At 38.1% G+C, this 144179-nt stretch overlaps 3 protein-coding genes and 1 long non-coding RNA gene across 9 annotated transcripts in view; 1 reads left to right on the top strand and 3 right to left on the bottom strand.

Annotated features, from left to right (window-relative positions):
* Positions 1 to 28776, bottom strand: part of LOC147843243 (uncharacterized) — a 36219-nt gene extending 7443 nt beyond the window's left edge. Inside the window, exon 1 of the long non-coding RNA XR_015496422.1 lies at positions 28414 to 28776. This is a non-coding gene — a long non-coding RNA (uncharacterized LOC147843243). The remainder of the gene's footprint in view (positions 1 to 28413) is intronic.
* Positions 28777 to 35619: 6843 nt separating this feature from the next.
* On the bottom strand, positions 35620 to 41393 carry smim20 (small integral membrane protein 20). The gene is given in 3 exon segments (NM_001302624.1): positions 35620 to 35958; positions 38180 to 38236; positions 41228 to 41393. Coding segments are annotated over 3 exon segments (207 nt in total). The 5' UTR covers positions 41337 to 41393; the 3' UTR covers positions 35620 to 35917.
* A 213-nt stretch (positions 41394 to 41606) lies between these two features.
* plaa (phospholipase A2-activating protein) lies at positions 41607 to 67316 on the top strand. The gene is given in 14 exon segments (NM_212690.1): positions 41607 to 41820; positions 44531 to 44724; positions 44806 to 44906; positions 48182 to 48302; positions 48466 to 48633; positions 50985 to 51120; positions 51192 to 51361; positions 53770 to 53921; positions 55331 to 55550; positions 61032 to 61097; positions 61185 to 61256; positions 61343 to 61450; positions 61687 to 61854; positions 66590 to 67316. Coding segments are annotated over 14 exon segments (2397 nt in total). The 5' UTR covers positions 41607 to 41671; the 3' UTR covers positions 67162 to 67316.
* Positions 67317 to 74857: 7541 nt separating this feature from the next.
* tdrd7b (tudor domain containing 7 b) lies at positions 74858 to 134586 on the bottom strand. Of its 6 annotated transcripts, none has more exons than XR_015494477.1 (17): positions 134444 to 134560; positions 128867 to 129073; positions 128634 to 128778; positions 114065 to 114248; positions 107402 to 107484; positions 103658 to 103881; positions 101013 to 101560; positions 96867 to 97056; positions 92591 to 92702; positions 92300 to 92502; positions 89158 to 89292; positions 87365 to 87448; positions 86390 to 86524; positions 83846 to 83956; positions 82223 to 83012; positions 78140 to 79475; positions 74858 to 76267 (listed from the first exon to the last, which is right to left on the bottom strand). XR_015494477.1 is itself a non-coding variant. In NM_001353929.1 (17 exon segments), coding segments are annotated over 16 exon segments (3258 nt in total). In that variant the 5' UTR covers positions 134444 to 134586; the 3' UTR covers positions 74858 to 76046.
* Between the last annotated feature and the right edge of the window lie 9593 nt (positions 134587 to 144179).

The following is a 144179-nucleotide window of genomic DNA, read 5'->3' as shown; positions in this document are numbered from 1 at the left end:
TCTAATCTGATTCGCGAACTTGTTTGAAGAACCAAATTAGTGAGAGATCAGTTATCAAGATTAAAAGATCCAGGATCTGCCAAATAATCTTAGATCATTTAAGCGAGGTATGAAGAACGGACCCCAGGGAGCGCCTATTTTCTGCTCTCCTCCCAATCACAAGATACCTGTTTACAAGGCTACATTTCCAAGTGTACTTTGTAAGTTTATTTTGAAATAATTTCTAACATGTAGCTGAGTAACCTATCTGGAGATTTGTTTATGCGGTTGCACCTATTATTTATAGCCTAAAACCTCACGTTAATTCTTGTTGTTGTTGATTTATTATTAGGGAACATAAAGGGCACAGGTTGTTACAAAGAAAAATGAACGATTTTGCTTTTTCACAACAACCAATAAATAAGCTATTACTATAATTATAATTATTATTATTATTAATACAGTGAAATAATTTATTAAATATGACAGGGCAAGGCGAGCTTGTGTCGGGGACTCTCTGCAACAGAGAACTGTGACACCGCGGCTCCACTCACTCTGATCATACAGGTTTGGCTTTTAGCTGAGGTGTGAAGGAGCCGCCCTTCACTCTTTCTGTAACAATCTACAAGTCTTAAGTAATCATGTCAAACAACCAACATTTTTCAAAATGGATATATCTCGTTTTGGAACGAAACTCTTCAAGTTTTCTATGACATTCTCTATAATAGTCACTAACTACAAGTATACCAGTGCTGTCACATAATCAACAGTACAGTACTGTCTGTGAGCAACTTGATGTTTAATGCCTCTTTTAATGTAGCATTGAAATCTTCATAAACTGTATACTTACAGCATTCAATAAACTGTTGTAAATTACTCTGCAGCGGAGTTTCCAAACACATTCCTGAAGCACCACCACCCATATTCCACAGTATCCTTTATCAAACACACATAGTCATCTCATTAGTGTGGAGACCTGAAATAGATGTGTCAAAAGATATGCAAAATGTGCAGATCTTGGGCTCCTTCATTAACATGTTTGAGAAAGAGTGCGCTACACGCATACACCTGTGACCTCATTAGATCAGTGTTACTGCGCCACTGCATCTGTGTGTGTCTTGCTCCTGTTGCTTTAGCAAAATTATTCATTTTTATTTAATGAAGTAGTATGAGTGATCCTGCTGGTATTATGTCTGTATCATTTAATTTTAAACGTATCATTAAAATCAACTCTTCTCACATGAAAGAAATGTTGATGTTTTTTTGTTTGTGTTGTGCATGTGTGGTCCTGGTATTTATCATGAGTATCAAATAACCCAACAAGCATAGAAATAGCATTAGTTTTATTTGTAATACTTTACAATGCCAGTACATGAATTATGTTGTATTAATATGTCAAGTAAACATTTATTTATTATGAATTAATGATGAGTTAAGGTCTGTGCTAATCATGAACTAACTTTAATTAAATGATTCACAAGAGTTCATTTGAGAAAAAAGCTGCGGTCACCCTGGACTTTTTTCCTCATAGACTTCCAATAATACACACATGAATGCATCAGACCGGAAACGCAAGGTCATGCGTCAAGTTTCGCAGGTTGCTGCAAAGTTCAAGCTCGGTGAACTCTGACCTGCGAAATCGCATCACATGACTGCGTGACACCAATCGAGGATCAAAACATGACCTCTCTAGACAGAAATTTAAAACATGGAGCAATCTCTTGCTTTTTTAAATGACTAAACATCATTTAATCGTTTAATCCTGCCCATTTTCTCAGCGCCATACGACAGAATTTCGCATTATCAAACTCTAGTGTGACCACAACTTAACGGCTACCTTAATTACTTGAGAGTGCTTGTTGTTAATTAATGTATTATTAATTAACATTTCAGTTTGAGTTAATGTAACCAATATGAACTCATGAGTTGTTAATTTATCTTTACTTGGAGGGGCACAGCGTTGCCAGATTTACGATAATTATCATATTTGTACGATTATTTCGTCCTCTGTACGATCAATAATGAAAAAAATCTATAATGTACTATTTCAAAATTTTGTTTCATTGTAATCTTAGGGCTTCTATACTTATTGATCTAATTGCATCATTTTTCTACTGCCTGTGAGGAGAACGTTATTTAAAACATTACATTTTCTTAGCCAATCAACATGGAGAACGGCTCTCTCTCACGAGTTAACATTAATGTTGCCTGCAGCGATGCTCAAATCAGTAGTTTTCAGGTTAAGATCGATAGTTTAAGCACTAAAGTAAAAAAAAAATAGTGTTTAAAAGGAAGGTGAGAAGGACAGGGTAGTTTGCCTTTGATGTTCTAATTTTTCCCCATTAAGACATGTCATGTGAATGTGTTTTTCCAAAGTTAATCTCGTCAAAATAAAGCCACGAAATTGGCTCATTACTGATACTCTGAATGGGCTGGTGCACACCTCAGAGTGTGTGAACAATATGGGAGGGTGCACTGCTTTCAAGCCAACCAGCACTATGTTGCAATCCATTATGGCATCCAATTTGTACCGCAAAGTGAATCCCACAACATCTGGCAACACGGAGGTATCCGATGACAGCAACTCAGAGGTTGAGTTTGAACCTTCCTACTTAGGTACGTTTAGTTGTTGTTTTTCCATGTATTTTCAAAATGCTATTTGTCTGGATAATAGCTGTATACTCTCCGTTTGACTCGTATACGCTAATTTTCCTCCAAATAAGATAATTTTGAGGTTCTGGTACGATACTTTGACATTTCCAATCTGGCAACAGAGCCCCCTGTTGTGCCTCATTTAATGATCTCTGACTGGAGATGATGAGACTATTTGACTGGTCCGCCAGATTACAGGAGGCTCGCTCGCCTCCATCAGAGTGGGCGATCGGTCACTGAGTATGCCATCTTGTTCAAAACCCTAGCAGCATCCTGTGACTGGAATGAGGGGGCTTGTTGATCCGTTTTCCGTGCAGGCCTAGAAGAGGACATCCAGGATGAGCTCGCCACTCATGAACTGCCACATAACTTTGATCTTATTAATTTGGCTCTATGCATTGAGGTTTGCCTTAATCGCCGACACCAGCGTAAGCTCCTCTGGCAGGACGGAGGGCACCCTTTTATCTTCCACCTTTTTTGCTCTGCCTGACCCTAAACCCATGAAAGTTTGTCATTTGCGGTTAACAACCCAAGAGAAACAACAGCGTCTGGCCTGGGGTTTGTGTCTTTATTGTGGCAAACTTGGACACTCTGTCACAGTCAGCCCAGGAAAAGCCAAAGCCCACCAGTGAAACGGGGTATCCTGGTGGGCGCTATTCTCCTTCAGTCCCCCTCCTCCCGTACTCTGCTACCCGCATTGGTTCAGTATAAAGGTTCTACCAATGCCTGTTCTGCTCTCCACGACTCGGGAGCAGAAGGAAACTTCATGGACAGCGCTGTGACCATCCAGTGGGGTATTTCAGCCATTCTTCTCCCTGAGCCCATCCCTGCCCGTTCCCTTGATGGTACCCTGATTGCTACGGTCTCCAATGCTACTCCCTCCATAAGTCTAGTTATATCTGGCTATCACCGTGAGGTTAACACACTGTACCTTTTTGATTCTCCCAGCGCTCCCATAATTTTGGGACATCCCTGGTTGGTGCAGCATGGCCCTCATGTGGATTAGTCTGGTAATTCTGTTTTGTCCTGGAGTCAGTATTGTCTTGAGTCTTGTCTTGGTCCTGCCCCGTTTCCTGTTTCTGTGTGTCCTGTTTTGCAGGTGAATGCAGCAGATCTGACAGGGGTTCCGGCGGAATACCGCTATCTGAGTCTTGTGTTTAGCAAGTCCTGGGCCACCTCCTTGCCTCCTCACCGACCCCATGACTGTGCCATAGAACTCCTCCCAGGCACTTCTCTGCCTAAGGGTCACTTGTATTCTCTTTCTAGTGCTGAAAGAGAGGCCATGGATAAATTTATAGATGAATCCCTTAAAGCTGGCCTCAGCCGCCCTTCCTTGTCTCCTTCGTCCATGTATTTACTATCGAGGGCTGAATGACATTACTATAAAAAATAGGTATCCCTTGCCTCTCATGTCTTCAGCCTTTGAACTCTTGCAGGAAGCCCAGGTCTTCACTACCACCTTATCTGTATTCGGGAGGGGAATGAGTGGAAGACAGACTTTAACTCCTACGGGACACTTTGAACACCAGGTTCTTCTGTTCGGTCTGACAAATGCCCCGACTGTCTTCCAGGCCCTGGTTAATGACGTGCTGAGAGACATGGTAAATCAATGTGTCTTTGTGTACCTTGATGGCCAAGATGGCGGCGCGTGTACAACGCGAGGCTCAGGGTCTCTCCAGTTTCTGCATTTTTGCAGTACTATTCCTGCTCATTTCGGGTCTGTTCGTGCAGAACAGTGGTGCGTTTAATTCGTATACCCGACAGGAGCTTTTGGATATTGGTTTGTGCATTCCGGACAGTTTTATTAGCAATCTTCGACTCATCCATGAGATCGCCAGAACACCCCGGGCTGGGCGCCCTGCCCGGCCGGGCGGAAGTGCTCGCAGACCGCGCAGAGAACGTAAACAAAGACGGGGGAAGCGCGGCGGGCTAAGAGCTAAGCTAAAGCTAACACCACACCGGCTCTCTTTACCCAGCATCTTTCTCGCCAATGTACGGTCACTGGTGAACAAAATGGATGAGATTCGACTGTGCATCAACCACAGCAAAAAATTATGGAACTGTAACGTCATGATTTTCACAGAAACATGGCTAAACAGCGGGATACCAGACAACGCTGTATCGCTAACAGAGCACCACACATTCCGAGCGGACAGAACGGCGGATGACTCCGGTAAGACCAGAGGCGGAGGATTGTGCATTTATATTAACAAAGCTTGGTGCACAAACTCTGTCGTCATTGGGAGACATTGCTCTGCTAACCTGGAATTCCTAATGGTTAAATGTAGACCTTTTTACCTACCACGGGAGTTCACATCCACCATAATACCTGCTCCTTATATTCCTCCCGACGCTGATGCAAAGCTGGCTTTGAACGAACTTCATGCAGCCATCAGCAAACAACAGACTGCTCACCCGGAGGCTGCTTTTATTGTTGCGGGGGATTTTAATCACTCAAACTTAAAGACAGTGCTCCCTAAATTCCATCAAAACATTCTCTGCCACACAAGGGGAAACAAAACATTGGACCATGTTTACACAAACATAGCTGAAGCCTATGCTGTGACCCCCCTCCCCCACCTGGGTCAGTCAGATCACCTTTCTTTGTTCCTTACCCCCAAATACTCAAACCTCATTGACCGTGTGAAGCCATCAGTGAGGACCATCAAAGTGTGGCCAGCGGGGGCAGACTCCACACTCCAGGACAGGTTTCAACACACAGACTGGGGTATGTTTGCTTCCCAGGCCACACATGGCTCTCACACAGACATTGAAAGTTACACTTCCTCTGTTCTGGAATATATCAACACCACCATAGACAGTGTTACAACCCAGAAACAAATCACCACATACCCGAATCAGAAGCCATGGATGAACAAGGAGGTGCGCCTCCTGCTGAAGGCACGCAACACTGCCTTCAGATCAGGGGATGCACAGGCCTAGAGCACTTCCAGGGCTAATCTGAAGAGGGGCATCAAAAAGACCAAGCACTGCTACAAGCTTAAGCTAGAGGAGCACTTTTCCAACTCTGATCCTCGGCGCATGTGGCAGGGCATCCAGGCCATCACCAACTACAAACCCAGCCAGTCAACACCCACAGCCACAGACGTCTCCTTCCTGAACGAGCTAAATGACTTTTATGCCCGCTTTGATAGAGACAATAAAGAACCCTACACCAGGATCACTTCCTCCACCGACCACTCACCTATCACACTCATCTCCTCAGAAGTACACACGGCACTGAGTTGTGTCAATGTGCGTAAAGCTGCTGGACCAGATGGTATTCCTGGGCGTGTCCTCAAAGCATGTGCAGAACAGCTCGCTGGGGTATTCACAGACATTTTCAACCTGTCGCTCAACCTAGCAGCTGTGCCAACATGCTTTAAAACCACCTCTATTGTGCCAATGCCCAAACACTCCAGCCCAACATGCCTGAATGACTACCACCCTGTAGCACTCATCATGAAGTGTTTTGAGCGGTTGGTCCTGGCACATCTAAAAGACTCTCTGCCATCCACACTGGACCCACATCAGTTTGCCTACCGTGGCAACAGGGGCACAGATGATGCAGTCTCTATAGCACTGCACTCTGTACTCACACACCTGGACAATAAAACACTTACGCACGAATGCTGTTTGTGGACTTCAGCTCTGTGGACCCACATCTCAAAGGACCTTTCTTGGACCACCAACACCTCCAGCCTGATCAAGAAGGCTCACCAGCGCCTATTCTTCTTAAGGCAACTGAAGAAGAACCAGCTTTCATCAGCCGTCTTGGTGAACTTCTACCGCTGCACAATAGAGAGCATCCTGACAAACTGTGTCACAGTCTGGTATGGAAGCTGCTCTGTTGCTGAGCGTAAGGTACTGCAGCGGGTGGTGAAAACTGCCCAACGCATCACAGGGACCACACTGCCAGCCATAGAGGACATCCAGAAGAAACACTGTTTGCGCCAAGCACGCAGTATTCTGAAGGACACCTTTCACCCCGCTCACAGACTGTTTTCTCTCCTGTCCTCCGGCAGGCGCTTCAGGCTCCCCCTGACAAAAACCAGCAGACTGAGGAACAGCTTTTTCCCCAGAGCTTTCTTCCTCCTGAACTCTGCCCCCCACTGACTCTTTTGCCCCCCACTGACTCTTTTGCCCCCCCAATACACCCCCCACTCTCCTCTAACTTAAACTCCTCGCAATAACTGCACTGTTTAACATTTACACATTTAAAAATTTACACATTCACTGCACCACATTGAACTGTTTACTTATTGAACTGTACATAACCACTGCATATGGACATTTTTAATTATGTACACACCCACTATACATATACACTTGTAATCATGCTTATTTATCTGCATACTACTGATTATTAATAGCAACCTGTACATATATTCATATATTGTTACATATACACTTGTAATCATGTTTATCTATCCCTGTACATATATTCATATATTGTAACATATACACTTGTAATCATGTTTATTTATCTGCACACTACTGATTATTAATAGCAAACTGCACATATATTCATATATTGTAAATCTGCTCATAGCTTATCCAACCTGTATATAATGTTCATAGTACATCCATCCCATCTGTAAATATCACCATAGTTTTCTATAACTGCACTTTATAACTTATTCCTGTATCCTGCACTTGCTGCTATTGCACTGCTGGTTAGACCTAAACTGCATTTCGTTGCATTGTACTTGTACATGTGTAATGACAATAAAGTTGAATTTAGTCTAATCTAATCTAATGATATACTGATATTTTCTCCCTCCTTGCAGGTATACACTCAGCATGTTCGTCAGGTGCTGCAATGATTACTGGAGAATCAACTGTTTGTTGAGGTGGAGAAGTGCGTCTTCCATGCTTAGTCAGTTTTGTTCTTGGGGTTTGTGATTTCGGCGGGTGAGATCAAAGCTGACTCCATTAAGGTAAGGGCTGTTGCCGAGTGGCCAACTCCAGACTCTCGTAAGGCACCTCAGCGGTTCCTGTGATTTGCCTTTTATCGGTGATTCATCCGGAACCTTAGCCAGATTGCTGCACCCTTAACAGTGCTCACCTCTCCTAAGATAGCGTTCATTTGGGGTAACAGGGCACAGGAGGCCTTTGATAATTTAAAGTCCCATTTTATCTTTGCCCCTGTCTTGTATATTCCAGATCCGAAACGACAGTTTATTGTTGAGGTGGATGCTTCTGAGGTTGGAGTAGGTGCAGTTCTGTCACAACGGTCGCAATGGGATGAGAAGGTGCATCCTTGTGCCTTCTTTTCCCACCGCCTGAGCCCCACAGAACGGAATTATGACATTGGTAATCAGGAGTTGTTGGCAGTCAGACTCACTCTGGGTGAGTGGCGTCACTGGTTAGAGGGTGCAGTTCAACCTTTTGTGGTTTGGACAGACCACAATAATTTAGAATATTTTAGCAAGGCCAAAAGGCTGAGTTCTAGACAGGCCCACTGGTCCCTCTATTTTAGGCCCCGTTTACACTAATGCGTTTTAGTTTGAAAACGCATAAGTTTTGCTACGGTTACGCCATCCGTCCACACTACGACGGAGTTCTCGAGCGCCGAAAACGGAGCGTTTCAAAAACGCTGGAGAGGCCGTTTTCATTCTAAAACGCTGCTGCTCCGTCTCAGTGTGGATGGGGAAAGACAGAGACATCTGAAAATGGAGGTGGGGCTGCAAACGTTTGCCTATCTGATTGGGGCTTTTCCTTAATATTAAGTAGCCCACACACAGTTCAGTCTCGCATCCTCTTCTTGTAAGTTAAGACTTCGCAAGTTTGATCAAGGTTGCAGTCTTCCCCTTCTCAGTTTGATATGGAAAACATACCGAGGACACGGGTAAATCTTCAAAAAGAACAGAGTACTTTATAACTTCATTCACATCACCTTGGCTACGTTGTTTCACTTTCTCAACAATAAAATGTAAACATGATTTAAGGAACTGCCTATTTTCTTTTTAATATTAGCAACTTAACAGACAGCTGAAATGTTGAGGCGTCGTGCTGCATGAGCGTCATCTTCACTGTGTGGATATTTATAACAAAACGGAGCCGATAACAACTGCCTCCTTTCAATTTCAGTGAAAATACGAAACGCACCCTCTCTTTTGCTGAATATCAGTTTTAATAATCGATAATTATAAAAGTATAACATACAATAAGTTTATACATTGTAGGAAATAAAGGCAAGCGATCAGTCAATGTACCTGGATTAATCATTAACTTATCTTTGCGCTTAACCAAAACATGTTACCCGTGAACAAGTAACTTAATAGATTCCAATGACCAAAGTCAGGGAATTGGCCTATGTCGTTAGATAAAGACAACAACATGATTGAAATATCACGTTCAGCAAATATAGTGAGATTAGATTTAGCGGGAGATGCTTGATGAGCAGTCCGACAAGCAGAGCTCTCATCTGGGTACAAATGCTGGAGCGCTTGCCCCGAGAGTGTCTGTGTGGTCACATGATGTGCGTTTTCAGCGTTTTGGTGTGGACGGAGAGCTGTTCAGAAACGATGGGTAAAACGCGAGTGTGGACGCGGATCGTTTTCATTCTACAACGCCGTTTTAAAACTAAAACGCACTAGTGTAAACGGGGCCTTAGTCTATTCAACTTTACACTCTTGTACGGGCCAGGGTCAAAAAACAACAAGCCCGATTCTCTCTCTCGCATGTTCGGTACCCCGGAGAGGGAGGTTTTAACTGACTCCATCCTGCCCTGGGGCTTGGTGGTGGCTTCCCTCTCTTGGGACATCAAAAGAGAGGTTCTGGGGGCCGTACAAGAGTGTTGGGTACTTAGAGGGACCCCAGCGGGCAAGCTATTTGTTTCCCAGTCTCTGCGCTCCAAAGTTATCCAGTGGGGCCACTCATCCAGGCTGGCCTTTCACCCAGGAGTAAGGAAATCTCTGGCTACTATCCGACAGTGATTTTGGTGGCCCTCCAGGGCCAAGGATCTCAGGCGGTTTGTGTTTGCCTGCTCTATTTGTGCTCAAAACAAGAGTGCCAATTCACCTCCCGTTGGTCTGCTTCGCCTCTTACCCATCCCTTCCCGTCCTTGATCACACTTAGTCCTTGACTTTGTCACCGGCCTACCTGATTCGAAGGGTAACACTGTCGTTCTCACGGTGGTGGACCGCTTCTCCAAAGCGGCCCATTTCATTTCTCTCCCCAAGCTCCCCTTTGCCAAGAAGACTGCTCTGGTGGTGGTTGATCACGTGTTACGAATTCATGGTCTTCCGTTAGATGTGGTCTCAGATAGGGGCCCCCAATTCGTCTTCAGGTTTTGGAAGGAACTCTACAAATCTTTCTTTAGGATTCCATCCCCAGACCAACCGGCAGTCTGAGGGGGCAAACTAGGATTTGGAACATGCTCTCTGCTGTCTGACATCCAATAATCCTAGTTCCTGGTGCCAACAACTATCCTGGGTTGAGTATGCCCATAATACTCTACCAGTTTCTGCTACAGGTATGTCACCATTTCAATGCTGTCTTGGCTATCAACCTCCTCTGTTCCTCTCGAAGGAACCCGAAGCTGTGGTCCTGTCTGCCTTGGCTTTTGTTCAACGTTGTTGTTGCACCTGGAGGAAAGCTAAGGAAGCCTTTGCCCGGGCTAGTAGACAGACCAAAGCATTGGCTGATCGTCATCGGACTCCCCACTATGTATGTGGTCAACGGGTATGGCTCTCCACCAAGGACCTGCCTCTCAGGGTAGCCTCACGCCAGAAGGTTACTGGAGGTCAGACGTAGGGATGGGGCTTGCAATACCTGGTGGACTGGGAGGGCTATGGACCAGTCCATAACCCATTCTTGACTGCTCATAAACCCTTATGCACATCTAAACTAGTGCGTTTACACTGAATAACAATAGAAAGCAATCTGTCAAAATCAACATGAACAGTTTGAACAAGGGGGTTCATAAGTAGTTAACACCATACCAGCCACACTGTTTTTCCCGGAGACTCCCGTATTTTAGATCTATCGTTTTGGTCTGTCTCCTGGAAAACTCACGGAAATTTCACTTGCCCAATGAAAATCATTAAAAAAATTAATTTCAAAGTAAAACACAAATCAAAAGTTTGCTGGAACTGAAACAAAAATAAAACTCACCAGGCTACATATATGCATACTGTCAAAACCTGTCTTACATGTATGTTTCCACACCAATGTGTCATGCCCAGCAGATTTATAGTCCCTGTGTTTAGTCTTTCATGGTGTAATATTCTCTCTCAAATGATGTCTGCTTTCATCCCATGCTCTTTCTGTGTTCATCCATGTAAGTGATTGTTAATAAATCTGCATGTTTTGATAATCCTGCCTTCCCGTGCCTTCCTGAACCCAGGTGTGGCACATTAATCTTTAATTAATTTTTTTAATAATAAAAAAAATTTAATGAATTTTTTTAACAAATGTTTTACAACAACAAAAGTAACTATCCTTTGCAATTCATGAATAAAAATGTAATGCTAAAGATCCTGAGTTTATCAACTGAAAAAAAAGATTATGCACATGTTATATAGGTTGTAGTCACGCCTGTGTATGTTGCTTTAAGCATAGAGTAAATGTATTACCAGAATTCATGTTTTTCCATTAAATAAAATATCCACAATACCATGTATTGTATTAAGTATTTATTTTAGCAATAAAAAAAAATCAAATATAAAATTAAAAAAAATATATATTTTGTGCAGAAATCTGAGTAAAATGTAAGACATAATTTATGAAGGTATAAAGGCCTACAGAAATCTGTGTATGATGATGGTCAGGATGATACATGGGCCGACTTTTTGAACAATGCTGATGCCATGTTGCAAAAACTTCCATAAAATTGCATCAAACATTCTACATAAAAATATGAAATGTAATAGTTTATATTAATGTATCAATAGGATGTAAGGTCTAGTTACCTACCTATCCTCACTCACTATCCTTCAGCTTAGTCCAGGGGTGGGCAAACTCGGTCCTGGAGGGCCTGTGTCCTGCACAGTTCAGCTCCAACCCTAATCAAACACACCTGCTTATAGATTTCTTGTGATCTTAAAGACACTGATTAGCATGTTCAGGTGTGTTTGACTAGTGTTGGAACAAAACTCTGCAGGGACAGCGGCCCTCGAGAATCAAGTTTACCCATCCCTAACTTAGTCCATAATTTATCATAGGTTGCCACAGCAGATTGAACCACCAATTATTCCTGCATATATTCACCTTGGAATTTTAAGATTCTATCTGCTTTCTAAATGATTTTGAGATATTGAGCTTCAAAGTTTTTCCATTTCATATAGCAAACAGTATGTGTGTAACTTATTTTTTAAAATAAGAAGTCTTAAAATGTGAACAACGTATTAAAAAACAAAACAACCCATAATGTAAATAAGTTGTCAAATAATAAGAATGTCAGATAGAACCTTATAATTCTAAAGTGATGAAGTTTTATGCAGCGGATGCCCTTCCAGCCACAACCTAGTTCTAGGAAACACCCATACACTCTCGCATTCACACATGCACTTATACACTAGGGCCAATTTAGAACCTAGTTTATTTTAAAACATGTAGTAGTAATGGGTACTTTTTACATTTTTGAGGCTGAACTTCTTTACTTTTACTTGAAGTGTAGCCAGTACTTTAACTTTTACCAGGGTCATCTTAAACATGAGTATCTGTACTTCTAAAGTCTAAGTCAGAAAAACATACTATTAAAACATTTTTTCGATATTTTAATGAAAATACCTATATATTTTAACCTTTAACAGCACTTTTTTGGGTTGAACTATAATGTTTACAATGACAAAAGGAATTCAGAGTTCGAAGCTGTCATCGTATTGTTTTGGCACAGATTCTTCTTTTGTTTGGCGTTTGTCTTATCTCCTCACCTAGCCAGACTTCTTCTCCATTCCTTGTTGAATCATGCCATGAATTATAGCAGATAAAAAGTTTGGAAAAGCAGGCTATGAAGGCTCCCTGTGTTATTCCCCAACCAGATCTCACATTACAACACTGGACTTTTCAGCCAACCGTCCTCCGCAAGTTTACATGGGCAAAGCCCACTCTCCCCTCAACATCTAAAAAGATTACCCAAGTACACTTATTCTGTGTTATTTTAACAGGCCGCTCATTCAGACTCAATTCCTCCAAACATTGCTGAAAGAAAAGGATAACAAATAAAGTGGTACCGCTGTGTAAATTCTCTGCGTGCCCACATTTTTTAACAATGTCTCATAAAACACTGCCTGAAAGTGGTTGTAAAAAATGTTGTCTTCACTCAATTCCTCCAGCTTTGGTTTGGCCTATTTGTAGTGAGCATGGAAATCTGCTGCGATCTGTGTGACTTTGTTTAACCCATTTGACATCTGTTTATTATCTCTGAGAGAAAAAAAGACATATAGAGGCTAAACTAAACCGTTAAAGATCCTGTGAAGAGCTTTGAAATGTGCAATATTGTTCAATGTGTGACAATTTTAACTGAAACATAAAGACAGGGAGGGATATAGAGTGGCTCCTTCCATTTAAAAAAAAAATATCCAATAGCAATTTGTTTTGTTTCAACTCTGCCAGTGAGTTGAGCCCAAATGAAAAACAAATAAGTAGGATGAGTGAGGGGAAGGGATATGTCAGTTACTAGCAACATAAGCTCATTCTGAAAACGTACCCCATATACATTTCTATATACATATGTAGCCAGAGCCAAGTATGGGTGCGTTACGTCTTTAAAACGAACGCTACGGGTAGGTATGACACAGTTCCTTTTCTCGCTTACCAGCTTGCCGCTTACCTCTGTGTGTTACCACATTGTTCGGAAGCTCCACACATACATCAGCAGACTTGAGATGCAGAGCTGACCACAACAGCCCTTGAGTCTGATAAATAACGGTTCCAGAAAGCAGATAAGACAAAAACAGAAGCCAAAATAAAATAAACAAGTAAATAACAGGGTGAGAATGTGGTAAAATCTGAAAACATGGTAAAAATCAGGTGAGGGCTTTACTTTTTCTGGATTGCTTTTTAAAACACTGTTAGTTAGGTTTAAGGAAGGGGAGGGTGGGGGAATCAGTGGACTGGACAGTCAGTCAGCGGCCCCTGGTGAATTTACACGAGAAGAGCAGGTGCGAATGGCACTTGTGCAAGAGAATTGAGATCTGAAAAAGCGTACACAGCAGCCTCTGGTGGATTTGCGAAAACAAAAACTGCAAAAACGTAGCTTCTGGAATGTATTTGGCGCTTTCCAGAATTGTATGTAGGGGTAGGGGAGCACAGAGCACAAAGTCACGTGGAGTAAAATGTAACAGAGTTTTAGGGTATTTGCTCAGGGTTAACCATGGCATGCTTCCAAGGTTTTCACCACAGTGTAGGCAAACGTCTTTCTGTCAATTATTGAAGAAGTTTGGCAAAGTTTGGATGAGAAATACAGAGGAAACCATTTTTACAGCAAAAAAAAAAAGTATTTCTATTAGTTTATATTTTTTCTATTTTAAACAAAATCTGTGAAAGAATGTACGTAAAATGTTTTAGTGTTGTGATTATCATATTCTAGGCTAAAAGAAGAAACTATTTTGAAAGATGTATAACACACACAGTGAATGCTAGGCAGTTTTGAGGAAAACACGACACAGCGGAGTTAGTTGTAACAAGGTGTTACAATTAAGCCACACACTATTGGACACCAATTAAACTAACACAATAATTTTTTGAATTTTTAATGTGTAATGTTAAGAACTTTTTAAATAAAAATGTTTTTAATAGATAATAATACATTTTTTATTGCTAATATCGCAAATAAATGCATTGTATAATAATGGATAAATGGATATCAATGCAAATAGATTCAAATGTGTTTATCCAATAAACAATTATACAGTGTTATATAGAATAAAAAAAGACATGAGCCAATTACTGAGGAAATATAGCTAGTATTTGAAAAAAAAAAACAGAATTTAAATTAATTGTGTGAAATCTGACTTTTTAACCACGTGTTACAACAAACCCCCTGCCTGTTACAACTTGCCCCGCAGGTTGGGAAAATGGTAAAATTTTTACTCTTGGCACTTTTGGCAACACTGCACAGAAACCATAGGTCTGATCACAGGACCATAGGATGATCATAATTTCAGTGCTTATTTGTAGGAGAGGCTTGTGTGTTGTTGGTAAAAATATGGTTTATCTAACCCTATTACTTTTATTTGACAAATACAAAAATTGTTACTTTGTGCGCCGCTCTTCCCTACATAATCATAATGAGCCTGGGTTGGATACTAGACAGCCTTTGATTAGTCAGAAGAGTTGATGAGAAATAGAAGTATGAGGTAAGGTCATTTGTTTTGTTTGCCAGTTAGCGCGGTTCGTTTGGCATATGTGAAACCACCAAACGTGCTTGGATCCGCGCCAAAACAATCGCTCCGAGATTGCCTGAATGAGGTAGTCTCGGCTCGATTTAAACGAATTCTGGAGTACAGATCTGCACGAGACTAAATTTTTAATCCCGTTCCCGCCCGCACCCGCCAGGTTTTAGCCCTAACCCGACCGCTCCCGCTTATATTCAGCATTTGTTGTCCCGCTGACCGACCCCCCCCCCCCCCCCCCACCCCCCCGTTTTCTACCCGCCATGTGAAAGCAAACCGCATCAAGAACAAAGAGCAACAATGGAACAATTTTAATCCCTCTTTCTGAACACCTGAATCGATTCACAGGTGTAAAAGCACCCTAAGTGTCACCCCCAGGTGTATTGGGTAGGTTAAATTGTTCGTAGTGTATGAGTGTGAATGAGTGTGTGTGGATGTTTCCCAGAGATGGGTTGCGGCTAGAGGGCATTCCGCTGTGGTGACCTCGGATTAATAAAGGGACTAAGCCGAAATTTTATAATTTATTGAAGGGCATAGGGCTGTGATTTTGGATATAGCAATTGATTTGCTTGTTTCAGGAGTGTTTGATTAGGGTTTAAGCCCTGCAGTAGCTTTTTTATCACACATTTAAGAAGATATCTTTATAAATGCCAGCTTTAATGTTTTATACAGTCTTGATTAACCATCTCTTTCTTCTTCTACAAACTGCTGTTGTCTGATAGAAAAGTGCCTGGATAAAAAAAAAAAAAAAAAAAAAACAGTCCACACTGGAGGATCTCAGGTAGCAAAGAATTCTGGCCCAGGTTTGGCATAAAGCTGACACAGCAGGCATTTATTCGGCACTGGCATACAGCATGAGGGCCAATTATGGCCCGGGTTTGGCAGGGGTGGCAACATCTTTAAGGCGGCACACTAGACTTGGCCCAGATGCAAAAAATGTATATGTGGCCCTAGTAAGTTCAGCCCGTCTTGACCCACATTTAAATTATTTTTGAGTAAAGAAAAAGATTCTACCAATCAGAACCCTTTGAGAAAAAAACATGCCCATAGTGTGCCTAAAGACCAATGCTTCATGGGTTTATCAATTTAATTGCAGCTGTGACACCAGCATTTCTGGCCCAGATCTGGGTTATTAACTTGGCTGAGGCTTGGCCCAAATATGGTCCATTTTTGGCTTTTGTATTGAAGCCAGACCTGGTCCAATCATGTACCGTAATTCACTGCAGCATGTGGGCCAGATCTGGGCCAGAGAAATTTTGCTATGTGGAATGTCTTACAGCACCAGTGGATGAAGAAGCAAAGGATGAAGGTAAAAACAAGTGATCCAGTAGGAAACAACATTTATAATACTAGGACACACAAAGCTGATGATTGACCAATGTCACATTAGATTTTTAATCATTTTCAGTTTTGCTAATGTGCAACATTTAAGTGCACTTAAAACTCATAAAAATGAACAGGTATTAAACATTTTTAGCAATACAGTTAATGCAAAAGAAACACAATATTCAAAGATAGTAAAAACAAAACAAAAAAAGCTAGTATCTGCCACTATGAAACGTTAAAAATTATTAATTTTCTTAAAATCTGTACATACACACATTTTTACTGTTTTTTTTTCTACTGTGAGCTGAATAGTTGTAAAGTAGGCATTTCATTCAGAAAGATGAGTGAAAGGGATTTTATGATTGTTATTACAGCCTAACAGACATTTACTCCTCACCCTTTCTGTTTGCTGTCAACACTGACAGTTGCAGGGGCGTGGTTAAGTGTGTTAGCCCTGCCCATTACCTCAAAATCATGTTATCTGAGAATTTAACTGAAAACAAACAGGAAGTACTTTTTCAGATTTTAACTTTAGATTACAAGCACAAAGTTTTTTTTCCCCTTAATGACATGCTCGGATGAATCGTTCACCACAAAACTAGCAATGTGAGCTAACAAAATCAATATGGTTAGTTTTGATGTCATGTGGACTTTAAGGGTTTATGTTAGAGCTATAGGTTTGTTGTAATGAGTGATGTTTCATACAAACACATAAATCACCCTGATAATAAACTCTATTAGTTCAGTTTAGATCTATTTAAAGTGTCCCTCTCTCCCTCTCTCCCTCTCTCATCGTCCACACAGAGCACAGTAAACCAACACCAGTGCTGTGATCCCAGGCTGTGCGGCTCTAAACCAGAGATGACATCACCCACCCCACCAGCCTCCCTCCATTTTCTCAAACAAAGCCCAGTCCAAACCCAGATCTATAATTACAGTCTTAATCTGTACGCTGCCAGAGGCTGTATAGACTTGGGGTTTGGTTTTCGGCCAGCCTCGCAAAACACGCGCTCCCAGTTTAGGCCGCAAAGGCTGAAGAGGATGGAGGACGGTCAGTCTCTAAAACCCACATGAGGGCCCAAAAGCCAATTTCACCAACCTGCCATATAGTGACATGTTCAGAGAAAAAGTGCACATGTGATTTATTCATTAATTCATCCGGCCAAGAATTTTTATAACTGCACTGTATATTTGCACTTTGGCATCACACAATCTATTTACCATTGAGTGCTCATGTAATCAGCCTGTATGGACTGACATTTATAGCTGTATATTGGGGGAAGGCTGCGTCTCAAGACAGGAATTAAAGCCTCTACCAAACATGACTGTAATTATAGGCTTTCACTTGCGAGCGGCATTTCAAATGAAATTCCATATAACGAGCTCAGGAATTTGCAGCGCTAGTGTTAGTGCTTGTCAATCTGAAATTCCAAGCAAAACAACCAAAGTTGTCAGACAAATATATTACAAAGTTAGTGGTATGGTCCCTCCAGTAAAAATAAAACACCATTCTAGCTACTGATCCCATCTTCCATAGAGACTTAAACAACATTCCCACTCTTAACAGTTTTTTTTTTCTTTACATCAAAAACTCTAATACTAAGTTCAGACTGATTTTAGCCCCGATTTTGACTCCCAGACTGGTTTTGAGAAATCCCAGTCAAATGTCTAAAATCACAGGCAAATCAGTGCTTATTCACATGAGTGACAATCACACAATGTGAACTATCAAAGACAAAATCTGAGAGAATCACAGATGAGTCGCTAACACATGTGAAATATTTGGCATGATAAATCGTCACCTTAGAACAGGGATCACCAACCCTGTTTCTGGAGAGCTAGCTACCTTCCTGCAGAATTCAGTCCCAACCCTGATCAAACACACCTGAACCAATTAATAGTACCTAAACAGCACTTGATAATTACAAACAGGTGTGTTTGGTCAGGGTTGCAACTGAAAAGTGCAGGAAGGTAGCTCTCCAGGAACAGGGTTGGTGACCCCTGCCTTAGAATTATAAGTATAAATAAATAAATCTGACATTTTTGTCAAAATTGAGTTTTTATACACATACTGTTTGCATTGGAATGCAAAAACTTTGAAGCTCAATATCTCAAAATCATTCAGAATGCAAATAGAACCTTGTAATTCTGCTCACTTATTACAAGCTGTTGGCGATTCAAAATCATGCTGTGTAAAATGGCTTCTGATTGAAAATAACATCAGCAATCACCTACAGCCAATAAGAGAGCAGCATCCACTAGTGTGGATATCTGCAGGTCAGCGGAAGTTTATGGGAAGTGCTTCTTTTCTCTCTATTTGAACCTAAGAAATAGGAGCACCCGAGAAATACCACATCCAGTTCGAAAAAGAAAGTAAAGTTAAGGAAATTGCTAATTCCCTTCAAACCCAGGTGAGCAAAATAAGTATATTTTAACCCCACTAAAGCCCAAGTTGTTGCCGATTCTTCCTATTGTAAAGTCATGCAATGTGAAACCCCATGTCATCTTTCCATCTTGCAGCGTAAACAAAGCAGCGATGAAACGCTAGCTCAGATAGTCATGCAGTGTGAAAGCATCTGTGACATGACTACTTTAAAAATGCTGTAGTCTGAAATCGGCAATAGACTAATAGTTGACATCTTAATCTTTTGTGATCAATCACAATCAGCATTTTAAAAAAATGTTTTACAGACTAAAGTTTAAAGTTCTCAGGTGAGACAGAAATGCCAAATCAATGTTCTGATTGCGGCTGATGCTAATCTGTTGACAATTATTGTCACTTTATCACCAATTTTCAGGTTTAGTTGTTTTGTTTTTATCTACTTTTAGTCGGTACACTGTACAAAGAGCAAGGCTCTGCACAATTTCTTCATGTTGTCCCAACACAAATCGATTAAGTTTACAGATTTAACAAATTTAAGTCAATTAAAGATGAAAAAAACATTAAGTTTTCCCAACAAAATCTCAACAAATGTGTTGCTTCTAGTAGTTTAAACAGGCAACAATGTTTTCGAGTGTAGAACTTTGTTGTCTTTGTTTTTCTGCACTTTTGAATTATTGTCATTTTAAATGGTATAAATAATAGTATTCATTACAACATAGTGCACAAAATGAAAATGTTATGATTTAGAGATGTTTTAAACGGCATATGCCCTTCCAGCCACAACCCAGCACTGGAAAACACCTACATACACTCTCATTCTGACACATACACTACAGCCATTTTAGTTAATCAATTGAACTATAGCGCATGTGTTTGGACTGTGAGGGAAACCGGAGAACCTGGAGGAAACCCACACAAACACGAGGAGAACATGCAAACTCCACACAAAAACTCCAACTGACCCAGCTGAGGCTCGAACCAGTAACCTCGTGCTACCCACTGCTCCACCGTGTCGCCCACTGCTTCATTATAATATTCTTAATAACAACAACATTTTAATCTAATCTGATTTAATAATATTTTAGGTTAAGACATAATATTTATCAAATAAATGTTACCTTTATGAGTAAAAGGCAATTGAGCATTATAAGAGATATTTGCATCAATACTTTTATGTTGAAGAATACAGAAATACAAGTAAAATGTCCTTTTTGTATGTGCTGCAGTTTGTTTTTGTTTATTTACCAGTTGGAAAAAAAACCTTTCTAAATCACAGATCCTCAAGTTAAATTTGACCATGAGACAGGAAAAGCTTTAGGACTAATCAACATTTTCATTTTTCAGAATTTCCTTGTTATTCCAATGGCTATAATCTTAAAAGTCAACCTCCATCATTAATAAAAGGCAAGAGGAAAATACCGGCATACACAATTCAGCCTTTATTCTGACCACTACACAGGTTTCTGCAGTGCTTTTAAAGGTTCGTTTCTCCACAGCAAACCTCATGATGGAGCGCGTATGAACGGGTCTGGAAAGCCAGCAGTGGACAGCACTGTGTTCCATTACTTCTTCCAAACTTCCACGTCTTTTCCCAGAATCCACAGTCCCTGCCAGGCCGTATATTGTGCTGTCAACCGGTGCTCTCTAATGAAAAGTCATAGGAGACCGTGGTTGCATTTGTAGTCTATGGTACTTACTTTTAAATATATATATACGTTGGTCATTTAAATATATATATATATATATATATATATATATATATATATATATATATATATATATATATATATATATATATATATATATATACGTTGGTCATTTACAGTAAATACACTCAAAAAAGGTAACACTTAATTTTGATGGTCCATTTGAGTTTTAGTAGATTGTTTACTTGATATCAGTTGATACTGCTCCTTCAACAGACAATTAACTGACTATAAGAAACTTTGCAAGCACATGTCAACTTACACTAACCCCAACCCCAACCTTACAGTCTACTTATATAATAATGAAAATAAGTTGGCATGTAGATGCAATGTAACTTAAATTCAACAAACGGACCAACAAAATAAATTTAATACTAACCCATATCTTATTTGCATCGTATTGCAGTTTCACAATATTCTCAGTAAACTTTACGGAAGTGATTCAACTGTGTCCTGGAGTGTCTTGGGAGTGTTTAAGCTGAATGGAGTGCGGTCCATGACAGGACATGTTGACTATAAACCAGGCTTGAGTCTAATCAATGAGTATCTGGAACAGGTGTTAAGTGTGTGGTGTATGACTGGATCTGGTAGTCCATATATCGGTGGATTTGTAGTTCTATACGATCTGTAAAGTTACAAACAATCTGTAAGGATTAAATTGCTGGCGATCATGACAACAACTAAATATACCGCCAAATATTTTGACTTCTGATTTTGATTATGATTTTTGATGTACATTAAAGGGTCACGAAACACCAAAACACATTTTTTGAGCTGTTGACAGTCGTATATGTGTCCCACACTGCTAAAAACACTATTAGGACACCTATATTTCACTAAAAAGTGTAAATTTGTTGTTTTTGCATTATTTCAAGCAAATTCGTACTTCCGGTTTGAAACAAATTTTTGAAGCTGCGTCACGGCTATGAGATAATAGCTTTGTATTCCAGCGTGCAGACTGGACGTCTGTGCAAGAGTCTTACAGTGTGATGCATTAATGCATGAGTAAGGCTCGGTTCAAACCAATCAGCGCGCTCTATTGTGCAACTTCATTATTATTCGTTACTGTCACAGTGTTTAGACGACCGACACACCACGTTGTATTGGCAAAACAAGCTTGAAGTGTTGCTTTTATAGTTTGCTGCAGTTAAGTTTCGTTTCTCTCTTTGTGAGAGCTCAGAGAAACATTGTTTACCTGAGAGCTGTTCTCATCTGCAAACGCTGAGATCTGGATTCGCTTGTAGTCTTCTCTTCATAAAGACGCGGCTCTAGTTGCTGGTGATTGTCCTGTCTCTACAGATTTGGTAAGTGAGCGACCAGCGCTCTTTGTTTATTCAGTTTGTTCGTATCGAACTAAGTTAACTATTGCACCGAGTGTAAACATGTTAGCACCACAACCAAACTTTAACCTCGTATAGGGGTTTCACCGCATTTTGTGACCGGAATAACACACACGGCTTTCTGACGCTACCTGCCGTGTGCATCTAAGTTTGCGGGACATGCGTAGGTTTTTTTTTCTCTCATTCGCCGTGCGGTATCAAACATTGCATGAAAAATACACGCTTAGAGCAGTTCCTCGAATCAAATATCTCGTTTGTCGCGAGGGGCATGAATGAATTCCCTGAATGAAAGAGCCAAACTGCAGTTAATGTCCACCATTTAATAATTTGGCAAATAATTCGACTACAGATGTCCATGTAGGTTAAACACCATCACTTTCTCCTGTGTGTGTGTGTGTATTTTGACTCTGAAACTCGCGCGTGCCCAAATAGACACTCCCACACCATCCAACTTTGCTTCCTCCGACACTCCCCCCTAAACAGAGCTGGACACGCCCACTTTTCTGACTTTTTCCAAAGTAGAGGTGTGAAAACACCCTGCTGAAACGAGGGGGTTTCATGGCCCTTTAAATAAAATGTTAAAGTTTGAACAAAAGTTAAATTATGCTTTTAGAAAAAAAAATATTTAAAAATGAGCTGTAACAAATTTGTAAAGCTTCAAAAACACTGCAGTATTTACTACAGTATTTTTCCTGATGGTATAATTTGTAGGCTGTATTAGTGGATAATGCAGTCCAGGAATAAACTGTATTGTAATAAAATTAATAATCAAATGGCTAAGGGTTCGATTACTTAGCTCCTAAACTGACAGGATTGTGTGGTTTAAATATTTACTTTCCACACATGCAATGTGGGAGATCATATGTGCAATAAAATCCAGTTTATTCTTGTTCAATAACTCAACAAGCGACCAATGAAAACACACTGTTGTCCAATACTGAAATTTTTAACAATTTCCTGTGTACAGATGTTGGGCATATTTGAGCATCTCTGAGTATTTATTTAAATGTGCAAAATTCATATTGAGGTCAATTCATTTTTCCTCCACGTCAAACATCCACATTTTCACCTAGACATCTGATATATTCTGTGTTTATTGTTATTTAGCTCTTGAGGCCAATTCTGAAAATCCACTCCAGGAATTCTGAGAGATTAAAGTCTTTAAGGACAGATTTATTGCGTAGCAGCTCTTTGATATGGATTTGTGGGGTTTTCAAGGTTGAAATTGTTAGCTGTTAATAGGAGTTTGCTTACAAGAGCACCTTGAGCCAGGCTGGAAGGAAATGTATCCTGAGGCAACAGACCCTCACAGTTTATTACCCCACTGATACAAATCTGAAGGCCCATATTAAATTCACATTGTCCTATTTAGCTGACAGCCAAGAGTGGTGGCCAAGAAAACACTTCTTTATAAAACCACAGATCGTTTGAATGGCTATCTTCCATTCCAAGGCCGTTCATTTAATCAATATGATACATGCAGTATAAGAGTTTCAAGAGTCCAAGACTTCAAGACTGACCAAAGTTTTGTTAAATCAATCAAACTACATACAGTTGAAGTCAAAATTATTTACCCTCCTGTGATTTGTTTTCTTTTTTTAAAGATTTCCCAAATAATGTTTAACAGAGCAAGGAAGTTTCCACAGTATTTCCTATAATATATTTTCTTCTGGAGAGATTCTTATTTGTTTTATTTTGGCTAGAATTAAAGCAAGCTTTTTTTTTTAAACCAATACTAACATAAGCAATATTTTTTGATTGTCTACAAAACAAACCACTGTTATAGAATGACTTGCCTAATTACCCTAACCTGCCTAGTTAATCTAATTAACCTAGTTAAGCCTTTAAATGTTACTTGTATCTTGAAAAATATTTTGTTAAATATTATTTACTGTCATAATGGCAAAGATAAAATAAATCAGCTATTAGAAATGAGTTATTAAAACTATTATGTTTATAAATGTGTTGAAAACATCTCTCCGTTAAACAGAAAATGGGAAAAAATATTACAGTGGGGCTTATAATTCTGACTTCAACTGTATATGAACAAAACACATTGAAGTTAACAACCAAGAGAAATAACAGATAAACATTTCGAAACAATACACTACCTTACCCAAGTCTTGTCGCTTTTCCAATTTATATGAACAACAAATAATAACTTGACTTCTAAGTTGATCATTTGGTATCAGAAGTGGCTTATATAAAAAGGCAAAGGCCTCTAGATTACGCTTATTTGACCACAATAAAATATGATCATGCCTTGATTTATTAATTATTTCATTAGGACAGTAAAGTCTGACTTTGCTTAGACTAAAGTCTCATCACTGAACAGAAATAATGTGCAGTAGAATATAGTCATAGTGCAGTGGAGTAAGAATGAATATTATGTACAGTATGACTCCTGGAGGACTGCATCCATACATCTCTGCAATGACTTAAATCACTTATTAATAAAATCATCTGGAATGGCAAAGAAAGTGTAAACATACTATAGTCAGTGGCTGCTGCTTTTCTCCAAACATTCTTTAGTTTATCTTTGTTTGTGTTCAACAGAAGAAAGAAAGTCAAACAGGTTTGGAACAAGTGGAGGATGAGTAAATAATCACAGAATTATCACTATTGAGTGAAGGGTTACTTTAGGTTTTGGAACTGTAACATTGTAAAAAAAAATCAACAACATTTGGAGTAAAACAATAGACACAGACACTTTCAAACAACAAAATATAGTCCATTCTTAAATCCCATGACCTCTGTAAATGCACCACTTGCTTAAAGGACTGGTCCACTGCGATATCATATCTTAGGCCCCGTTTACACTAGTGCGTTTTAGTTTGAAAACGCATAAGTTTTGCTACGGTTACGCCATCCGTCCACACTACGCCGGAGTTTTCGAGCGCCGAAAACGGAGCGTTTCGAAAACGCTGGAGAGGCCGTTTTCATTCTAAAACGCTGCTGCTCCGTCTCAGTGTGGATGGGGAAAGACGGAGACATCTGAAAACGGAGGCGGGGCTGCAAACGTTCGCCTATCTGATTGGGGCTTTTCCTCAATATTAAGTAGCCCACACAAAGTTCAGTCTCGCATCCTCTTCTTGTAAGTTAAGACTTCGCAAGTTTGATCAAGGCTGCAGTCTCCCCCTTCTCAGTTTGATATGGAAAACATACCGAGGACACAGGTAAATCTTCAAAGGGAACAGTGTACTTTATAACTTCCTTCACATCACCCTGGCTACGTTGTTTCACTTTCTCAACAATAAAATGTAAACATGATTTAAGGAACTGCCTATTTTCTTTTTAATATTAGCAACTTAACAGACAGCAGAAATGTTGAGGCGCCGTGCTGCATATATGAGCGTCATCTTCACTTTGTGGATATTTATTACAAAACGGAGCCGATAACAACTGCCTCCTTTCAATTTCAGTGAAAATACAAAACGCACCCTCTCTTTTGCTGAATATCAGTTTTAATAATCGATAATTATAAAAGTATAACATACAATAAGTTTATACATTGTAGGAAATAAAGGCAAGCGATCAGTCAATGTACCTGGATTAATCATTAACTTATCTTTGCGCTTAACCAAAACATGTTACCCGTGAACAAGTAACTTAATAGATTCCAATGACCAAAGTCAGGGATTTGGCCTATGTCGTTAGATAAAGACAACAACATGAATGAAATATCACGTTCAGCAAATATAGTGAGATTAGATCCAGCAGGAGATGCTTGATGAGCAGTCCGACAAGCAGAGCTCTCATCTGGGTAGAAATGTTGGAGCGCTTGCCCGAGAGTGTGTGTGTGTGTGGTCACGTGATGTGCGTTTTCAGCGTTTTGGTGTGGACGGAGAGCAGTTCAGAAACGCTGGGTAAAACGCGAGTGTGGACGCGGATCGTTTTCATTCTACAACGCCGTTTTAAAACTAAAACGCACTAGTGTAAACGGGGCCTTAAACTTTAGTTAATGTGAAATGTAGCTGTGTGAACATAAACAAAATCTCTAAATGTAAGATGCTCAAACTTCAATGCAAAGGGGGACATTTGCTTTTACAGAGTTAGCTTAGCAAAGCCTACAGCAAACAAAGTTTGGGGACTACAAAAAATACATCCGGGCTAGTGAGATTACAAAAGCTCCAGGTTATGTGCATTCACCACACACACACACCAGTAGCATAGCGCAAAATGTGCCCCCCCACCCCCCCCCCAACCCCCCCCCCCCCCTTGCAGGGATTATTGACAGGGCCCACGACTACAAATTAGCCACTAAACTGACAGAAAGTAAAATACGTACATTTCCTCATGAGATCAGGCTGGTAAAAACACTTGAACTTTGCAACGCAGCAAACTGCAAAACTTGTTGCACGAGCTTGCGCTTCCAGTCTGCTGTATTCGTGTGCTTATGAATGGAAGTCTAAGGGGCGAAAAGTGCTGTGTGACTGCTGCTTAATACAGTCTCTCTTCCTCTCCAAATAATACAATAATTTCTGGTATTACTGACGCTATTAACAAAATTAGGGCCAATCCCAATTCTATTTTTGTATCCCTACCCCATCCCCTTAGCCCTTACAATTGAGGGTTAAGGGGAAATGCTTTAAAATCTACCCCTAAGAATTGGGACAGCACTACAGCACCTGCACACATCATTATATGTCATCGCAATCTCTTGCTTTATATGAGATCAGATGATTGTGGCTGCTGTAGTGATTCCAGTTGCGTTATTTTTTGGTATTTATCTTAAGAAAATCACTGAAGGCATATATTATGTTATCATAATGATCTAATGTGGCAATAAGTTCGCAACTGTACTGTGTATTTACACAGTGGCCATATTCATCTATGTAAACACACAAAAACAATATTAACATACAGTAATAGCAGACACTGTTAAAAAGCCCATTCCCAGCCACTAGACTTTACTGATAGGGTATTCCAGTGTCATTGAGTGTCAGAATGTTGTTGGACTGCTATACATGAGCATGACGGTAAAATATGAACGCGGTTATGAACATATTAAAATGTGTTTGTTTGTCATAAAAATTTGTAATAGTGACAAAAAATTTTAAATTGTGGATCTCCTTACCTCCAGGTGCAGGGATCCTGCTGTTGTGGCTGGTGTGTTCTGTTAAATTTTCTTATCCCTTGTTTTCGAGTGTGGTCCTAAAAATTCTTTGTTTGAAGGGCTATTCACCCCTTCCCCTTAGCCCTACGCCTTCAAGCTAAAGAGAATTAGGATACCCCTACCCCTTGGCAGGAACGTGCAAAACGAGGGGTAAGGGGAAGGGGATTGGGCCTAACTGTTTATTATTTACTAAAAAAATGAGTAACCCCTGCTGGTGTTATCTTGCCATTTACCTTCCCTATAAAAGAACCCGTCCTCATGAGATTTACTACTTTACTTTCACAATCTAAAAAAAACTTCTTAATTGCAAGAGTAACTAAAGTATACTTCTATGATAGATCCTCTTTGATCTGGATTTTTGTTTTGTTTATAAAATAAACAAAAATCCTTCATTTTACGGTGACGGTGTGGCTCAGTAGTTAGCACTGTTACCTCACAGCAAGAAGGTCGTTGATTCAAGTCCCGATTGGGCTAGTTGGCATTTCTGCTTTTTGGCATTTCTAGTCTTGGGCGAGTTTGCATGTTCTCCCTGTGTTGGCATGGTTTTCCTCAGGGTGCTCTGGTTTCCCAGACAAGTCTAAAATAAAAAAATAAAAAACAAACATGTGGTATAGGTGAATTGAGTAAACTAAATTGTCTGTTTATGTGTATGAATGTGTATGGGTGTTTTCCAGTGATGGGTTGAAGCTGGAAGGGCATCCGCTGCGTAAAACATATGCTGAATAAGTTGGTGGTTATTTCCACTGTGGCGACCCCAGATAAATAAAGGGACTACACGAGAAGAAAATTAATGAATGAAATGTTCCGTAGTGTATGTGTGTGAATGAGTGTGTATGGATGGTTCCCACTACTGTTTTGCAGCTGGAAGGGGAATCGGCTGTGTAAAACCAACCCTGGCTCATTCTGAAAACGTAGTCCAGCGGACGTTTCTGGAGACCGCGAAATACGTCCCGGGAGGTACGTATTTGTGCACTTTTTGTTTTCCGCGAGAGGCCGCTGTGCTCGCTTTTTTGTATCTCGAACGTCTCACGTGAGTGTCTTCGCGCCCGCGCTGTTCTCGCATCAACCCATCAGAGGCCGCTGTCTGACTGACAGAATGATTGACTGCGCAATCAGCTTACCCACCCTTCTCCTTCCCTGAACCCAACTAGTTTTACCAATTGACCCGCCCGCCCACTCACTTCCCTAAACCGGAGCAACAATTTAGAAAAGCCGTCTAGAAAAAGAAAAGCCCTCGTCTGTTTTTTTTTTTTTTACCACATTTTCGAATTTCACCTCGTTCTCACCCTGTTATGAACTCGTTCGCTTTATTTATTTGGATTCTGTTTTTGTCTTACCTGATTTCTGGAACCGCTGTTCTCCGAACTCGAACCTGGACGCCTTTGTTAACTCCTCCTCTCTGCATGTGAAGTCCGCCGATGCACACGATGAGCTGACTGGACAAACTGAATGCGGCAGGAAAGCCCTCCACAAGGAGGTAAGCGGTCAGCCGGCAAGCGCAAAAGGGAACGGCGTCACACCGCCCCGTAGCGTTCGCTTAAAAAAAATGAAATGCAGCCATACGTACCTCCCAAGATGTGTTTCGCAGTCTCCAGAAATGTCCACAGGACTACGTTTTCAGAATGAGCTTGAGTTGTGTAAAACATACTGGAATTTTGGTGGTTCATTTCGTTGTGGCGACCCCTGATAAATAAAGCTACTAAGCTCTATATACTCTATTCATGTCCGATTTTGCTTCTGTCTGTAGTCCGTGCACTTATTTGGAAGCCATTTCTGCCATTTCCCAATAGCTCTGGCTGGAGCATCACTTCCTGTCCCATTGCTGCTGAAAAACCCCAACAACTAGAAAAGTGCAAAAGAGGCTTCAAGTTTGTTTCCCTCTCTCTATCGAGTTCATATCAGCGGTACAATCTGTGGACAGCTGTACAATAGAGCCTTAACAGAGACAGTGACTTATGAAACAGCCATCTGACTCCCTGCTGCAAGTCTTTAACCCTTTCACAACTAAACCAGATTAAAAGTGTGTGCTCAACATGCTGCACATCTCAATGCTTCAGGTTTAGAGGCCTGTCGGGGAACTTCAGGAATGCTACTCCGACACACTTTTTTTTGACATTTCCCCATTGTGGCGGCCTCTGCTCGCATTCAAGGCCTTGTCGTCGTTTCAGGAATCTGGAAAACACGGTGGGAGGAATGAGAGGAATTTTAGTGATTTTCTCCGTCTCTGCTCCTTCTCTCTTCACTTCTGGTCGGCCGCATGGACGTGGCCCTCAAGTTCTCCTTTTGTTTTTTTGAATGGTGACCAACAATAACAACGTCTCATAAACAATAGAGCTGGTTGAGTTAATGGGGGGTGTGTGTAGGGGGGTGAAGTGTTATTGCGTTTGGCAGCTGCTGCGCTGGCAGGCTCTCGGCTGAGGGTTAGCAATGTGCTCTTTGTGGTAGTGAGGAGATATTATGTCAGTTCTTGGATATGCGGCCGGTCTCGCGGGACGGAGGACTCTGCATCCTCTAGTAAACCCCCTCTGTTGTTTCTCTGTTCTTTTCTTGAATGCATTCATTTTTACAGGCACAATGTCTTTGACAGCACAAAAAAGTAGTTTTTAGTAGAAAATCTATAAAGCATGCAGTATACACTATACGAAAGAAGCATATATTCTAGCAATTGGAGTAATTCAGACTTTTGTGCATGCTCACCAAAGCTGCATTTATCGGGTCTAAAATAGAGCAAAAACGATACTGTTCTGAAACTATTTTGTTTGGAAAAGAAAATTGGGTTAATGTCAGAACCCAACATCAGGCTGATGTCAATGTTAAACCATAATCAACTAAATATCAACATCTAAAAATGTTACATTTTGATGTTGTGTGGACGTTAGCACTATGACATCTATCAGACATTAGATTTTGGTTGCCATATCTTATGAATAAATGTCAGTATTTGACATCAATATGATGTTGGTGTAAGATTTTGACTCGACATTGGATTCTGGTCACTTTCCAATAAAACCTAAAATAAACTTAATATCAAAGTTTAATGATGTTAAAACGGGGCGTTGTGTAGATGTTACAATTATGACGTATATCAGACATTAGATTTTGGTTGCCATACTTGATGAATAAATGTCAGTATTTGACATCAATATGTTTGCTTGACGTTGGATTTACTTTCCAACACAACCTAAAATCAACTAAATATCAATGTTTAATTATGTATTAATTAAATATTTTAATTAATTAACAGCTTGATGGTGTGTGGCGTTACCACTATGTCATCTATCAGATGTTGGATTTAGGTTGCCATATCTTATGAATTAATGTCAGTATTTGACATCAAAATGACATTTAAGATATTACCTTGACGTTGGATTTTGATCACTTTCCAGCACAACCTAAAATCAACCAAATATCAACATCTAATGATGTTACAGCTTGATGCTTTGTGGGCGTTACCAAAGATGTCTTTTAGATGTTGAATTAAGGTTGCCATACCTGAAGAATTAATGTCAGTATTTGACGTCAACATGACATTGGTTTAAGATATTGGCTCGACGTTGGATTTTGGTTACTTTCCAACACAACCTAAAAATCAACAAAATATCAATGTCTAATAAGGTAACAGCTTGATGTTGTGTGGACATTATCAATATGATGTCTACCAGACATTGGATTTTTGTTGCCATAGCTGATAAATAAATGTCAGTATTTGACATCAATATGACGTTGGCGTAAGATGTTGGCTCGACGTTTGATACTAGTCACTTTCCAACACAACCTAAAATCAACTAAATATCAACGTTTAATTATGTAACAGCTTGATGGTGTGTGGCGTTACCACTGTCATCTATCAGATGTTGGATTTAGGTTGCCATACCTGATGAATTAATGTCAGTAATTGACATGAATATGACATTAGTTTAGGATGTTGCCTCGACGTTGGATTTTGGTTACTTTCCAACACAACCTAAAATCAACCAAATATCAACATCTAATGATGTTACAGCTTGACGTTTTGTGGATGTTATCAATGATGTCTATCAGATGTTGGATTTAGGTTGCCATACCTGAAGAAATAATGTCAGTATTTGACGTCAACGTGGCATTGGTTTAAGATGTTAGCTCGACGTTGGATTTTGGTCACTTTCCAACACAACATAAAAATCAACCAAATATTAACGTCTAATGATGTTTTAGCTTGACATTGTGTGGACATTACCTATGACGTTTATCAGAACTTAAAATTTTGGTTACCATACCTGAAGAACAAATGTCATTATTTCATATCAGTATTTGATTTTTTAACACAACCTCAAATCAACCAAATATCAACATTGTTCAGCGTTGTTATTGGATGTGACAATAACGTTGCCCTTAGACGCTGTTTAGACATTGAATTTTGGTCATCTAACATCACAACCTAAATCTAACCTAATATCAACTTGTGATATTGTGTTCCTGCTGGGATTACAGTTTAGAATAGCTAAACTAGCTGTTCATGTTTGATTATGTTAATGTTAAAATGGTAATGTTAAACGTTAACGTAAAACAAGTGTTTAAATCATTCCAAAATGCAGATTTGGTGTTCAGATATTATATAGTATTATTGATGCTTAATTATTATATACTTTTTTGAGACTAAACACTAATTAACCCATCATTGGACACCCTTATTTTGTGGGGTAGTGTTCTTTGATTTAAAGACATTACATTTTAATTCAATAACATATAAAAATAAAAAAATGTAAAAATATATATAGTTGAAGTCAGAATTATTAGCCCACCTGATGTTTAACGATGTTTAACAGAGCAAGGAATTTTTCACAGTATGTCTGATAATATTTTTTAAATAAATATATTATAAATATATTTCTAATAATCTTATTTGTTTTATTTCGACAGGAATGCAAGCAGTTTTAAATTGTTTAAACACCATTTTACACCATTTTTACACCATTATATTTAAAAATGTATTTAAAAAAATCTTCTCTCCGTTAAACAGAAATTGGGGAAAAAATAAACAGGGGAGCTAATAATTTAGGGGGCTAATAATTCTGACTTCAACTGTACATACATTTGTTTGAATAGTAGTATATTAATTTACACAAAAAAGCATTAAAAATAATAATAATATCATGGTATAATAAGCTTTTTTTTTTTGGTACATTTTGGGAGGAGTAACCTGTCCTGTCACTTTAGTATGTGAATAAAGTTAATATTTTTATAATATAAGTAAATGGTAGGTATCTAAAAAAAAAAAAAAGATGGGAGAGTATTATGCATTCTCAACATATTTATTTTGCCAAAAACCTAAAGTCTTACTTAACAGTGTACAACAAAACAAAAATTAGCAGTGGAATAACACAAGGACAGTGTAATAATGTGTAATTTTCACAAAAACTAACTCATCTGAACTCTGATGAAACTAGACATTCAAGTTCTTTGCCAGGAACACCCTGTCAACATTTTTTTGGCTTCAGTGATGCCCTGCAGCTTGTTACAATATTGCCCCCTATGCTGAATGCACACTCGGAGGGTGAGCTTGTGGCTGGGGTGCTTAAGTATTTTTTTTTGCCAGACGTCTAATGCGCGGGAAGTGGGAACATTGGAGACGCCACCACTCCAGTGGATCAGAGTCACTGTCAACCGTTACCATTAGCAGGTAGCCATCTAGCTCCATGTCAGTGCCCTGCTGCAGTTTCCTCAACAGCGGCCTCTGTCTCTCCGTCTGGTTCTGACACTCCACTCATTTCTTTTCAGATAGTATAGGCTTAAGGCCCGACATTTCTTCACAATGTTTCACTAGTCATTTAATGGCCACTTCCCTTTTACCTACAATTGGCAAAGCTGATAAGAATGTTTTACTTTTTTATTTACAACAAGATATATAGTAACAGGGCTTGAAATAACTTTTTTACTTGGTAACACAAACTCCCAACTTTTAAAATTTAGAAGCATCATACAAAAAAGAATGAGCACCACTGGAAATTGTATTTTAAGGGATTTGTTGTATTTTAAAACAACATCAATTAGGACTAACAAAACCAGAAACAACTAACTAAGGCTGAGGAAATGACAATAAAACTAACAATGAACTACATTTCTCATTATCATGCTGCCTTGAATGTGCTTGAATGTGAGTTATCTGCAATAAAAAGTCTGTTACTTTATAAAAAATAAATGTATGGTTTGCATAAAAATTAAGAAATATTTATTTTCCACTATTGTTTTTATATGCATGTCAATTTAATAAATAATATTACTAAACAAACAAACGACTATAATAAATCATTCAATTCAAGGCTGAGAGCTGCAAAGCAGTCATCAGTAACAAAATAGCAAAATAATACACATCTCAAGAAAGAACGACAAAAGAAAGTAAGAGAAGTCTCACTTCTGCCACTCTTAAACCGCGGCCGCCTGGGTCGCCTCTATGGACGCGCCGGTTTTGGGCATGATCGCTCTCATTTGCGCCTTTATTGTTAATATTAGAACTAGGTTTGCAAACCTGTGTACTTGACACGCTTCTGCCGTTGACATTCCCGGCAGTCACAAAAGCTCTCTGTCATCTGACAACGTAAAGTCTTGAGTGATTGACAGCTAATATGAACCAATATAGCGGCAGGGAAGAGCGATTCAGCACATTTTTAGAAAAAAACCAAAACAGGTCGCACTACAACCATTATATGCAGTCACACAGATGCTTCCAAATATAGTATGAGGTCACATAGCTTAAATTTCAGGCACATATAATTGATTAATTGAATTTTTACGGTATTGACGGATTAAAAAAATCCATGTCGTGCCGCAATGTCACACCGGTGATGACTATGACACCGGTGTACCGCCCACCCCTAATATATATATATATATATATATATATATATATATATATATATATATATATATATATATATATATACATACATATATATATATATATATATATATATATATATACATACACACACACACACACACACACATACATATATATATATATATATATATATATATATATATATATATATATATATATATATATATATATATTAGGGGTGGGCGGTACACCGGTGTCATAGTCATCACCCGTGTGACATTGCGGCACGACATGGATTTTTTAATTCCGTCAATACCGTAATAAATATATATATATAAAATAACTTTATATACATGTGTGTGTGTGTGTGTAATATAAACTTTAAAGTGTAATAATCATTTACAGTTCTTTTTTTCCTGCAATATTGATCAAATAAATTGAACTTTTGTCAGTTACTTCAAACGTTGAATGAAAAATGTATAAACTCGAAACTGTGTGGCCTGTATGGAAGTGTTGAAGATGTCATTGCCTGGACAGTCTACCTCCCTCTCTCTCTCTCTCTCTTTCTCTTTCACATACACAGGGCTGTAGAAAAGGTACAGAGCCTTGAGCCTGGTCGATGCACAGGTGCTGGCACAGGCCCGTTACCATGACAACAGGTGTTGGTTGGCACAGGGTTCTGGCCGAGGTGAGCGGCTCTCAAGTTACACATTTTGCAACTTTTGAGGGCCAAAGGACTCGTCCAGCTCTCAGTGCCAATATAGCACAAGAAGTCCAATCAGGCACAAGAGCAACACAAATATTACAAAAGAACAGTTGAGTGGGAATGATTATTATAACAGAGAGAACACAACACTCCTGTGTGCAAATAGCAATAATAAAAGCAAACAAGAGCTTTAGTATTAGATTTGAGGTTTTTGATTTTGTGTACAATATTAAAATGTGCATGAAAACTATGACGAATTATACAGTGTTTTGATTCTGCGATGGCATTTATGAATGAATGACTAAAGGTCTGAATGAATTGAAACAAAGAAAACTTTAAGCACACTGGAGGAAAAAACATTGGATCAACTTAAATTACTTCAAACATTAAAAATCCAAAATCAAACAAAAGTGCTCAGGGGTAGCTTAAATAGTGTGTCGGTGCTCTTTGGGTAAGAAATTCATCAGAATAAACTGCGAAAATCAATCCAGGGCACTCAAAAATGTGGACATTTTTTTTAAAAGCCATTATTAACATTGCTAATCCTTAAAACTGCAAATACGCGTTTTAGCAAACAACTGCCTTCATCAGGGTGACTGTGATCAGGTGTGTCTGAAGTTTCTTTAGAATACTATAGTGAAAAACAAAAGATGATGATTTTTAATAATTTTTTCCACATTTTTCGAGTGCCTTGGACTGAATTTTTATGTTACTTTAAACACTTCTTGCTACACTTTAAAAAAAGGTAACACTTTACAATAAGGTTAGATTAGTTAATGATTTTACTAACATGAACAATGAACAAAATATGCATTACAGTGTTTGTTCATGTTCGTTAAAAGTTAATCGTAAGTCGTTCATTGTTAGTTCATGTTAACTCACAGTGCATTAACTAATGTTAACAAGCATAAAATTGTATTTTAATAATGCATAGTAAATGATGCAAAATGATTTATAAATGCTGGACAAGTATTGTTCATGATTAGTTCATGTTAGTACATACACAAACAGTGAATAATAAAACCTTATTATAGTGTGAACAATAAAAAAAAAAGTTCATCTTAATTTATTGAAATCTGTAATAAATTAAGTTGAAAACATAATTCTTTTTAGGACAAACAAGTAATGTTTGAAGCAATTTAAGTTGATCTAATGTTTTTCTTTCCCAGTGTGCTTCAGTATATAAGCAGAATCTCGTAGCATACAAGATGGACTGAGCGCCATCTAGTGATCATATACTTGCAAAACAATTACAACAGTTTAAGATTTGATTTTATTCAGAACAATAACGGCAAAACAAAGTTACTCCATAAATAAACCTGAATGAGTACAAACAAAAAGTCAATTATCATATTTTTTAAATGCTTTACATTTTTAGTTTGTTGACAAGTCGTTCTCATTAATCATTCCCACAAGTAAGGAATATTCACCCATACATAAGGTCTTATTTGATGCATGGTAGCAAAGAGTTTTGTCAGTGTGTCTCGAATACTCAGTCCTCCATGAGGGACGCATTCGTCCTTTTCATCCATAAGTTAATCACAGGAGTCATGATTTGGGCTTGTAGGGATCCGACCAGACCTTCACACCTAATATAAAAGACACATAAATGATTGTGAGTCATAGAATGAACCTGTGTGTTTGAAAAATCATTCATATAGGGCCTAATGCAAATTAACTGTGTATGCAGAACTAGTAATTTAGGATCCTTAATAAAGCTACTTATAGCTTCACATCACAGATTACATGCAACTTTACACAATTTTAGATCTAATCAATTCAATTCATGTTTATTTCTGTAGCGCTTTTACAATGTAGATTGTGTCAAAGCAGCTTAACATAGAGGTTCTAGTAAACTGAAACTGTGTCAGTCCAGTTTTCAGAGCTGAAGTTCAGTTCAGTGGGGTTTCATTTTCACTGCTGAAAGTCCAAACACTGAAGAGCAAATTCATTGATGTGCAGTTTCACAGATCCCAAACCAAGCAAGCTAGTGGCGACAGTGGAGGAACATACTTCACCAATTGACGAGAGTGAAGGGAAAAAATCTTATCCATCTTTAAAATATGTTCATAGTTTTACTGCTATAGTGTACATACATCTATTGCCTAATTTAAACTGTATACTTTGTCCATAGTAAATACATCCGTGTATATTTTATACAAATATATATTATATCTTTTCATGCTTGTGTCAACCCACCTTATTCATTTCCATAATGCTACCTCTATATTGTACCATCTGTATGTATTATTGGTCTTTGCTGCACTTACTGCTTATATTTGCATTCTGGTTAGATGTCTAACTGTGTTTTATTGCTCTGTAGTCTACATTTGTAATGATAATAAAGTTGAATCTAATCTAATCTAAAGTGAAGTGTAATGTGCAAGTTTGCACCCTCACACAAACAATGCAATACAAGTCCACGTTATTGGAAAAAAACTGACATTACAATATTTTTCTTGCTCTATTTGGAAAGAAGTCGTCATTTTACATTGATTCGGATGATTTTGTCGGGGGGTGCATTAGCATAACATTTTCTAAATTATTTTTTAAAAAGTATAAGAAAAAAAAATTAAACGAAAACAATAGAACTGAGATAAAATTACATAAACAGTGCTTTATGGTTTTCAGTCAAGTCTAACAGTATTGAGGTACACAATATCAATAATCAAATGAAAAATAAACCATTGCATAAATATAAATAATTATACAACTAATGATTAATAAAGTGGCAAATCAGGGGTGTCCAAACTCGGTCCTGGAGGGCCGGTATCCTGCAGATTTTAGCTTCAACTTGCTTCAACACAACTGCATGTTTCTAGAAAGCCTAGTAAAGCTGCGGTCACTCTGAGTCCGAAACCGCATACTTCCATACTATACAGTAAGCTAAAATCTGTATGCGAGCCGAGTAGTATGTGTGAATTCATAGAATTCGAAGAGCAGTATGCGAGAAGTACCCGGATGACTTACTACTTCCGGCGAGATTCTGGAGTGCGAATCGTATGCATGCTGCGCTATCCCATGATGCCCCGCGAGCGAATTCATGAATGGGAGTAAAGCAACGCAAATGACGCAGGTACTTCACGTGACTGGGTCAAAATGGCGGATGTAGTATGTTTGAATTCCATTCATACTTTTCACATTCATACTGTATAAAACATACTTTACTAACGACCGAGTAGTACGTTTAAGTTCAAATGCAGTACCTATTGAGTAGTAGGCGGTTTTGGACGCAACCTTTGTATGTGTGAAATTCTGTCGTACGGCACTGCGAAAAGGGGGCGGGACTAAACAAGATTATTAGACATAAAAAAAAGCGAGCGATTTCTCCATGTTTTAAATTTCTGTCCAGAGAGGTCATGTTTTGTTTCTCGATTGGTTTCACGCAGTCAAGTGATGCAATTTTGCAGGTCAGAATTCACCAAGCTAGAACTTTGCACCGCAGCGAACTGCGAAACTTAACGCATGACCCTGCGTTTCCGGTCTGATGCATTTGCGTGCGTATGAATGGAAGACTACGGGAAGAAAAGTCCAGTGTGACCGCAGCTTAAGAGCTTGATTACCTAGCCCAGGTGTGTCTGATTGGGGTTGGAACTAAACTTTGCAGGACACTGGCCCTTCAGGACTGAGTTTGGACATGCCTGTTATAAACATTGTAATTTTGCGTTCATTTGGTTGAAATTCAATTGAAATGGCTTGAGATGCAGTGATGTGACTATTCACACATTGCAATATCGATATGGAAATGATATATTGTGAAGCCCTTAATGCAATAAAAATATGAAATAAGAGTGTTTATGAATGTCTTACCAACAGGCTGTATGTCTGCTTGATTGACTCCAGCCCGGTTCACCTTCTGCACTTGCTCTGTATCAAGAGAGAGAAAAATTCAGACACCAAAAAAAGAAGAATACAAAGAATTTGAATTCAGGGTTTCTGCAGGTGTCATCAAGTCAAATTTAAGACTTTTAAAGACCCCTTTAAAACCATTATGAATGAAACTTAAGACTTATACAGCGCTAAAAACTAATGATGATTTCTAATGGCCCAGTTGGGATAATAGATTTTTGTTTTTGCTTGTATTTCTTAGCGACACACTTTACTGTGTCAAAACAGGAAGACTCTAGTTGTATTCACTATTTTCAACATAATATTTATTTATTTTTTATGACAAGTTTAACATTGTTAAAAGTATATTTATTGTGGAGGCAATTCCATAAATAACCAAACTATATATTTGTTGGCCTTTGGTCTAAATTGATTAAGTATTAACTTCTATTCAACCTAATGTGTTTCTGTTTATAAAAAGTTTTATGCCTATTTATAAATATATGTCTACTCCCCCTTACTTCTGTAAAGAGTTTTTGTATGAATGGAAGATAATGTTAAGGGATATATTCATTCATTTTCTTTTCGGCTTAGTCTTTTTATTATCTGGGATCGCCACAGCGAAATGAACCACCAACTTATCCAGCACCTGTTTCACGCAGTGGATGCCCTTCCAGCTGCAACCCATCCCTGGGAAAGGAAAGGGATATATTACTCTGTTATTATCATGAGGAACTGTGTAATGGTTTTTAGTTCTCTTTCCTTGATTTTATTAAGATGGATTGTTGGTGATTGGATGGATGTTGGCCCGATTGTGTAGCTTTAATTGGACAGAGGAAAATTAAGATCTGTTTAAAATTATTTAAGACCTACAACACAATATTCCAGTTTGAATTTGAATTTTTAAGGCCTTCAATTTTGTTTTAGAAATTTAAGACTTTTTAGGACCCAGCAGATACACTGAAAAACTGCACTGTAAAAAAAATGCAAAATGCTGGAATCCACGCAATTCCCAACACAAATCAATTAAGTTAACTTAACACATAATAAAAACGTAATACTTGTATATCAGAATCAGAAAAAGCTTTACTGCCAGGTGTGTTCACACGTGTTTTCCTGACAGAGCTTTCTACAGTGCAACAGAATTACAAAAACAGGACAAAAAAAAAAAAAACAGATAAGAAATGTATTTTAAAAATAGAAGTAGAAAGTGAATGCAAATATACAAATTGACAAGTGTGTGTACATGTGTATTACTATATACGTTATATGTGCAGCTGTTATGTGCAAATTGGCATGTAAAGTATGTTGCTAAATAAGTGTATATGTGTATTAAAAGTGTATAGCTATAGCAAGTAGTGATGTTTTTTCTTTTCATAATTATGAGATGGATTGCCTGAGGGAAGAATCTGTTTTTGTGTTGGGCTGTTCTGGTGCACAGTGCTCGCTAGCGTCGACCAGAAGGTAAAAATTCAAAGAGGCAGTGTGCTGGGTATGAGGGGTCCAGAGTGATTTTGGCTCTTGAAATAATTATTTATTTATTCTTTTTTTTGTTGTTGTTGAAGAGAGTGTTTTGTACGTTTATGTTTTATGTCCATTTGTTGTTGTCACTATGTGAGTTTTTTAGTGTGCCACTGCTATGAAATGAAGACTCTTGACTGCAAACCAAATCTACCTTTGGGTATAAGTAACCTAACCTAATATACATACAACATGTCTCACTCAAGAGAGCTCTGCATTGTATGTAATTCAACGTAGAATAAAATCAGCATCATAATATGTTTACATTCCTTAAAACACTGAAATATTATTTCTATAATTTACATCAGTTTATAAAGACTGTTCAACCTGATTATCCCAATAATACGTTTTTTAAATGTATTTTTAAAGTTTTTTTTTATTATACAAGAAAGAACAATACAAAGATACAGTATGAACAAAGAAACAAAAAGGGTTACATGACTAAAATTCCAGCAAAATAAACAAGTTTAAAAGAGTTTTACATGTAATATAATAGTCCTTTCTGAAAATAAAAAAGTAAGGATGTTTTTTATTTATTTACATTTATGAATGTAAAATTTAGCCAAAAAAAAAGCAATAAATAAATAATAAATTTACAAAGAGAAGGATCTACATTCAGAAAGTAACCAAAGAAAAAACATTTTGGGGAAATACAGAAATTTGGAAATAAGATTTTTTTTAATGAAATCGAAAAAGTCAACCCAAAACACTTGACAGGAAGTGCAATCCCAAAATAAATTATTTAGTGTTTCATTATATTGAGTACAAAATGCATAAAGGGGAAATATTGTTACTATATTTAGCTAGTTTTGGTATTTATTGGACGGCAATTATGAATTATTTTGATTGAGACTTCAACAGCTTTATTAGATGAAAATAAATTTATAAGATAAGATTCTGACAGTATGATAACCTTGAATAACATATTACAGTTTCACGGTTCTACGGTAATACTGTATATGGTGTTGTGATTACTGATCTAAAATGTTTTTTTTTTTTTAATATCTGGGTAAAAATAAAACCTTTTCCCCCACTTTAAACACAATATATTTTATTTGGAGAAACAGTTAAAATTGTTTATAACAGTTAACATGTGAGGCTAAGTAATTCAAATGAATCATTGACTTATGTGGTCTTCAATTGATTTAAAAACACTAACTTTTTAACCATTTGAAATGACATCGTTGGATATCGTTTCTGCTGGAGATACTGTTGTCATAAAAAAAGAAATGTAAATAAAAAATCGTACACATACCTTAGAAACGGTAACGTTATATAAGAAAATGTTGACAATTTTAAAATCTTAACTTTTGCAAACCGCGCTATACCTTGAAAACCGTTAACAATTATTTTCCCATGCCTAATCCCAATCTATGTCACCAAATATATTATTCCAATACGATTAATAAGTTACAAAATGCAGGGTAATCGAATGTGACGTTATGACATAAGTTAAGTTTAGGCTGTGTCACGGTGACTTCATGTGTAGTAGTGATATTAATCACTTACTGTAGTCTTCAGAGTGTGTGAGAGGATGAAAAAATATAGGATAAAAAGCTGCAGCAACAGCTGCAACGAAGCCTCCAAATATGAGCGTTATCCTCTTAGAACTGGACATGATTTTGACAGTTTCACCTCACTCGAGGACGCAAACACACTCAAGTTGTTCCGGGGTGAAGTTCACGTTAGAAAAAAAAAGTTTAAAGTCTGTTCTTAACTAAAATATATTATGCATACTTCAAGCGCAAAATTAGGGTTATTATAATGTTAATGAATATTTACAGAAGTATGATATTGTACTCATAAAAATATAAGTATTTCATATGATCATGTCAGTGTTATAATTGATAGTGCGGCTTTTATTTTGCCCGGTGTTGTCCCGTCATGCATTGTGTATGTGTGTAGTGTTGCTGTGTCAGTGTGTGTAGTGATCGCCGTCTCTCAGCTGTAAAAATGTCCGGCAGTAACTCATACAGACTGCGCTCTTCTCTCCCGGCGCACGACATGGATGTCCGGGGTCTTGCCGCTGTCGCCTTCCCGGACGGAGCGTTCGTGTCGGTGTCCAGAGACCGGACCGCGCGGGTGTGGGTACCAAACCCAAGGTACTCCAGCTCCAGCTTCCTCCTGTTGTGTCTCACACCGGCTTTACTTTTGTTTTTGTCGTATACTAAGCCGTTTGGTTCGTAGTTTACAGAGTTGTTTAGCTGTACCGTACGTTGGTATATTAAGCACACTATCATTCACTTTCATCTGAGACGAAACTAAAAGGCTTTCATTTCCTGACAGTGACGGATCTAAAACACTCCACTAATGAGCGTTAAAGCAATAGTAACGGTATATCCAAAATTAAAATGAAATGATTTACTCGCATTCTTCTTGTTGTTATTAAACTGTATGTTCCTTTCTATCAGTGGAACTGTTTTGACATCGTTACCATTTACTTCTTTTAACAAACAATGAAACTGAATGAACACTGAGAGTCATTCTGCCTTTTGTGCTCCACAGAAGAGTCAAGCACTGTTAACACATTTTGTGTGAAAACTATGTTTTTATAGTTCTCTAACGTCATAAATTTAGTTCCGTTCTTTTTATGTGAAGCTTTATTATTTATTTATTGGTATCCATCACTGCCAGACTGTGCCAGTGCATTAGAGCTGAGCGTTGCTGTTTACTTAGAGAATCTAGGTTACATTTAGAAACACAAAGGCATAAATAACTGCATTAAAATGAAGATGACGTTTAAACCAACATTAATTTAGAATCAATGGTTTAAAAAGGTGTATGTAGCAAATTAAATTCCAAATTAAGAAAATATTTGGTGATTTTATTCGGCAAAAGTGCATTATATTGATTCAAATGAACAATGTATGTATTTTATAAAGACTTAGTTATTTTAAATGACTGCTCATATTCCCTAAATTATAGTTTCCACAGAAATGTTAATCATAACAATATTTTCCAAAATATAATAAGAAAAAAATGAGGAATACATTTTGAACATTTTCTCAATTTTTACCGAAATAAATGATATTTTCACAATTATATATTATTATATATTATTTTCACAAATATATATTATGGTATGATAACTTTGGATAGCAGTATTACAGTTGATTGCTGCTGTAAAATATTCTTTTTTTTATTGTAACTTACTAATTAAAAAAAAAATAACTTTTTTTTCTCTTTGAACACAATATCTTTTATTTTGAGAAACATTTAAAGTATTTTGGAGCAGTAAACATGTCAAGCTAAATAATTCAACTGAATCTTTGACTTCTGCTGTCTTCATGTGTTTCTAACACACAGATTCATTACAATTTTAAACAACATCTTTTAATATCTTTTCTGCTGGAGACACTGTTGACCGAAAATTTAAAAAATGTAAATAAATGTTTGTATAGGACCTTGCCTCTTCCAAACTGCGGTATACCTTCAAAACGGTAATCGTTTTTCAACTACACATATGGTTTTATCCAGCCACAATCTAGTACTATGCTGGGAAACGTTATAAGTATATTATTAAAACTGAAAACAGCTATTTTAAATTTGAACAATATCTGACAGCACTGTATAACTTTTTACTGTATTTTTGATTGAGTAATCGCTAAGCGTAAGAGGCTTAGTTTAGAAATATAAAATATTTTTGAACAGGATGTATACATGTATCGGAGGCCAGCTAGTGAGTGCTGTGCAGGTAAACCTCACTCCTCTGACCTCACTCCTCTGACCTCTGACCCGCCGGTTCGATACAAGCTTGGAGCGGGTTGGGTGACGTAGGACAGGCGGGGTTACGTTGGTGCCGTGACCCGTATGATATTGAGGTTTGGGGGTGAGTGTAACGGAGGCCAGCTAGTGTGTGCTGTGCTGTGCAGGTAAACCTCACTCCTCTGACCTCTAAAGGTGCTCTAGCGACAGATGCTAGAGGCCATGGTCTTTAGCCTCCTTGTTAGAGCAACCGACTCCCATGTGGAAGGTCGCTGGTTCGATCCCAGCTCTGAGTGGGTTGGGCGGTGTAGGACCGGTGGAGTTACATACAGAAAATTATAAAATAAAAAAAATTTTGTTTTGCTTTTAAAAATGACACACTTCTGAATAGGGCTGCATGATATTGGAAACATTGTAAAAAAAATTCTCTGCCATATATTGTGATCTTATTTCACCAGATGACTTAAATAGCTCTATTTGCAAAGTCATTACTTGGTATGATTTTGTAGGGGAGTGATAAACATGTATATATATATATATTTTTGTAATCTATTATATACAAAAAATACAGTCATAAATAAACACAACTGAGCTAATATTAAAGTGAAATAAACCATGCTTTATAGTTTTCTGGAGTGAGCAACAGTATTCAGGTACAGAAATTGAATAATCAAACGTAAAATTGCACTGTATAGTCTTCACCAAATAAGTTAATAAAAATACTCTTTATGAAACTTTTTTGTGCACTACAAAAATGTTTAAACTCTCTTTAAATGCTCACACTTTCACATGACCTAAAACACATGCAGATGATAAAACACATGCAGATGATAAAACACATGCAGATGATAAAACACATGCAGATGATAAAACACATGCAGATGATAAACTTTCACTCTATAACTGTTCAGTTCTGCAGTGTCTCCACAAATCTTGTGTGTTTTGACTTGTGGTTTCTGATCATCTATAATTCTAACTCAACATTGCACGTCTTGCAATGTGACTTTTGCAAACGCACACATTGCAATATCGAAGCACAAATGATATATTGTGCAGCCCTACTTCTAACATTGCCTTTTAAACTCCTCTATTTTTTTTCTTGTGCAGTGAAAACCAGAGTTTTACAGAGATGCACTGTATGAACGGCCACTCAAACTTCGTGTCATGTGTGTGTATCATCTCTCCTAATGAAACGTATCCACGAGGACTTATCGCCACCGGAGGACACGACAACAACATCTGCGTGTTTTCACTGGACCGACCAGACCCTCTGTTTACCCTCAAGGGTCATAAAAACACAGGTACTGTCTATTATTATTATTACAGTGGTGTAAACACATGCAGATTATCTTTCAATGGCTGATTTCTGTGTGTGTTTACAGTCTGCACACTCTCTGCTGGCAAGTTTGGCACAATATTGAGCGGCTCATGGGACACTACAGCCAAAGTGTGGCTTGGAGAGAAGTGCATGATGACTTTACAGGTAAAGTGACACGATTCTTAGTATCGCAACAGCAGGGCAGCACGAATAATTTAAGTAAAACTTGAATTGCAATTTGGCTTGGTGTCAATTTTAAGGACACAATTTAATTAGATTAAATTATGTGTTATGTGTTTTGAGAGTGAAGGACAGCATTGTGTTCTTTTACACAAGCTGATCATGATTTAGTGGTTTCAGTGTGTCAGATTCTCAAAACACAACTCTGTGCTCTTAGTTTTGTTTTGCATTTGAGAATGCAACATGCCAACTGTTTCCCTTGAGTTTTATGTATAAGCCAGCTGTTGTCAATGAAAGAGAAGCTTTCATTCTCTTTGGTGTTTTTTCTGCTAAAGTTAAATTACATCTTGTACACAGTTTTACAATTATTATTATTGTTGTTAATAATTGTGGTTCCATCCCAAAAAGGGGAGATATCACTTTGCCGAACGCTCACGTTCAATCTGCCCGGTTGGTGGAATGAACTCCCTAACTGCATCAGAACGGCAGTCACTCGCTGTTTTCAAGAAACAACTAAAAACTCAACTATTTAGTCTCCACTTCACTTCCTAATCTGCAATTGCCTCTCTGGATATACCACTAACTGTACTCAAAAAAAAAAATTACTAATGCTTTCCTTCTTAGACTTTACAGACCTGAAACTTGCCTATAGCATTTATTCACTGTTGCTCTTATAGTTGTGTAAATTGCTTCCTTGTCCTCATTTGTAAGTCGCTTTGGATAAAAGCGTCTACTAAATGACTAAATGTAAATAATAAATAAATAAATAAATAAATAAGTTAAAGAGATGACTTGAAATAAAAAAATGTAATAAATGAAAATAAATAAATACTACTACCAATAATAATCAAGGATGCTCATTTCGGTCAATTTTTCCAACCGAAAGCTGCTTCTCGTTAACCGAATATTAACCAATAACTGGTCGGATTATATTAAATTCATTCATTCATATTCTTTTGGGCTCATTCTTTTTATTAATTAGGGGTCAACACAGCGGCATGAACCGCCAAAAAAAGCTGCAACCCATCACTGGGAAACATCCATACACACTCACTCATACACTACGGACTACGAATTTAGCCTACCCAATTCAACTGTACCGCATGTCTTTGGACTTGTGGGGGAAACTGAAACACCTGGAGGAATCTCATGCCAACCTGGGGAGAACATGCAAACTCCACACAATAATGCCAACTGACCCAGCGACCTTCTTGCTGTGAGGCGATCAAGTTACCCTCTGCGCCACCGTGACACCCCCCTAATATTAAGTTATCATTTAATAAAAAATGTATTTTGTCTAATAGTAAACATGTCTATTTTGTGTCTGATACATTAAATATAGCATTTTAAAACACTTATTTTAACATGCAAACAACAGCAAAAATATTAACAACAGAGCATCTTCACGCACCTGCAGTGTTTCCAACAGCATTGAAAAACAGAACAAACTAAATAAAAATAATAAAATAAATAAACCTGCCTTAGATATTTTCACCTAAATTACAAATGTAGATTACAAAACCTAAACAACGACTGAATAATTCTTAAGAACCAGCATAGTCAGTTTTTCCCATCATGTATTTTTCTTCCATCAAATAAAAATAGCAGGCATGACCTGAAATCAATTGCTCTGCTGTTATTCTTATATCAGAAACATCTGTTAACATTTTTAAGATATGTCATTATTTTTAAGATTCTGTCTTGAGCATCTGATTTAACCTCGGAGCTTCTGTGTTTTCAGTTTCTCCATCACTCACGGTTTAAGTGCGTGCTGCATTTGATGAGACAATAACAATGCACATATGTTGACTTCTTTTTAATGTACTATACTATAGCATATAATAATTTAGTTCTTTAAAATAGGTATTGCATTAATTTGTATTAAAGCATGCAATTGGTTGAGGAGTGATCATTGTGCAAAAACCTGTAAAAAATGCATCCCCCTAATTACTATGAGCATCTCTACTAATAATAATAATTATTATAATTATTGGTATTAATAATGTTAAATATAATAAGATGTATGGCTATTGACTCCCCGTGTTTGCGTGAGTTTTCTTCGAGTGCTCTGGTTTCCCCCTCAAGTCCAAAAATATGTGTGAATTGGGTAAGCTAAATCTTTCGTAGTGGATGTGTGTGAATGAGTGTGTATGGATGTTTCTCAGTGATGGGAAAAACATACACTGGATAAGCTGGAGGTTCACTCCACTGTGGCGACCCCAGATTAATAAAGGGACTAAGCCAAAAAAAATATTGAATGAATGAATATGACTGGGATATATATATATATATAATCATAATATACATCATAATAATGATGATACTGTATTCAACTGATACTGTTATGCAATCATACATGCATCTTTTAAGACAAAAAAGAACAATCTGAGGCTATTGTGAATGAAGTAAAGTGAAGTTTTCCTGTATAATAATTTATTAATTACTGTTATACATTTTTATTACATAATAGTTGTAACTCTGGACTTTGTATAGCAGACACTCAGTTTAAATACATGATTATAGACATTGATACATGTAGGTGCGGACAGTCTAAAACAAAGCATGCAAATTAAGTGTTGTTGTCATCAGGGTAAATTGCCTTTCCAGCCTCGATCTCATCAGCATATAAGTACCCATTCGCGATGCGTTTTAGCATGAAAACAGTGTGCAAATGGTGTTCTGGAGACAGAACCTGTGAAACTGACAATTTGCATTACTTTCAAGACAATCAGGGCTAAGGAAACCAAGAGATTTTAAGGTCTGACACACCCTAAAAAACCAAAGAATATAACTTTTCAGGTATATATAGTTTATTGCTAATTTGGAACTAGATTATATAAATTATTATACCCACATTAGTTAACGTTAGTTAATGGAAATCACAGTGCCTTGACTAATGTTAACAAGCATGAATTTTAATTTTAATAATACATTAGTCAATGTTGAATTGTGATCAATAAATGCTGTACAAGTATTGTTCATGATTAGTTAATATCAGTAAATACAATAACTAACGAAACCTATTGTAAAGTGTGACAGATATTTTTTAAATAATTTATTATATGTGTTATAAGGTCAAGTGCAGGGTGTAAATATTGCTCTAAAGACCATTTAGAATGCATTATTCAAGCAGTGTGCTACTGAGTATCTTTCACGTAAATAATGCAGCTCTATCTCTTTAAGAGCGATGTCAGATATGCAATGGATTGCAGTATGCGAGTAAGTGCTGACTGCTTTCTTCTGTAATTGCTGCTCCACAGGGACACACCGCGGCTGTTTGGGCCGTGCTCATTTTACCAGAGCAGGGCTTGATGCTGTCTGGGTCAGCTGACAAAACCATCAAGTTATGGAAAGCTGGTCGCTGCGAGAAGACCTACACTGGTACATCTGAAAGCTCAATGTTTAAATACTAAGCTAGAACTAAACACATGTAGAATGGGCCTCCAGCAGGGGTCACTATTTGTTGCAATGGTGAAATAGTGTGTGAGATAATTGAAGTGTGTGTGTGTGTGTGTGTGTGTGTCTGTGTGTGTGTGTCCTGCAGGTCATGAGGATTGTGTGCGAGGACTGGCGGTCATAAATGATGTGGAGTTCTTCTCCTGCAGTAATGATGCCAGTATCAGGCGGTGGATGGTGACGGGTGAATGCGTGCAGGTTTACTACGGTCACACTAACTACATCTACAGCATCGCCGTCTTCCCTAACGGAAAAGGTGCTTGTGTCTTTTGTTCTGCATTATTTTGGTACAGGGTCAGAAAAGTTTGCATTAAGGTAACTTCTTTTGCTAGGTGTCTGCGGAGTCTTAAAAATAATGTAAAGAAATTTAAGGCCCTTAAAAAGTTTTAAATGCCTTTTTTGTAAAGTATTAAACTTGGTATCTTTTTTGATTATGCTGTGAATGGCTGTATGTTAAAGTTTGCCTGAATTAAATCTGTGAATCTCAGGATGCTTTGTAGTTTATGAAATCAATCCTGCTAGATTTGACATCTTGCTGCTTTATTTACTTCAGTGATCAATGCATCACCATTATTTCCGCAGTTTTATAGGCACCAACCTGCTGAATTAGCTAGATTTAATAGATTTTTATTCTGATTTTTATAATTGAATTAATTTCTTACATCAATATTCAGTAAATATACTGTAAGTTAAAATCTCACCAGTGTTTCTGGTTAAAGCCTAAAGTGGTTATAAGGTCTTAAAATGTATAGAAAGAGTCTTAAAAAGGTCTTAAAAGGTAATAAATTTCACTCCTTGATTCTTGTATATACTTTGTTTAGGATTAAGGGTCAAAATTTGGCCTGGAAACTAATTCAGGGCTCCCATGCTACTTTAAAGTACTTAAAAGTACATGAATTTCTGACATACTGTATGGATTCAAGACCTGGAAAGTACTTAAAAACAAACACAGGTCATTGAAAGTGCTCAAATTTAACACTTAAATTAAATTTGTTTGTGGTTTTATTTCAACAATTGTACTCAATTGTCAAAAACGGAATGAAAAATCTGAGAATAACACATAATAGATAATGGACATTTTATCAATATTTCAGAAACCGCACTTAAATATCACCAGTATTGAACTCAACTAATTTTATTAAAGGTTTTTATACATGACTTTTTAAAATGGCCAGAATAGTTGAAAATGATTATGACATTTTTAATGTAAATATTAAGTGTAAGTGAAATGTTAAGTACAGCACATACTTTTAAGGAGCTACGTATGCTGGGGTATTAATAACAAAGCTGCTTGATTTAAAATTTATAAGTCCTTTATTTGTCCTTGAATCTGCTGTTCATGAAAGTGTGGGAACCCTGTGGTTATATAATTATAATTAATAATACTTAAAAAAAAATGTTTGTTATGAAGATCCTCAAAATTATGATCATCAATGTATTATTGGATTCTATTCTTAGCCATGTGAGCAAAATAAAAAATACATTTATAGTAAATTAAACAATTGGATAACCCCTTTACTGTCCCAGTAGGAGGACACTTATGTTTACTTCACTATAATGTGATTAATCTAATCATGACAAACTGTATATCATTGGAAAGGTTTAAATCTTTTAAATACATATTTTACTTTAGTTTTTTTTATTATTTAGAAAGAGAAAGATTAAAGTAATTTACTGTCTCCCTTCAACCTGTTGGACTGTTTGCGGTTTCATATTTAAAGCATACTATTATAGTCTCAACATAAAGCAATCATAACAATCTTTATATCATTTGAAAGCTTATATTTTCTAGCCTCCGAAAGTGGTGGCTGAATTTTGAAAGATATTACTGAGCAACAGTTATTTGTTATTTATTAATTTGCAGCAAGGATACTCATCAGTATCTTAAAGCATTAGTTTGCTACAGCAATCCAAATGTAAAAAAGGTTTTGGTGTTTTTTAGAGGCTACATTGATTTTAAACGCCACCAAACTGCCACACTACTCAGAATTTTCAAGCCTAGTTTACAAATGTTGTCAAAAGTATGACAAAATATGGTTTCTACTTCTCAAAGCATACACAGAAATAGAGGACACCCTCATATGGTCATCAATAGAAACTGTGTGTCTATCAGTGGTCATGTTTGGTACTGCGGCCAAACTAAACCTCACTGAAAGCTTTAAATTTGGAATAGAATTTGTTCAGATATTCAGCCCTGATTTTATGCCAGATTTGGGCTAAAACAGGTTTTGTAAAATACATATTTTATGTAATTTAATAAACTATAAATGTAACATTTTAATATTTCCATAGAATTTTAATTTTTTGGTGTACTATTTCTTTAATTTCTTGACTCTTGTTAGATGTTTATTTTAAAATAGATGTTTATTTTAAAATCTTAATCACCTTAATTTTAATCACCTTTAATAATTCTTATTACCTTAATTTTTTGTTATTTAATTAATTTATTTATATAGCACATTTAAATAAAACAAATGTTGACCAAAGTGCTTTACAAATCAAACAACACACAAAACCTATTACTTGCGTATGTTAACCTAATAAAAATTTGTTATATTACCTTACCCATTATACCTTTTTTTTTTTTTTTTTTAAATCATATCATAGACTTTATCAGCACAGGAGAGGACAGGACACTGCGGGTCTGGAAGGAGGGTGAATGTAGTCAGACTATTCGTCTTCCCGCTCAGTCGGTGTGGTGCTGCTGCATTCTGCCTAATGGAGACATTGCTGTGGGCGCCAGGTAATGCATGTTACTGCTGTTTAAACTAATTTATTAGCCCGTAGGAGACTGACCTTTTCACATCTCTGAAGCGACGGCATTATCCGCGTGTTCACTGAGAGCGAAGACCGTGTAGCCAGTGCACAGGACCTGCAGGCGTTTGAGGACGAGCTTTCTAAAGCAGTCATCGACCCCAAGACTGGAGATTTGGGGGACATCAAGATAGAGGAGTTACCTGGCAGAGAGCACCTTGATGAACCAGGTCAGCAGTGTGTTCACGAATGTTCAGTGTTATAATGTTTCTTTTGTTGTACAACCATTTTTGTTGTAGTGTCATTTACTTTTTTTATGTAGTTACTCTTTTTTTTTTTTTTTTCAATTTAGTTCACCATTTTATAAATACAGTGGGGGTAATTAGTGTTCAACACAACACGTCATCATTTTTCTCAGAAAACATCTTTTTAAAGGGGCTGTTGGCTTAACATTTTCACCAGATGTTGAAAACAACTAAAGAAATGCATATATGCAAAGAAAACAAATCTAATTAGTTTACAAATTAAGTTCCGCATAAGGAAATGAAATGAGACTGGTATTGAACACATAAAGAAAAGGAGCTGTGGAAAGGCAGTGACAGCCCAGACAGTAGCGGAAATCTCTTGGTAGTTAGAAAGCAGCCCTTTTCCGTTTAAGTCAAGTCAAGTCATCTATTATTGTCATTCTGCATTATGTGTGGACATGCAGAGGAATGAAATGTCATTCATAAATTAGTACATAATATTACATAAATTAGTCATAAATGCAAACACAACACTGAAAATAAAAGCAATTAAAAAAAAAAACTATAATAAAGGATACTTAACTATACACATCAGACAGGCTATACAAGTATTTTTACATGGGTACTTTTACATTTACAATTCCTCAGTGTAAATGAATATCAGCTCCCTCAGTTCAACATCTACATTAGCAGGATGATGAAAAAGAAACCAGGGTAGACATTTAAGCAAGATAATGACAAGGTCCATTTAAGGCTTTCACTTGGCGGCCACCTTTGAAACGCCTCACGGGCTGTGGGCTCGGGCATTCTGTTTGAATGGGGAAACATCGAATTCTCTAAAACTGCTTGCCAAGCTTATGATTACATTTCATTTGATAACAGGAATCATTAATACAATTAAACAACAACTGTCTATTTAGTTTCAATTCTGAATGTTCGTATCACACAAAATCTGCAGAAACTCACGTCTCGTTCGGGCCTCTCCCTCAGAGAATTGTCATTCTATAGATTAGATTAGATTAGACTCATCTTTATTGTCATTACACATGTACAATGCAATGAAATGCAGTTTAGGTCTAACCAGCAGTGCAATTTCAGCAAATGCAGGATACAGGAATAAGTAATAAAGTGCAGTTAAAGAAAAACTATGGTCATATTTACAGATGAATGTACTATAAATATTATATACAGGTTGTATTAGCTATGAAAAGAGGTTTAAAATAAATGAAATATAGCAATCACTGATTGGCTCTTGTACTAGAAGGCAGGCTTGATTCGCCATAAAGTGATCGATGATTGGCTCCTGTGCTAGTAGGTGGGGCTTCATTCGCCATATTGACAGTTACACTTTTCCCCATTCAAAAGTATATGAGTGACATGTCTTGTGTATTCTAGTGTATTCTACAAGACCCCAAAAAACAGCCAAGGAGACTCTCAAATGCTTTTAGAGAAAGAAAATCAAGCTGTAGAATGGCCCAACCAATCTCCTGAGCTGAATCCAATAGAAAATACAAAATAAAAATCAGATTTGATGGAAGAGACCCACAGAACCATCAAGATTTTTACACTCTGAAATACTCACACCTGAGCAATTCATGGGAGTCATTCTCCATATAACAGGCATCTTAAAGCTGCCATCACCAAACAAGCCTTTTACAGGATATAAAGTATTAAATACCTTTAGTAGTTCAGGACTTTCTCGTGACAACATTTTTTATTTTTATTTTGATGTTTGTGTTGTTTGGGTTTTTACCAAAATCTGCTTCAATACCATGTCCACGGGTACTTTAGAAATATTCACAGGAAAAAAGCATTACGTGTTCAATACTTGTCTATAATTAAAGCGATATGGTAATAGTAATAATAATTATATATATATATATATATATATATATATATATATATATATATATATATATATATATATATATATATATATATATATATATATATATATATCACTTAGGAAGGTTTAGGAGGAGCTGACAACCATTAAACAGTATTTGTATTAACCAGCCAAGTGCTGTAAAAAATATTGCTCAAGTTTAGCATTTACTCAGTCTTTACTTGTTCCAAACCTGTTTGAGTTAAACACAAAAGAAGATATTCTGAAGAATGTTGGAAACCATTAACCATTGACTTCCTTAGTATTTGTTTTTCTTACTCGGGGAATCAGTGGTTACCAGTATTAAGCTTTCTTCAAAATATCTTATTTGTGTAAAAAAGAGCTTAAAAAGATTTGGAACCACTTGAGGGTGAGTAAACAGTAAGTACATTTTGGGTGAACTATCCCTTTAATTGTTACCAAATGATACTTATTTTGTATTTTAGTCATAAGATGTAACAGTTTTGCTCACAGTGCTTTTATTATTATTATTATTATTAATGTGCAGGTAATCGTGATGGACAGACGCGGCTCATAAAGGAGGGCTCTAATGTTGAAGCGTATCAGTGGAGCATGAGTGATGGACGCTGGATGAAGATTGGAGATGTTGTTGGTGGTTCTTCTCAGCAGAGCTCAAAAAGAGTGATGTATGAAGGCAAGGTGAGACATCTTATGAGGTTGGTGCTTTTGTGCATACTACCTTGGCTTTTAAATAGTCGCTGTTCTTTTTTTTAAGTAGTTTTTGTAGTAAACACTTAAGGCTGATTTATACTTCTGCGTCAAGCACACGCGTATGCTACGATGCGGCCTAGCATTTTGGAGGTGTTATTGCAGAGCAACAGAAACAGTGGGCAGAAGTATGAATGCACAGCTACGTGCGTTGCATGCGATGTGGGTCATGCTGATCAATTGATGCAGAAGTATACACCAGGCTTTACTGTAGCCCATGGAAGAAGCAAAAGCCACTTTTCTACTATCCGAAGTAACAGCTGTGTTTGCTTATCCATGTAAATCTTGCCCAGTCAGCGTGGACACTAGCCCCTTTCACACATACAGACCTTTTCAGAAAAAATAACCAGCAATTTTCCTGAATGGGATCAAGTGTGAACAGGCTCTTTTTGAAAATATCGGTAAATTCGATCAGCCAGTTTCCAAAAAGAGAACATTACTGGTAATTTCCCAGAGCGATACTCTGTGTGAATGCAGAAGGAAAATTGCCGGACAGAGCCTGTTCACATTTAGAACGCGAGACGTCCACTCCAGCCAATCAGAATATTCAGACACATTCACATCCGTGCAATTTAGGAAAAGAAAAGCCAGTTCCAGGCACATTCAGCTATTAGATGTTAGCCAGATAACGTCTATATATATTTTTAATGCCAACTTTGTAAAAAATATATTGATTAAATGCTGATGATAAACCGCTGTTTGTTTACTTGCAAGCCGTGCATTCAGCAGTATGGTACTCATGCACATAAAGGAGTGCTCCAGTGAGTGCTGGCACACAAACAAATGTACATCTCAACATGCGAAAGTGTTCCTCCATACGTTTTCATTAAAGTTGTTCTTAATACTTATCCGTCCACAGAATTTGTAATGTAGTCAAACGTGTAAACATTTAGCTGCGGTTCGCGCTTCTGCCTATGGATGTCTCTGGGACAAAAGCAGCTGCATGAACATTAAAGCTTTGATAAAAGTGAAACCATCAACAAAAGCCAGACCCCTTCTGTGTTTACAAATAACAAATACAAGCTCATTTCTGGGTAATGATGTCAGAATTTGCCAGTATTTTGGAATGAATGTGTGAATGGTCTTTTACTTGAACATTTCTGAAATGTCCCTGCCAGTGTGAATCTGAATTTATCAGTAAAGTCGTTCCGCAAAATGTCCAGATATTTACTGGTATCCCTGTGGACACCCTTGATGTAGTGATTTTTTTTTTTTTTTAAATGAAAGCCGGGAAAACTTGAAACGCATGTGGACATGGCCTAAGTTTGACCCCTGCCCAAATCTAAGTTTTAACCGTAGTTGCAGTCATTTTGTAACTCTTGTGATTTCACTTCCTAAAGGAGTATGACTTTGTCTTCACCATTGATGTGAATGAGGGAGGTCCACCAATGAAACTGCCTTACAATGTGACGGACGATCCCTGGCTGGTGGCGCACAACTTCCTGCAGAAGAATGACCTGAGCCCCATGTTCCTGGATCAGGTGGCCAATTTCATCATCGAAAACACAAAAGGCCACACTTTGGGTGCAGCTCCTGCCTCAGCCGCAGACCCCTTCACAGGTATCCAGCAGAGCTCCAAACACATTGTCATTGTGATATAATGGAGTTTAAGTTAAGTGTCCAGTGCATATAGAGAGAATAATGGGTGGTTTGTCAAACCCACTCACAAAAGCTGTTGTTGTTTATTGAGCAAAGGGGTAATGTGTTCACATTTGATTTGACTGGATTGATGACTTTAACAGCAGAAAATTGAACATACTGTAACTAAGGTTCACACCTGAACATACTGTAACCTGTTCACACCTGGTTTTAAGATGCATTTTTATTGATCTGATCACAAGTTGACAAAGCAGAAACATTAGCATTCACAGCTGCTATTTAAATATGTCTCTACTGTCCATTTTCGACCACTTTTGTCTTGATTTCATCGAGGGGAGATTCTATGGACAGGTCCTGACACTTTCATCAGAGGGAAGGGTAAATCTTGCAGTTGCACGTTGGTGCACACTAATGTTACATCAGAGACCAGTTATTAGTGTTGTTGTTAACCACTTAAACTCTGCGGACCCGGTACTGTGTGCATATATTTTATGCACATATGCATCACTTTGGTTTTTATTCTACTGTATAAAAGTTATTTACACTTAAATACACAGTATTTTGGATACCCGAGCTGGGTATTTTACATTGGTTCATTTTCATATTTTTTCATATGACACATGTACAAGTTATAGCTCAAATGAAAGCTCTTGCCGGTGCTCATACAGTTCTAGCATTCTTTTTACTGAATTATATTCATATGCCAAACAGTAGTTGAATGAATTGTGGTGTTTCCATGGCGCAGAAATGTACACAATACATTTATGATCAATAAGCAGCCCCAGATAGCACAGACAGCTGTCATCTCTTACCTTATGCTGTGCCCTTCAGGGCCATTTCTCCTCTGTTTTTGAGGTGATGTGCATAAGTAATCCTTTTATATGTTTGCTGTGGTCCAAACACAGTGAATTATGTTTGATCAAACAAAAGAATAGGGAAATATGTAAACAAGGAACGGTCCCTGTGGCTTCTATAGCACCTCTCATCAGTTGGAACACAATAACTTTTGCATAGATTATGATGGAGACATTTTTCTTTTTTCCTATGATTACAGACATGTGCAGGAACCACCAAAATTAATTACAGCACGCTAGACCACACAGAACCAAAAAGGTACACTTTCAAATTTGAGTTTATTATAAAAATACAAAAAACGCCTCTTTTTTTTTAGGTGTTTATTATAACACAGACGACATATACAGTTATTTTAAACACTTTCAATAGTGTTTTATGAAAATTCAAAGGATTTTCTTTAAAATGATACAAAATTTTTGCATTTACACCTCTGCATGTGGATTTGGGAAGCTTTTAAGTTTGGGTAGGCAAAATCCAGGCGGAAATCCCCAAATAGCAGCAGAGTTTAAGTGGTTAAGCTTGTGCATGTTTGGGTATGGGCGTTTGTTTTTGTTATTTGGAACCAGGGGACAAAATAAGCTCATGCGACAAACATATCATTGGACAAACATATCAGTAAGACAACGGGAAAGATGAGGAGAGCAGCCTCTTTCATTTCTTTTAATTTTCACACAATGATGATGTGTGTGGATAGAGGGCTGTGTTTAGAGGCTTTTCGACCACACGTGTGTTGACACTATTACAGCAGTCTGATCAAATGCGTTTCGACCATCTCTGAAACGACAGCGGATCTCAATACTAGGTGTGAACAGGTCTGAATTGTTTTAGCAGACTTCAGTAGTAAGTGAGTTACATTAGTTGAGATGAGATGTTATCATTAATCAACATGAATGAGAGTTTCAGTGTCTTTGCTGCTGACAGTGGGATGCAGTATATATATAAGCATCGACTCAAATATTACACCCAGATTTCTAATGGTATGTGATGGTGTCAATATATCCCCATCAATGGATATACTAGGTACATGTTTTCTTAAAGATATAGTGCAGTGGTTTTCAAAGTTGGGGTTGCCAGATAATGAGGGGTGGGGGGGGGGGTCGCTTGGTGATTTCCAAAAATCCTAAACTTAAACTTATACAAACTTTAACAATATTAATCTTTGACACCTTTATGCCATTCAAAATTAAAGCCACGACTGAACAAGGAGGATGATCTCCTAGTGGCTGCAAGTCTCCAAAATTAAACCAAGAATAGTCTTTTCATATCAACATCATTCTCATTAAGTGAGGTTAATATTAAATTAAACAAATGAATAATGATTATAAAAATAGATATGGTTGTAAGATTGTTTCCTTTTTTTGTGTTGCCAATATGCTTAAGTTTATATGGTTCCTATTGGTGTGTGTGCACCATTGTGTGCAATATTTGTAAGCTTATAACCTCCTCTGAGCATAGTGGGGGTCGCGTTTTGCGGGCTGAAAAGTTTGAGTACCCCTGATATAGTGGACCAAATACAATAAGCTTCATGACTGATTAAGTTACTAGTATGTAGCTCTATTTTTATTGTGCTTTCACGTCTGGTGATTGTTTTGTTCTGAAACTAGGATTAAAAGTGTTACAATGTTGCCTTTAAATCTTGGTGTGGTTCTTTTACACTGCAAATTTCTAAACTGACCAAAATTGGTAAAACAAGTCAACTGCAACAGGGACAAAAAAGTTGGCCCTAACATTTTGGGACAGAGTGGCCCACTACATTCAATCAAAATGCTACCAATCTGCACGCTCTTAAATATCTTTACCAACTCCCATTCTATAAAAGGCCAAAAGCAGTATTTAGGAAATAATACAAGTTGACCAATCAAAAATTTTTAAAAATTATTTATTTTTATATTAAATTATAATCCACTCTGTGCGCCTGTGTGTTTTGAGGGAGTCTTTATTAAACAATGAACATAACAAAAGCTGCAAATGAAGTTAATGTTGATTAACAAAATAAAGTTAAACAATAAAAGCAGTGTCAGAGACCCTTAAAAATTTTTTAACTCAACAACGAAACATTAAACATAGATTAAAGATTGTATAGTCAATCAAATGAACTTAAATGATTAAAAAATGCACCAAATATTTGTTTGGGCCCAAACAACAAAACTAAATGTAAAAAATAGTATTAGTTTTGCTTAAGTTGCACACTAGTTTGTTCTTGTATAAATATCATTATAACCAAATTGTGTAAATATTATTGTCACTATAAGCCTACATCATGCTGACAATCAAAAACACAATGTCATGATATCTCATGTGATTGTCCTCATAGAGATTTAGAAGCACACTGTTCTTTATGATATATATATATATATATATATATATATATATATATATATATATATATATATATATATATATATATATATATATAATTTGTAAAATAAAGACTTACAGATTCAGTAAACAGCATAGCAGGAAGTTGCCGCGGGCCTTGGTGCAGATAAAAAGTAAACAAAAAAAGTATAATTATATAGACAGATAGGTAACTAGATCGAATAGACAGAAATATATTGATCTGTGCAAACGCATGCTCGCCCCTTCTGCTCTCCATATGCAAGCGTGGGGTCAGAAACAAGCGTGACTTTCGAATATTTTGACAAATACACACCGACATTTCATGCTTACACTGAACCTAAAATGGAAGTTTGTGATTGGGTCAGCTCAATGTCAATAAAGAAAAGAAACAATGGGCTGCAGATTATGTCACATGGGCTGGTCTGTCCGGAAAAGAAACATCTAACTTTCAAAGCAACACAGCTAACAGAATTGTCAATTAATTAGGCAGAAAAACAGGACAGTCTACTAAGTGTTTTTGGGCTGATCAGGTCATAAGAAAATGATCAGCCCGGCCCATAAAGTACGTCAGCCCAGTGGGAAACTGCCCGGTCTGCCAGAGGGCCAGTCTGCCCCTGACCGCAAGTAAATCTTCCTTACACTGGTTAGAATTCAACAGTTTATTTTTTAGGATTCCACTACGCTGCCATACATTGTTATTTTAATTTATGATAATGAAAAATTAGACAAAGGCATTAAAATTAATTAATTATAAACAAATGCATGCCTCTTTCATTTTAAATGACACCTATAGATGTCTTCAAAGATAAATCAGAGGTAAGATTTTATCATAGCCTCATTTCAATTGTCAAGTATTGTAAAAAACAATCTATTGAATCTATTAATCTATTGCCCATAATTGTTTCGTTACATTTATTAAGACATTTCATAACTTTTGTTTTCGTTCACATTTTCATTATTAAATATGAGCTTACAGAGCAAGTTGGCTAGAATTATGCATTTATAGCGTACATTTATATTATGTATAAGAAACGTTGGAAGGCAGAACAAAGTGTTTATTTATAAACTAGTTTTGTAAGGGGCGCATGCTTATGATTGACCACGGCTGGTCCAGCATTAGCTAATACACGATCCACCAATCAGTCAATGCCTAAACCACCATAAATAACTAGAAATTCTTGCCACAGCATCTTCATTTTGAAGAATCCCTCCTTCCACCCTTACTTCTCCTCCCTTTCTGGACAGGGCGGCACGGCGGCCCAGTGGTTAGCACTAGGAATGCTCCAGGATTTTTGCAGCCGATACTGAGAAGCGATTCCTTGTCATGGTGACCGGCCGATACCGATTACCAATTCTGATTTTCAAGTTTTATGTGACTTTGCCATTGCATAAGCACAATTACCCTGAGATCTCACCTTACCTAAGATAATAAATGAAGGATGTTGTATACATGTAATGGTCAGACAACTTTACAATAAAAATAAAAATTTAAAGGCACTTTAAATAATATGTATTATTACTATTATTATTAGTAGAATTATTATTATAAAACAGATAAAATAAAGTAAGAAAAGTGACTAACAACATAATTTGGAACCATTGTTTATGTGTTGTAGCGTTGCTGATGTATAACCCGGGCGTGCATGTGCACCTTCCTCTGCTTGTTAAAACTCATAAACAAACACTTGTGATCAATTCATGAGATCGGCCAGATCAACGAGAACCGATCGAGTAGTGAAATGTGATTATCAGCCGATACTGATCTCCGGCCGATCTATCGAAGCACCTCTTGTTAGCACAGTTGACTCACAGCAAGAACATCACTGGTTCAAGTCCTTACCAGGCCAGTCGACATTTCTGTGCTGAGTTTACATGTTCCCCCCATGCTCGCGTGGGTTTCCCCTGGGTTCCTCGGTTTCCTCCCACAGTCCAAAGACATGCGACATAATCGAATTGACCAAACCAAATGGGCACTATAGACAAGTCAGCAGTATATCTCAATAGCAATTCATAATTTCCGTTTATAAGCGGGGGAGTTCTCGAGATCGACCCAAGCTCAAACTCCCCTCTCACCCTTTTATCGTGCCAAATACAGTTTAATATCAATGATCAGCTAAAGGTGAACTTTTAAAAAAGACTTTATAAAACTGATGTTGTCAACGTGACTCCTTTCAAAATTTAGACATGATGTGGATGTGGCTAATCAATACCAGATGATATATTCCTTCGTATCTTCTGTGTTCTCAGGTGCAGGGAGGTACATTCCAGGTTCAGGAGGCAATGGACAACAATTTGGTGCTGATCCTTTCACAGGTAAGCCTTTATGAACGCTCTTGTTCACTTATATGAACCGAAGGGTTGTTGTACATTATGTAAGATCTTGTGTGTTTCTTTGCCCAGGTGCTGGTCGGTATATTCCTGGCTCAGGATCCACAGGCACAGCACCTTCAGGCGGAGCTGATCCTTTTACTGGTAAAACACTTCAAACTATGCAAATGGGTAGCATCACATGCAACGTATTAGCCATGTAAACTAGCATACCTGTCAATCTTCTCCAGGTGGCAGTGCCTATTCCTCTCCTTCCCTCCCAAAATCTACAACAAACATCTTTTTCCCCAATACTGATGGAGTCATGTTTGAACAGTCAAATACAGCTCAGATTCTTGGTAAGTGATACTTTTTTTCCACTCAAAACTTGATGAAACATTTAGGCTCCAGCTTTTAAAATCTAAGGCTACTTTCTGGTTGGGCTGGAAATTGGCTGAAAGTGACAAAAGATTTGTTGTGTTTTTACTCTTGAGTCCATATTAACACAGTAATATCATGGTAATCTGTGAAACATATGTCATACTGACAATAATGTCTTAAGTTCCACCTAACACTTCTCTAATGTGGTGTGCAGGTAAGCTTCGAGAGCTGAACACCAGTGCTCCTGCAGACCATAAGCTGAGTGACGCTGCACTGGACTGTCTAGAGAAGCTGTTGAATCTGGTTACAGAACTCCCTAATCTGGAACAGCCCACGGCAGAGCAGATAACTGTTCTCTGGAGGGCTTGCCACTGGCCAGAAGGTAAGATGTTGTTACTACGGCCGCAACAACGAATCGATTAAATTGATAAAAATCGATTAATAAAAGCGATGGCAACGAATTTCATAACACTTTAATTCGGAGCAGAGTGATCACGGTCTCTCTCATGCACTGATACAGAGTTCGGCTCCTCATAGACAGGGATGAGGAGGAAGGGAGTTCAACAGCAGGGTCCTACTTTTGTTCCATTTTGAAGTGGGGACCGTAAAGTCCCTGGTGCTGATGTTTTACTTGTTATCCAGCTTGATAAGCATGACAAGTTAGCGTTAGCTTGTTTACCTTTAGACCGGCAACTGAGAAAATCAAACTGAGCTTTGGCGCGGTGTTTGACGCTGGGCCAGAGAGAGAGCTCATCCTGAGCAGAGCTTTCAGTAGGGACCGTCGGAAAAGTGCTTCTTTTTTTCGTTTTTTTTTTTTTTTTCGAAAACAAAACCAACTTAACCCACTGAGAAAGACGTGTCATTTTATCACAATTAAGAAGCGCTTGAACCCCCTAATGCTTAATTTATGTTTTAGACATGTGAATACAAACATGTACTAGTAAAACAATACATTTAGAGTTTGTAAAACACAAGGAAGTCTAACAATTCATTCAAATACAATTTGTCGATGTGTTTTATTTATTTCAGAGACACATTACACCTAGTGAAAGTAACTATAAAGTTTAATCTACTCTTCTCTAAGTTCCCCAGCCACTTACTTGTATGTATTTGGGGAGTAACTAATGAATTTATGCGCTGAATCCTGCGTGTTCTGCTCTTTATGAACGAGGTAAACGCGTGGCCACTAGTAAACATGGCGACGACCATCTCATGTAATAAATCACGATCACTTACATGTTTATGAGCTGGTAAAACCTCTGTATGAGATTATATCTCATTAGGATTATATTTCTTACCCAATTCACTAATAATTTAACTTGTTTTAAGCAAACAATCACTTAATTTTGAGGTGTGTTTTTTTCAGAAAACAAGACACTTTCTTATGCCATTACATTTGTCTAGAGTGTATCTTGATTTAAAAATATTTGGATATTTGGATTGAAAACCGGACAAAACTACTTAATTTTTAATTTTATTATTATATTATTATTATTATTATAACAGCTCAGGGATGAGCTTTTTTGAATAACCGGTTGGAAATGCTTTTTATCCGACTAATCGAAAAAATAATCGACAGATGAATTGATTATTAAAATAATTGTTAGTTGCAGCCCTAGATATTACACTAACAATTACAATTTACTATATTACTAATCTTCCGCTAAGTATTACTAGGGCAAACCAAAGGTGTATAAGTATTTGATAAGTATTGGTACAACTCCCCTACAGTTAATCAAAGTCTTCCCGATTACTAAAGACTTGTAGTCAGAAAGGTTAGGTCTAGGATTGAATGGGGTATATGCACACAGACTTTTCATTTTCAATCAGCTATCATAATCGCTTCCGATGAACTGTGGTGTCATTACAAAATTGCCACGTTGATCTTCACCGCCTGGTTGATATACAATATAAAGTGGGTCTCAGAACATACGAGAAGCACTGCAATAAATTACATTTTCCTCTGCCATATCTTTAAAATATGAACATTTATTTTAGCCCAGGTTTTTCAATAGAGTTTCCGCACTAACATACTGCTACTGACGCCACTTGCGTTTAGATGGTCTTTCATCTTATTTAGTTGAACAACTAAATGAATGCTCTAGTCTCTTCAACTGTCCATGCTGTTTTTCAGCCTTCCATATTACTTAAAGCACAGCTACCCTCTCAACAAAACTCATGTCATCCATTTTGCAATGAAACTGGAGTGATTTTGAATTTCCGTTGTGAAGCAAACTGCACACGCAAAAGAAGCGAGTGAACTCAAAATGTTCAAATGTCTAATTATGTGTGAATATCGTGATTTACTCATGCAAGGCACATCCGGTGTGTACGCCCCCATAATAATTTACCCCGAATATATAACATGCTTAACACCAACTTCCTCTTCTACCTGATTTATTTTCAGTATTTATTTTCCAATAATCTGTTCAACTGTTACACTGTCCTTCACTGCAGTGTTTACCCAAGATTATAGGGGTGTAATGGATCACTGTTGATCCATTTTTCGTATGTTGATCACAACCCACGTTTCAGAACAAATGTGACTCGCGGATTAATATATATATATATATATATATATATATATATATATATATATATATATATATATATATATATATATATATATATATATATATAAATTTTTTATATAGTTTTTTTTTATTATTTTTTTTACTTGTAGATGGTTTTCACATGATGTTGTTCATGATGTGCAAAATTCAGATGGAGGTTTCAAGTGATTCTTTTACATAGGAATCGCTATCAGAACATTAAAATATTTCTGTTCAAGGTTATTTTTATTGTTTAAATCGGCCAAAATAAATGCCCAACAGTTTTTATAGAACTCCAAAAGTGTTTACTTATAAACCCAGGAAAGGCAGCATGTAATAAATATTTAATTAGAACATCCATGTGTGCAAACTTTTTTTGAACACGGTAATTTGTTTGACAGCACTAATAAAGATTGTATACAGACTTAGCTATGTGTATAAATATGGTAATGTGTTATATCAGAGAGATCACCTCTTGTGTCATTTAAATCACATGTATGAAAGCATTTACGCTTTCCTGTAAGATATAATGATGGCGGTAGAAGTTGTGGTGGGTTAATGGAAATGTGGTGGGTTTCTTAGGTTATTAAAGATGTTTTGTCACTGCGTGTTTAGCCTGCATTAATGCATTCAGTATAAGCTGCACTATTAATCATTAAAAGATCGGGATCTCAACACCCACACAACATCAATTATAAAAGATGGTGATTTGCAAATGTTTATTAATACTTTCAATCACTGCTCTGAAATCTGTGTTGAAAACACAAAAATCAAGAAAGAGATTACACTGAAGTACTGAGAAAACGGTTTATAGTTTAGATAAAACTACTGATGTTTATGGTAAAGGTTAAAATCACGGTCATATGCATTTAACTTGACGCTCAAAAATTAAAGTTGTAGGCAGAGATTTCACTATTTAACCAATAGTTGTGGACAACCAGCCATCAAAAATAAGCCCCTGAATAATTCTTCTAAAATGATCATCTAGCAATGAAACATGAAGTTTAATGAGTAAAGAACTGAATCATTTGTTGAAGACGAGACTAAAAATACATATGGGTCGTACAAATTATAATGTTAGATTTCTACAGTGTTGGGCAAGCTTCTTAAATAATGTAGAGCTAAGCTATTAGCTACTCTACTTAATGTAGCTTAACTAAACTAAAAGCTACCCTCTAGGAAATGTTGCAAACTAAGCTAAAAGCTTATTGGCAGTCCAAGCTATTTTTGCCATTTTTATTTTTAAATTGAAGCAACTTTAATCCAAGTCTACTATTTACTGTAATATGCTGTTCTAAACAGAAACAAATTATAGTATATAACAGCAAAAACAAAACATCCAATAAAACCAGGTGTTACACATTTAAAATACTGTAATAATTTATAGTAAAGATATATATATATATATATATATATATATATATATATATATATATATATATATATATATATATATATATAATTTTTTTACAACTCTTCATTATTGAATTACACTACATAGTATCATTAGTAAATATCATGAACTAATAGTAATTACCATAGTATGTATATATATATATATTTATTTATTTATTTATTTTTATTTAATTTTTTTATACTCTATATAACTCCCCTCGTCACCGACCAGAGCGAGAGGTGGCAGTAACGCACTAAAAAATTTGTTGTCGACCGCTGTAAAATAGGAAGAAAAAGAAATTGTCATTCTCGCTCCGTGAATGTCGGTGCCGTCACTTATTGATCTGTGATTAGTAAATGTATAGCTTGTGTGGATGCTACTGTACTACTTGGCTAAAATAATAGCTACTGAAAAAAAATAGCTACTGACTAATAATTTGTTACTGAAACACTATTTGAAACGAGAAATGTAGTTAAGCTACTAACGTCACTACTTGAAGCGACGCTGCTGCCCAACACTAGATTTCTACATTTACGCCCCAGTCAAACAAGTCGTCAGCTACAATGCTTATTGTTCACTTTGAATGGGTGACGTCAGGTGTTGACAAACAGCATTGTGGATTCGTCGGCGCCGCTTCAGAGGCGTTGCTCGCTGCAGAAGTTGGGACTTGCTCAACTTTTCAAGCGCTGACGAAAGCATCAGCCAATCAGTTCGCTTTATGCAAAAACACCAGCTCAGACAGTGACCTATTGCTGACTAACTAAAGGATCGCGTCAGCCCCAACTTTAGACACGCCCCCTGTCAAGCGATGACGCTGAAGCCCCTTGGGAATGGAGCGTTAGCGTTATCAGCAACAGTAGTAGTAACAGAGAATTTCTCACAGAACTGAATATTTTACAGTTTATTTTTATTCATTATTTTATTATTCATTCATTCATTATTTATTCATTATTATTGTCCTGCTGTGCTATTCCTGTAATAAATGGAAAACAAATGTCATTTGTCTCCTCTTTTTGGTTGATCTGAAAAGTGGTCCAATCCGGGACTAAAAATCCATAACGGTATCCGAACTGTGAAATTTGTGATCGGTTACACCACTAGAACTTCTGTATGCAATATTTACAATAGTATAGTTCAGTAAATTAACCAGTCATCGTCTCCCTCTTCAGACATTGTTTTCCCAGTGTTGGACATCCTGCGCTTGGCTGTGCGTCATCCAGAAGTAAATGCCCATCTCTGTGGCGGGACCGAGGGTGCCAGTCTTTGCAACCATCTCCTGGGTCTGATGTCTCCTGAGGGCAAAGCTGCAAATCAAATGTTGGCACTGCGCACTCTCTGCAACTGTTTCACTGCATCCCACGGCCGGGCTCTCCTGTTGGGCCAGCGTGATGCCGTCCTGTCTCGGGCCGGAGATCTCCGCACCGTCTGCAACAAGAACATCCACGTAGCGCTTGCCACCCTGGTGCTCAACTATGCGGGACGGTTGTACGGTCAGCCGGCTGAGATCGAGGCCAAGGCGCAGTGTTTGTCAGTGGCTAGCACAGCATTAGAGGTGGTGCAGGACAAAGAGGCTGTCTTTAGGCTACTGGTGGCACTGGGGACCACAGTGTCCGGGGACAGCACAGCAAAGGACCTTGCACGATCTTTGGGGGTCAACTCTCAGATTTCTAAATACGCCAGGGTCTCTGATCCAGCTAAAGTCGGGGAGTGTTGTCGATTAGTGCTGGATGAACTGCAGTGAATGCTGAAACGCTCTTCTCTTTCCATTGCTCCCTGTTTCAGAGCTCTTAACCCTCAATCTCTCTATCATTAGTTTGTATTTAAATTTTCACATTTTGATGCTGAATGGATCTGGATGAATGCATGATGTGAATAAACACTGCTGATTAATCTAAACTCCTCCTAATACTACAAGACTCTTTTTATTGATCATGAGAAGGTCGCTGGTTGGAGCCCCGACGTGGCCTGGTGTGTAGAGTTTGCATGTTCTCACGTTTTTGTGTTATAGAAGGCCGTAGTCCAGGCTTAATTTCTGCTTGAACACTCCGGATCCGGCACCTCTGAAATCTGATCTGGCATCTGATTTAGCTGATTCCCCTCTTTAACCGCCCTCCTCCCTTGTCCGCTGTTCACTTTGGCTGTTTTGCCAGGTGTCCTCGGAAGTACGAACTCGGGAGGCCGCAAGAACAGAGAACGTGTCCTGTGAGAAATGAGATGCTGCCTATTCCCTGATAGTCACATGACCTTCACATGTTTTAAATGGAAAATTATTTAAACATTACAGCATTCATACAACCATTTATTGTTTTTCCCTCTTTCAAAATATCTACTATGCATAAAAATCATTTTAAATATACTTTGCACAATACAAATAAGCAGATTTTAATATGAATTTCAGCAAATAAAAACCCTTAATGTGTTTATTTCTGTATTAAGATGTTCATGGTGATGTTTATATTCGCTGTTTCATTTAGGGAAACTCCTGAGATAAATAAGTGATATCTGAACTTCCCACCTCCAGTCGCAATGACTTCTGGGATTTCTCAAGCGAGATTGGTGCTCAAGTCTGCATCGAACACATCCAGGAAGTTTCACGCATCCTCTGTTCTTGCGGTCTTGAGCATTGGAACTAAACTTTAGCAGCTGATAATGACGTTAAACGAGGACGGAAGACCGCTGAAGAGCACATACTGAGAAAACCGCATTTCACTTCGTCCGTGACAATCCCCCGCTCTTCACTTTCGTCATTCGTCTGCAACACCCCTCCCTTCCCCCCAAGCTCTCCACTTTCGTGCGCAACCCCTCTCCATCCTCGAGTAACATACAGGGACCTCACAATTCACAAATTAAGCACTGCTCGTAGTGTATGAGTGTCTGTGTGTGAATGAGTGTACGGGTGTTTATATAATGCCTCATTCACAATTGCAGTGACTTTGTAGCTGTCTGTCGCTCTGGGTGGCGATCTGCTGCAAGCGCAGCTCTGTGTAGGTCTACAGCACTGAGAATAGAGTGGAGGAACTATGACATCAGTTTGTAAGCAAAAAACCCATAAGCTAGTTCCCTCGTCCCAAATTCATTGGGTATTTCGAATGGGATTTCGATTATATTGCTTAATGTTTGTGGCTAACACAAACTCAAGATACTTTTACGTTTTATTCTACGACATAAAACACATGTTACGTCTAGGCTTGGGGCGATAACAGTTTTCAAGGTATAATGCAGTTTGGAAAAGTCAAGGGGCTCTATTTTGACGATCCATGCACAAAGTGCAAAGTGCAGGGCGCAAACACATTCAGGGCGTGTCAGAATCCACTTTTGCTAATATAAGGACGGAAATATCCGCTTTGCTCCACGGCGCATGGTCTAAAAGGGTTGAGCGAATTTTCTTAAGTTAAAGGCGTGTTTTGAGAATAAACCAATCAGAGTCTCATCTTCCATTCCCTTCAAGAGTCAGTTGCATGATAGGGCCCAAGGTTTTAAAACCACCAACATTTCTGCAATACTGTTCCTAAGGCATGTGTAAGATTTTTTTATTTACTTTTTGCAGCTTTTTAGGAAAACAGTTTCGCCAGCTGAAAAGATATCCAAAGATGCTGTTTTAATATAATGTAATGTGTATTTTTATATAGTGGATTTATTGTGTATGGCCATACACCTAAAGCGCTTCACAATCATGAGGGGGGTCTCTCCACACCACACCCAGTGATGCGACGGCTGCCACAGGACACAGGAACACACACCAGCTATTGGTGGAGTGGAGAGACAGTGAGTATATGAGTATAGTAAAGAAATCTGCGTTTTTGAAACTAATGAAGACAGCAGCCTGACATGTTTACTGCTCCAAAATATTTTTCATTTTTCTCAAAATAAAATATATTGTGTTCAAAGGGGAAAAAAGTTTTTTTTTTTTCAGGGTGTCTGCATGGTCTTAAAATGTCTCAAATTTCAAAAACTAAATTTAAGGCCTTAAACAAATTCACTGAAATATGCTGTTGTGCATACTTTTAAATGGGTCAGAATTTTCCTTAATTGTCCATGTAAAGCGATAGCCAATCAGTACAACCAAAACATCCATCTAAAAAGCAAAATGGTTTATTTGTCTTCCTTACATCCTTACAATAACATTTGTTTAAAAGTTCGATTAAATAAATGACAGCATTTTAAAATAATCTAGAAGTTAAAGGTGTAGTTACCCTCAAGATATCTATTAACCTTGATTTAGACCTAAGAATTCTGAAGATATTTTCAAGAGTTGGCTGACTATAGGCTGATGATTGATTATAAAGCTTGTTTGGCATGCTGTCCTGGGAGAGACCTGAGCTCATGAGATCCTCCAGCCTGGGGCTTCCTTCAGTTTGCAAGGCGAGAGGGGCGTTTGAGCTGTGGTAGATCTTGAGAACTTCCCTGCTGTAGAAGGTAATAGACAGCTAGTGATTGCTCTTATGAGATAACTACTTACTAGGAGCATGTCAACGGTGCCGATTTGGATTAGTCAATTAAATTGCATGTTTTTGCATGGTGGGAGGAAACCGGGGAACCCAGGGGAAACCCACGTGAGCACATGGAGAATGTGTAAACTTCACACAGAAATGTCGGCTGGCTTGGTAAGGAATAGAACCAGTGACATTCTTGCTGTAAGGCAACAGTGCTAACCACTGGGCCACCGTGCCACCCATCTAGGAAAGGAGGAGTAGCTGTTGAAGGGGGGATTCTTTAACACGAAGATGGCTATCATATGGAACTAAGAGTGCTTTCACACCTAGACTTTTGTTTCAGAACCTGTCTTGTTTGCCCAGTTTGCGTGTTTGTTTAGCATTTGCAAATCCAGCAATCGTGCTCAGACCTGCGCCAAAACAATCGGTCCGAGATCGCCTGAAAGAGGTGGCCTCGGCTGGATTAAAACAAACTCTGGAGCGGATCGATTGTAGTGAGAAAGCGATATGATCCGAGTCTGGCTATGTCACAGTGTGTTTGGATATGTAATAGGCATACGGCAATATTAAGAGAGAATTATGAGTAGGGCTGAAGGTCATTCCAGTCATCCCAAGTCTCCCAGAAGTTCCGGGAGTCTCCCGGATGCCCGCAAACGAGTGATAATCACCCGGAAATCACGCGTCTCCCTCCCGGTCCTCATATACGTCACTCTCAACCCTCCCTACCGCATCCCTCCTCGCTCTTCAGACATGTCGCACACACCCTGTCAAATATATATATGCTTGATTTGACACTATTTAAAATATGTGGCTAAGAAATAACTCAATTTTAATTTTAATTGGGCAAGTAAAATAAAAATCCACTGGTTATTACAGATAAATATTATTTTCCCTGTGAAATTCTGAAATTTCATTTGATAATGTTCTTAAAAAGTCTTAAATTTGACGTGTTGAAACCTGCAGAAACCCGGTTTTACTCAGACATTTAAAAAAGAATATATTTTGGAGCAGTAATCACAATAACGACAAACCGTCAAATTGTAATATTTTTATCCAAGGTTATCATATACGGTCAGAATCTTATAGCAGCCCATGCCTAGTTATGTCACACTCTTGATTTTTAAATCGGTTACGCTTCTTTAAAAAGACGGTTGCTAAATGAGACCACATGCGATGTCTGAGACATTATACGCCATCAAGATGAACTGGTCTGGAACGCAGCCCACTTGCGTAGGGCATTTGGATTTATCTTTTATTTTTATACATAGTTTGTAGAACTGGAAATGTCATTCACTAAGGTAAGCATATATTAAATAATAAAAAGAATTTTTAAGAAATAATAATAAGAATAATAATAAGAATTTCTTAAATGTGTCTTTTAATACTATGTAGGCACATTTATAAAACATACAGTACGAGTTTTAAACTTTTACAACAACCGTAAAGCAAAACAAATGTATTTCCAATGTAAAAACTAAGAGGCACGTAGGTCTATACAGATGTTTTTGCTTATTTATTAGTTTATAATATATAGCGTGGAGTATTTAATACTCTTAATCGAGAGATTCAATCTTTTGTCATGGACCATATTTCTAAAAATAAGTTTGTTGTGTTCTCCATTTGCTTCTTGCACCAGTAAAGTAAGTCTTTAACAGGGTAATGCTGACGGATTATACTGACTTGGGGTGCTCGTTTGTTACTTTTATAGCCTAATGTTAGCTTTTTAGTTTTTTTGTTTGCATTTAAGATCCAAAAGTGCTCAAAGTTGTATTTTCATGTGAGGATTAAGCTGTTGGACAAACGTCTAGGTGTAATGAACAATGTTTGTACACAGAGCTTATTATATGCAGTCTTTGAAAAGCCTATAATAAAATCCTATAGGTATTTGAACAAGGGAGCCAGCTTTATGCTTAGCAGCTGATTGGTCTACAAAGTGACGTCATAGTTCCTCCATTATATACAACCGGCCTCTGAGCGAGCAAAGAGAAAATCATGTAAGCCCTACTGGTATTCCTATTGGCTGTCGCTCAAGAAAGTCACTCTTCATTTGCATAAAGTTGAAAGATTCTTAACATTGTCACATCGCTAGACATGCCCACCTAGTCGCCAACATTCGCTGTCACTCAGAAGTCGCTCACTCTCCATTGAAATGAACGGTCGTTTGTCGTTTTGCCGATGCGAGTCTCTTGAATGTGAATGAGGCTTAAAGGATGATTCATAAGGTGCGTCCCAAATTGCATTCTTATCCACTATTCTACACCATTTTGTAGTATAAATAGTTTAAGTAATGTGGTCACACTTAAAACTATAATAAGTGCACTTTAATTACCCGGATGATGCACTCATTCAATCTGTAAAATGGAAGTGTGGATTGATAGACACTTCACACATTCAACAGCCGCTGTTTTGCTCACGAAGCGTGAGTGGCGAAGCTATCAGGTACTCATGTTGGATTGCTTTATTTATTTTAGATTGTGAACACAAAATTCTCCCTCTAGAGTGATTATACCACCTCCCGATGGTGAATGTGGTTATACAGGTCAGGTCTTAGCGGAACAATGCTTAGCGGAAGCTCTGTGATTGGTCAACTTTGTAGCTGTGACCAGTGTGGGCGGGACTGAGAGTTGTGCGAATCCACTTGAATGAATGTTTACAAATATGGAGTCCCGTTAAGGAGCTCCAGATGGACTTTTGTTTTTGTTCACCTTATGATCTAATCCTGTTTATATGAAATAAGCTGCTGCAGGTTTGAACTACCAGAACTGTTGCTAAGATTACAACTCTGATGAATTTTGAAAAACAAAATGATCCTGGATCATGTCAAATCGTCTAAATATAAATCCAGCTAACAGAGAAATCCATGTATGAAGGATGGACCCCAATAAAGGAACCAAAAAAATGTAAAAAAATAAAAATAAAAATAAATACAAATTCATATGACTTCAGGGATTTAACTGTAATCATAGGACACCAAAAACACACCTTGTGCCAAAAAAAAAAAAAAAAAAAGATTGCAAAAATGACTGCCTAACCTGACATGGCAGACATTGGTGAACAATGTGTTTACTATTTGCTTGTGTGTCGCTCTGCTTACTCCAGCGATAATCAAGCAATGCAGTTGTAAACGCATACCCTGGCCAGAGGTGGGAGAGAAGACACTGGGCGAACAAAGGCATAATTAAGTTTGCTGGTGCACAAAACTGGTCTTGGAGCTTTATTTAAGTACTGTTTAACCACTGATCACATTAAATGCTTTTGGTTATCTTTGGATCAGGAACGGAGGATGAGAGAACTCTCTAAATTCACCTAAAATATCTTGATTTGAGTGTCAATTATGAATGAAGGTCTCAGACGATCGAAACAACGTGTTATCCTTTTCCTACATTATCCTAAAACAACTAAGCTATATATGAAACTATTGAAACCTTGTCTACTTTTTAACTACATAAACTACATCACTAAAGTCCAAATGACACTTTTTAGCATCCTTTATAAGAGGGTATGGCCACAATTCAAAAATGTGCTCAACAATACAGCCTTCTAGCTAATGAAAAACACAATCCTTCTGATGGAGGTTTGGTTGAAACAACCAACCATTACAAGGCTTTAGTTTCTGTAACATAATACTAATAATAATTCAGTCCAAAATGTAGAATACCGGCACATAAGATGCCAGTATGTACATTTCAGAGTCTTATCAAACTGCAACCAAAGACCGGTTACTCACTGAAACTTAGCAGGGCTGAGCCTGGTCAGTTCCTTGATGGGTGACCACAAGGGAAAACTAGATTGCTGTTGGAAGTGGGGTTAGTGAGGCTAGCAGGGGGTGCACACATACACACTCCGGCCAGGTTTTATTTCTTTCCTGCTGTTAATTCAGACTTTGTTCACCCGCTGACCAACCGCCACCTTTTTCACCCGACTTCACCCTTTCCACTAAATTTAGATCTGGTTTCCAAAATCTCATGTTAAAATTGGGGACTACCAAAAGAGAGAGATAACAGGTGAAAGTGTAGGTTGTACAAGAATTGTAGGCTAAATGTCAGTTTTGTTTGCCCCTATGTGATGAGACATGAGAGCCGCGTGATGTGCGGTAAGGTTTGTGGCTGGTGAGGCACTGACTCTTTCAGTCAGATTTACAAACATATCCACTCAATATATTTGCAAATACCAGGGCTCAATTTGTACCGGAACACACTGGATCCGGAATCTCTGAAATCTGATCTGGAACCTCATTTTACTGATCCCCCTCCTCAACCAACCCGCTGTTCACTTTTACTTTCTTCCGCGACTCCCCCAACCCACTTCACTTTCATCTGCGACAACCACCTGCAATCAAACACACACAGCACCATGGCGGACTCTCTCTCTGAAACACTATATTGTTAAACCGGCAGCTCCTATTCATATTTCACCAGAGTAACCGACCGCTACCACGTTTTATTTGGAAATTTATTACAGCGCCGCAAGAAATCTGGAAAAATAGCTGCGGGAATGCAGTCCTCTAGTGTATGGCCATTTGCAATAAATGAACTTATTAAATAAACTTTAATAAGTGTATGTGGTGTGATTCGGTTGTATTCAAAGTAGACACAGTGTACGATTTTTTTCTGATGTTTTTATGGGGTTTTTTTTTTGGACAAAGCTGTTTTGACCTTGAATCATGTTTTGCACATGAGTCATGATTTATATTGTAATTCCTGAACTGTACAATAAAAGCTGTTGCTATTAAAAGGAAAACATTGTATTTTTGCATGTATTTTTCAACATTTAAAATTAGATTTTTTTTTTAATAGTTACAATTTATTAAAATCTGCTGAATTGGATAGCTACTTATTTAGATGTTATGTTAGTTGACATCTGAAATCATTCAGAACAAATTTCATTTTCAGAATGGACCAATTTCGAGAGAAGAAAAAGAAGAACTTTATTTAATGACTATAGTATAAGAAGGGATGATTTAGAAAAAAAAAAAACACTTTTCATTCACAATAAGACCAGAAATGTGTTAACAACATTGTTTTTATTTTTAAATCATAACGATGTAGGAAATCTATGTGGCTGAACATAAGTGACCTACTTTTTTTAACCAATAATTTGTTCCACTTTTATCACTGAAGTATTAAGCATCTGTACTTAAAACATCTACATGCCAACACAAGTTTATCTTTCAAGTTTCAGCATATTCAGGTAATAAAACTTTTGAGTTATTTCTTTTAAAACACATTGGATCGCCACATTGTAGCAAACCCCAAACATTTCAAGCCTCCACTAAACTATTAGTAAGACACAAAGAAAATATGTAAACTAAATAAATAATCCTAAAACCAGAGCTCATACACGCACGTCTCAAGCACGAGGAGCTTTTGTCTTTTAAACTCCGAAAAGCTAATTCATGTAAACATTTTTTAAAACGACACACTATAGACTTGGTGCAAGATATAGCACTGTGCATTGTCTCTTTTGGACCATATAAACTAGTTAAGTGGCAGCTTTGTAACATGCTATGGTTGAAACATGAAGCTTGCCACATCATCTGGACAATCAAACTTATATAATGTATTCTGACGATTTTGAAATAGATTGTAGAATATGATTGGCTGCATCCAATTTTGGTACAGCTGAAGTGAATATGATTAACTGTAGTTGGTGTTAAAGATTAGCAATTGACCACAACTGTTTTGTGTTAGAGGGATAGTTCATCCAAAATGAAAACTCTGTCATCACTTACTCACCCTTTACTTGTTTCTTTCTTCTGTTAAACAAAAAAGAAGACAATAAGAAGCTAAAAACCTCTAACCATTGACTTTCATAATAGGAAAAACAAATACTATGAAAGTCAACAGTGACAGCTTTTTTCAGAATGTTTAACAAAAGAAAGAAGAGTGAGTAAATAATGACATAACTGCTATTTTTGTATGAACCATCCCTTTAAAGCAAAGGCAATAGCTGATAATAATGCATTAAACTGACACTGCTATCAAAGAGCATAAAACAATATGCTAATTTAACATATAATTAGCTATAAATTGCAATACTTCCATCTAAAAGTTGGACCCTTAAACTCTATATTTCACATTTGCTTACGCAGACACACGCCCAAGCTACATTTGTAAAAATAAATCATTAATTCTATAGAATACTAATGAACAACCTAATGAGAACCTTTCAAGAACACTCTATGCTAGAACTTCTACGCTGTCTTGGTCATCTCATCAGTGAATTCAGCCATGATATCATGCAGCCAAATGTCCCGTTCCTCTTGTGAAGTGTCCACCAAGTAGATCATCACCTTACGTTCCCAGGGCTGTGACGCCTCCTGCACGGATTCCAGTTGGGCAACCAGCGGTTTCTTCTCAACGTGGTTCCTGAACACAATGGAGGCCTCCTCTGACCACTGCCTGGGTTTCAGACCTGGAAAGATCAGAAACATCTTCAGATATACTCCAAAGTCAATACCAAAATGAATCTATTGCATTTGGAATAAGGGCTGCAAGGTGTGAATGAGTGTGTATGGATGTTTCCCAGTGATGTGTTGCAGCTGGAAGGGAATCCGCAATGCAAAACATATGCAGGATAAATTGGCGTTTCATTCCACTGTGGCAACCCCAGATTAATAAAGGGACTTAGCCAAAATGAAAATGAATGAATGAATATCAAAAGTCGTTGACACTTTATTAAACTTTCAGTACCATGAATGCGGTATGACATTGACAAGGACTTTAACCAGCTTATGGAAAGTACAAGTGATAGTCAAAACGAGACATTGATATTGGTCACCAACTTTATGTCCTGAATGCTCTTTAAGTCAGGATTGAATTTAAATATATTCAAATACTAGCCACTTTATACAGTTTTTACTTGCTGATGAAAATGTTTAGTCAATCAGTTACAATGACAGCCAACATTTAAATGCTAGAGGACCTGCTGAAACAACCTGTTCATGTTAATTGGGGAACATATGGCACATTTTACAAATTAAAATTAACTTTCATGCACAATCATCACTAGGGATTGCAAAAAAAGTGTTTGGCTAAGAGCATTTCAGTGGGTAAAAATGCTTTACTGGTGCAAGAAGCAAATGGAGAACACAACAAATAAAGCTCAGATCATCTCAACTGGTTTCCTGAACATGACAGTGAGTTGATTTAAAAAGCTAAATTTAAACAGCCTCCACAGTCATTAGATCTCTGTCCAATAGCACAATGTTGGGATGTGCTGGAACAGGAGCTGAGAAAATAAACAAGCAGTAGCTTTGTGATGCTAGTAAGTCAATAGCTATGTTTCCATCCAAAAATTTGAATGAACTTTATGCACAAAACTGGATTATTGCATAAAAGACGTGCGAATAAAGCTGCGTTTCCATCCAACAGTCAAATCGAACAAAATCGCCACTTCCTGATTAACTGGTGCCAAATATCAACAGTACAAACTGATTTTGCTGCGATATTAGAAGCTGCATCAATCTTTTCTTCATTTATAAATGACTTGCGCCTCAGAAAGCAATCCTGACATGCAGTGAACACGCGGTGGTGTTTGAAGGTGTCAGACGCAGAGCACAGATGCTGTTGATACTGGAGGTCATTAATAATATAATAACACTAATACTTAAATGGTAAGGCACTTTATAATGACCAAAATAACATTTCAGATGCTTTACAGTGTGCCCAGCCTGATGGATTGTCCATTTACACACATTTTTATCATCACATGATCTCTTTTAACAAAATCCCATGACCTTTTTTAATGCACATGCTGGAGTTTGTGCGGCAAAAGTGTTTTCATCGCAGTTAAAGGGAATATTTTCTTATCGAATAAAAAGTTTATCCTACTCAGTTATGCGCACATGGTTTTTATGCAAATTTTCTAAATTTATGCGCATCATGCCACTTCCATTAATATTTTTTTATGAGCATATGCAAAATGTGCCCGTCCAGTGCATGACTGTGATTGGCCTTGAAGGTCATTAGTTTATTGCACTTTACCGATGTTTACAGAGTGCAAACACAGACGAGCGATCTACTGATGACTCAACAGATCTTCATGGCTTTAAAATGCTCCAGTGTACCTGTATCTGTGTTTGCACTCTGTGAAGTGCAGTGAACTGATGACCTTCAGGGCCAATCACAGTCATTTCTGTTGAGCACTGGTGAATGCTATGGCAAATCAACTTTGTTTAAGAACGCCATCAACACTACTCAAATGTTAGCGGGAAATGGACGTTTTTAAAACTTCAGTACCAGGATAGTACAGCAAGAAATTGTACAACAAGAAAATTATATGTACCTGCTAGTTGAGCAGTAATGGCCTGGAAGGGGAGCTGGCAGAACTCCTGGGTGAGGGGCCGGAGCTTGGTGCCGCTCACCAGTTCATGCTTGCCATAGTCCAGCTGAAACACTGACACCAGACCATTGGTCAGGACACCTTTTACTAGTACACGGTACCAACTGCAAATAAAACACAGAATGAGTGGTCACACAAAACACATCTAATACCCCAGTGCACTTTCATGTCCTGAAAAGCTGTTGTATTGCACAGTTTATTTTTCAACCCCTATTAGACACACCTGAAACAGCTAATCAAGCTCTACTTACATACTAGAAACTTCCTGCCAGGTGTGTTGCAGCTAAACTCTGCAGAACGCCAGCCGTCCAGGATTGAGTTTGGGAATCCATTGTTTACACATTTCTGTTGGTAGTCTATCTAGATCAGCGATGGGCAAATTCTGTCCTAGAGTGTCCAACCTTCTTCAACACACCTGCTTGTAGCTTTAGAGTGATCTTGAAAACACTGATTAGCTTGTTCAGGTGTGTTTGATCAGGGTTGGAGCAAAATCGGAGCAAGACACCAGCCCTCCGGGACAGGGGTTTGCACATTCTTGATCTAGAGTCAAGAGCAGTGATGCTCAACCTTGTTCCTGGAGATCTACTTCAGTGTAGAAATCAGCTCCAACCCAAATCAAACACACCTTGACCAATTATTTAGGGACCTGAATAGCTGTAAAGTGTTTTGAGTGCCCTATAAATGTAATGAATTGTTACCCATAATTATCTTTTGTTTGCCATTAAACTGTTGACTGCTGCTTGTATATTCTCTCAATAATAATTTGTTTTCTTGTTTTAGGTCAACTGGGCGCACAAAAAAGATCATCTCCAAACAGGTGCTGGTCCTTTATTAATCTTCCCTAGGCTATGTATAGTTTTCACCTTCTTTGTGAACATGCAGCTTCCTTCACGGTTGTGTCTTGACATGCTGTTTGGTAAGTTATTGCTGTCATCATTTCTTTACAAAATAGACATTTAAATGTTATAGGAAACAATCTACCTAGAACAAGGGCACAAATTATTATATAGGGAGTACAATTCATTTAAAACAAGGGGATGAATTAGAAGTTACAATAAATCATGAGAACTATATAGTAAATCTAGGGAATGTCCTGGTTACGTACATACCCACGTTCCCGGAATAGGGAATGCAGACGTGTATCTAGCAACAGACTATAGGATTATACCAGATGACCAATCACTCTGAAGAGTAAGAAAACAGGCCAATGAATGCCAAATGAATAGGCAGAGCTCAGCTTTACAGCTGTCAGCGATTAGCCATCAGTGGAATATATCAGCTGGCGGCTGAGAATTGGAATTTTTGCCTGTTGAAGAACCGATCACAGCAGCTAAGCCCGTTATGCTCATTCCAATGTCCCCTAGGCCCTTTATTTATCATTACATTAGAATAATTAGAAAATGTAGATTGGGGTCGTAAATGTGTTTTACCTAGCAAATATAGACTAAGGATTTTAGAAATACAACAGTACATTGGGAAAGGGTACCATTCCCCGAAGGGAAAGGAATGCTGTGGAGGACACCTGCTACCCAAGAGGAGAGACTTGATAGCATTAAGAACATATGTACTAGCCCGATGAAGGGGGAGTGGTACATATCATAAGCTGGTTAGCGGGTATGGAAGACACGGGTCTGCCTGATCAGGGGGAACACTCCGTGGCTAAATAAGCGTATGGGGTCGACATGGGGGACCCCGCATAGCTGGCATCAAACCTCAGCATGTGGGAAGGCTAATACAGGCATAGACATCACACTGAGCCAAGTCGGGTGCTGGGGGCCTCAAAGAAATTCTTTAGGGCTAGCCAAGCGGGAAACTAGCAGAATAAAAAGAACATAAGCGAGGGCGATGGCATAAACTAACAAGTGGACCAATCTCTCCTATGATACGGCACTTCCTTTCTGCCAGTCATAAGAGAAAAGAGCTGCTTAGAGATGTGTCACACAAAGCACAGTGCACGGACATGACAATGAAAGGGCCGGGCCTGCCTCCTTTGCAGAAAGCACTTGCAGGTTTACTACCTTATATTAAAAGGGTGGAAGGAACCTTGGCACACAGCTGAACAGGGTCTCAGGTAAACATGAGAATAGGCTGTTCTGAATGTCTGAACAAATGCCACCAGAATCTAAACCCTCCAGAATGATACCAACGCGACCAGCAGAGCTGTCTTTATGGACAAAAAACTTATAGATATTGAATCGAGTGGGTTAACAGACCAAACCATATCCGCTGAGGCTAGAGAGATCCCAAGAGGGCAAGCGAAGGGGGTGGGGATGGAATTAACCATCTCGCGCCACTCACCTCTGAGGAACCAGCTGATGAAGTTATGCTTATCCAGAGCGCTACCATCCGCCTCCCCACAGAGAGTGGGGATGGCAGCACGCCAAAAACCTTCAGTGTGGATAGTGACAGACTGTGATCCAGCTATCCTAAAGAAAAAAAAAAAACACATCACTAATCTGGCATTTCTGAGCTTCTTCTCAGAGGGAAGCAACATGGCTCTGGCCATGAGATACACAGATAACCCACCCGCCTTGGACAGGGGACTTAGTTCATCCCTCCAGGTGGCGGGGCCCACCACCTGAGGAATAGCTTCGTACCCACTGTCCGCCTCGCCATAAAGGGAGGTGAAGGCGGAAGCACACAAGGACCAGGCGGAGAAAAATGCCCTCTATGCCAGCATGTGCTCGCTGTGCGCCCCTGGGAAGAAGGGGGCGGTAGCTAGAAGATTCAGCCACAGCCATGTCACTCTGCAGCCCAAGACCGGTTACTCACTGAAGCTAAGCAGGGCTGAGCCTGGTCAGTACCTGGATGGGAGACCACTAGGGAACACTAGGTTGCTGTTGGAAGTGGTGTTAGTGAGGCCAGCAGGGGGCGCTCAACCTGTGGTCTGTATGAGTCCTAATGCCCCAGTAAAAGTGAAGGGGACACTACACTGTCAGTGGGCGCCGTCTTTCGGATGAGACGTTAAACCGAGGTCCTGACTCTCTGTGGTCATTAAAAATCCCATGGCACTTCTCGTGAAAGAGCAGGGGTGTAACCCCGGTATCCTGGCAAAAGTCCCTCTATCGGCCCATACGATCATGGCCTCCCAATCATCCCCTTCCACTGAATTGGCTCGATCACTATCTCTCCACTCCACCAATAGCTGATGTGTGGTGAGCGCACTGGCGCCGTTGTCCTGTGGCAGCCGTCGCATCATCCAAGTGGATGCTGCACACTGGTGGTGGTGTGAAGAGACCCCCCTCATGATTGTAAAGCGCTTTGGGTGTATGGCCATACACAATAAATGCGCTATATAAATACACATTACATTCATCTTACATAAGCCCGCGCATAACACATTCTAGTCATTCCAGCTGGGGGACAAGCCATCTCTAGCCACACTGACTTGAGAACTTGAGCATGACAGCTCGCCCTCTGATGTCACGATGGGCATCTGATCTCTGGTGTCATCAAGCGGTGGTGCGGGCATCCCGGAAGATGAACCGACACAACCACTCGATGCTTAAATGGGGTGCGCTGTGGAGGAGTGGTCCATGGGCCTGGAGGCGATAAATGAACTGTGATCCTCAGATCTGCCCACGTGCTAACCACAGTGCAACAGCCATGGTCTCACAGCGAGTGCATGAGCTGTCTGCGAGCACCGCATCGACATGCTGGACACCCAGACCTGTGATGCAGTGCCCATCATTCGGAAATAACCACTGCATCCAGAAACGCACAGTCAGAACAGCGCCTTGAAAAAGACACATTGATTGACCATGTTGCTCTCATAGGGAATTTACTTTTACTTACATAATTTACTGTAATGGAAACTGTTCTTTTGTGCACACCAGCGAAAAGCCCAGGAGACAGGTAATACCAGATCGACCGATGCTGTCCCATCTCCTCCCGCACAGATGAGTAAACTGGTTTCAGACTTGAAATCAGGTTGGCAGATAGAGTGTCTTCAGTCTCGTGAAAGGCTCTGAAGCTCACTTCTCAGTCACCAGCTGATACTGTATATCCCACTAGCTAACCGCTGACAGCTGTGGAGCTGAACTCCGCCAATTCATTTGGCATTCATTGGACTGTTTTCTTACTTTTCAGAGTGATTGGTCATCTGGCGTACTCCCATATGTTACCAGACACACTTTGTAGTTTCCATGAAGGGGAATTAATTAATATAGAGTGCACACAATTTAGCTAAAATATAGGAACAAATGAATAAATTGTATGCACAGTAGAAACATTTAATAAATGGTGTCTGTGATTTATTCGTTTTTTCCTGCATCTCTTTTAGCAAAGTGACATTGACTTACTTGTTTTCCACCTTGGCAGCACAGACCTGGTTCTTCTCGACTTTAAGCGCTTTTTCCTCCATTTTATTATAATGCAGAATCATCTCCCCCATCAAAACCACCAGTTTGTACATATCCTGCCACGGCTGTAGCACAAAGTGGCCAGGATGGCATGCCACCGAAACAAACACATCCATATTTTGGCCAATTTCAGGCAGCTCCAATGCTGGTGGAAGAGAAAGGCGTTCAGCTGGAGAGCCTGCAGGCGTGCTTTTGCTACCCAGTGGAGGTGAGGTCTTCTTGGGTGTGTGTAGGGCTCTATCCCCTCTGTCAGTCTTGAGGCTGGAGGTCTGGGTGGCGGTTGGGACATTAAGGGATTTTAAAGGCCCTCGGCTGCTTAAGAAAACATCCTTCTGATGGTTCCACAAGTCTGAATCAGCCAACTGCTGGTTTAAACTGCAACTTGTGTCATGGAAGTTCTTGCTGGTAAAGAGATAGACGTGTGCGAGGCGTTTGGTCTCATCCACTTTAGCGATCTAGAAAAAGAGAATGTTAAGATTTAGTGCTGCTTTTTCTGCTGTGAGCATTTCAATATGCATCAAATTGCTTTGAGTGACTTGATATATTATAGTGGAGGCGGCATGGTGGTTCAGTGGTTAGCACTGTCAGATCACAGCAAGACAGTAGCTCATTTGAGTGCCAGCTGGGTCAGTTGTCATTTCTGTATTTCAGCGGTCAAAAGCTGCTGGCGCACCAAGTACCGCCGTCGCCGCGGTATGAATGGCGGCAAAAGGAACACATTGAAGTAGTAACATCTGTAGCTGCGGTGGCCACCATCAGCTGTTCCTCACACGCGCGGCACGGTCAATTTTCAAATGATTTTGTTTTCCTTTGCCACTGTTTAGATTAATACTGAATGTGTGTCGTTGTTATTACTTGAGGTTAGGATTAAGAGTAGAGTAATATGCTGGTGTTTAACTGCATTGCTTTATTGCATTCTGGTATTGGGCTCTCACATACACTGTGAGTACTTCATAACCATGGTAGGCATTTCTCTCTGTCTCGCACTGAACCCAGCTGACCCGTCACAACCGACTGGGTTATTGGACCAAACAGCGCAGATAAGTCTTGCGCAAAGGAGGGGTTTGGCAACAAATCAATCACTGAACAAATCATATGAGAGTCGCTGGGATAATTAGGTAAAAATAAATGCATATTATAAGACAATGAAGGTGTTTTTGACCTTGCATGCATATCAGCCTGTTGATGGAGACCCCCAAAACCAAAATATGATCTTTTGTAATGCATAATAGGGGCTCTTTAAAAACTTTTTTTCCCCCTCAATGAACAGCATTAGTACTTCACTGGCCTTCAAGCTGCAGTCACTGATGTGGAGAACTGTGTCTCTCAGCCACTGGACAGCATCAGGAGTCCATAAGCCCACGCTGACTGGCAGACCAGCCAGACAACACTTCAGCGCCTGCACAGTCACACAAGCTCACATTTTAATGGCATAAAGATTAAACAAATCAATTCAGTCAAAAATAACCTTGTGTCTACACCATTTTTTGTATTTACAACTAAATGCTGCTATTTTTTAGTATTTATTTTTGAAGGACAGACGAGTAGAACATCCCTTTAAAGGCACAATATGCTGATTTTTTTTCTTTAAAATATCCAAAACTACTAGAACTGTGTAATATATTTTGATTACTTATGTGCTTACATTATCCCAAATGTTTTAAAGATTGTCCAAATCCAGAAAAATAGAACATTTAACTAGTCTCAAGAACCATGTACTATGTCACTATGCTAATTTCATCACACTACATTTCTGGTTTGGTTTTATAGAAAATGGAAACACCAAAGATGCTTCAATATGTTGTGTGTTTTATTAGGTGGCACAGAGCAGCATTAAAACAGAACATTTATTTATTATTCCGCTGTGGCGACCCCTGATAAATAATGGGACTAAGCCGAAAAGAAAACGAATGAATGAATGGATAAAAACCAACGCAATTCCATGGCAATTCGTAACTTTTGGATTTAGTGACTTTTGTATTCAAATGTACATTCTGATTTGTAATTTTGAATATGATTAGCTTATCTGCTAATGAGGTGGGTGGAGTTTGCGGGCATGCCTCATTTAAAAATTTTTACATTTTCATATGAGCGGAATGAACAAATTAGCCACTTTTCTGATAATATGTAAAATAATAACATGAAATGGGGCTGGATAAAAGAGTGCTGCTCTTCTCCATGTGATTATGACTGGAAAAAAGCGGATATCTGTAGAATAATAAAAGCTCCTCTGCGACAATTGTGTCAGTGCTCTCATTTCACATTGACAGCTTTCAGCTTTACTACTGTGCTTCATACTAAGTCTGAAACGTCTGGCGCAAAAGCATTAAGGGCATGTCCGAATCCACTTTTGCTAATTTAAGTATGGAAAAAATTAGCTCTGCGCTCGGCAAATGGTCTTACAGGGTTGTGCTTATTCTCTTAATGAGTTATCAATCAATCAATCAATCAATCAGTCTCATCTCACATTCTCTTTAGGAGTCAGTTGCATTGCACCATGGTGCAATTGCATATTTACATGGCGGATTTTGTAAGAGGAAAAACTGCTTCACTAGAAAGAAATGAGTTAAACAGAGCATCTGCAGCGCGAGGATAAAGAACGAGCCTTCTTTATTCAGCCTCTGTACTTTCTCCTTACTTTACTATCACTCTTTACTCCTTTACTTTGGTGGATAAGGAAACAGTGAAAACTCACTCCACTGAAGACATCCATTAGTCTACATATTTAATTTTGCTTGTTAAGTCAAAGATTTGTTTAAAACTACTTCTAAATTATATTTTAATTTCCAGCGAACAATAATAATAAACAATGGACAAAAATAAAAAAGTGTGGTCAAAAAGCTGAGTTATATCCAAACACACGTCCTGTTCATATGCCCCATATATGGTGATGCAGACGTCTTCAACAGGCAGACAAATCTAAACTTGTTATTATTAAAACAAATATAAATATGTATGAAATAAATAATACTGATAATAATATTTACATTATACAATGCAAATTGTCATTAATAAACTGAAAAAAGACAGGGAGGCATGAAGAAAGCGTGGAGGCAGTGTAAATAATAAAAGTAAACAATAATTTTTGTAACATTTTAATCCTTTAATTTTGTTCATCTGTAAAGATATTTGTGCATTGCTGTGTGTATTAAGACATGTTTAAGCATTTGGACCTGCATAGGCGCATAACACGCTCTGCACTGGACTTTTAGGCAGCTTTTAGTTGGTCATTGGTGCGGCCTATTTCAGATCCTCAAAATAGCAATGCGCCAACAATGCACCTTAACACACCTTCTTTTTTAGACTAGCGCAACCATATGTCTACAAAGTGTCACAAATGGATTTGCTATTTAAAACAATGTGACACAAAACATGAAAATTAGGGTTGCGTTAGTCTGAAAATAGCAGCAAATCACACCAAACACATCTTGGAACTGTATGATAGGGCCCAAAATGTTTAGAATACTTTAGCTCATCTATGAACGTGATTTCTTGATAGGATGTCCCTTAGAATGTAATTAAGATGACAACTCCCATAATTCCACACTCATTCACGACATCATCAAACGACACCTTTGTTTACTGTGGATACACGCCTACTAGTGGTGAAACATACTGTGCCTTTAAAATACAAAACTACTGTTCACAAACAAAAGCAGTTCTTTTTTTTAATGCACTTCATTGAAACTCATTCATTCATTTTCTTGTCGGCTTAGTCCCTTTATTAATCCGGGGTCGCCACACTTCATTGAAACTTAATTAAAAAATGTCTCCTGTTATAAACTGTTCCATTCATTTGAGCTCACTGTGCTGTCATTAGCAGTTGTCTGACCTGGGCTGGGGTGGATATAAGGTCACGCAGCAAAGGAGGTGGAATCTCTCTCAACTCAATGACCTCGACTGATGCCTGGACACCTACATCCACAAACAGGATATCCAGCACCCGGCTGCCATGCAGGTTTGTTATCTATGAAAACCAGATCAATACAGATCAAACCAAATTATTTCAATTCATAATTTCAAGCAGGAAACACTTCATTTTATTTTATGAATTACTCAGTTGCACCATCGAGAATAAAATTCATAATATTCAGTTCATCTTTATTTCTATAGCGCTTTTACAATGTAGACTGTGTCAAAGCAGCTTAACATAGAATTTCTAGTAAATTGAAACTGTCAGTCCAGTTTTCAGAGTTGAAGTTCAGTTTAAATTATATTAAATTACAGTGACTTTTATATTAATGCTATATCTAAATTAATAAAACATATGCAAGAGTAATTGGTGGTTTATTCTTCTGTAGAAACCATGATAAATTAAGGATTAAGCTGTATGGTAAGTATGATAAGTATCATTTTGAATTCCTTAGGGGTTGGTAAGATATTAGTTTTTTTTTTTTTTTTTTTTTTTTTTTTACATTTGTTATAACGGTAAATATATTACAGTATAAAATGTAAGTTACATGTTAAAGTATGAAAAATGTATTAGGACATTAATAGCTGAGTCGTCTCTAAAGGCTATTGCATAATTCTCGTAATTCTGACACACGGTGAATCCAGCATTCCAACAGTTTGAGGGAACAATTCCATACAATTCAATTTAAGAAACAATCAAAAGGATAAAGTGCCCCGTTGAGGCCTTTGGACTCAGATTTACATTATCCTTTATTAAACATTAACCAAATGTGTAATAATCTCAGACATCATTTCTGATTCATGACAAATGTTGCTCAGTTGCACTAAACAGAGGTACTCTTCAAATAACTGAATAATAGACTTTTTCACTCTGCTATTGGCAGGACAGACTCACCTCCACTCGGGACCATTTTCCTTTATATCGAGCCAAACAATTTTTGCCACAGAAAGGCCGTGAAACCAGAGACTCTGATGTGACCTTAAATAAGGAGAAAAGTTGTAAGCCTATTCTGTCTGTCAGTATGTTAAAAATGGGGATCACACTACTCTACAGTTTGATAATATACAAACAATAAACAATAATAATTCAAAACACTTTGATATACACACTTTTGGGGAAAAAAACTGAGACCACTTGACAATTCAGTTTTTTTATGGGATTTACTGGATTTTTCAGTTATCTACCACATAAAACATATGTTAGAGTAATTGTCATTTTATTTCGCTGTGGCAACCCCTAAAAATCAAGTATTAAGCTGAAGGATATTGAGGGAGTGAGTAAGTGAGTAAGTGAGTGAGTGAGTGAGTGAATGAGTGAGTGAGTGAGTGAGTGAGTGAATAAGTGAGTGGATTTATCAGGTATGGGTTTGAGTAAAATGTTATTATTTGTTTTATTCCTTTAAATCTGATCATATTTCTTCCAAATTTAAAATAAAATTACTGTCATTTAGAGTATGTATTTAAAATGAGAATTGTTTAGCATAAAATATGTTTTAATTTGTTGCAATTCACAATGAATCAGGGTTAAGTGGCGGTCACACTACAGTTTTAGAGGATATATTTAGCTAGATCCTTCCAGAAACTGTAGACAATATTGCATTCAAAAAATAAATGACAAAGGCTCTCTTTATCTGCATTGCAGAAACTACAGATGTCCTCCCTTTCAATATACTTTAATAATAAAGATTGTACTGGATAAAGTGTATGTAGTAGTTTAAAATTAATTTTCTTTAATTTTATTATTAATAGTGTATTTAGAGGTCAAATTTTGATATTCTATTAGTCTCACACAATTACATCATACAAATTCGCCGGTCAGAGTTCACCGATTTTGAACTGTTTAACGCACTGATATGCGAAACGTATCACACAAGCTTGCGTTTGGAAATATATGGGGCAAAAAGTGCAGTGTGACCGTAGCTTTATCCCACCAAATATTCATTTCTTAACTTTTTTAAAGTTAAAATACTGATTTAGCATTTTCTACGGTATTTAAGAATGTTTGTTTTTTTAAGCCAAACAAATTTGGAAGAAATGTCTTCAGTAGTTTACAGAATAAGATTAACCCTTGTGTACTGTTCAAATTGACTATTCTTTCATTATGTTGGTGGTTGTTTTTGCCCCACAGGCTTCCATTATGATGACATTTTTTTGATTGCAAAGCCATGACAGCATATAATCATGCATTCTTGATTGTTGGTGGCTTTTCCAGTTGTGAAGTGTGTAATTTTCAATGTTGATCATTAGTTAACCTTTTATATAGAGTTCTATAGAGGAAAACAGCAGATTATAGTGCATAAATGCACTTACTATATTTACTATGTTCACAAAGAAAGCTGTGGCCAAATTAAGATTTTAAACCCCTCAAAGCAGATGAAAACATCCCCAACAGCACACAAGGGTTAAATCAAATTTTACTCAAACACATGCTATAATAGTAAATCTGAACTGCCAAGTGGTCTTATTTTCCCCAGAGCTGTGCACTGATGCATTTGTTACACACTATATTACACAGTCTGTGCCAGAAGGTAACTATATACTCGGGATTATGCACTTGACGCCTGTTAATCTGATTAAACTCATAATCCCAATCTGTTCATTTTGGCCTACTCCTCTCTTCTAAAGTAATCTCTAGCATCATATTTAAAGCAACAAACACAGACAATGAGCCTGCTTAAAGTGTGCTACCTGGGAATGGAAATAGTTTTCAGTTTTCTCCAGAATTTCGTTGAGTTTAGTCAGGCCTCTAGAGGGCACCTGACAGTAGATCGTCCCATCGGAGCAAACGCTGGTCACACTCACATTCATATATGCACTGTTCACCTACAAGAGAAAACAAACATATGTAATTTACTTAATCACATTTTAATACACACTCGTGGAGCCATAGGTTTCTTCTGTTCTTTAAGATACAGAGCAATACAGTAAGTGACGTGAGGTTTCCAGATCCCACCATCCCAATCCCCCTTAATCACCCAACCCCCTCTACTCTACCATCCACTTAGAAAAAAAAAACATAGTTCTACTAGTGTGTTTTTGTTTTAAAACTATGTTTTATAATGAAAATGCTTCTTGACCAAACATTTTTAATGCATTACACAAATTCAATTCAATTGAATTCATGTTTATTTCTATAGCGCTTTTACAGTTCTTACAAGTTCTAATGGATCGAAACTCTGTTAGTCCAGTCTTCAGAGTTCAGTTTAGTGTGGTTTAATTTTCACATCAACGGCGCATCAATGTTGCATAGCCTCTAGAGGCCTCGGGATGAGCTGAATTAGCGTAGCTGCTGTTCATAGTGTGTTTGAACAAGAGATGCAAAAATGAAGTGCTATGAATGAAAATAGGTTATATAAACAGGCATAGAAAAAAACATGTCAAACATAAGAGAGTTTCTAACAAAATGTTGGGTGCATTAGGACAGGAGTGTGTCTAACATGTGTTCTGTCAAGCCCAATCACCTGCATGGAGCACACTCATGCATCATACTGTTATGTGATGCTAAAAAGATCTAGTTTTGAACTATGAGAGTGTGTCTGAGCCTCGAACATTATCAGGAAGGCTATTTCAGTTTAGGAGCCATAAACGAGAAGGCTCTACCTGTTTTAGTAAAATTACTTAGTAGTATTCTGGGTACTCACAGAAGCCCTGAGTTTTAAAATCTTAAAGAGCGGGTTGATTTGTAGCGAGACAGAAGTTTGGTTAGATAAACAGGAGCGAGATTATTTAAAGCTTTATAGGTAAGAAGTAATATTTTATAATCAATATGGAATTTAGCAGGCAGCCAGTGTAAGGAGGATACAATTGGGGTCATATGGCAGCTGCATTTTGTACTAGCTGAAGTTTGTTAATAGAGTAGGCTGGGCAACCAGCAAACAGAGCATTACAGTAATCCAGTCTAGAGGTCATAAAGCATGAACTAGCTTTTCTGCATCTGAGATGGATAGCATGCTTCGTAACTTAGTGATATTGCATCATGTATTACGTGCTTTAGGCTAAATTATGTGGATTAAGCAAAAAGACATTTTAAATTGAAAACAAACTAGTGTAAACAGCACCAAAATCTGTCTTACCATTTCCAGAACACTTTGTTTTTATGGTTAAAAAATGCCAGAGTAGTGTGAATGCCAGGTGTAAACATAAAAAACATTTTAAGAAACAAAAATTCCACCTAATACTAGTTGTCAAATACTCTAAGGTGTCCAATTACTTTCAGGTAAACCAACAGCTAAAGTTTTTCCAGTCAGATCTTTACCACATCACAGTCCCATATTGATTTTCCAAGTAAATTCAGTACATTTTAAAGGTTCTTGAAATGTTTTGTTGCCACAAACCCATGATTTTCACAACTGAAAAACTTCATGGCATTTCTCAAGTCTTAGGTTAGTTGTTGAAGCTGCTAAATCTACAGCACCGCTATTAGCTGAGATGCTGTTGCTCAACAGTCAAAAATCTCTCAACTCAAAGTTTCGCCAAGCATAAACTCTCTCTCTCTCTCTCTCTCTCTCTCTCTCTCTCTTTCTCTCTCTCTCTCTTTCTCTCTCTCTCTCTATCTCTGCATATAAATGGATTGAGTTTTTATTACTAGCTTTAAAATCATGTTTTGGAATTAGCAATGGAGGCTTTGGATGAGATTGTAGGCAACTAATCCTAAACACAAAAGCGTTTTATGGATAAATGTGCTGAAATCAAACATTAGAAAATAACACTATTAGTGTGGTAACCATAGTCTAAACAGAATAATTGACTCAGGACCTTTGTCAGTGCGTTTTATGGACAAATGTGCTAAAATCAAACATTAGAAAATAGATATATTACCCTATTAGTGTGTTAACCGTAGTATACATAAAATAACTGACTCAGGGCCTTTGTTAGTGCAAGTACAACCATGCTATCTTAGCAATAAGGGCTGCACAATTGTTTCAGTTGCTATAGGGCTGTACATTGTTTCATCATCGATATCACAGTGTGTGTATCCGCAATAGTCACATCGCAGGATATGCAATGTTGCTTTGGATTATAGTTGATCAGCACCACAGTTGAGAATGAATAAGGTTTGTGGAGTAACTTTAAAGTTTAACCCCAACAGAGTGAAAGTTTATCATTTGCACGTGTTTTAAAGGCATTTCAAGTGAGATTGAAGCATTTGAGCATTTGTAGCTTTAATAAATCCTAATTGTACTTTATTATTATTACAATGAGATCTATTTTACATGTTACATACATTTGATTATTTGATTTCTGTACCTGAAAACTGTTTTACACTCCAGAAAATCATAACGCTGTTTGTTTTACTGTTTTCTTTGCTCCGTTGTTTTTATTTTTGCTTGCAATTTGTTTATAATTTCCCCTACAAATTCACCATAATCAGTGTAAATTCAATATTTCTTTCCAAAATAATGCTATTAAACCATTTATATCGCAATACATATCGCAGAAAAATATCAGATTTTTTCAATATCGTGCAGCCCTATTAGCAATAACAAAATGGCATTCAGCATTAGTTTATAAATGTATTATTGTAATAATAAAGGGATAGTTCATTTACTCTTAAGTGGTTCCAAATGTTTGAGTTTCTTCATTATGTTGAACAGAAAAAAAAAAAAATATATATATATATATATATTTTATTTTATTTTATTTTTTTTAATGTTGGAAACCAGTAAACATTGGCATCCACAGTAGGAAAAAATACAGTGAAACTCAATGGCAACTGGTTTCCAGCATTCTTAAAAATATATATTTTATGTGCAACAGATGAGAGAAAATCAGTAAAAAAAATGTGGCTGAACTATCCTTTTAAATGTTTTGGTTTTTGACTTTACTGTACCTTTAAGGGACTCTCTAAGGATCGGTCTTGCAGAGCCTTCATACAGGCTGCATTGATGTTGACGTCATCATCTTGTGATGTGTCATATAGCACCACCAGAGGCATGTCTTCACGCTCTAAGATCTCAGCCAATAGAATCTTTCCAGTGGCAATGGACTCCAACTTCTTCAGTACCGCCTGTTCTTGACTGAATGACTCCAGGCCTGAAACACAAATGAGTATTAAGACAACAGCTGACATCAAATGTAAAACTACTTAAGAGCTGAGTTCATAGCTCAATGCAAATCTCACCTGCTAGTTTGCATTTGGTGGCTTGGAAAGGCAATCTATAAAATTTTTCGTTTAACTCAAAGAGTTTGCGTATGCTGATGACTTCAGAAAAGCCATGATCCACATAGTACACCTGTTTTGAACAGAAATGATTAGTACATCAAGCGAAAAGTATCATGGTAAATAGAAGATGATATCACACAAATACCTTACTGTGAATTGCACTAAAACAGTAGCACGTCAAGATTTTGCCAAATACGAATGATCCTGGATTAACATTTACAGTATGTTGATCCTGGAACATATACTCACCGGCCAATTTATTAGGTAAATCTTACTAGTACTGGGTTAGACCCACTTTTGCCTACAGAACTGCCTTAATCCTTCGTGACATAGATTCAACAAGATACTGGAAACATTCCTCAGAGATTTTGGTCCATATTGACATGATAGCGTCACGCAGTTGCTGAAGATTTGTCGGCTGCACATCCATGATGCGAATCTCCCGTTCCACCACATCCCAAAGATGCTCTATTGGATTGAGATCTGGTGATTTTTGAGATCATTTGAGTACAGTGAACTCATTGTCATGTTCAAAAACCCAGTCTGAGATGATTCACGCTTAACGACATGGTGTGCTATTCTGCTGGACGTAGCCATCAGAAGAATGGTACACTGCGGTCATAAAGGGATGAACATGGTCAGCAACAATACTCAGGTAGGTTGTGACGTTGACATGATGCTCAATTGGTACGTATAGGCCCAAAGTGTGCCAAGAAATTATCCCCCACAGCATTACACCACCACCACCAGCCTGAACTGTTGATACAAGGCAGGATGGATCCATGCTTTTATATTGTTGATGTCAAAGTCTGACCCAACAATCTGAATGTGGCAGCAGAAATGGAACGTTGGAAACGACCAGGCAACGTTTTTCCAATCTTCTATTGACCAGTTTTGGTGAGCCTGTGTGAACTGTAACCTCAGTTTTCTGTTCTTAGCTGACAGGAGTGGCACCCGGTATGGTCTTCTGCTGCAGTAGACCATCCGCCTCAAGGCTGGATGTGTTGTATGTTCAGAGATGTTCTTCTGCATACCTCGGTTGTAATGAGAGGTTATTTGAGTTACTGTTGCCTTTCTATCAGCTGGAACCAGTCTGGCCATTCTCCTCTGACCTCTATCATCAACAAGGCATTTGAACCCACAGAACTGCCGCTCACTGGAAAATTTCTCTTTCTCGGACCAGGGATGGTTGTGCATGAAAATGCCAGTAGATCAGCAGTTTCTGAAATTCTCAGACCAGCCCGTCTGGCACCAACAACTATGCCACGTTCAAAATCACTTAAATCACCTTTCTTCCCCATTCTGATGCTCGGTCTGAACTGCAGCAGATCGTGTTGACTATGTCTATATTCCTAAATGCACTGAGTTGCTGCCATGTGATTAGCTGAATAAAAATTTGCATTAACGAGCAGTTGGACAGGTGTACCTAATAAAGTGGCCGGTGAGAGTAATTTCTGTTTGAAAATGTAATACACACCCAACCATAACTGTAAATTATTCCCAAAATCAGAGGCGAATAATAATTGGATACACTCATATAGAAGTGCAGCCTAAACTTGACACAAACAGTAAATGTATGCCTTAATTCTGATTGGCTTATTGGAATGTTGTTCCAGGATCAACATAAATTTTAATCCAGGAACATGTCCTACATGGTGAAATCAGTTTGGGGATGACCAATAAACCAGGACACAATAAGGGGCCTTAGAGATCTTTCAAGAAAGCCATGTCCACACCAATACGTTTTTGAAAACATCTTTTTGCAGTGTGAACTTTAAAAAAGGGAGGCTTTTGAAAACGATGATGCATTTTAATCATGTGACCAATTCAGCTAACATTGTGAGTGACATTCTGAAGCAGATGTTTTGGATGTTGATTGTTTTGACAGCTTTAAGGATTAAAGTCAGTTTGTAGATGCTCCATATTGCCTCTTTTCACAGGACAGGGAATATTTACTGGGAGCTGTTGTTAAGTGGCAAAAGCAGACGACAGTTGTGACATTTTGCTGCAATGTTTCAAAGAGACAGACAGTAAATAAATGCCAGGCTGTGCATCTGTGCGCATGTGCAGTACATGAACATTTTTACATAGTAAAACAAACAAAAAGGAACGTTTAAATAAGCTACAAAGACTAAAGTAAATGTATGCTACTTTTCCCCAAACAACTGCCTCACAGACTCTAAGGGTGCTTTCACACCTACACTTTTGTTTCGGAACCTGTCTCGTTTGCCCAGTTAGTGCGGTTCGTTTGGCATATGTGAACAGGGCAATCGCGCTCTGTTCCGCGCCAAAGTAATCGCTCCGAGACCACCTGAGTGAAGTGGTCTCGGCTCGATTGAAACGAACCCTGGAGCGGTTTGATTGCAGTGAAAAAGCGGTCTGATCCGAGCGGGGTTATATGACAGTGTTTTATGGATATGTAATAGGCTTACGGCTATATGAAGAGAGAATTATGAGTAAGGCGGGAAGTTTCACGAGTCTCCGGATGCCCGCAAACTAGTGATGATCTCCCGGTAATCTCGCGTCTCCCTCCCAGTCCTCAAAAAGGCATCGTCGCGCACCTTTCTCACCCCTCCCCACCGCATCTCTCCTCAGACACGTCGCGCGCACCACCAAACCACCACCTCTCCTGACAGCTGAGCGGGACTCTGCAAAATAAACCCTGACACTCTGACCAATGTGAGGAGAGTTTACTCGCAGGTGACTTGTTTTAGCTCTTTTGGTCCGATTAGAAACTTTGCAGTGTGAAAGCGAACCGCTCTAAGAGCAAAGAGCAACAATGTAACAATTGTAATCTCTGTTTCGGAACAACTGAATCGATTCACAGGTGTGAAAGCACTCTAAAATGAATTATAGATCAAGAACAAAATGCATTTTCTCACAACTGAAAAAGACATTGTTGAGTTAAAGCCATTTGTGCAAAAGCTACATAAATTCATTACTGAAACCTTAAAAATGTTTGTTGAATCTTGTGAAATACAGTTATAATTTAATAGTTTTAAATATAAAAAAAGAAAAAAAGACGCTTTGTCAATACAGAAGACATACCAGAAATGTCTGAGTATGTAAATGTCAAAATGTTGCTTTTGACAATAATGACCCATTTATACTGAGTGGTACCAAAAAAGCTAATCGTACTGTAGTGCTGCATTCAAACCAGACACAGAAGAAGTGTCAAGCACAAGTGATTTACATTTTTAAGTCAATGCTAAGGTGCAAAGACATCTTGTGGCGCAATATGGCCGAATGACATGATTTGCGCAAATGAATCGGTGCGAGTTAAGCGTTTTGCACGGTTGACGTGCTTCACATGATTCACGCGAATCGCTCAAGTTGGAAAATCTAAACTTCAGCAGACAGTCACGCTGCGTTAACCAATCAGGAGCTTGCTCTTGTGGGGGCGTAATTACGACGTAGCGCCTGTTGTTGGTGTCCCAAGCTGACACCAGACAACAGTTTATCAAACTGGGCTCGGCTTGGTCGGAAGCACTGCTGAAAACCTCCATCATCCAGGTATAGTTTCTGGAGAAGTTGATAAACACAGAGCTGGGTGCATCTCAGAATAAATCTAGTGGACTCAGACACGGCTCCAAACATTTCAAAGCTGTTTTTTAGCCTTCATAAAAGCACACAAACACAGCTACTCTCTGAATAAAATCCATGTAAGCCATTTAGCAACAAAGCTAGAGTCACCGGGCAGACAGAAGGCTCCCCAAACTCAAAATGTTCATGAGTCTATTCACGCGCGAATAGCGCAATTTTTCCGTGTGTGCTGCGTCTCATTTGAACACGGCAAAACACTTTTGGTATTGCAGTAAACCGGATGAGAATTGCTAAGACTGACTAGACTCCAGTGTTTCACTGTAATCTTTAGGGTCCAGAGAAGTGCTTTGAAATGTGCATTTTTGTTCCATGTGTGAAATAAATTGAACTGAACCATAAAGAGGGGAGTGGGACAGAGCAGCTCAATAGCATTTTGTTTTTAATAACAGCTCTGCCATTGCGAGTGGTTGAGCTCAAGTGCATATAACAAGAGCATCTTGATGGGAGCAGGACATGTCAAAAACTACAGAGCATTTGACTGGTCAGAAAATTTGATAATAAAGTATGACAACATTTGTCACTGTTTGGGAGCACGCTAGATTTTAGATATCCTTAAGACTAACATACTGAAAGCAACTCCAAAAAAAAAACATTAATTTGATGTCACATTCTTTAATGACCCCTTACGCACCTTGACCTTGTCAGCCATGACCTCACAAACTTGCGCTCGGATGATGTCATCCTCTTCCTCAGCACCTACAGCAGTCAGCTGACCTGGTGATGGGGACCTCAGAGCAATCTTCGTGTTGTCCTGTCTATAGAACTCTCTCATTTCATCCTCTAACTTCTCCTGTGCCTTTGAGTAACCTTCACCTATGTACCTGCACAGAAACACACTCTCTTTATCATAGAGTACAAAAGTGGTCACCTACTTTTACACTGACCTGACATATTTCTTTCTCCACAGGCAATCTACCCTGTTCTTTACAACATCACCCTGATCAACATATTTCAACAAATCTGATTAGAAGAAATGTATTTTAAAATGCAAATATGTGATTCTGGGTCATTCTAAAGAAATGACTTTGCTTTTCTGTCTTTTTCTGACTTTTGTGCTTTTCTGTCGCTTTAACAAATATTACACTTGACAAACTCCAAGCAGAAAAAAAAAATAGATTGAATAAAAACCTTTAAATTGCAAAAATAAGTAGGTAACACATTAACCCAGGTTATAATAGTTTTGGATTTTTAATTAGTTTTAGTTTTTATTTCATTTTGACTTTTTGTTTTTAAATTCAGCCTATTTTAATTAGTTTTAGAGGTAGATTTAGGCCCAATTCCAATTCTATTTTTGTACCCCTACTCCTTCCCCTTTGCTTCACCATGTACACCATGGCGATATTCATGTATGTAAATGCAAGAAAACAACTTTACATTATAGCAGACACTGTAAAAAGCTCATTCCCAGCCACTAGACTTTTCTGACAGGGTATTTGAGTGTCATCGAGGGTCAGAATGTTGTGGGACTGCTGTACAGAAGTTATTAATTGGGACTATAGATTTAGCGGCTTTTATTTTAGCGTTTTTTTTTATAATTTTTTTTAACCATGACAGTAAAACACAAACATGGTAATGAATGTATTAAAACATGTTAAAACATTTGTTACTTTTCTTTAGTTTTTGTTAGTTTCAGTGTTAGTTTAAGTTAGAAGCTCAACCAAAGAAATGTTTTTTGAAACACGTATTTAGAGGACACATGACCACTATCATCTACCACTACCATCTACCCATCCTTAAACTCAAATACAGCAGCCAACAAGATAGCAGCCTTAAGTAAAATATGTGAGCAGGCCTGCTTCTGAGGTAAGATACACAGTACTGAATTGAAGTTCAGATCTTTTCCATGAATCTGATCTTTTTTGACAATCCTCCCATGTTGGGAATCAACATACCAAAAGTATGTAGTGAGCTATCATAATTTCAGTCAGTTTAAACATCACCATGATCTGAAAAGTTTCTTATAATTATGTTTTGCAACCCAACTGAAGCATCATTCACTTATTTAAAACCCATTACGACTTTCTGTTATGAAATAAACTTAAGTTTTTTTTTAACAGATCCTCTCATTCCAGCCTCATTTAAGCCATTTAAACAGTTGTTCAAGTTTAGTTCAGTCACAGCAGGCTGTCATGTACTGTTTGTATACGGTTCACTGAATCATACATGGTTGCACAGTATTAATGGTTCACCACTTATCAATTCTGATCCCAGTGTACTGTTCTAATAACTAAATAACTCAGTATATTTTGGTTTATTTTGAGAGTAAATAGTAGTAAATAGATTTACTTATAAAAGCCTTACAGTAGGTTTATGTATTAAATACATTTACAAAGATAAATACGAAGAATGTTTTTGCTATAATTTTAGTTAGTTTCAGTTAGTTTTGTATGTACACAATACAGTTTCAGTTAGTTCCAGTTTTTAAACAACTCTAGTTTTTATTATTATTTCAGTTATTGGAATTTTTTTTTCATTAACTATAATAACCTTGCCATTGACCTTTTTTCAAGCTATCTTTAAATTATTGTACAAAAAAATATTCTACAAAATCATTAAGCTGCCATTTATGTTTTTTAATATGAATAAAAATTTTATGTTTGAAAAATAACTAATAATATACAGATTTAGGAAAGGTAAGATGTAAGATTTTAAACATCTTGCCATAACAACAGCATTGCAAACTTAGCAATGTTGTCACTATATTTAGCAACTTTTCAGACCCCCTACACCAGGGGTGGCCAATCCTGTTTCTGGAGAGCTACCTTCCTGCAGATTTCAGTTGCAACCCATAATCAACACACCTGCCTGTAATTATCACATGGTGTTCAGGTCCTAATTAATTGGTTCAGGTGTGTTTGATATGGGTAACAACTGAAATCTGCAGGAAGTAGCTCTCCAGAAACAGGATTGGCCACCCCTGACCTAGACAATAAAAAAGTGACTAGCGACAAATCTAATTACTTTTTTGGGTGTTACTGGTGATTTTTATAGACTTCTGTCCGTACTCTACTGTTCCTACTCTTCTCTATGAGCTGCGAGTGATGCTGTTGGCCCCTACCCCATATCAGAACACTGACAGCCGGCCCAGTCCTCATACAGCCTTCACTCCTACCTACTGCCCAAGAGCAGATCAGCCTTTTGTGTACAGACAGCAAATGATTTAGCACCGCTAGTGTGAGGTATTTCCCTTGTAAAGTCAAACCGATCTGCTTCTCCTTTGCTTTATATTTAACTATTTAATTTGACCGTTTAATCTTTTCTTGTTTACAGACATTTTAGAGACAAGTTTGGAACTTGTCTAAGTTTATTACTTCAGAGACATTACTGCAAATTAACTACACATCTATATTTTTATACTGTATTCAAACAACAAATAAATTTAGTTAAGTTGACATGCAGACATAAAGCACAGTGCTAGGTCACACTTTATTTTGATGGTGTGTTTGTTGAATAAAAGTTACATTGCATCTACATGCCAACTAATTCTTATTAGATCATAAGTAGACTTTTAGATTGGAGTTAGGGTTAGTATAAATTGACATGTACTTGCAAAGTTTCTCATAGTCAGTTAAATGTCTGTTAAAGGAGCAGTATTAGCAGATATTTAGCAGACAGTCTACTAATACTCAAATGGACCATCACAATAAAGTGTTACCCAGTGCAAATATAAATACCCCTTTATTACCCCATATTAACCATTATTTTATTGTCAGAATGATTATGGTAGACCAAAATTCTTATAATGCACATGTTTTAACGAGGAGCAATAGCATTCTATGATGAAACGCATTAAACGTGTCTCTTTTTTATGTAATGCACTTCTATTAGGAACTATGACACTTGGTTGATGAGGTGTGCGTTTCTGAAAACCATCGTTAGCCAACTAAGGTCCTAGGTTCTGTCAAACATACAAGCATAGTTTGTTGATTTGGCGTTTCCCAAATCTGTCGTTCCAACGAACATTCGCAAACTGCGTCATAAACTTGTACGCTTGCAACTACACATGTAGAGCTGTAGTTAAAAGCATAGCTCCTGGTTGTGTTCTATTCCCAGTGCAAATATAAATACCCCTTTATTAACCATAGGCCGTTAAACTAAAAACGGTTGGATGTGATGACGTCGGTATTATGCAAATTGACATCTGAAGTAATCTAGCAACACTTAGTGACTTTTTGGGTAGAACTTAGCGCCTTTTCATTGAAAATAGTTGGCAACACTGCATATCAAAAGTTGACTGTTCTGTAGAATGACTGATCGATCTAAAGTGTATTAATACATAACAAGGCACAAATAGCTCATGAACAACAAAATAGTAATCTTAATTTATTTTTTATTTTTTAATTGTTATAGCAAATTGATTGAAATAAATAAAACACCAGATTAAAGAAGCACCACCTTCCATGCTTATCCTTGACTAATCTTCTTATCTGTTGCATTATCATATTTTTTCTTGTTCTGACCACATGTGCAAGCAATATAATATTTAAAAAGAAATAATATTTAATAACCTTAAAATGGTCAAAAAAGTAGATAACATCGTTGACAAAAAAATGATAGGTTATCCTTAAATTACTGCACAAAAATATTCTAAAAATCATTAATCTGCCGTTTATGTGTTTTCATAAAGTAAAAAAGTTTAAATGTTGGGGAAAAAAAGATTTTAGACATCTTTCCATACCAAAAGTTGACTTTTCTATAAAATGACCTTTTGAAAAGGGTATTAATACATAACAAGGCACAAATGAACAAGAAAATACTAATCTTAAATAAGCCATACCTCAGAATGACACAGTTTGTGTCACTTGCATCCACCACCAGGACAGAAGGATACTCCACTCTAGGAATGACCAGAGGAGGAACAGTCTGGCTGCTCAAACGTCGCTCTAATTTCATCTCTTGACTAGCCAAACCTGACTGGTTCCGGTTCTCGTCCTCCACTACTTTTGCATACAGAATTGCTCTTTTGGGGTTGTCTGGCACGGGGTAGTCAATCGTGCATATATCTGAAAGCAGGGTGAGCTGGTCCAGCACAAACTCTGGTAGTTTACATTTATATGTGTCCTGATACAATTTAGGCAGAGCATGGGCCCACAAACCACTGCTGTATTTCAAGAGCAGCTCTCCAAGCTTCTGCTTGAGGTCCGGTGATAGAGTCTTGGGGGACTCCGGTGTGTTTGATTTGGCGGTAAGAGATGGTCTTTGAGTCTGAGGTTTTTTGTGATGAGATGGGGATCTGTCGTGAGTGGGAGTTGGGGTGATCTGGCTGGTTTCTTTAGCAGGGTATAGCAACAATTCTTGAGGCTTGCTGCTGCATGGTTTTTCAACCTATAAACCAAGAAACAACACAAAATTCTCAACACAAGCACTAACTTCTCAGACATAATTTATTATATATATTTTTTTTACTTTCTAATGCCAGTTGAGATTTTTAAGCCAAAATAGTCAATTTAAGTAAATTTTCCTAGTAATAAACAGATAAAGTAGTATAGAGATGATGATGCTACACACAGCTCGGAATACAGTAAAATAAATGCATGTGCTTTTCAGTTACCGGGTTTGGATTTCTGTCTTTAAAATTTGTTTTATTATTTATTTATTTAAAGGGTACCTATGATGAAATCATCTTTTGTAAGCTGTTTGGACAGAACTGTGTGTAGGTATAGTGTGTCCACAGTCATACTGTAATGATAGAAACACAATAAGTCTTTTTTATTTTTTTACTGACATTAAAACAACCTGATGTAGGAGTGTGGTTTTCCCCGCTTACTGAATTGATTGACAGACACCATGTCCCCATAATAACGTGAACACGCATGCACACAAAAGTTTTTGCAAAGAAACTGGGATTAAAATATCTGTTTCAACTCTCGGTGATCAGCTGCACATCAATATTTAATTTTATAAGTTTAAAACTGTAATAAAGAGTAAAATTTCTATGCAATTCTTAACAGCCATGATCACCACACCTTGTGTCAGTAAACAGTTGTGTGTCTGTACTGCAAACAGCATTAGTGTGAGACTCATCATTTCAGAAAGGCTTGAATAAACTCCACCACAAATACATTAAATAAACTTACTTGGTGTTTTTGACTAATTGAGCTGTATTTCAGCTTTATCCGAGTCTCTCTATCACTGACTGCTGTTTATCTAACTTAATGCATGAGAAGCAGACAAGCACGTGGGAACGGTGGGCAGGGAGAATCAGCTCATTTGCATTTAAAGCCACATGCTACAAAAACAGCCACGTTGACCTCAGAGACCAAAATAGGAAGATTCAGAAGGCTATAATAAATAATCTAATGGGTATTTTGAGCTGAAACTTTACAGACACATTCTGGAGACTCCAAAGGCTTATCTTACATCTTGTAAAAGGGGTAAAATAGGTGATCAATTGTATTATTTTATTGTCAGAATGGAAATGAAGATTATGGTATAACAACGTTCTTCTAATTGACATATTTTGGTGAGGAGCAATATCATGCTAAGATGAAACGCATTAATTGTGTCTCCTATTTACGTAATGCTTTTTCATTAGGAATTATGACACGTGGTTGGGTTGACATGAACTGCTCCAGGATTTATTTTAAACCAGTTGTTTAAGCATGATTGTCATGTTCATATATGCCTAAACAATGTGCCAGGTTCTAAAACAAATGAGCTTGTGAAGATTATTTTGAGTCTGAAACAATTTGGTTCATATCAACTAAAGATTCTTGTGACTTGATCCTGTTATTGCCATGATTAAAAGATTAGTTCAGCCCAAAATGGCCAAAATGAAAATTCTATTATTAATTTATCACTCTTGTCGTTACAACCCTCGAGACCTTCGCTTATCTTGAAAACACAAATTAATACATTTTAGATTAAGTTCAAGAGCTCTCTCAATCTCTATAGACAGCAATGGTCCAGAAAAATTTAAAGTCCAAAAAAAGCAACTAAAACATTGTGAGAATATGACGTGACATTAATTGTAATCATACAAAGTTCCAATAACAATTTTTGTGCAATAAAAAACATTTTAAAAAATATTTTATTTTGCCTGTATCATCTCTTCCAAATCAGGTCAGGGTGCAATTGTATGATCAATACAATGTATTTCGATAAGAATCTGCAGTGCAGCATGCAATCATAATATGTTTATCATGATCTGACATGACAATCATAGACAAACTTTTTCAGACCTAGCTTTTAACTTTTTTAGCTCACAAATTTACTCACAGAGATTCGTATGATTACAGTCAAGAATGAATGAATGTTTCAGAGGGTTAAAACAATGGTGGGATGAGGGGGAGTTATTATAAACAGTATAAATAGTAAATAATTTTTGGGTCAAATAATTCTTTAACAAATAATGGTAATAATAAATGTGCCCTAATGGCATCAGGCAGACTTGGGTTAATCAGGCCATATCTTGAAACTTACAGTACAGATGTGAGTCCAGTTTTCCAGCTCTTTTAGGGCTTCACTGGGCAGGTCTTGTTTATAATGCTCTCGATACAGCTGAGGCAGCTTGGATACCCAGAGGCCATTGCTATGCTTGTTAAGAACCTCTTGAAGACGGGACTGCACCAGCTTGGGACTGTAAGGCGCAGAATGAGGCAGTCTGGGTTTTGGTGGAGTTGTGTTTTCATTCAGGTTTGAAGGAACTGGAAATAGTGACATGCAGTTTAGGAAGAATTCTGCTCTGACAAACCATAAGCTTATACAACCATAAACAGAAGATTGATGTCTAAAGTGAATAAAGACTTTAAATTCATCTATCCTTTTCTACACACACTGTAAAAAATGCTGGGTTAGACAATCCGTTTGTGTTGGTACAACATGAAGGAATTAGTTCATTAGTTTTTACTAATTTAATTGGATTGAACAAAACTCAAGAACTGTGTTGTTTCAGCTCAAATAAAATAAGTAGTTTTAACAAACAGCAAACATTTTTTGTTTGAGTGCATAAAATGAGCAGTTCACCAAAAAATGACAAGTGAGTCATGAATAATTATACTTCACTGCAAAGGTTCTAAGGGGTTCTAAGCAGTGGACTTTGCTGTAAATGGTAGAGTACCACTTTGTTTTTTGTTTTGTTTTGTTTTTTTGCATTCCAATTTGCTCAAATAAAAAAAATATATATAAACACCACGAAAGTGCTATCATGAATTCAGAAAAAGTAAACAATTGTGTAAGACTGTTAATGACAGCCAGAAGACAGAACAATATCAAAACTACTGTCCTGTTCATAGAAGCTGCATTAGAAACATCTTGGATAAGCATTAACTAGTTGCATTTATAAAGTATAGCTTTATAAATACAAACATTTAAAATAAATATCTAAAGAAGCTGATGAACTGTTAAATGCAGTCATCACTATCGTCTGAAAGGGTCTATAAATAAGACCTCCCACTGCTGGTAAGACCTATTGCTTTAAAGACCCCATATTATGGGTTTTTGACCTTCCATGCAGTGTGTAACACAGCTCAAAGTGAACGGAAACATCCAGCTCAGGTTTAAATCTGAAAGTGCACCATGTTTAAAAATATCGATTCTTTGAAGAAATAGTCGACTCAGAATCTAATAAATGAATCGAGTTGATGAATTTTGATCTATGGTAATATGGTATGCCAGATCCAGTAAAACATGAACCCTTCAGACACTAGTGGAGCGCGAAGGATCGAGGGACTGATTATGACACAAAGATGAAAATCACTGACAGATGGAGATTTGGCTGTGGGAAATAAATGGCTAAAGTTAATTTTCACAACAATACCACAGTATAGCCAACCTAGTGGTGCGTTCCTGCCGTTTTTCTGATTTTTAATACAATAACTGATGCTGCAATATGGGATACACTGACTATTAAAGGAACGAGCAGCAGAGACTATTATGTACTGTATGAGACTTTGTCAGACTTTGACAGGGACTTTGTCAGTTTTTTACAGTTCATATGGTTTGTTTTTCCTCTGAATCATAACATGTAAGTGTGATTAAAATTGTTGCCTTGTTTTCTGTAGTTTGCAAAATATGTATTTGATTGTGTGTTTATTCATTCATTCATTTTCTGTTTGGCTTAGTCCCTTTATTAATCTGAGGTTGCCACAACGGAATAACCGCCAACTTATCCAGATTGTTTTATGCAGTGGATGCAAACTCCATACAGAAATCCCAACTGACCCAGCTGAGGCTCGAACCTTCTTGCTGTGAGGTGAGAGCATTACCTACTGTGCCATTTTGCACCAGATTGCACACCACACATCACCTGATTGTTGGAGAGGAGAGAGAGTGATGAAACCAATTGTGATATGGGAATGGTTAGGAGGCCATGATGGACATAGGCCAGTGGGCAAATTTGGCCAGGATGCCAGGGTTAAACTCTTTTTCGAAGGACATCCTGGGATTTTTAATGACCACAGAGAGTCAGGACCTTGGTTTAACTTCTCAATCGAAAGACGGTGCTCACTGAGCAGTATAGTGTCCCCGTCACTATACTGGGGCATTAGGAACCACACAGACTGCAGGTTTAGCACCCCCTGCTGGCCTCACTAACACCACTTTCAGCAGCAACCTAGCTTTCCCATTTGGTCTCCCATTCAGGTACTGACTGGGCGCAACCCATGCTTAGCTTCAGTGGGTGACCATGTGAGAGTTGCAGAGAGTTAGCTGCCGGCTATAACTGCCTGCTATTCACATCAATGTGTCCAAAACCACGTTGAAAATGCGATGTGTGCTTCTTCATTTACTGATTTAAATAAGTTTTTGAACATCCTCTGCTGTTTGTCTTTGCTATGGCCACCATCCGCTGTTCCTCACATGTGCGGCTCGGTCACTTTTCAAAACTTTTGCCACTGTGTGGATTAATACGGAATGTGTGTTGTTATTATATGGGTTAGGGTCTAAAGTAGAGTAATATGCTGCATTGCTTTCTTTTATTCCTGCATTGGGCTCTCACGTACACTGCTACTTCATAACCGTGGTGGGTATCACTCTCTGTCTTGCACTGAATATACCCAGCAGACACATAACATAATAAGAAATTAATATGTAGTTAGATTCAGGTCATGATGTCAGGTGACCAAAATTCAATGTCTAGCCAGCGTCTAAGGACGTTATTTTGATATCAAATAACAACGTCTAATTAAGCTGATATTATAGTTGATTTTAGGTTGTGTAGGAAAGTGACAAAAATCCAACATCTGATAGATGTCATAGTGGTAACGTCCACATAATGTCAAGGTGTAACATGATTTGATGTTGATATTTGTTTGAATTTAGGTTGACTTTAGGTTGGAGAATGCATATTGACGTTGACGTTGACGAGTCCAATGTCCCAACGATGTTGGGGTACGTTGGGATACAAAGTCAATATGATGTCATGTTGACATCCTGTACTTGGAGGGCAGTCAACCAATCACAACAGACTGGGTCATCGAACCAATCAGCACAGATTAACATCCACACAAAGGAGGGGTTTGGGAACAAATGAATTGCTGAATAAATCATATGAGAGTCGCTGGGATAATTAGGTAAAAATACAAACATATTATAAGACAATGAAAGTATTTTCTGACATTACATGCATATAAACCTGTTGTTGCAGGTCCCAAAACCAAAATATGATCTTTTATTAGATTCAACTTTATTGTCATTACACATGTACAACTACAATGCAACGAAATGCAGTTAAGGTCTAACCAGCAGTGCAATAGCAGCAAGTGCAGGATACAGGAATAAGTTAGAAAGTGCAGTTATAGAAAAACTATAGTGATATTTACAGATGGATGTACTATGAACATTATATACAGGTTGAATTAGCTATGAAGAGAGATTTTAAATGTGCAAATGTTAAACAGTGCAGTAATTGTGAGGAGTATAAGTTAGAGGAGAATTATGATGCAGGTTGTAATGCATAAACGGGTTCTTTAAGATATAGCTCACAGGCATGTAAATGCTAGAGATGCCTCTGTAAAACTGCAGGAATTTTTTATAGCCTGCTTGTGACAGAAGATGACTGTTCCCTTTCATCCTTAATGAACATCCCATGCCTGGAATGTTTTCTAGCACAGGAAGTGAAGTTGCTATGGGCTCCAGGATGACTATAACCTTTAAAGTAGCTTCTTGTGGAGAAGAATGTTTAGATGCTCTGCATATTTGCCACTATTCCACAAAGATTAAGCTCACCATTAATATGCTGTGGGTTTCTGAGAATATGAGCGTGGACTTCTTTCTGAAATCTGGAGGGAAGGGTCATCCTTTTCTCTGGTCTAAAACAAACAAACAAACAAACAAAAAAAAAAGTTATTCTTTAAATAAAATACTGTAAGATTAAAACTTGGTACCTCACGATTTAAATAGCTGGAGTATTATAAGCAGTATTATAAATCAGCCAATGCTCTTTACAAAACAACAAGCTCAGACACAAAAAAGTTCTCAGTTTGGTCTGATATTATTTTTACTGAGAGGGCTAAATCCTATTATAATGTATTATAATGAACAGTGCTGTTTTTTTGTTCCTTTGTCAAATTTCGCATTTGAACAAATTAAGCCAACTGTTGGTTCATTTTCATCCACTCAGGGGTGATTTTGATCATTTAACTTTCTGTGTTTCAGCCAAAAGAGTGATTGTTGGTGATACATCTTATCTTGACACACATTTTGGGAAAATGCTTTGAACAAAAAATAAAATAAATAAATAAATAAATAAATAAATAAATAAATAAATAAATAAATAAATAAATAAATAAATAAAACACTCTGGGTAAATGTCCTAGCCTTTTGTTATGCTTGGGATGAAAACATCCACTGAATTAAACTGCTGTAAAAATCCATCAGATAAATATATATATTTTTTTTTTGCCTAAATCTGTTAACCAACCTCAGTTCTGATCAAAAACTACTAAATTGCTTAGAAAATTACAGGATTTTAACTCTTTAATTGCCAAATTCACTGGACTGGATTTATTTTACCTTTTATCAAAGTCTTGGACATGTGAAACAACATTGCCTTTTATGCATTGTTTTTGATTGATTTTTCTATCTCTAATTTACTGTTGGTGGCTGCTTTTGCCCCATTGATTTTCATTAAAACCACATTTTTAGATTGCAAACCCATTGACACCATAATCATGCATTTTTGATTGTTGGTGGATTTCCCTGTTGGGAAGAGGTAAAATTGGTCATTTTTATTGTTGATCATCAGTTGGCACCATTAACCCTTTAGATAGGCCTTTGCAAAAAAGCTTAGTTTCTGGATTTTATGTAAAGTATAAAAGCAAATTAAAGTGTGTGTGCGTGTGTGTGTGCTCTCAGATTTTCATGGAGTAAACAAAAACAAAGACTGTGTATTTACGCACCATCAAATGTGCTTATAATGGAAGTCAAGGGAGCAAAAACAGACACCAACAATAAATTAGGGAGAAAATGAGATTCTAACAAAGCATCAAAGCCAATGTTGTTACTAATCGTTCACATGTCTAAGACTGTGATAAAAAGTAAAAAGTCACAATTACTTTTTATATTAAAAATAAGTCATTTTCACATCAAATCAGTGACATCATTTGAGAACATGGCAATTAAACACTTAAAATCCTGTAATTATCTTAACAATCAGGATGTAGGTTGATTTACAGATTTATGCAAAAAAAAATAAAAATAAAAATAAATTTTGAAAAATTGAAAAATTAAATAATAATTTAATAATAATAATTTAGTTTAATCTAGTGGATGTTAAATAATAAAATGGTAGTACATTTAAACAGTGCACAAGGGTTAAGGTCAGTATTAAATTCACAAAAACAAATTTTGAGATTATGTTGTAGATATGTTTTCATGAATAATATATCCATCCATCCATCTATCTATCTATCTATCTATCTATCTATCTATCTATCTATCTATCTATCTATCTATCTATCTATCTATCTATCTATCTATCTATCTATCTATCTATCTATCTATCTATCTCATCATCCATCTAAATGTCTTACATTTTGAACTCAATCTTCCCATGAAAACACTAATTTCTCTTTCCCCACTTCTGCAAACTTGTACCACTCAACAATCAACCTCAAGACTGAATTCATTTCCTAGACCTTAAATCCCAAAAATTCAATCAACAGTCAATAGAAAGAACCTACAGTTGAAATTGGATTTATTAACCCTCCTGAATTATAAGCCCCTCTGTATACTTTTCCCCCAATTTTTGTTTAAAGGAGAGAAGATCTTTTCAACACATTTCTAAACATAATAGTTTGAATAAATCATTTCTATTGACTGATTTATTTTATCTTTGCCATTATGACAGTAAATATTATTTGACTAGATATTTTTAATACACTTTTATACAGCTTAAAGTGACATTTAAAGGCTTAACAAGGTTAATTAGGTTAACTAGGCAGGTTAGGGTAATTAGGCAATTCATTGGATAACAGTGGAAATAATTTTGACTTCTACTGTATTTTTTTTAACTGTATTTTTTGTCAGTACAACAAAATACAATTTTTTAACACACATAATAAAATTATGAGACATTAAAATATTGATGAAAAATAGGATTAGGCTTCAGAAATAATACTATTATAGCTACAAATTTACTCCTTAATACTCCAGCAAAGCATACTCCTGTGCAGCTCTACTGCAAAACAGCTAGGTGGAGTTTTCAGACACTAAACGACCAGCAAATGCAATGCTGATGTTAAGGGCAAAAGCAGATGTTTTAGATGTTTTCAGAGGGTTGGATGTCTTATTGCATATGATTCTAGGTGTCAGATGACCCAAACGCCCCCTACGCCCTGTGCCAAAGGGAAAGTGCTGATTCATTGTGGACTGGTTTAGAATGGCTAATCTGTGAGAGAATGGAGGGAGGATTAACAAACTCCTGTACACCCGCTTAACTCTGCCACCCTCCGTACCCTCGCAGCCATTGTGTGTGTGCCACAGTAAGCGATACAGAACACAATTCTAAAGAGTGAGGTCAGTTGTTTGCTCTCAGTGGGTTTTGGCTAGAGAGATGTGACACACACACAAACACAGAGATACAGAGAGTGCAGACTGCATTCGATTGCTGAATAAGCACTGGGTTCAGACAACACAGCTAAAATACACTCTGTTTTTGCCAATCAAATCAGACACTATCAACAGCTAGGGACATGTGGTTACGAAACTGGAAAATTAAGTATCTGTGAAGAAAAAAAGAGCTTGACATTTCTGTTCTCATTAGGACTTGATTTGTATTCTCAGCTACTTGCTTGGCAAAATGCTGCACACTCAGTGGGTGCATTCACTTGAAAGATGGATGTTAGAAAGAAAGAATCTGCTGTTTATTTATGTGTGGTTGTTTTTAATATTTAAACGTGACATTGGACGACAAAACTAGTCATAAGTGTCAATTTTAATATCAAAAATAAATATCTATATTTGATCTTAATTATATCAAATGTGAATAAATAGGCTTTGCATTGGTGTATGATCTTTAAGAATACACTGTAAAAACTGATTACTTAAAAATTGAGAAAACTCATTGCCTTAAATACAAGTCAACTCTTTTTTTAATGTAAGCATTTCTATTTTAACTGTTAAGTTTACTTAACTTAATCTTTATAATTATGTACATTCATTTACTTAAAAGGCAGCTATTTTACCCCTTTTTCAAGATTTAAGATCAGTCTTTTGTGTCTCCAGAATGTGTCTGTATAGTTTAAGCTCTAAACACTCATCTGATTATTTATCAGAGCTTTCAGATTATTAGATTTGCTGCTCTGAACACAATGTAGCTGTTTTTGTTGCCTGTGCTAGTTCTCTCCGCCCACCGTTCCCACATGCCCATCAGAGTGTGTCTCAATCTCCCCCTCGGCTGCGTCAGATAAACAACACAGTGACAGACATGAAGGAGGAAGATCTCACGTAACGCTTGTGAGAAATACTACAGCCAAAACTTTTCCAATTATTTGTTGCATTTGTTGTAGAGTTAAGTCAAGCCTTTCTGCAACGATGAGTCACACACAATGTCCTTACAAAATTCATGCTCACACATACACACAGTGTGAGTGTTTACCTCGACACTGTTTTTGCACAGCAGATGTGAAAGGATTTACTCAATATCCACTGCTGTATGGATATATGTTATGTTGATGAACAAAATAAATTCATGGGATTGAATCGTCTTTTTTATAATTGTTCTGACCTGCGGCTGTGGTGATATAGTAAAGATAATAAAATCACTGTAATTTATTAAAAACATGCACCGTTTTAAAAATGCTTTAAAGTTGATCACATTTGATGATGATTGATGATCACAGAGCGCTGAATAGATCTTTTAATCCCAGCTGCTTTTGCGCACATCCAGTCATTTTGATATGATTGTACGCATTACTATGGAGACATGTTCATACGTGGCTGTCGATCAAATCAGTGGCAGAGGAAACCACACTATGTCACATAGCTGTGGGCCTCAAAATGAGAGGAATTTGGATCTTATTTTAACGTTAGGAAATTTGAAAATATATACTTATTTTTATAAAACCCCAATATGACTGTGGACACACTATACCTACACACAGTTCGGTCCGAACAGCTTACAAAAGATGATTTTCAACATAGGTGGCCTTTGATAATTAGAAGGTAATACGTTTATTCACTTTTTCATCTAATCACTTTTTATCATACATGCATGGCAAAGATACAATAATGAAAAAATCTTAAATCTGAGGGTTTAAAAATATTAAATACAGAGAAAATATTCTTTGAAATGTCTAAATTATGTTAAAGCACATTAGTATAAAGCACATTACTAATAAAAAAATGAGAGTTGGTTTGTTTACTGCAGGACGTTTACTAAATTTCGTGGATTGTGAGCTGTACTCATAAATGGCTCATACAATGTATGTTGGCTAATAATGCCAAATATAACATTTGAAAAGAATAAAAAAAATCATCAAAGTTGTCCTAAAGCCAAAATGTGTCACTGTTATTCCCTTAGGACAACTCGAGACAAAATGTCTCGAGTTATTGCCTTAGGACAAAATGAATCTTTTTGACCATTGTAACTGATTTTGTGGACCACTGTCACATTTTGTTTTTTTCTTAGGCTTCAAAGCTCTTTAAAGGTCACCTATGATGGAAATCATCTTTTGTAAGCTGTTTGGACAGAACTGTGCATTGGTATAGTGTGTCCACAGTCATATTGGAGTGGTATAAACACAACAAGTCTCTTTTTTTAAATTTCCTGACGATAAAATGGTGTCCAAATCCCTCCCATTTTGAGGCACACAGCAATGTGATGTAAGAGAGCGTTTTCCCCGCCCATTGAATTGATTGACGGATACATGTCAGTAAAATAATAAAAGAAGACACTTCAATCTGAGTTTATCCTGTCACATTGCAGAAAGGCTTGAATGAACTCCACAACAAATACATCAAATAATCATCAGGAAAGTTCTTACTGTAGTATTTCTCACAAGTGTTACGCTAGATCTGCTTCTTTCATGCCTGTCACTGTGCTGTTAATCTGACGGAGATGGAGACATACTGACAGGTACGTGAGAACGATGGGCGGGGAAAACCAGCATTAAAGGCACAGGCAACAAAGACTGCTACAAAGCAGAAACTTCCCATATTCTGAAAGGTATAATAAATAATCTGATGGGTGTTTTGAGCTGAAACTTTACAAACACATTCTGGAGACACCAAAGACTGATCTTAAATCTTGAAAAAAAGGGTTAAAATAGGTGCCCTTTAAGTGTTGATTAAACCAATGGTTCTCAAACTGTGGTTTGCGTACTAGTGGTATGCTAGCTTTCTTCTAGGTGTTCATGCACCATGTATTTCAAAATTTATCAAGAATGATTTTTATATAAATATGATGACATATAGCCCATTTTTATGGTTAACATTTCCAGGTTTTGATAAAGAGGCTACTATACTATACTTTACATTTAAGTACAGTTGATTTTTTTTTATTATTTATTTATTTCTTTTTACTTTTTGAGAACACTTTTAAAAGCACATTTTAATTTAAACATTGACATTTTAATTTGCATGTTTGTTTCTACCTGTAAACACAGTACAGTGTTAATGTTTGTTTAGGCTATTTATAATGTTTAAAGTGGCTGACAAAAAATGTTTTTAATAACAGGAATTAAACTGCCTGGTTTTTAACTGTGCAGAGCTGTAGGTGGTACTTGATGAAAAAAAATGTTAGAACCACTGGTCTAAACAGTGAAACAATTTACCTATTTTATTGAATTTCATCATTTTTTAAATGTATAAATAACAGTGTTCTGCCCTCACTCTGGTGTCTCTCTTCCCAAGGTAAGACAGACAGATAAACTCTTTCCAATATGTTAGATTGTGGGAGAATGCTGCTTTAGTAAGTTAAAACAGAGTGAAATTACACAAAAGATTTGTACATCCAACAACCTCTAGTTTTCTCTATGTACATAACATTAATATATATTCATTCATTTTCTTTTTGGCTTAGTCCTTTATTAATCTGGGGTCGCCACAACGGAATGAACCGCCAACTTATCCAGCATATGTTTTACACAGCAGATGCCCTTCCATCTGCAATCCATTACTGGGAAACATCCAGTACACTCCTATTCATACACACACATACACTACGGCCAATTTAGTTCATCAATTCCCCTAATTTCCCCTAAAATGTGTTTGGACTGTGGGGGGAAACCTGAGCACCCGGAAGAAACCCACGCCAACGTGGGGAGAACATGCAAACTCTACACAGAAATGCTAACTGACCAAGCCGAGGCTCGAACCAGCAACCTTCTTGCTTTGAAGTGATCATGCTACCCACAGCACAAACAGGCTTTGTTGCTTAAAATCTTTTACCTTTCTGAAGGAAGGGTGGGTTTTCTGCTGGGTGTGTTTGGGGGTGTGTTATGAGGTCTTCCGCCTTTCCCATCAAGCTGGGGGTCCCTCATGCTTCCAGTTCGAGTGTCTCCATGTCCGCGACCTCCACCTCGCCCCAGACGTCCACGGTGATCAGGCTGTCTCAAAGATGTCCTTGGCTTTGCTATGAAGGAGAAAGGCAATATCCGAATCATGAAACTAAGACACAAAGTACAATCCAAGCTTAAATAAATATTTCCTATATGTGATCAACAGAGACAGAATTATAACAGAATGTGACTATTTATGCTGTTTTGGGATTGAAAAGGAATCGTCTCCATCTTTTCTTTGCTGTAACATCAATATCTGTGAGCAGACAGATATTAACACATTCACATCCTCACATGGGCATTATTACTGCAGGATTACACTCGGTCTACTCTTTACACAGGACCAAAGGCACAAAGAAACCATTTTACTGGTGATTCTGTCTGCACTTGACAGGCTGCAAGGCATGACGGTAAATAAATTACATTTAAAAGACTGAATGATTCTTCTTAGCAATGAAATCTTGTTCTAAAATATAAAGGCAACAATAAAGGATGCACATGACTATCTTTCTAAATAAGCCATTTTACAGCTTTGAGTGCCAAACAGGACTAACATGTAGTTTTTCCTCCTCAAATGGCCTGTTAAACTGCTGAAATTGGATCATGGTTTCAATGAGTGGAACCTGAGACCAGATCAGTCCGATTCATGTTGGTTTCTTTTAACTACATCAATAGATTCACTGAAGAAGAAGAAAACCCAACACAAAAGAACACTTCGTTTACAAATCAAATGACTCTTTTTCTTCATTAAAGCATCAAGCACTGCCATTTCAAGTGAATTATAGCTTAGACATCTGTCTGTTTATAAAACAAACTTTTGATATAACATCTGAAGACTTATAAAATATTGCATATCCAACGGGTGTCAAACTCAGCTCCTGGAGGAAGACACAATTGATTTAACTTATTGAGTCCTTCGGGCTTGTTTGAAACCTACAGATAAGTATGTTGTAGCAGGGTTGAAACTACACTGAGCAGCGCAACAGAGTTTGACAACCCTGGGCTATATGAACCACTTTTATGGTTTTCCCTTTCTGTTCAGTGGAAGAAAGAAACCCAAAGATTTTGAGAACATAATGAGGATAGCAAAAACAGAATTGGCATTTCTGGTTGAACCATCCCTTCAGTATATAATTGCAGTGACCACATAAAAAGAAACATTTTAAGCAATCATAAATAATCAGTACACTTTTCAGGTAATCTAATAAATGTATTACCTTGCATATTCTCCAAACAAACAACCATCAAAGAAGTACTCAACATTTTTGGAAAAAGGTTCATTTTACAACTCTCTTAGAGTTAAACCATTGAGTTTTACCACATTTTAACCCATTCAGCTGATCTCCATGTCTGGTGGTAGCAATTTTAGCTTAGCTTTTAGCATTCACTTGAATTAGACTATGATGTTTCTTGAGATGTTTCTCAAGCACGTTCCTAGAGGACCACCAGCTTTGCATATTTGCCATGTCTCCCTTAACCAAACACACCTGATTCAGATCATCTGCTTAATAGCAGACTAAAAGGCCTGTAATGGGTGACATACAAAAGTACACATCCAAAATATGCAGTGCTGGTGGTTCTCTAGCAATGTGGTTGAAAACAATGGATTAGACCATTAATATCTCGCTCACAAATAAAAAAAAAATGCAATGATATTGTGCAGAGCTGTTACCTAGCTAGGGACTATTTTCAAGTACCGCTGTACTGACAATAGCCCCTTTCACACATACAGACCTTTCCGGAAAATTACCGGCAATTTTCCGGAAAGGTTGTATGTGTGAACAGGTCCTTTTTGAAAATACCGGTAAATTCGTTCTGGCTATTTTCCGGAAAGAGAAGTTGTAACATTACCGGCAATTTGCCGGAATGCTGCGCTGTGTGAACGCAGAAGGAAGATTTCCGGAATAAGCTCGTGCACGTCTAGAACGTGCTGACGTGAGACGTCTGCTTTAGCCAATCACAACAGTCAGACGCATTTACGTCCGCGCGGTTTGTGAGAATAAAAGCCTTTGAATATTTTTCCAGACACATTTAGCTGCTAGAAGTTAGTCCGATCACGTTTATATGTTCTTCTTAATGCCAACTGTGCAAATAGTCATCGATAAGATGCTTATGATAAGCCGTTGTTTGTTTACCTTCAAGCTTTGCGTGTGCCCATGAAACAGCCTGTGAGCGTCAGCACACTTACATATTATGAACATCTCGACATGCGAATATGATCCAGTGAAAGTTGTTTACAATATTGATCATCCACAGAGTTTGTAATTTAGTCAAATGTTTACAAATACAAGCGCAGCCGTTTAAAGCTCATTTGTGGTGAATGATGTCAGAATTTACCGGTATTTTGGAATGGATGTGTGAATGCTCTTTTCCGGAAAATTTCCGTAACGTCCTCGCCTGTGTGAACAGCGCTTTTTTGAATATACCGGTAAAGTCGTTCCGGAAATTTTCCGGATATTTACCGGTATCACTGTGTGAAAGGGGCTAATGAGTCAGATTGTGCTACCGCTCATTCAAAAAGTACAGCATATGATGATGACGAATAATAAGCGTACTTTATTATTATTATTATTAGAATATTCAAGTAGTACACAAAAAATGGGATCACATACAAAGAAAACAAAACAAAAACATGAAAACAATGTGTGCGTGTGTGTGTGTGTGTGTGTGTGCGTTCGTGCGTGTAAAGGTAACTAGGTGGATGGTCAGAGTACATACATAAGGAATATATATATATATATATATATATATATATATATATATATATATATATATATATATATATATATATAAAGACAACAGTAATAAACACTGACAACAACAACAATAATAATAATTACAAGTACTACATCAACTACTACTACTGTTATTACAGCCACAATGACGACTACTACAATGTCCACTACTGCAAATACTACAACGTCAACTACAACTGATACTACAACGACTACTACTATTGATACTACTACGTCTGCTACAACTGATACTACTACAACAACATTTACCACTACTACTTCAACAACGACTGCTACTACAACATTTACATCAAAAAACATCTGCTACTTCTGATACTACTATACCGACGACAACTACTGCTACTACAACATCTACTAATTCTGATACTACTACACCGATGACGTCTACTATTACTGATACTACTACAACTACTACTTCAACAACCACAACTACTACTATAATCACCACTACTTGGGCTGTGGAATTAATCGAAAATTCGATTTCGATTTTGGCTTCTAACGATTATGAAAACCATTAATCAAGATGAAACGAATATTGCATTATATACTGCACCCTTTCCATTTTGGCACATTTATTGCTCTGCAAAGCTCAGTTTCATGTGAAATTGACTATTCATGAAATGGAATTTCATGTACTGTACTGTAATGTAAATTTTGCCCTAACCACTACTACAACAATGACAGCAACTTGAATAATGACAATGGTAGAAATATTTATAATAATGATAATGAGGAGATAACGGACAAGTCAGAACAGTAATGCTAATATAGGTAACAAAAGTATAAGTAATAATATTAATGATGGTAGCGAGGAGGTGAGGGGAGGTTGGGAAATCAGGAAGAGGACCAATAATAATAATAATAATAATAATAATAATAATAATAATAATAATAATAATAATAATAATAATAATAAATAGAATTAGAAGTAGAAGAAGAGAAGTGAGAAAAAAGAAAAAGAAGAAATAGAAAAAAGGGAGGACAAAATACAGAAAAAGAAGAAGAAAAGGAAAGGCAGAAAAATAAAGTGCAGCAGACAAAACAATGAGAATAATAATAAAGAAAACATTACTATAATAATGACTATATACAAATAATAAGAACACAAAGTAAAGAATAAAATTAATAAGAAAAATAACAAGAAAAGAATATATACATGTAACTTAATTCAATAAATAATTAATTAAAATAAATAAAACTATTTTTTTTTAAATGAGATGCTAATTGTCTAATCCAATTCAATGATTGATGCTAAGCTAAGCTAAAAGTGCTCCTACCATACCCATAGACCGGTTGAATGGATTAAAAAAAAAAGGTAAAACTCTGTTTTACTCTTTATTTCTTTTACATCAGTCTTTTTCTCCCGAAAAAGGTTTAATGTTTCATTAAAACCAGACATTAGATCATTCAACATAATACTTACCTATCAACACATTCTTGATATAAAATGCAACAACAGCACATTTACATTATATGACTCAACCAAACACTAAAAACTTCAAACTTATCTAGTCTCACAAACATTCTGCATGACACCATACCACTAACCTGCCTGTAACAGAATGACATCATACCTTCCAACCCGGCAGTAAACCCAGCTGATCGCTTCCTAACAGAGCAAGCCGTCCAACCTGCCTATCATGGAGAGGTGTCACAAATGTAACACTGTCTACAGCCCCCGTGAGAAATGCATTCCACAGGCTGATAGTTTCAGCAAGACAGCAGACGGTGAGCTAAGAAAGGAGAAACAGGCAGAGCGGCGGCAGTAGAGTCATTAAATAACAGATGAAACAGCAGACCATCCTCCACTGAACAGCCACACAGGCTCTGCTGTTCCTCTCTACAATACTGCAGTCTCTGGACCTCCCTCTCTCTGTCTTTCTCTCTCTCTCTCTTTTTCTCTAGGTCAATACAGATGCCAGCTTTCTGCTGTATCACGGCAGCCAAGTAAGCACTGAGTCACTGATCAAGGGACAGCCTGAGCCGTGAAAGCGCCAGTGCTGATAGTGAGTTTGCAGCTTCCAGAACAGATGCAACCTGTAATCTGAATGATCTAATGCAGAGCTTTATTCTTAGTACATCCACAACCATGCTCACATCCTCAGAGGAGTTTAAATAGGCCATATGCACAACCAAAAGACACAGCATGCACAGGAAACTGCAATACACCTGATTTACAGCAGAAGAAAAGTTACACTGTGAAAAAAAAAAAAAATGCTTTTCACATTTTGACAATCCATGCGCAAAGTCCAAAGTGCAGGATGCAAAAGCATTAAGGGCAGGTCTGAATCCACTTTTGCTTTTTTAAGGAAGGAAAAATCCGCTGTGCACTGTGGCGCATGGTCTAACAAGGTTGAGCTTATTCTTTTAATGAGTTCTAGGTGTGTTTTGAGAATAAACCAATCAGAGTCTCATTACCCTTTCTCTTTAAGAGTCAGTTGTGCCGCACCATAGCACATTTGCTGTTTACATGGCGGACTTTGTAAATGGAAAAACTGATCACTTCACTAGAGAGAAAACAGTTAAACAGAGCATTTACAGTGCAAAAATGACAGATGAGCATCCTCATTCTTTACTTTCACTTTCACACTCATGGATAGGTAAACGTGTTGTACGCACAGACATCCATTAGCCTACATAATTTATTTTGTTTGTTTTCATGTGCAAAGAATTATTTCAAAACTATTTCTAAATTTAGTTCTAATTTCCAGCAAACGAATAAATTAACATTTGTAAAGAAACAAATAAATCTTTCATTTGTAAAGATATTTGCGTATTGCTGTACATCCTGTGTGTATTAAGCATTGTGTAAGTGAGGCGCACAAATAATGCGCTCTGCGCTGGACTATAGACCTGCTTTGATCTGGTCTATTGAACCGTCTATTTAAGTTCCTCAAAATAGCAACGCACCAGCAATGTGCCTTAACATACCCCCTTAACATATATATATATATATATATATATATATATATATATATATATATATATATATATATATATATATATATATATATATATATATATATGTGTGTGTGTGTGTGTGTGTGTGTGTGTGTGTGTGTGTGTGTGTGTGTGTGTGTGTGTGTTGTTTCATATTTGTTTTATATTTCACATGCTGCATTCGTTATTTAATGTTTGAATACTGAAACAAATAACTGCCATCGCTTAAAGGGTTATATTTTACCATCAAAAAATGTAGTATATTTATATCATTATCATCTCTTGATATAAAAGCACTGTGTAATTTAATTGATTGTCAAAAATGAAATAATTTAAGTGCTATATTTTTTATTAGTGAAAGTGCCCGCTCACTTTTGTCAAGGCCTGTCCAAAAATATATTTCTGTCACTATAACACAAATGCACTATTTTTGTTGCATTATCAATATTTATTTTTCTGTTATGTACAGAGATTTTAAATATATTATTTATTTCCCCACCAATCATTTTCAATCACATTACATTTTGGTCATTTTCCCTCTAAATAAAATAGCCAGAGCCGCATAACATACCTCTAAATAAATAAGGGTGCTGTGACATGTACCTATATTTAGAACCCCTACATTAAAGAGCCGCATAGCAGTGTTTAGTCACGCGGCTGCTTTTGTTTTTATGAACATAAAATAACTAGTTAACTAGTTCTACTTAATTGAACAAAGAGAGCTGTTTACATTGCGTTGCCAAGGCAACTACTGATGCGTTTTGTGTAATGTTTCAAAGAGCTTTGTCACAGCACAACAGTGGAAAATGAAACCGTATTCGTGCTGTCTGGCACGGAATGGAACGGTTCAGCATAAAGAACGATTCAGCACGGTAGTGGAAAAGTGACTATATGAAGCTCCAAGAACACTTTTGTACACCACAAAACTCATGTCAGGCAAAGAAAAACTCATATTTACAGTTTTTTTCAACCCAGGTTCATTGTAAATGGGTACCACTATATACATTTCTAAAGAGCGTCAAATATGTCCAAGGAGCTACGTTTTTTTTTCTCCAGTGTTTGTTTTCATAAATCCACCAGAGGCCGCTGTGTATGCTTTATCAGATCTCATTTTTTTTTTTTTTTTGTGAGTGCCATACATGCCTGCTGATCTAGCGTAAATCCACCAGAGGTCGCTGTCAACTGAATGACTGACCAATCGACTGACCCACTGTCCTCCTTTCCTAAACCCAACCAATAGAGTCTTAAAAAGCACTGAGTGACACCCCACCAACTCAACTGACAGTATAAAATAGCAATCCAGAAAAAGAAAAGCCCTTGCCTGATTTTTACAGATTTTTAAATTTTCAAATGTTACAACATTCTCACCCTGTTATTTACCTGTTTTTTATTTTATTTTTTGGCTTCTGTTGTTGTCGTACCTGCTTTCTGAAACCATTCTTCGGCAGACTGGAACCCCGTCATTGTGATTAACTCATCTCTGGGTCTCAAGTCCACCGACGTACTTAACGAGCCATAGGACAAACAGTCCACACAGAGGTAAGCGGTAAGTACAAAAAGGAACGGCATCATGCCGCCTCGAAATGTTCATTTAAAAAACTAAATGCAGCCATACGTACTTCTGGCTACACAATTCATGATCTCCAGAAATTTATATAGGCTACGTTTGTATGTTGGGTTATTTTGGCACACAAAAGTGTCCTTGGAGCTTCATATAATTACAGTTGAACCACTGAAGTCATAAGAAACTAAAGTCATACGAAGCTCCAAGAACACCTTGTGCAGCAGAAAATGAATAAAAACTCATGTTATGACCTTTCACAGGAAAGAAAGAAAGTAAAGAAATTAATTTGACAGGTTTTTTTGGCACACAGAAGTGTTCTTGGAGCTTCATATGATTACAGATGAACCACTGAAGTCATAGGCAATGTTTTTGGTTCCTTTTTTTTCTGCACAACATCTCGTAGCCATTGCTGTCTATGAAGAATGAGAGAAACCTCAAGTTCCCCTTCGGGGGGAACTTCAGCACTATAAGTGGATTTGATTGTAAAATCCACGCATTGGGAGGTTCGGTTCAGAAGCTACTCGTCTGAAAGAGTATTGAACGGGCCAATTAAGAATGAATTGGCAGCGCAAGCCTGCGCAGGTGAGCGGCATAAGCAATCAACTGAGTATATAAGCTCACCTGGCGCCAGCAGACGCTATCCTTTTCGCTTCAGAGACTTTCTGATCGAGTCGATGAGGGTTCCTCCTGCTGTGACAAGCGATTCTGAGCGAACGAGAGCATTCTCCCGGTCCAGAGTGTGTACACGCAGTGGCAGACGGTCGAGCTGGGTTTCTCCCTTGCCTGGCGTTCTTTGGGTCCGGTCCTCCAGAGCGGTGCGTATAAAGTTGCAAACTTCACAGAAAGAGCAACACAGTCGTGCAGCACGTCCTTATCAGGACGGCGCTCCGACTGTGCGTTTCTGGATGCGGTGGTTTCCTGTCCTCGGATGATGGGCGCGGGCACTGCGTTACATGGCTGGGGGTCCAGCATGTTAATGCGCTGCTCGCGGGCAGTTCATGTCGTCATTGCGATGCCATGACTGTTGCGCAAGATCGCGGTTAGCCTTTGCAAAAGGGCGAACCACCCCAGTTGTCCCCTGCTCTGCAGCGGGCACTCGGGCAGATCTGAGGGTTTCAGCGAGAGATAATCCGTCGCCCACGGGCCCGCGGACCTCCCGCTCCTCTAAGCGCTCCATCCAAGCTTCGGGCGGGGGAAGCGATCCGTCTAACAGATGGTAGCCCTTACGCCCGATGACACCGGAGACCAGATGTCCACCGCGGCATCGGAGGGTGGGCTTTCATTGTCCGATGATGATCCAGACCCGCTCGCCCCCTTCGGGCTGGTGAGCGCTGTCACTACGGATCCTGAAACGGACATGTTAGCCGTGCTTTCCCGGGCTGCTTCGGCCGTGGGTTGGAGATGGTTTATCCCCCAGCTCCGCGGCCGGACCGACTAGAGGGGCGTTCCCTTCTTCCCGGAGGTGCACAGTAGGCTCACGCGGTCTTGTAAAGCACTTTTTTCTGCTCGTGCTGCGTGTTCCTCCACCCTAACCACTCTTGACGGTGAAACAGCCAGGGGGTATGTGGCGATTCCTCAGGTTGAGTGCGCGATGGCGGTAAATCCGCGCGGCGCCTCTTCTTGGCGGGGTCCGCCTCGTCTCCCATCCAAAGCCTGTAAGTTATCTACCTCCCTCGGAGCTAGAGCTTACATAGCTGCGGGCCAGGCTGCTTCCGCCTTGCATGCGATAGCCACCTACCAGCGCTACCAAGCGCAGGCGCTGGCCGAGCTGCACGAGGGTGGGTCCAACCCAGGCTTACGAGCTTCGCACCGCCGCCGACTTAGCTCTTCGGACTACTGAGTCCGCTGCGTGTGCGTTGGGGAGGACGATGTCCACATTAGTGGTCCAGGAGCGCCACCCCTGGCTGATATGCGCAAAGTCGACAAAGTCCGCTTTCTTGACTTCCCCATATCCCCAGCCAGGTTCGGCGACACTGTCTGTGAATTCACCCAGGAATTCAAGGCGGTGAGAGAGCAGTTGGTGGGTGATGTCTTATCGGCGGTCCGTAGCCCGCTCCGCCCGCCGTGCCATTCATACCTGCTCCTCGCCGAAGGCGCCCGCCTACGAGAGCTGCTCCGCCCCCGCACACGCCTCCGGCGAAGCGAGCGCGTCGGGCACCTCGGAAGCAGGCAGCCCCCCTGCCCAGAACGCCGCTAAGTCCGGCAACGGACCGCGAAGCGCCCCTGGGACAGGCCATCTGGAGAAGAGGGAACTTGCTCTTTCCCCGCAGGAGGGCGGGGCCCCATTTCCAACGGCACTTTTTACTGCCATGAAAACATTATGAAAGGGCACTTTTCACTTCCCCAGATGTGACAGCCCGAAATCTGCCAGTCTGGGACGCTATGCTTTCTAGCTTGCAGATTCGGTGCGTTTCGCCAGTGGCTCACGAGCGCTGGGAGGACGGTCTCCTTTCTCCCACCCCTCGAGCCTCCCCTCCGGAGCTCGGGTTTGGAGTGAGAGCAAATATCTCACCTCCAGCTTTTCCGTGGGACCCGCAAGCTTCCCGGATCAGCACACCCACTCCGCGCTGCCCCACTGCTGGTACGTCAGCGATTGTAGCGATGAGTCCATTAGCGAGAGCTCTGCTTGCCTGGTTAGCGCGGGCCAGCTCTTCGCGGTGGCTCATACGCACAATCAGACTCGGCTATGCGATTCAGTTCGCGAAACGGCCCCCCAAGTCACGGGTGTGTATTCACCAGGGTCAGCCCCCTGTCCGCCCCTGTCTTGCGAGAGAAGATTGCTGTCCTCCTGGCGAAGGATGCAATCGAGCCGCTCCCTCCAGCCGAGATGGAGAGCGGGTTTTACAGCCCACGCTTCATCGTGCCCAAAAAGAGCGGTGGGTCACGGCCAATCCTAGATCTGCGCGTTTCGAACCGCTGCCTGCACAAGCTGCCGTTCAGAATGCTCACGCAGAAGCGCATCCTCCGGTGCGTTCGTCCTCTGGGTTGGTCTGCAGCATTAGACCTGATGGACGCGTATTTCCATGTCTCCACTCTTCCTCGCCACCGACAGTTTCTGCGGTTTGCGTTTGAAGGTCGAGCTTGGCAATACAAAGCCCTCCCCTTCGGGCTCTCTCTGTCTCCGCGGGTCCTCACCAAGCCCGCGGAGGGTGCCTCAGCGCCCCTTCGGCTCGCGGGCATCTGCATACTCAATTTCTTACGACTGGCTGATTTTTGCCCTCTCTCGGAGCAGTTGATTATGCACAGAGACAAAGTGCTCTGGCACTTCCACCTGTGGGGGTTTCAGGTCAACCGAGAAAAGAGCAAACTCGCCCCCGTGCAGAGGATCTCTTCTCTCGGGCTGGAGCTGGACTCGGTCACCATGGCAGCGCGCCTCTCCGGAGAGCGCGCTCAGCTGATGCTGTACTGTCTGAGAGAGCTCGACAGTAAAATAGTGGTCCCACTGAAACTATTTCAGAGGCTCCTGGGGCATATGGCATCCGCAGCCGCTTCATGCCGCTCGGATTATTCTATATGAGACCACTTCAGCACTGACTTCACGATCGAGTCCCCAGACGCGCATGGCACGCGCGCGCACACCGAGTCTCTGTTACTGCGCTGTGTCGCCGCGCCCTCAGCCCTTGGAGCGACCCCTCGTTCCTACAGGCCTGGGTGTCTCTAGAACAGGCGTCCAGTCTTGTTGTCGTTTCAGCAGACACTTCCAACACGGGCTGGGGGGCTGTGCGTTGCGGGCATGCGGCTGCGGACCTGTGGAAAGGTACCCAGTTGCATTGGCATATCGCCTGGAGCTGTTGGCAGTGTTCCTCGCTCTCCACCGTTTTTTTCCGGTGCTGGAGCGGCAACACGTGCTGGTCAGGACGGACAGTACGGCGGCGGTGGCGTATATCAGCCGTATAGGGGGTATGCGCTCTCGCCGCATGTCTCAGCTCGCCCGCCGTCTGCTCCTCTGGAGTCATCCGCGGCTGAAATCGCTGCACGCCATTCATATTCAGGCAAGCTCAACCGTGCAGCCGATGCGCTCTCACGGCAGCCTTGCGTCCTGGAGAATGGAGACTCCACCCCGAGTCTGTTCAGCTGATATGGGCGCGATTCGGGGAAGCCCAGATCGATCTGTTGCTTCCCCCGAGATCGCTCATTGCCAGTTGTTCTTTCCCTGACCGAGTGCTCTCGGCACGGATGCACTGGCTTACAGCTTGCCTCGGGGCACGCGCAATTACGCGTTTCCCCCAGTGAGCCTGCTCGCGCAGTTACTGTGCAAGGTCAGGGAGGACGAGGAACAGATTGCTGGTTGCGCCCCTCTGGCTCAACCGGACCTGGATGTCAGAGCTCTCCCTCGCGATAGCCCTCCCCTGGCAGTCCCTTCGAGAGAGCACCTACTCTCTCAGGGACAGGGCACCACCTGGCACCCTCGCCGATCTTTGAAGAGATTTAGACGCGAGGAAGACTTAGGTAACCTCCGATTGCGGTGGCTAATACCGTCACTCGGGCTAGAGCCCCCTCCCCGAGCGCGCCTATGCCCTGACGTGGAGTCTATTCACTGAATGGTGTGTCTCTCGCTGAGAAGACCCCCGTAATTTGCCAGATCAGCGTTGTGCTTTCTTTACGCCGAGAGAAGTTGGAGAGCAGGCTGTCGCCCTCCACACTCAAGGTTACGTGGCTGCCATCTCCGCTCTCATAACGCGGTGGCTGGCAGCACCGTGGGAACGCATAACCTCATCATCCGGTTCCTCAGGGGCGTTAAGCGAATTAATCCACCCCGCCCCCTCTCATGCCCTCTTAGGATCTCGCCCTCGCTACACAAGCCGCGTCAGATCCCTTCGATCCTCGACTCAGTATCTTTCTGTCCCTGAAGACAGCTCTGCTGGTCGCGTTGATATCGATTAGAGGGTCGGGGACCCGGAGGCATTTTTCGGTCAGTGACTCGTGCCTGTAATTGGGCTGGCTTCTCTCACGTCCTGAGACCCCGCCCGCGATATGTGCCCAAGGTTCCTACCACTCCGTTTTAATACGAGGTAGTGAGCCTGCAAGCGCTGCCCTCGGAGGAGGCAGACCCAGCCCTTCTTATTGTCCAGTTCGCGTTTTGCGTATTATCCGGACCGCACTCAGAGTTTAGATCATCTGAGCAGCTCTTCGTCTGTTATAGCGGTCGGCAGCAGGGAAGTGCCGTACCGAAATAAGTTCCCACTAGATTGTGGATGCCTTTCTTTCACTATCAGAGCCGAGATGAGCCGCGTCCCCCGAGAGCGCGTGTGCACTCCACTCGGAGCTTCGCATCCTCTCGAGCGCGCGCACGCGGCGCCCCTCTAACAGACATCTGTAGAGCTGCGGGCTGGGTGACACCCAACACATTTGCAAGGTTTTACAATCTGCGAGTGGAGCCGGTTTCCTCAAGGGTATTAGGTAACCCTTGGTGATTGAGGAAACAATTCGGTAGGGTGTTGAAACACGCTTGCTGCGCCATTTTCCCTAACACGGAGATACGTGCGCCTTTTTATCTGTCAGTAAAGTTCCCCGTCAGGTGAGCCCTGCAGATTCCTCCGTGGCCCCCAGCACTGACTCAGCGGAGGAGTCACTTGCTGGCCCACTACGTTGTAGGTCTGCCCGCTGGTCAGCCCGCGTTTTGGGTAAAGGTGCCTGCGATGCGTGATCCCCACTAGGCGATCCCATATGCTTATTCCGCCACGGTTAAGTCCCCCCCTGGGCGGACCCGTGTCTTCCCTCCCCGCTAACCACTCTTTTGCTATGCGTACTCCCCCTTTTTAGGGCTAGTCCATATGTAAATTCTGCCATCTATCCCCCCTTGGGTAACGGATGGCCTCCGCAGCGTCCTCCCTATCGGGATTGCACGCTTCCCAACGTACTGTCGTATTTTCCTAGAATTATCTAGATGCTCACGACTTCCCAAAAAATATATATAAATCCGTAAAACTTCTGTTGAAGTAGGATAAATTAGGGCCAGGGACACGTTGGAGGACCGCGCCCCCCATGATGTGGGTGCGTCACGCTTGCTTGACTATCTCCTCATCGGGGGTGTTGGTAAGGTGCAGTCATTATGGCGCTTTCAATGGGCTCCCAATGCGTGGATTTTACAATCAAATCCACTTATAGTGCTGAAGTTCCCCCCGAAGGGGAACGTTCGAGGTTATTAAAGTAACCCTTCGTTCCCCGAGGAGGGGAACGGAAGCACTATACTCCGTCGCCATAAAGACTGTCCCTTAGCTGTTGAAAGTCTCTTCAGCTTAAAAAGGATAGCGTCTGCTGGCGCCAGGTGAGCTTATATACTCAGTTGATTGCTTATGCCGCTCACCTGCGCAGGCTTGCGCTGCCAATTCATTCTTAATTGGCCCGTTCAATACTCTTTCAGACGAGTAGCTTCTGAACCGAACCTCCCAATGCGTGGATTTTACAATCAAATCCACTTATAGTGCTTCCGTTCCCCTCCTCGGGGAACGAAGGGTTACTTTAGTAACCTCGAACGTTTCATCTAAAGCATCTTAATTTGTGTCTTAGGGCAATGGTCTCAAACTGAATTCCTAAAGGGCCACAGCTCTGTATAGTTTAGCACCAACCACCTCCAACTCACACCTGCTTAATAGTCTGTAGTAGTCTTGAACACCATCAAATGTACTACTCGGCCATTAGAAAAGTGTTCTATACAGTATGAATGTGAGCAGTAAGAATGGAATTCAGACGTACTACATTCGCCATTTTGTTATGGTCACATGACCTACCCTCGACAGTTGCGTCGCTTCACTTCCATTCATGAATTCTCTCGCGGGGCATCATGGGATAGTGCAGCATGCATGGGACCCTCGCCGGAAGAAGTAGGTCATTCGGGTACTTTTCGCAAACTGATTTTGAATTCTATGAATTCAGACATACTACTTGACACTCGCACACTGATTTCAGCGTACTATGTAGTATGGAGCTATGCAATTTTGGACGCAGCCCTCGATTAGTTGGATCAGCTGTGTTTGATAAGAGTTGGAGCAAAACCATGCAGAGCTGTGGTCCTTCAGGAATTCAGTTTGAGACCTGTGTCTTAGGGTATTGGAATGACATGAGTGTGAATAATTAACAGAATAAAAATTTTGGCGTGAGCTATTCCTTTACCAAAAATGTAAACTGTAACAAAAAGCAAATAAAATGTACTTGAATGTGATTTCGGTTTAATCTTGTGTATTTGTAAAGATTCTCACCGTTCAGCACAAGAGGGGCTGCAGGTTTAACTCTCATTTGACAGTTCACCACCTGAGGTCGGCCGGTCTTCTTAGCTGTGCGCTGCCGGGCCGCAAGCTTAGTAATGTGAGCCATCTCATTCCCTGTGGTAGCATGGCACATCACCTATGGGTTTTTAACCATTTAAAGTCTTAGTATTCACACATTCCTACTGAATTAATGAACACCAAAAAGTGTTAAGTGAAAGTCTTACCTCCCCAGACTGCCCTTTATCCAGCTTTACTATTGAAGGCATGCTGTGCAGGAGGGCATCCAGCGTGACATATCCCAGCTGTTTATAAGGTATGAGCTCACCCGTCAGGTCTTTATACTCTACCTGCAGGTCAGCCAGTGACAAGCCACTCTTACTGGACTGAAGCACCGCCCGTACCATCTTCTTCACCAGTTCTTCGTCCGCCATCTTAAAAACAACAAGTCAAAGTTTGGGTCTTACTTAAAGTCTCATTTGCTTCAACTTTGCATTTATTTGATCAAAACAACAGAATTTTGATAAAAATTTTAAGTAACATTTTAAATATTTGTTTAAAATATATATATTTTTAACATACATGTTAAAATGCCATTTTGTCACGGTTTTGTTCTGTTCAGTTTGGTTTTTGTTTTCCCTGTTTCTATTAGCCCGAGTTCTCTTTTATAGTCTGTTGCTATTGTTTCTGATTAAAGGGATATTTCAGCCAAAACTGAAAGTTCTGTCATTTACTTACACTTCACTTGTCACAAACCTGTTTAAGTTTATTTTTATGTTAAATGCAAAAGATGATATTTTAAAGAAAGCTGGAAACCTGTAATCATTAGCCACGTTTCCACTATCGCGCCTAAAGTGAGCTTGCCAGGGCGAGCCAGGGCCAGTCACATTCCCACTGTCATTTCCGGGGGCTGATCGCGCCAAAGCAGGGCTTCCTTAGGGCCAATGGTCGGCCAAAAAGGACCAGCTGGGGCTTCGGGGGGAGTGAAAGGAGAGGCAGACTTTTCCAGAGTCTGGTAAAGATCGCCACCATTACATTAAGATTGTACATGCGCCAAATAAATAAATAAATAAATAAATAGATAAATAAAATAAAATAAATAAAATAAAAAGTTTTATTTTCTAAGTGACATTTCTGTGCTGCATCCTCCTTGATGTTTCAATAACACCTAATAATCTTTATATCATATTAAAGATACAGCAGCCAGTAACAGTTGTCAAGAGCTTTGGTCAAGTTTAAAAGGTGTGTTTGTGCATGAAACGTGCGTGTTTAGATGCGTGTGTGTGTGTGTCTTTGAGAGACAGAGTGAAAGAGCACTCGCTTGACAGCTCTGTTGATGCCACGAGCGGCTATGAATACAACATATGTATGCCCTCATTGGTTGAGGTGCCCTTCTCAGCCTGTACATACCGCCCCCCACTCCCCCTCCAACATGTCCGTTCACCCAGACCCCCGCCCATGGATGTTCAGTTACTGCTTCGCTAAACATCCACTGATTCCGTTAATCCGCTCCATGTTTTACCGCCCGCTCTGTAGTCCACAGTGTCAATCACAAAATCTGTGTGCCCGCTCTCTGGAAAGTGGAGACATCAGTTCTTAACGATCATTCCATTGCAAGGTAGATAGTCTCATTACAATCCACGTTGCAGTCAGTGGTCTTCCAAAAGTGCTAACAACTTGTGCTACATATCCACGTTCTTAGAATTTGAATGTCTAATCAAAATAAATAATATAAATAACAATTTTCTGTTGTTGGCACACATTGTAGACAAAAAAATCCTCCAAAATTGTAAAATCCTCCTTTACAAAAAAGAAGACAGAGAAAAAGGGAGGCTGCTAAAGGTAGTTTAACACTGAAAATATATATTCAAAGCTAAAGTAAGCAAGCAGGTAAATCATCATATACATTTCTGTTTGTCATACTTTTAAGTCCTCTAATTATGTATGCCTCCTCTAAATAAGTAGGCCTATATTTTCCATTATAATCACTTAGGCCTAGGTGATACTAGTAATCTAAGCTAAGGAACATCATTTTATTAAAACCATGTCAATATAGGCCTAAAATAGTTAAAAACTTGAAATATCAATATTGAAAAAGTTAATATAAATTTATGGTGTATAATATTAAATTAATTCCCAGAGATGGGTTGCGGCTGGAAGGACATCCGCTGCGTGAAAACTTGCTGGATAAGTTGGCGACCCCGGATTAATAAAGTGACTAAGCCGACAAGAAAATTAATGAATGAATATTAAATTAAGTCTCAGTGGCGCAGTAGGTAGTGCTGTCACCTCACAGCAAGAAGGTCGCTGGTTCGAGCCTCGGCTGGGTCAGTTGATGTTTCTGTGCGGAGTTTGCGTGTTCTCCCTGCGTTCGCATGGGTTTCCTCTGGGTGCTCTGGTTTCCAGTCCAAACACATGCGGTACAGGTGAACTGGGTAGGCTAAATTGTCCGTAGTGTATGTGTGTGAATGAGTGTGTATGGATGTTTCCCAAAGATGGGTTGATGCTGCATAAAAACATGTGCTGGATAAGTTGGCGTTTCATTCTGCTGTGACGACCCCAGATTAATAAAGAATCCACCCACTTAGTGCCCTTTTTTTTGGTTTGGTTTGGGCCACTGCTCCTCAGAGCAGTGCACGGCCCTGGTGGCCAGACTACTCGATGTGCGATGCCAACAGTCGGTCTACGAGTAAACAAATATAATGAATGAAAATACATTAGCCTGTGTGTATAGACAATGCATACTGGCCTGACAGTGGAAATGCGGCTTTTGACCCATTTGCATCCATAGTATTTGTTTATCCTACTACACTACCTGACAAAAGTCTTGTCGTGGATCCCAGTTGTAAGAGCAACAAATAATAACTTGTCTTCTAGTTGATCATTTGAAAAAGTGGCAGAAGGTGGATTTTTCTGAGGAATCATCTGTTGAACTGCATCCCAATCATCACAAATACTGCACAGACTCTCACAGAAAACAGTCAGATTTGGTGAAGGAAAAATCATGGTTTGGGGTAAATTGAGTATGTGGGCGTGCGAAAGACATTTGTGTTGCCCATTACATTACAAACCACGAGAGGGCAAATTCTTTAGCGCTCCTCATACTTCAGCCTCCAAATCAAAGTTGCTCCAAGGTGCTGCAGAATTGGCCAATCCAGTCACCAGACATGATATTAAGCATGTCTGGGGTAAAGTGGAGGAGGCATTAAAGATGAATCCAAAGAATCTTGATGAACTCTAGGAGTCTGCAAGAACACTTTGCCATTCCAGATGACTTTATTAATCAGTAATTAGTGTGAGTCATTGCAGAGATGTATGGATGGGGTCCTCCAAACTCATGGAAGTCAGACATAATATTCATTCTGTTTTCACTGCAGCATGACTTTATATTCTATACTGAACATTATTTATGTTAAGTGACAAGACTTTTGTCTAAGCAAAGTCAGACCTTACTTTCCTAATGAAATCATTAAAAATCAGGGCAACGTTATATTTTATTTTGGTCAAATAACCGTAATCTAGAGACCTTTGCCTTTCATATAAGCCATTTCTGATACCAAATGATCAATTAAAAGTCAAGTTATTATTATTTGTTGTTTCTAAAATTTGGATAGGCGACAAGACTTTTGTCAGGTAGTGTATGCATGTCAATGATTAGTGGTTTTCAGATCTCTTCTAAATATCTCTATATTTCATTTTTCTTTTTAACTGGTAGTGTGCATTTTGGTTATTATAAGTCACATTAACAGATCATAAAAGGCTTGTTGCTCAGAGGTCAAATAATGGATTTATGAGTTAAAGCTTTAGCTCCTGCATTGATTTTCACTATTTGGTTAGTATTATTGCTAATAGGCAACATCGGTATTATCTGATACAGTAGCTAGCAAAAACACATCAAATCTTGTTCATCCACACCAACCAATGGAAGTAAGAGAATGCAAATAATTTTCATTAACTGACATTTTATTTTTGCACTGGTATGGTGGATTTGCTGATGTGACACAGGAACTGAGCAACCCACCTTTTGGAATAGCTGGACAGTTAAGGCTGCACAAATGGATCATAACGCAACACATTACACTTTTATTTTTTAATCAAATAAAGCCTTTTACTTTAAATCAGTCATGCGAACATGAATAGTCAATTAGACTATTCAAATCCCTGTGAAAAAGAAACGCACTCTAGCATTAGCATACTTTAAAAGTGCTTAATATGAACACTGCCTGCATGTAAACAAACGTGAAGTTTTCAAACAATTACTGCAAAGAAACTACAAATAAACACATAAAAGATTAAGAGTAAGTGTATATTAAATACAACTAGCTGAACCTACAACTCGAACTAGCGACCTTCTTGCTGTGAGGTGATACCACTACCTATTGCGCCACCACGTCGCCCGTAATATTTATTAGTATATATTACTGATTTACAAGATTATTACATATAACACTACTTCAAGCTTGTGATAATTTTTGTTAAAATCATTTTTATTTAATCGTTTTTTTTTTTAATCTGACTAAGAGCTATCCATTCTTTCATCTTTATTTATATAGCACGTTCAGAACGTAGATTGTGTCACAGCAGCTTAACATAGATGAATTCTAGTAAAATGAAACTGATTCAGTCCAGTTTTCACAAATGAGTTTCAGTTTAGTTCAGTTCAGTCAGTGTAATATAAATGTCACTGCTGAAAGCCAAAACAAAGAATAGCAAAATCCAACTACTCCAATAAATGCAAACCTTATTAACCTGGACTATGAATCACTTTCAGCACATGTTGTTTCAACACATATCAGTTCATATGTCTCTATTGTGAAGGAACACATTTTTGAATAAACTGAATAAACACCTTTTTTTTTTTTTTTTTTTTGCATATATCAGAACCAATGCAATCCTACCCATTTATGCAAAACTGCGGCGGTACTGCACAATCTATTTTTGTTGTATTTTAAGAAAAAGTTACATCAAAGGTTATTTACCTCTAATCCATTTACAAAAACATGTAAGACAAAAGTAAATAATTAAATAAAGTTTTGCATACTGTAATAAATGCCATGGCATATTAAGTAGTGCCAGCAATGTCATGTAGTATAATAACAATCCAAAAGAACTCTATAGAAAACTATCAAAAAACACTTGTTGTAAAATACTTTAAAATAGGCTAAGTGCAGTAATAGACAGCTTTCCGTTTAAATGGGCTGTGCATTTTAATCTTGTTTTTAAAACGTTTGATTGTCAGCATACCTACAGCACATATATATTCTCATGAACTGAAAGAGAAAGTGATAAGGACAGACAAGGCAGAGCTCGTGTGCTCGACGCGTTGGTAAAGTTGACGTTGCTGTTTTCAGGACTGACAGACACACCCATTATCCTAGACAACATAAAGGCGGTCGCCATCAAAACACTTTTATAGCTGCAGTTTACAAACTTCTTTTGTTTTAGATAGCAGGGTCGAAGCTATGAAAAGTTGGCGCCTACGACAGGATAATACACGCAAAACAAATGCATCATAGTAAGTTACAGTACGTGTTAAAGAATCTACCGGCCAACTGTTGTCACGAGCAATATCCGCTCCTTTCTGCCATTAACTGCAAAATATATCCATGTAAACATGTTTTTAAAGGTTTATAATACATTTTGACTATAGACAGTTAACGTTAGTTTATCTGACTGTCAATCAAAGTTGTAGTATGTTATAGCGATAAACTGTCAAACACTGTCTGTATCTAGTGCCACCAAAACTGCTCAAATATACAGAGGTGAATGCAGAAACTGTACAGTAAATAGTATTCCAGTCTTACCGCTTAATGTGAGTGGGTCAGGCTGGTTTAGATGACAGCGGCTGGTTGTGTGACAGTGGTCGCCGTGTCCTCCCTCGGTCTGTCCCGCAAGCAGTGTGTGCGTGTGTGAGTCCCACTGAAAGCTGCTCGCTCCATCTCGTCTGTAATCACCCATTCACAGTACGCATGCGCACTACACACAGCCTACTGTACACAAGTACAGGTACACACAAGACGCGCTTGCTGTGCAGGCCATTCAAAAAATTGCTGAAACTTTCTCACTTTGTTTTTACTTTACTATGGCAAGCCGTTTAATCTATGAACAGTCTAGTAGTAGGCTAGTACATGTAATAGTACCTGATTAGACACTATCCTAAAATATTGTAAGTAAGTACTACTAATACTTATTAAATTTTCAGTGCTTATTAGTCTACTCACCTTTATACACTGCATTCTAGTTATTATGTATTTATGAGATAAAGTCCTTTTTATAGCCTATTAAAATAGTACATTTTCAATATAGATAATAGCATCTGGCTAACTAAATAGTAGATTAACCATATTTCAATATTTAATATTGAAACTATTAAGTAGTTATTTTGATGGGCTAATTATTCTATTGTTGCTAATAGATTTAACATGTTTGCCATTTTCTAGATTCCAATAAATAAGAAATAGTATCTAATGAATAAATATGTAATGATATAATAAGAACCAGTGACCATATAATGATGATAAAAATAATAATATGTGATGGGTGCAGCTGGAAGGGACTAAGGGATTATTACTACTACTGCCACTACTACATTTTACTTATTAATAACATTTATTTTTCAGTAATAAGTCGCAAAAAATATTTAACATTTAACATTTCTGTTTTTTGCATTTAACATTTGAGTTAATTAATTGAAGTTTTGTCACTTTTCCTCTTCCAGGTCTAGAACATACTTGCAGTAATTTAACACTTTTCGAGGAATTTACTGTATGCATGCAATAAGTGATTTCATGTTTACAGGCTTGACCCACGTTTTTATGTAAAAAAAAAAAAAAAGATACAACAAAGGCAGTTAAGGCACTATAAAGCACTACAAAGTCACTATATTAATTGTTCAACTATCATATCTGAGTATTTACATTTGGGAAACATATCTATTTGAAAATTAAACACTGATTTACCAATACATTTCAGGAAAACGCAAAGTCCTTGCATTTAATATATGTGTTTAATATGAGTTATTATATAGTATGATTATATTTATAATACTGTTTAAAAATTGGTGAATGGTTATAAAAAATCATAATTAAGAAAACATAATAAAATGCTACTGTTAGCAATTAATAGGACCTAATTAAGCTACCAGCTTTTACAAAATATATATATATATATTTTGTATGCTCTCTGTTCGTTGGCTCTACCTACAGCAAGACATTTTTGGCTTTCATTATTTGCTAATATTTCTTGGGTTAAAGCTTGTAAGTTGACAAATAAGTTGTGCTTAAATAACAAAAATTAAAGAAGTGTCGTACATAGAATATACTCCATATTAGCCCCCCTGAATTATTAGCGCCCCTGTTTATTTTTTTCCCCAATTTCTGTTTAATGGAGGGAAGATTGTTTCAGCACATTTCTAAGCATAGTAGTTTTAAAAACCTATTTCTAATAACTGATTTATTTTATCTTTGTCATGATGACAGTAAATAATATTTTACTTGATATTTTTCAAGACACTTCTACACTCTCAGAAAAAAAGGTACAATGAGGGTACAATTTTGTTCCTAGAGGGAACAAAATATAAAATTGTACCTTTAAAGGTCCCATATTGGTCCTTAGGGTACAATTTTGTACCCAAATGGGCTATACAGGTACAAATGTCCAGATTTAGGTTTGAAAGGTACATTTTTGTACCTTTTATAGCACATTTGGATACAAAATTGTACCGTAAAGGACCAATTTGGCACCTTTAAAGGTACAATTATATATTTTGTTTCCCTATAGGAACAAAATTGTACCCTCAGCTCATGATAAGATCAAGACACTATATAACACTAATTTAAATGTATTAATACTAAACATTAATACTAAAATACATAATTTAAAAATATAATAAATTAATAAATTGATTGAATTAAATATTTTAATAATTAATTTTTTTTCATGTATTTTAATTACATTTTTTCTCACAAATGTTAATAATTTAATTTATAATTGAATGTAATTTTAATCATTAAAAACGTAAATACTGGTCTTTGCTTATTGTTTAAGACCCTTTAGTTTATGGGATGTAGAATAAGAACCATGCAGAGTGACAGCATCTTCATACAGGTGGTGATGTTGCTGTCTCTTTAAGAATTTGGCTTGTTGAGACGTTATAGTAGTGTTTGTTACTGAGGCGGTCGGTAGAGTATGCTGGCTGTTTACACAGAACTTCGCATGCTTTTCAAAGAAAAGTCTATTTTGGAGTCCACACTTTTCAGGTAAGAATGCATTAAAGATATATTTTCAGTCTCATTTTTACATGTGAAGCCGTGTTCTGTTGATTTTGTCTGACTCTCGGGTCTCGGCTTTCCCCCGCTTTAAGTGCTCCGGGCTGGCCTGCAGGATGGAGTTTGCTAAGATGTCTGCAGCTTATTAAAGAAGTTAATACAATGTGATATCGAAGTCACCGAGGGACATAACGTTATAGACGGTGAGTACTATATGCTGTTAGTTTTCTCGGTGTAAAAGTTCCCTTTGTCGCCTACGTTACGTATTCGCGCCTTATATCTTACGTTACGTTACTGCTTTATTAATTAACGTTAGTGTTGCCACGTCGGAATATAATCGCAACCCAATTAGCAAAATACACTCGGGCCAGCTGCGGCGGCAGAAGCGCGACGCTGCCGTATCCGTGCACCGGAATCGGGCCGTGACCCGTGAGTAATGTGCGGTGTGGCCCGGAGCTCGCGCGACTAAAGTCTTCATATAACGTTACCTTGATATAAAACCTTTTGTTATTAATACTGGAAATTTGTAATTATCGATAATGTTTTATATTTTGAGGCCATTTTTCTAGCCACGGTTGACCGCTGAAATGTAATTTTAGACGGTTATATAAGTTAAGTTACACCGCCATTTTGTGAAGAAAAATCACAATTTTGTCACAGACAAAGTGACTGATTATGTAAACGTGGCTAGTTACAAACGTGGCGTGCGTAACGTTAAGTTTCATATCTTCGTTTCAGTGTCTAAGTTACATTAATGTTGAGGAGTGTTCACAAACTCTCATGTCCAGAATTGTTGGTGCTTTACTATCGTTTAACGTTATACTTATGTTAATGTAGAATTATTAACATACCACGTTGTATAAATCGACGTTTTAAGTTATACTTTGTTCTTTATTGTAATAATTTGTCTCATCTGTTCTGAAACTGGTACCTTGAGCTATTTTACCTATTTTATTAATATCTCAAAATAAGTAAATAGTTATTGCTTCATCTTATTGCTTTCCTGAAGTTTATGAAGTTTCCAATTGTCTTTCAGGACAAGATTGAACAACAGAATGCAGCCTAACAGCATCAGACCAATGAAGGCATGTCATATGAAAGCATGGCTCAGTTACAAGATGTAAGTATGTCTCATTATCTATACCATGGTTTTAAAGGCTTACATACTATTTTAAATTTGTAGGTTTTTACTTACAAACAACAATAAATGTACACCCACATGTTTAAAATTATTTTCTAGGTTTTCATCGAAAGATGCGAGATCAACTGAAGAATGCTATGGACCTGACACTAAGGTACTCTTTCTAAACTTTCTCCACTTGATTAATATTATTCAATTCTAGCTTTGTATGGATTCCTTCATATTTGTTTGTATGCCACATCTTATGTTCCAGGAATTGATTTTACAGCAGCACTTCTCATGTTGCCAGCCTTGTTAAGCGAGACACTTCAACATTTGGTTGTGCTCCGGTGCGTATGTTGTTTTCTGTTTAGTATATGCTGTGATAAATGCATTTTATAATGCTTGATATTCTTTATATTAGGATGACGCAGTGGGTAGTGCTGTCACCTTACGGCAAGAAGGTCGCTGGTTCGAGCCTCGGCTGGGTCAGTTGGCATTTGTGTGAGGAGTTTGCATATTCTTCCAGTGTTCGTGAGGGTTTCCTCCAAGTGCTCCGGTTTCCCCACAAGTTTAAAGACATGCGCTATAGCTGAATTTGGTAAGCTTATTTGTCTGTAGTGTATAAATGTGTGTGTGAATAAGTGTGTCTGGGTGTTTCGTAATACTGGGTTGCAGCTAGAAGGGCATCTGCTGCATAAAACATGCTGGATAAGTTGGTGGTTCATTCCACTGTGGCAACCCCAGATTAATAAAGGGACTAAGCCAAAAAGAAATTGAATGAATGAATGAAATTTATATTAGTCTTTTAATCTGTGATACTTTTTTTTTAAATCAGTGAATATTAATTATTTCACTTTCTATGCATGTTGATTTTCTCTTCATCAGTGATAGAGTGACTGATATTCATGTAATTATTGCTTTGTCATTTACAGTGAACCATCTTCACCACATCCTACAGTTCAAGTACAGGAGGAGGCCACCGACTGGACAACTGTGTTAACAAGACGAGTCACGGCAGTCTTCAGAGTTGATGGGATTGCGATTGGCCGGGCTAATGATGTGGATGAATATACATTTTTGACATATCCATCTTATTAGAAGAACACCTTGATGTTTCTGCAGTGGAATGTTTTGAATGAACGGTGGACGGTGACAAGCCTCGATCTACTCCAGTTACCAGAGTGATCAACCTTGTTTTTTGTTTCTCTACATGCTCTTGGGATAATCACAATCATCAAGTTAATCCAGCACACTATCATTCATGCATAAAGCAAATTTTTAAATAACTTGTGGTCCTAATGACTATCAAAGAACATTTTCCAGATATGAGTGCTTTACATGTCATGTTTATCAAAAACATAAACACATATTGTGTTACAACAAATTACAACTCCACTTGAGGATGATGAGGAGTAATCTACTGATGTTGAGGAAGAGGCTACTGATGTATGGTTTTCTGCACTTTTGAAGCAATTTATAGAGAAAGTTTGCCTTCATTCTGAAATTCAGAGAAAATGTTGATGACAAATTATTATGACCGAGTATTCTGACTAAAGACAAATACTTTGGACTTTGTAAAGTGCAGTACTTGATGTAGCCTGTGTAATGTGTTTATAAATCTTAAACAGTATTCTTGTGGTCTTTGTATTAAGTTAAGATTTAGTTTTTATTCTTATCTAAATTGTTCTTTTTACTGTTTTACATGTCTGCTTTATACATGCTGTGTAATTTTATTTCTTAACACATTCAGTTGTGAGTTGTAATGAAATATTTCTACATTAGTAAATAAAAATGGACATCTGTGAACCAAAATATTTTATTTATTTATTTGTGCATGCAGTCACTAAAGGATCAAAATGCCTGGGTCAGTACCCTGAAAATGCTATATAATATAAAAAGGTACATTTCTGTACCTTCAGTGTCTAGGGTACAAAATTGTCCCTTAAAGGGTACAAATGTGGAAGGTACAATTTTGTACCTTTAAATAGAGGTACAAATTTGTACCCTTAAGGGTACCACCCCAGTGACGGGCCATTTGTACCCTAAAAGGTACAATTTTGTACCTTTTTTTCTGAGAGTGTATACAGCTTAAAGTGACATTTAAAGGCTTAACTAGGTTAATAAGGTGAACTAGGCAGGTTAGAGTAATTAGGCAAGTCATTCTATAACGCTGGTTTGTTCTGTAGACTATCGGGGAAAAAAAAATAGCTTTAAGGGGCTAATAATTTTGTCCCAAAAATAGTTTAAAAAAAATAAAAATTGCTTTTATTCTAGCCGAAATAAAACAAATAAGACTTTTTCTAGAAGAAAAAAATATTATCAGACATACTGTGGAAATTTCCTTGCTCTGTTAAACATCATTTGGGAAATATTTAAAAAAGAAAAAAAATTCAAAAGGGGGCTAATAATTCTGACTTCAACTGTATGTGTGAATTTTGTGGTCAAGAAACAGAAACAATTTTGCATCTTTTTTTTCCATTGTATTTACTCAAGAATTTTTGGAATTGTTTATTAACAAAAAAATGGAGTATAAAATAGAAATTTGTTTATTTGATACTTTTATATTCTGATAATGAGTACTTGTACTGTAAAGGACAATATATTTTTAATTAGTTCATGCAGTTAGGAAAATACCAAGAAAAAGTGTGCACAATGTAAACCAAACCTTATCCATTTTGTGAATGACTTTAAAGTATATGTAAATCTTTTAGAACAATCACAAAAAAAGCACTGAAAACATGTAATGCTCTGAATTCATTTAATTTCATGTAAATGTAATTTTACTTTATAGCCTATGTATATAGGCGACGCAGTGGCGCAGTGGGTAGTGCTGTTGCCTCACAACAAGAAGGTTGCTGGTTCGAACCTTGGCTCAGTTGGCATTTCTGTGAGGAGTTTGCATATTCTCCCTGAGTTCGCGTGGGTTTCCTCTGGGTGCTCCGCTTTCCACCACAGTCCAAAGACATGCTGCAGGTGAATTGGGTAGGCTAAATTGTCAGTAGTGAATGAGTGTATGAGGGTGACAGGCCCAGGCAACAGGCCGGCCTGAATGTGTAAAAAAGTCGTTATCATATGGACAAGTCTAAATGGAGGACTTGTTCCAAAGAGCCAACCCCGCAACCATACGGTATTAAGGCCGAAGAAGATATATATATATATATATATATATATATATATATATATATAATTTTTTTTCTTCTTTTTCAGAAACTGTAAAATGTAATACCTGCAATTGCGCCAGGCCTGCATCAGACCCCTCTTCCCAAATCACTAAATCTGCAACTGGCATTAAAAATAAAAATGGCTTGCCATACAGAAAACGCAGAAGCTAAACTTATATATTGAATATTTGAGCTTCAATATTTGAACGAATTATTGAGATTAGAAAAAAGCAAATCGAATTTCGCATTATTTAAATTATTTTACAGATTATTCTACACTGTAGTTTTGGACAGACTGTTAGTCTTCCACCAGAGGGCGCTCTAGGTTCAGAAAGAAACCAGAATCCTGGCTCAAACACAAAACAGAGAATTCTGTCATTGTCATTTAAAAGCTTTTTTTTTTCCTGTTGAACACAAAAGACGATAGCTGGAAACCTGTAACCACTGATTTTAATTGTATTTTTTCCCAAATGATATAATTAGTAACCACAGATTTCCTAAACAAGTCAATGAGTACAGGTTGTCACATTCTTCAGAATATCTCCCTTGTGTTCAACAGAAAAAAAGAAACCCATGAAGGTCTTGAAACCACATGAGGGTATGTAAATTGTGAATAAATTATCCCTTTTTAATGTTTTACATTTAGGGTATTAACCTATAGCCTAAATATGTCCATAAACTATTCCTGAGAAGTTAATAGGAATTCAGCCTCTTTATAATCACTGCCTTTTAAAACAAATATTTTTTGCAGTATAGTCAAATAATTGTGATAGGGCCCATCATAATGACAAAAGAACCTGTCCTAAATAGAGTCCGCGAATTTATGAAAATATTAAACAGTTAGTGTACATTAAAAAATAAAGCCTTGCTGATAATGTACACATTGGTCATTCAATTTAGCTCTACACTGCACCATTCATTAAAAAATATCCATAAATTAGCAGTTTTCCATATTTTGTGATTAATGTTTTTTATTTAGGCTATTATTTTCCCCATTTATTTATGCTTTTGATTTGCATTTTGGGACCTTAATCTTTCTTCTAACTTTTAACCTTAAAAAGTTCAAAAAAGTGACTTTTAATAACGGTTTTAATCATTCAAAGTGCTATATTGTCTTGGTTGCTGTTGTATAGTATGCAACAAACACTCTGTAATAAACTGCAGTACATTTTCTGCTATTTTACAGACTTATTTCTTTGTATTTTTTCTTAATATGTTATTTCAAGCTACTAAAATGTCAATAAAAGCCACTTTGTTAAATTTTTAACATCAAATATCAACAGAGCAGAGATCAAGCTCCCACAATGCAATTCACAACCATAAATGAAAAACACTAACGGAAATGATGGAAACTGTTAATTAACATTAAGTGTAGTTGATTTTTCGTTTTATATAATAGAACATTAGAGAAGACTTAGTCGACTTGCCTTACATGATTACAAGGACCGCTTCAGCAATTTACCAGCACTCTTGAGAACACAAGTAAAAGCTGTGACTACTGATAGATGTGACTGTATGTCTCCATGTAAATATCACCATCCTAAAAAGGCTGGGTCGTTTCTTTCAATCCAAATTTGCTTGTCAAGTCTGATGTCACACATCATAGAATCTACCAGAACAACAAATGGTGCTGATACGCTCGCAGTGAGTTTCAATTGAAAATATTGATTAAATGTTTAAATAATAATAATAATAATAAACTTTATTTTTATATATCACCTTTAAAGTAGCAACTTTACAGGCATAAAATGTGCAGCCATAAAAGACATTTATATTTATATATAGTAAATTCTTTGTCAGTTTGAGTTACAATAATCTGTTATTTTTGAGTGATCCACTAATGAATACATAACTTAAATAATAATATGTTTATTTCATTCATAAGAAAAGGTGTGATGATATTTGAGTACTTTATTCATATTCTCTATAGTTGTTGGATATTTTTAATAGGCTAAATTGTTTATTTCATTTGTAAAATTTTCTTTCCTTCTTAAAATTTTAGCAGCTCATCCAGAACTTTGCTCCCAGAATTCAGACCAAAACCAGGAAATCAGCGCATATCACACCTGTCCTCAGGTCTTTACACTGGCTCCCAGTTACATTCAGAATAGATTAGAATAGAAGTATTATTACTGGTCTAAAAATCATTAAATGGCCCAGGACCTCAATACATTACAGATATGCTCATTGAATACAAACCTAATAGATCACTCAGATCTTTAGGATCAAACAAATTAGAAATTCCAAGAATTCAGTCAAAGCAGGGTGAATCTGCCTTCAGCTACTAAAACCGTCCCCCGCTTCTGGAATCAGCTTCCAGAAATGATCAGATATGCTCCAACATTAGGCACATTCAAATCAAGACTGAAAACACATCTGTTTAGCTGTGCCTTTACTGAATGAGCACTTTGCTATGTCACACATTTCTCACTATTATTTCTTTCTTTTCTTCTTCATTCCTTTAAAACCTGTTTTAACACATTTTTTAATCATTTTTATTCTTGTTTCTTTTATTCATTTATTTAAAGTACTTTGAAATACAATTGTGTATGAAATGTGCCATATAAATTAACTTTGACTTGCCTTCAGTTGCATTACTTTTACACTGGAACAGCTCTGAATAAAAAGCCTTGACCCCCACTAATTTATTTATTTTTCTTAATTGCCCTAGAAGTCTTTGATTGGCTCTGTACCACTGTTCAACACTTTTGGGGAATATTATGCTTATAAAATATATTATTACTATAATAATGTTTATATGTGAATTTTAGACATATTTTAATGATCAAAACAGAAACAAAAAGGGCTCAGCGGATGCTAATAATGATGTACGTTTTTCAACTAGGGTTTTATATTTATTTACATATAACAGATAATTTTAGGAAAGATTATAGACTTCTCTTAAGCCATTTAGGATAGTTTTATCATTCGTGCTAGCTAACTGACAATTAAACCCACAATCTTTGCTTTGGGAGCGATACAGTGGTCA

Source organism: Danio rerio, chromosome 7 (assembly GCF_052040795.2).
Source record: "Danio rerio strain M-AB ecotype USA chromosome 7, GRCz13ab, whole genome shotgun sequence".
NCBI classification, from domain to species: Eukaryota; Metazoa; Chordata; class Actinopteri; order Cypriniformes; family Danionidae; genus Danio; species Danio rerio.
This window is presented reverse-complemented; position numbering and strand designations above follow the sequence as displayed.

What these genes read in the sequence shown, in the direction of transcription:
- tdrd7b (XM_087258373.1), bottom strand. Translation starts at nt 115,455, where the DNA reads ATGAACCTTTTTCCAAAAATGTTGAGTACTTCTTTGATGGTTGTTTGT. An exon ending in CACCAAATGCAAACTAGCAG is followed by an intron (nt 92,503 to 92,590) that starts GTGAGATTTGCA and finishes TTTGTGTTTCAG; the next exon opens with GCCTGGAGTCATTCAGTCAA. An exon ending in TCAGTGACTGCAGCTTGAAG is followed by an intron (nt 83,013 to 83,845) that starts GCCAGTGAAGTA and finishes CTCTTTTTCTAG; the next exon opens with ATCGCTAAAGTGGATGAGAC.